Below are 144179 nucleotides of genomic sequence, written 5' to 3'. Positions count from 1 at the left end.
GGTAAAAATAAAAGGAAGATGTTTTAAGCATAGAAAACAAATGCAACCACCATGTCTAAGGACTGATATGCAGCACAGATCTACTGCATCATTGTTTTTGGTTTTAAATATGCTTAAAGAGCTGTGATTCCAGCTCCCCTATAACATATATTAACAATGTCCTATTAATTTCAAGTTCCCATTTTTCACCAATTGACTGTGTCGCTACAGTGTCACTAGTTTATCCTGTGATTATGGTGACCACCAGTGGACAATGTAAGCATGAAACAATAGTTAACTGTAAAGAATGAATTGGCAAAGACAGAGAATATATTTTATTAAGAATTAGTAGGAAGAAGAGGCTGAATTAAAATATCTTAGAGAGAAAGCAGAACTGTCCATGCTGAGGGAAGTGAGCCTGAGGTTGACATGTTCTTGGCAAGGGAGCAAAGCTCGAAGCATGTTAACAGAAGAGAGACTGCGTTTACAATGACTGGAATGTGAACATAAGCTTGGCAAGGGTAAGTTAAAGAAGCTCAGGCTGGGTTAGTACGAAATAGTAAGGGGCCAATTGACTTAACACTGGGCCAATTTACTAACATAAACTGCCTCCCTGGACCCAACCTCAAAAACTCAGGCAAACCTAGTGAGTACAAAGGTAAAAATACTTTTTTTTTTTTCAATAAATAGGTTTTCAGTATAGCTCAGTGAGGTAAAAACCAATTAAGTAATCTGTCTTTAATCTTTTCATTCCCAACTAGTTGGAAAACCAAACTCATCTGGCTTGTAAAATAAGTGATGTAGTAACTTCATACATTGTAATACCGTTTTGCTATAGCACCTCTTATTACAGTAGTGTGCTAGGCTTATTATAAATTAAGGCCCCGGAGATGCAACAGGGTTGATTTACTAAAGGCTGTTAACTTAATTGTAAGTGAAAATTTGCTTTGCAAAAAAATACCCAATCACAAGCAAGGAAATAAAAACGTTATTTTTGCTTGCATATGGATGGTTGATGGAAATCTGCCAAGTGTCACCTCATTCTCTAATTTTACAGAAAATTCCACTGAAAAGTTAAGTCTATTTGCCTTTAGTAAATCAACCCCATTATGATGTCACATCATAATCACATGATCACACAATGTCTGTCCAATCTGTCAGTCTTCAGAGGATTCCAAGGGTTGGCTTTACCTTTCCTAAGAAGTTTTTGTCATTGGAGAGGGAGGAGGAGAGCGATACAGGTAGACATTATCAGCACTACTTATCTCAGGGCTTTCCAACCTACCTGAATAGCAATTCTCTCAGGCCCCGTACACACGTCCGAGAAACTCGACGGGCAAAACACATAGTTTTGCTCGTCGAGTTCCTTGTGAAGCCGCCGAGGATCTCGGCGAGCCAAGTTTCCTCATTGACTCACGAGGAAATAGAGAACATGTTCTCTATTTGGATTGACGGTTTCCTCGGCCAAAAGTGTACACACGACCGGGTTTCTCGGCAGAATACGGCTCCGATCGAGTTTCTGGCTGAATTCTGCCGAGTGTACGAGGCCTCAGAGTTTCTGGTCTGGATTTTTCGATCCTGTGTAGCCCCATCTGAGTTTAGATATAGAACAAGTTCTATATTTTTATGATGGAATTCCGTTGGAATTCCGATGTGATTTGGCTGGGCAAAAGCCTGATCGTTTGTACGTGTCATTAGGCTCACCTCAGAGTTCATTGGCTGTAAGGAAGATCTTATATAATTGCTTGCCAGCCATTTGGCACTTAGAGCCCCAAGGAATGTCAGGGATGTCCTTCTTCCGCCAAAGCAACCAGTTTCCTTTTTTGCTAGCTAATATAGGGAAGACATTTAGCAATAGATACATACACATCAGTTCTTATTTCAAACACATTCATACAGGATGTCTATTGTTTGACTGCAGTTTTCTATATGCTTTTTTATTTACTTGAAGTATTTTGTTTCCTAGGTTGGCACTGCAGTCCCTATTTGCTGGTCAGGCTTCAAAGGTGTTTTTGGACTCTCGCTCTCTTCAGAAAACATCTCCAACTATTGCTAGCTGGATGAGTCATATCAGTTACCAGGCTTCAGTGACTTGTATAGGTAGTTTACAGACTGACACCTCACCTCTGTGGCCCAACAGAAACAGTTGATTGTGCTACCCATAGGAATGCAGCTGTTTATTAAGAATGATTTGTTTTTTGTTTCCTTTTATAGGCCTTATCCTTCAGCATTTGCTATTGTTTCTTTTCCACTTAATCGTCACTTTTCTTATCATCATTCCAATTGCATATGGAAAATTCCAAATCTTGCGCAAGTTCTTTGAAAAAACATGGTACGTGTAATGGAGTCTCTGTTTAAAACTAGAACATATTGGTAATAAAAAATAAGTATTTTTTTTTTCCAAGTTAACACTCATCAGTGATAAGCAAAATGTTTGGCTTTACATATGCTTTAAGACAACCTGTCAGAACTGGGTTCAGTCCAAACCTGAAAGTTACAGTAGCTGTCATTGCTGGGTCAGTGAGCTGTGGAAGGAGATTCCACAACTCGTGGCTGATGTATACAAAAGGGCAGGGATGCTCATGACATCCTTGACCTAATATGGGCACATGGGCTGTAATAGGTCAATGTCATTGACCCAATATGCCCATGTGGCCACATTAGGTCAACGGCATCATGAGCATCCCATTTCTTTGATCACACACAACTGTGGAGTGGGGAGCCTCCCCATGTAACCCATTAGTGTTGCCAACCGCCAGTATTTTTACTGGCAGCTAGTAAAAAATGGGCACTTTTCTCCTACCAGTAAATGCCAGTAAAAGAAAAGGGTTGCCAGTAAAAAATATGGCTGTGACGCTTGGCCGAGACCATCCGAGTGCCTGCTACAGTGTGTTCAGACTGTGCCGGCAGTGTGACGTCATGGTGCAAGGGAATGGAGCAGCTGGAGCCTCATGTCCAGGTCTGCAGGACAGGAGGAATGCAAGCCAGTAGTGGACTGAAGGGACCACCTGGCATGGGTAGAGAGGGTCACTGTGACTCAGGAGGGGACGTGTCATGTTGGTGAGGTGCCATCATCATCTGTGCTGCTGCACACTGCTGTCAGTGTCACTGTGAGAGTCAATTTCATGTGTGTGTGCCGCCCATTCTAATTTCTTGTCCTCTCGATCCCTGTCCCTGAGCTACTTATTTACTATATCGAAAATAAAATAAGAAATATGTTTTTGTTTTAATATCTACCTGCAATCACTTTGCTATTTGCATATTGTAACTTGTTTGTAGCCTAAATACTAAAATTTCAGTAAAAACTTGGCCGTGCCAGTAAATTTTAGGTGTCGTGTCAGTAAATTTCAATCTGGTAGTTGGCAACACTGTAACCCATTGATGCAGCAATGACAGTTAACTTCCGCAATTGGAGTAAACCCAGTTTGGCCTTACTCTTCCTGTAAACTGAGCAGATATACCTCTCAGTTTTTTTTCTGACATAACTCTTTGTACTGTACAAGCAATAGATCCTTAAAAAAGCAGCAATGGCAGGTGAGGAATAACAATAGGCAAGCTGTAGCCACTCCTGATGCACAATGTACAATGCAGTTTGTACAGCAACACTCTTTCATTATTTTCAGAACTAAAAGAGATATATTGGCTTGTAAGCTCATTTTAATTTTATTTTTTGTGTGCTTTGTCAGAGTGATTTTTTAAGAATTCTAGCTATCAAATTATGTGTATCATCTGATATTTATGATAGGAAGCCTTCCAGAGTGAGTGAGTGAATAAATTGTATAGCGCTACAAATGCAAACTAAATCGCCTCAAGGCGCTTTGTATCCGTTGTCGTCCTGATCCTTCTGAAGAGGTGGGTCTTAAAGTGGAGGTTCCATCAAAAAAATAATTTTGCTTTAAACTGTAGCTTACGACTAAAAAAGGAAAAAAAAAAGAATTTTTTTTTTTACTCATCTGGAAATGCCTGTTGCTATGCGGTCCCACGAAATCTGCCTTTGAAACCACCTAGGATTCTGACATCATCTCCCTCTAATGCTCCTGGGAAATGTGTGTTATTATCCAATTATCACTCCCCATCCAAGACTTCCAGGAAGTAAGTGCCTGTAGGCTTCACAATGCCCACAAGCAAAATGACAACGGTGTAGATATAGTTTTATAAAGTTTTTTTTTTTTGAATATCTATGCGGATCGGCGGCGGATTGTAAAATAGTAAGTGACCAGATTTATATTATAAAAACGCAGGATGAAAGGACATACATTTAAAAAATGCTAATTGTGGTTGGAACTCCGTTTTAATTTTTTTTCTGAAGGCCCGATGATTTTCTTCCATACGGATGCTAGTTCGTAGAGCGTTCCATAGCCGTGGTCCTTGGACAGCGAATCTTCGTTCTCCTTTAGACTTGTAGCTGGACTTGGGGATTTGGAGGAGGTTTTGGTTTGTTGATCGAAGAACGCGATGAGCATGAGCTCTGCACTTAATTTATTATTATTATACAGGATTTATATAGCGCCAACCAGTGCTTTAAGTGGGCCAAAAGAGGTGCCGGTACTCTATTAGGCGCCGGTGCTCCCCCCCCCCCCCCCCAATACTGAACATGAAAATACCCTTAGAAAGTACCCTGAAAAAGAGCTACTGTAGAAAGAGCTACTGAACATAAATAAAATGTGCAAAAGGGTATTGAACAAAATGGGCTCTGCACGTGCACTGTGCGAACACTCTGGAGCTCATCCTTAATCCTATGTAATGTATCCCTCTCAGGGCTTTCAGCATGTAAGGGGTTAAATTATTGCAGGATTAATCATTTAACCCCTTACTGTAAGGGATTAAATGATTAATCTTGCAATCATTTAACCCCTTACATGCTGAAAGCCCTGAAGGATGCATTACACTGGATTAATCATTTAACCCCTTACATGCTGAAAGCCCTGAGGGTATAGATCATGAAGCTCTGTTATTGATCAAATTATTGCAGGCCGCAGCAGGAGGGGGCTTTTGGCAATGGCATCAGGCAGACAGGCATGTTGGACTTCAATTTGTACAAAGTACTACCTTAAAAAAAAAAAAATGTTTAACAGCAGAATCTAATGGGACCTGGAGGGGGGTCTTTTTCTAACAGTGTCCCATGGACAGTCTATTAGAAAGTGTCCCCTCTAGGCCCCATTAGAGACTACAACAGAGTCTAATGGGACCCCCTCTGTGTGCCATGACTCTCACCCCTGCCCAACCTCTCACAAAGTAGAAATACAATTGTAGCGCTACTCTTACCTTAACTGTGGGTGCTGTAGCTGTGGCTGGCTCCCACATCCTCTGTGGCTGGTTCCTGTGGGTGGCTAGCTGGCACCCTGCTGTGGCTGGCTGGATCCCTGGTGTGGGTGGGTCACCGTGGGTGGCTGGCATCCTGCTGTGGATAGTCACTGTGGCTGGTTTGCTCCTGTGGGTGGCTGGCTCCCTGCTGTGGGTGGGTCACTGTGGCTGGTTGGCTCCTGTGGGTGGTTGGCTGGCACCCCATTGTAGCTGGCTGGTTTCCTGGTGTGGGTGGGTCACTGTGGGTGGCTGGCTGGCACCCTGGCCCTGCTGTGGATGAGTCACCATGGGTGGCTGGCACCCTGGCCCTGCTGTGGGTGGGTCACCGTGGGTGGCTGGCTTCTGTGGGTGGCTGCCTGGCACCCTGCTGTTGGTGGCTGGCCTGGCTCTCTGCCGTGGGTCAGTGGGTGGCTGTCTCACACGGTGCAGCCTGCTGTGGGTGACTGGCCTGGCTCCCTGCTGTGGGTCAGTGGCTGGCTTGCATGGTGCACCCTGCTGTGGGTGGCTGGCCTGGCTCCCTGCTGTGGGTCAGGGGCTGGCTTGCATGGTGCACCCTGCTGTGGGTGGCTGGCCTGGCTCCCTGCTGTGGGTCAGTGGCTGGCTTGCACGGTGCAGCCTGCTGTGGGTGGGTGGCTGGCCTGGCTCCCTGCTGTGGGTCAGTGGGTGGGTCGGTGGCTGGCTGACATGGTGCAGCCTGCTGTGGGTGGCTGGCCTGGCTCCCTGATGTGGGTCAGTGGGTGGGTGGGTCGGTGGCTGGCTGACACGGTGCAGCCTACTGTGGGTGACTGGCCTGGCTCCCTGCTGTGGGTCAGTGGCTGGCTTGCATGGTGCTCCCTGCTGTGGTTGGGTGGCTGGCCTGGCTCCCTGCTGTGGGTCAGTGGCTGGCTTGCACGGTGCACCCTGCTGTGGGTGGCTGGTCTGGCTCCATGCTGTGGGTCAGTGGCTGGCTTGCACGGTGCTCCCTGCTGTGGGTGGCTGGTCTGGCTCCATGCTGTGGGTCAGTGGCTGGCTTGCACGGTGCTCCCTGCTGTGGGTGGGTGGGTGTCTGGCCTGGCTCCCTGCTGTGGGTCGGTGGGTGGCTGGCACAATGCACCCTGCTGCAGGTGGCTAGCCTGGCTCCCTGCTGTGGCTGACAGAGAGGGGGTGGGCTGACAAAGGGAGGATGGGCTGATAGAGGAGGGGTGGGCTGACAGAGAGGGGGGTGGGCTGACAGAGGAGGTGTGGACTGACAGAGAGGAGTGGGCTGAGAGGGGATGGGGGCTGACAGAGGGGAGCTGACAGAGGGGGGTGGGCTGACAGAGGGGAGCTGACAGAGGGGGGGATGGGCTGACAGAGAGGTTGGTGGGTTGACAGAGGGGGGGGGTGGGTTGACAGAGGGGGGGGTGGGCTGACAGAGGGGGGTGGGCTGACAGAGGGGAGATGGGTTGGCAGAGGAGGACTGGGCTGAGAGGGGGTGGGTGCTGACAGAGGGGGGGTGGGCTGACAGAGGGGGGTGGGCTGACAGAGGGGAGATGGGTTGGCAGAGGAGGAGTGGGCTGAGAGGGGGTGGGTGCTGACAGAGGGGGGGTGGGCTGACAGAGGGGGGGTGGGCTGACAGAGGGGGGTGGGCTGACAGAGGGGAGATGGGTGGGCTGAGAGGGGGTGGGTGCTGACAGAGGGGGGGTGGGCTGACAGAGGGGGGTAGGCTGACAGAGGGGGGTAGGCTGACAGAGGGGAGATGGGTTGGCAGAGGAGGAGTGGGCTGAGAGGGGGTGGGTACTGACAGAGGGGGGGTGGGCTGACAGAGGGGAGATGGGTTGGCAGAGGGGAGATGGGTTGGCAGAGGAGGAGTGGGCTGAGAGGGGGTGGGTACTGACAGAGGGGGGGTGGGCTGACAGAGGGGGGTAGGCTGACAGAGGGGAGATGGGTTGGCAGAGGAGGAGTGGGCTGAGAGGGGGTGGGTGCTGACAGAGGGGGGGGTGGGCTGACAGAGGGGGGTAGGCTGACAGAGGGGAGATGGGTTGGCAGAGGAGGAGTGGGCTGAGAGGGGGTGGGTGCTGACAGAGGGGGGGTGGGCTGAAAGGGGGGGGTGGGTTGACAGAGGAGGGGTGGGCTGTGGGCTGACAGAGGAGGGGTGGGCTGACAGAGGATGGGTGGGCTGACAAAGGGGGTGTGGGCTGCCTGAAATAGAGGAGGATGGCTGACATAGAGGAGGTGGTTTGACAGAGGAGAATGGCTTAAACGGGGGGTGATGGTGACAGAGACCTCAGAAATTCAAAGCGCCCTAGGCCGAGAGGCGGGACTCCAGCAAGTGGTCACGACCAGCCGCATCCACACGTGACCAGCTCCGCCTCCGTCGATGATTTGCAGGGCGCTCGCAACACAAATGCCCTGTGATTGGCCAAATTCTGGGAATTCTGGGACATGTAGTCATGATGCGAGGCTCGGATCATGACTCATGATGCGAGCCTCACATCATGACTACATGTCCCAGAATTCCACAGCGTACGGCCGCACATGACCCTGTCCGGCCAATCACAGGGCTTTTGTATGGCTGCCGCCTACTGTATTGAAGTCGACTTCAAAGGAAAAAAAAAAAAAACGTCAGCGAGAGCGACACGGACGCCGGTATTTTGTGCCCTCCCCCAATGTTGCGCCCGGTGCGATACGCCAGTGCGTTCCAGTACGAGAAACCCACGTACTGGGCGCACGGAGAGGTGCTGGTACTCTCCAGGGCCATTTTTGGAAGTGGCGGTAGTGAGTACCGCCGCGTTCCGGCCCAGTTAAAGCACTGGCGCCAACAGTTTGTGCAGCGCTTTAATGATAGGTGCCACGACAGAGAAATGCCTAAAGATTATATTCTGTTATTACTCATCTGGAATTTTGTGTATTAATAATCAAACTGTCAATTTATTTTTATTTATTTAATTTATTAATTATCTCATTATTATTTATTTATTATTATTTAATAATTAATTATTATTTATTTAAATGTATTAATTTATTCTATCGTATATTGTATAATATAACTCTTTATTCTGTGTTGTACAAGGTTGTACTGTCTTAAGTGGTTATTGAGAAGCAATGTCTTTAGAGGAGAACAGTCCTGTGGGGTTAATGGAAGCGTTTCTAATAAGGCCAGACATGATAAATCAAATTCTGACTTTCTTTTTTTGTATTAAGGCCATTCTGGTTACTTCTGTTCCTGGTAACTGTAATTCACCAGCTATGTGCACGATTCCTCTTTCTGAAAGGAAATCCACCGCAGATTGTCCAAAGGTAATTATCATGCATAAATATTCACTTTAATATAAGGGCAGTCTTCAAACATGTTATTAGAGGATTGCCGTATAAAAATATACAGTTGGGAAGCGCTTTATCAGGAACACCTATACACCTGTTTATTTATTCATGCAATTATCTAATTAGCCAATCATGTGCTAGCAGTGCAGTGCATATACAGTTAGGTCGGCCATACATGAATCAAAATTTGGCCAGTTCAGCAGGGAGTTTCGATCCATGTTTGGGCAGGCTGGTTGTACATACCTGGCTATAGCCAGCAACACTGATCATTGTATTCTGACGGCAAGGAAGGCTCCCTACTGTCAGAATTACAATACCACAGGGATACCCCGTTCCACCTTTAATTTGTGGACGGGGAAATCAAGGCATTTTCTTTCGTACAACCCACTGGCTGAACAAACAAATTGCATAATGTATGGGCTACCTTAGATTTCTCTTGTTCAATCAATAGGTTGAACAAAAGAAAATCACTAGGTTCCTGAACAGCGTGGATGGAGAAATCTGCACGGCTGGCTATTGTATTCAAGCACCCCTAGCTGCTTGAATGCCCAGGCAGTGACTGCTTCTGATCAGACGTAGTTACTATTTGGTTGACAATTTTCTACCCAGCTCCTTCAATTTGTCAATCAAGTTTTGTTGAGCCGTGGGTGCCGACAAGATCACCCACAGCTGAAACGGGAATTCGCTTTTGAGCCGTTTATGGCCAGCTTTTATCATTCAGATATCTATCATGAGTTTCCGTTAGTGTTCACAGGGGAAAATGATAATTTCAGGGACCATGTCATGATTAGTGGTGCCAGACTGGATGGTTTGAGGGCCCATTCACACCAAGTGTGGTGGGACTGCATTGGGCAGCTATTTCAGTGCAGTCCTACTGCAATACAATACACATATTCGCCAGCAGGCATGTGACGAAGGGGTCCTGTGCAGCTCCAAAACATTGCACTTGTACCTTTGTGATGTGATCTCTCTACAATAAAAGTTTTGGACAACATTTGATGTTCCATGGTGTGCTGGCGAATATGCGTCTTGATCTGTGGTGAAGCCAGAATCCAGCTGGTAGTTGCTGCAGCTTCCGCTACTGACAAGCCTTGTCCCCAGGTAAGTGTGCGATGAGAATAGAGACAAGGCCACTGCAATACAAGGCAAAATGTATTATCTTCTCCCGGGCCAGTTCATACCAGATGCATTGCGCTGCATTGTGATAGTGTGCGTGGAAAAAAGTACTGCATATAAAGTTATTCAGGTTGAAAGAAGACATCTAGTTCAACCATAAAAAAATGAAATAAAAATAAAATAATAATAATATCATACAATCCCATATACACAATCCTATACCCACAATTGATCCAGAGGAAGGCGAAAAACCCCAGCAAAGCATGATCCAATTTGGTACAGCAGGAGAAAAATAACCTTCCTGATCCCCCGAGAGGCAATCGGATTTTCCCTGGATCAACTTTGCCTATAAATGTCAGTACTCAGTTATATTATGTACATTTAGGAAAGAATCCAGACCTTTCTTAAAGCAATCTACTGAGCTTGCAAGAACCACCTCTGGAGGGAGTCTATTCTACATTTCCACAGCTCTTACTGTGAAGAAACCTTTCCGTATTTGGAGATTAAATCAATTTTTTTTTCTAGGCGTAAAGAGTGCCCCCTTGTCCTCAGTGATGACCCTATAGTGAATAACTCAACACCAAGTTCACTATATGAACCCCTTATGTATTTGTACATGTTGATCATATCCCCCCTTAATCTCCTGTTCTCAAGAGAGAATAAATTTAGTTCTTCTAATCTTTCCTCATGCATGCATTAGTTTTTTTTTTAGCACAACGCATTGCAAGGGAATCCATTGCCTTACACAATTCTGCGGCCAATAGAACTTAAAGGGGTTGTAAAGGTTTGTTTTTTATTTTATAAATAGGTTTCTTTAAGCTAGTGCATTGTTGGCTCACTTACCTTTTCCTTCAATTTCCCTTCTAAATGTTTTTTATCTTTGTTTTCTTTGTTTGAATTTTTCACTTCCTCCTCAGTAAGCTGTTCTGGCTGACTAACCCCCAGTCAGAATGGTTTGGATGATGGGGGCAAGCTTACTGAGGAGGAACAGGAAGTGAGAAATTCAGACAAAGAAAAAAAATTTAGAAGGGAAATCGAAGGAAAGGTAAGTGAACCAACAATGCACTAGCTTAAAGGAACCTATTTAGAAAAAAAAAAACGAATCTTGTGACATTTCAATAAAGTTTGTTAAAAAAATAAAATAAACATTGCTGTGCTCCGAGATCGGTGCATCAGCACTGCTGTCACCCTACCGTACACCAGTGGCTGCATTCGAGGATCCTGACTATCTCTGTAACTTCTCTGCTGGGATTTTCACTCACAAGTATCTCTAGAGTTTACATAGAATGGTGCAAAAACGAAAAAAGAAAAAAAATCAAGTGAGCTGCAGTTCTGATTGATGATTATTATGTAGCTCCATTTTCTCCCAGCATCCTTACGAAGAATATGTGATCTGCTGCTATAATGATTATGGCTGTGAAAGATTGCTGAGATGTATAGGCATTTGCCTCTTGAGAGCCCGTTCCATGAAACTTCTTATATTCCTGAACACGAGCAAAGGCCATTAATGTCACACACAGTATTATCAAGACGAGCTAATAAAATGTATTATATTGAACATTGTAGGCTATCAGTGAATACTTTGCTACATTTCCAAATGTTTCCTTGGTACTCTGGGTTTTAAAGTGGAACTACACTGCATCTGCGCACCACAAACCAAAACACTATTTAACCACTTAAGCCCCGGACCATATTGCTGGTCAAAGACCAGAGCACTTTTTGCGATTCGGCACTGCGTCGCTTTAACTGACAATTGGCGTCCTTTTTTCCCCACAAATAGAGCTTTCTTTTGGTGGTATTTGATCACCTCTGCGGTTTTTAGTTTTTGCGCTATAAACAAAAATAGAGCGACAATTTTGAAAAAAAATTATATTTTTTACTTTTTACCATAATAAATGTCCCCCAAAAATATATAAAAAAAATATTTTTTTTCCTCAGTTTAGGCCGATACGTATTCTTCTACATATTTTTCGCAAAAAAAAATCGCAATAAACGTTTATTGATTGGTTTGCGCAAAAGTTATAACGTTTACAAAATAGGAGGTAGCTTTATGGCATTTTTATTAATATTTTTTTTTACTAGTAATGGCGACGATCAGCGATTTTTTTTCAGTACTGCGACAATAAGGCGGACACTTTGGACACTTTGGACACATTTTTGGGACCATTGGCATTTTTATAGCGATCAGTGCTAAAAAAATGCATTGATTACTATAAAAATGACACTGGCAGAGAAGGGGTTAACACTAGGGGCGAGGAAGGGGTTAAGTATGTTCCCTGGGTGTGTTCTAACTGTAGGGGGGGTGGCCTCACTAGGAGAAATGACTGATCGCTGTTAATACATTGTATGAACAGACGGTCAGGCATTTCTCCCCCTGACAGGACCGGGAGCTGTGGCCGCTTAGAGAGCCGACGTAGAGCTACGGGCTCTTGCGCAGGAGAGCCAACCTGCCGCCGTAGAACTGCGGCGGCTGGTCGGCATCTAGTTAAACTGTTACTAAACTCACAACCGTAAAATGTGTGTGTATATGCAGTAAAGCATGCTTGTTATACTCACTGTGGAACCTAAGGGGTTAATCGTTTGCATTGTGTATTAAGGCTGTTTAATTCTGTCTCTCTGATCTTCCTCTTCTTCGACTGTCTCCAAAAAATAACCTGATAATTACACACATGCACATGCACATGCTCAGTTTGGTGTGTATTTCTAGAGAGTTTTTTTTTCGTGGGAGGGTACATGTAATCAGCACAGGGCCAATCAGCATTGTTCAGACATGTTCAGAGAGAGGGTCAGGGGAGAATGAAAACTCCTCTTACAAGCTTTACTAGGAACTAATAGAAGTCACAAGGCTGATATATACTGATGATGAGAAAGGGTATTTATCAGTTTATATTTACTAAAATAATTGCATTCCCATGTTCTGTTTAGGGTGGGAGACCAGATATAGTGAATGCAGGTTCTGGGTTTAGTAACACTTTAAATCACTTTTAGTATTCAAAGCTAATTCACCCACACATCCATGTCTCCTTGCTTTATTTTTCTGAGAAATCACTTTGAAAAACATCCCCTCGCATTTTTGTTAGTGGCCATCTTGAATAAGGGCAGATGATTCATTTAGCAATTACTTATTGGAATCCATCTGCCCTTAGCTAAGGCATGCATGCAGAATGTTGTTCTTAAAGGGGTTGTAAAGGTTCCCGTTTTTTCACCTTAATGCATCCTATGCATTAAAGGGTCACTAAAGGAAACATTTTTTTTTGCTGAAATGACTGTTTACAGGGTATAGAGACATACAAGTTAACTGATTCCTTTTAAAAATGATTACAAATAGATAAAAAACAATCATATAATGTGCCTACAGGTTAGTTTCACTTTTAAACTGGTTTCATGTTCCTGTGAACTAGAGAGACACACAGAACAAAAACAAACAAATCCAGGGCAGTGTTTTGTTTTAAAAAATAAATCTGATTGGTTCTGTTAAGTTTTAGACACACAGTAATGACAGCTTAGACCACCGTGCAAAGCTCCCAGTACTGTGGTTATAAGGAAACAGACAACCAGGAAGTGTGGAGATCACAGCAGAATTACAGCAACTTCAAAGCAAAAACGAACAATAAGGACATGAAACCAGTACTGCAGTAAGGTAAAGGAAGCTATTTAGCTAAAAAAAAAAAAAATTCCTTTAGTGATCCTTTAAGGTGAAAAAACATCTGATGCTTACTGGTGGTAGGCCTCGTACACACGACCGTTTTCCTTGACAGAATCCATCAAGAAACTTGGTGGCAGAGCTTTTTTGCGGAGGAAAACGGTCGTGTGTATGCTTTTCATCAAGAAAACTGTCGAGGAACTCGACGAGGAAAAAAGAGAACAAGTTCTCTTTTTCCTCGACGGGAGTCTCAATTTCCTCGTCGTGTTCCTCGTCGGGCTGGTTTTCGACAAGAAACACGTTCGTGTGTATGCTAAGAAACCCGCGCATGCTCAGAATAAAGTATGAGACGGGAGCGCACCTTCAGTAAAAGTAGCGTTTGTAATGGAGATAGCACATTCGTCACGCTGTAACAGACTGAAAAGCGCGAATCGTCTCTCACCAAACTTTTACTTAACACGCAGTAACATGAGATTAGCAAAAGCAGCCCTAAGGGTTGTGCCAGTGGAATCGAACTTCCCCTGCCGTTGTATGTGTTGTACGTCACCGCGTTTGAGAACGAGGAGATTTGGTCTTGACAGTGTGTACGCAAAGAAAGCTTGTCGAGTTTCTCGACAAGCCTAACAAGGAACTCGTCAAGGAAAACGATGTGACGAGTGTACGAGGCCCTAGTAGTGCCTGCTTCAATGATTTCCATCTTCTGGGGGTATCGGCCAGGTAGGGTATATATATATATATATATAGTATAAACTTACATTGGTCCAAGCTGGAACAATGTAACTATGTAAAAATATAACATACCCAGAATTTTTCTTTAACCCCAAATAGTACGGGAAATATGGAAAGCAAAAATGTGGAAGAATCCAATATACTGTATGATCAATTACCTCTATAAAGTTCTCAGTGTTTGTGGCCATTCACCTCACTAACTGAAGATATAAAGATGGGGTGACCATGTCTGCATTTACTGCAGGGTGGTTCTTTCTTTTTTTTCTATAAAGCAAAACATGTATTTCTCATTAAATCAGTATTCTATGTGAACGATTATTGCCTATTGGTAGAGAACTCAAACACTTATGGAATTTCTAGTGGAAAGTTTTTCAAAAGGTCTAATGTTGTTATTGGCACTTTAGGACGTGGATGTGTGATTATATTCTGGTCACCCTATTTTTTTATGTTTTTTCAGGAGAAGTCTCTTCATGCTGACATACCTTATGTTCCCAGTAAATTTTTTGCGGGGTGAGCTACTCTGTCTTGCCCGTCTTGGGGTCTCAGTTATTTTTAATGTCATCCACTTCTGTCGTCTGGACCTGAGTCTTCTACAACACAGTGTACAGAGCTGGGACCCAGGTAAGCTAAGGACAATTTTCTTCAGCTACATGACTGGGAAACAAAACAATTCCTTGGCCTGGCATCCTCAAACTGTTCCATTTCACTTGCATCCTTAGGGTCCAATGGCCTTTTTTTTGTTTCAAGCTGTATTTTTACAATCCCATACAAGTTTATGGGCATGCAAAACCCCACTTAAACCTCCCTTTGTAAGTTGTACCTATAGGTAAAATAGTATAAAAAATAACCCTTTGCTGCCTTTAACCACTTAAGGACCGGACCAATATGCTGCTAAATGACCAAAGGGTTTTTACAATTCGGCACTGCGTCGCTTTAACAGACAATTGCGCGGTCGTGCGATGTGGCTCCCAAACAAATTTGGCGTCCTTTTTTCCCACAAATAGAGCTTTCTTTTGGTGGTATTTGATCACCTCTGCGTTTTTTTTTTTTGCGCTATAAACAAAAATAGAGCGACAATTTTGAAAAAAATTCAATATTTTTTACTTTTTGCTATAATAAATATCCCCCAAAAACATAAATAACATTTTTTTTCCCTCAGTTTAGGCGTAATTCTTCTACCTATTTTTGGTAAAAAAAATCGCAATAAGCGTTTATCGATTGGTTTGCGCAAAATTTATAGCGTTTACAAAATAGGGGATAGTTTTATTTTATTTTTTTACTACTAATGGCGGCGATCAGCCATTTTTTTCGTGACTGCGACATTATGGCGGACACTTCGGACAATTTTGACACATTTTTGGGACCATTGTCATTTTCACAGCAAAAAATGCATTTAAATTGCATTGTTTATTGTGAAAATGACAGTTGCAGTTTGGGAGTTAACCACAGGGGGCGCTGTAGGAGTTAGGGTTCACCTAGTGTGTGTTTACAACTGTAGGGGTGTGTGGCTGTAGGTCTGACGTCATCGATCGAGTCTCCCTATAAAAGGGATGACTCGATCGATGCAGCCGCCACAGTGAAGCACGGGGAAGCCGTGTTCACATACGGCTCTCCCCGTTCTTCAGCTCCGGGGAGCGATCACGAGGGGGCGCCCTCGTCCCGGATCGCTCCTAAAGCCACGGGAACCGCCGCATGTACCAGGGGCGTCCCGATCGGACCCCCGACCCACGTCTAGGCAGGGACGTACAGGTACGCCAATGTGCCTGTCCGTGCCATTGTGCCGACGTATATGTAAAACGGCGGTCCGGAAGTGGTTAAACAATTAGGCCTCGTACACACGATAGGTTAAACAGAGGACAACGGTCTGATGGACCATTTTCATCGGTCAAAAAACGATCGTGTGTGGGCCCCATAGGTTATTTAACCATCGGTTAAAAAAAAGCCAACTTGCTTTAAATTTAACCGATGGATTTCTAACCGATAGGTCAAAACTGATCGTTAGTAGGCACAACCATCGGTTAAAAATCCACGCATGCTCAGAATCAAGTCAATGCATGCTTGGAAGCATTGAACTTCGTTTTTTTAGCACGTCGTTGTGTTTTACGCCACCACGCTCTTACGCGATCGGTTTTTTAACCGATGGTGTGTAGGCGCGACGGACCATCAGTCAGCTTCACCGGTTAACCGATGAAAACGGTCCATCAGATCGTTCTCATCGGATGGACTGATCGTGTGTACGCGGCTTCAGAAGCTAACACAGCAAACAGATCGTAGCTATAAAAAGAAAAAATATATATATAGTGGACCGTTTTCATCGGTCAAAACCGATCATGCGTGGGCCCCATAGGTTATTTAACCATCGGTTAAAAAAAAGCCAACTTGCTTTAAATTTAACCGATGGATTCCTAACCGATAGGTCAAAACCGATCGTTAGTAGGCACAACCATTGGTTAAAAATCCATGCATGCTCAGAATCAAGTCGACGCATGCTTGGAAGCATTGAACTTTGTTTTTTTTAGCACGTCGTTGTGTTTTATGCCACCGCGTTCTGACACGATCGTTTTTTTTAACCAATGGTGTGTAGGCGCAACGGACCATCAGTCAGCTTCATCGGTTAACCGATGAAAACGGTCCATCAGACCGTTCTCATCAGATGGATTGATCGTGTGTACGCGGCTTCAGAAGCTAACACAGCAAACAGATCGTAGCTATAAACAGAAAAAAAATATATAGTGTAGCGCTGAATGTCCAAGTCAAAAAATTACCAATGACAACAATGACAATGACCGTGTGAATAAATATAGGATGTGAATCAATATAAATGTAAAAGCAATAATATGTTGTGGTGAAAAACCAAAAACGAAAGAGGTGAGTGCTTTTGTATATAGTCCTTGCAAAAAAGACACAATAGAAGTCCACTGTCTGTCTGAAACAAAAAGTCTGTGAGAGGATGAATAAAAACTTTAAAGTATCATGCTGACATCCAAACGGTGAACATAAACAATGATTGATTGAAAGTGAAGTGAGCCACCAATAATGCCGCGTACACACGGTTGTTTTTTTTGATGAAAAAAAAAATGACATTTTTAAAAACGTCATTCAAAATGACCGTGTGTAGGCTAAAACAACGATTAAAACTACGTTTTTAAACCCACGCATGCTCAGAAGCAAGTTATGATGCGAGCTTGAATGGAACAGAGTGCTGCCGTACGTGCTGAACGTAACCGCGCTTTGCTAGAGCATTTTGAAAAAACGATGGTGTGTAGGCAACGTCGTTTTTTTAAATGAAGTTTGAAAAACTTCGGGTTTTTTTATGCTAAAAAATGAAGTTTTTTTTCATCACAAAAAACGACAACAGCATGATGAATTGAAGGCTTTCCAGATAGTTTGAACTATGGGGAACATACTGTATGTTCTGTGAGTCAAACAAGCTTGTGTTATCAGGCAACAGAACTGGATGGATACTTAGGAATCCTCAATGACTTGACCATGAGGAGGGTGATATCAAATTCATTCCTTGCCAATGTGAATAATCATATTTCCTGTTCCTGTGAAGTCACGAACAGTTGCTTTTTGTTTCCTGCTTCCTGGTTCTCAGCCTCCTCTGGATCCCTGTAAGATCACACCAGAGCCCCAGGCCTCTCTTGTAGTAAGCCAGCAGTCTCCGACCCTCTCTTGTAGTACACAAGCAGTCTCTGACCCTCTCTTGTAGTACGCCTGCAGTCTCTGACCCTCTCTTGTAGTATGCCAGCAGTCAAAAATAATAAGGCTTAACTATAGGTACTGTAAAAATCTCCTAAACGTGTGCCGTTTAGAAGATATTTGCTGTACACTGCGCCGATGATGTAATCAGAGCATGCGCCGTGCCGTTTCTTCAATAGCGAGTGCCGTGACAGATGGCTCCTGGGCTCATGCGGGACTATGGCCAGTCACAGAGCCCCAGAAGTAAGAGAGGGAAGAAGGATGCGGCCTGCAGCAGGCTTTGTTTGCATACTAGCACATTATGCTTTTACTTTGCAGGGGGGGAAAGGAAGTAAAGCCCATTGGGGTTTACTTCCTCTTTAAAGCAGGTATAGCAATCACACTTGAATCAGGTCTACAATGCTGGTCAGTAGAGGTCAGCTGAAGGCCAAATGCACCTGTCAATGAATTCTGAATGATCCCAGAAGCAAAAGCCCACACCCCATTGACACTGATGTTTTTTTTTTCATTGCTACTAGCATGGAAAAAAATTATAGGTTTATACCTTCTTGGCTAAACATGGTACAAACTTTTTTAATAAAGTTGTGCAGAAGCAATGGCTAGATTGCTACCTGCCAAAAAAATAAGAGAAGGTCCAATTTAATTTGTAATAAAAAGTGTAAGGCTATTGCTCTGCGACATAAATGACAACAGAGAGATGTGCCTAGGAAACTAAGGCATAGCAGGTAATATTCTTGACTGCAGTGCAAGACATATGTTAGAGAAAATATATCTGATGACTGATGGATACTTGATTAAAGTAGATCCTTATGTCAGCAATAAACATATACATATTGTTGCTTCAGATTGCCCCCTGTCCCTCTCTGCCAACCACTCAACTGACTTCCATTCGCTCAACTAATACAATTTAAAATACAGATAACAATAGACACAGCCATTCACAACTCTGCCCTAACCTACAACACAAATCTCATCTCAAAATATCATGTAACCCATCTTCTTTTCTCCTTCCAAGACCTTCTGCTCTCTTGCTCCCTTATCACCTCTTGCCAAGCCTGCCAGGACTTCTGTAGAGTCTCTCCCATCTTCTAGAACTCCCTACCCCAATCTCTCTAGCTACCCCCTACTCTGTGACCTTTAGGGGGCATCCTTGGAAACTCTTCTTTTCAGGGAAGCCTACCCTGTCTCTACATAAAAACTGGACTTTTACTTTCTCTTTCAACTCGTCCCCTGACAGGTACTACTCTTTGTATCCTATGCATTGCTCCTATGATGCTGTGATACATATTATCATATATGTATAGAACAGGCCTCGCCATGGTCGACCAAAGAAGTTGAGTGCACGTGCTCAGCGTGGGAAATAGACACATGAGTGCTGCCAGCATTGCTGCAGAGGTTGAAGGGTGGGGGGTCAGCCTGTCAGTGCTGTGACCGTACTCCACATACTGCATCAAATTGGTCTGCATGGCTGTCGTCCCAGAAGGAAGTCTCTTCTAAAGATGATGCACAAAAAAGCCTGCAAACAGTTTGCTGAAGAAAAGCAGACTAAGGACATGGATTACTGGAACCATGTCCTGTGGTCTGATGAGACCAAGATAAACTTATTTTGTTCAGATGGTGTCAAGTGTGTGGGGCGGCAACCAGGTGAGAAGTACAAAGACAAGTGTGTCTTGCCTACAGTCCAGCATAGTGGTGGGAGTGTCATGGTCTGCCGGGGCTTTGTGAGTGCTGCCGGCACTGGGGAGCTACAGTTCATTGAGGGAACCATGAATGCCAACATGTACTGTGACATACTGAAGCAGAGCATGATCCCCTCCCATCAAAGACTGGGCCGCAGGGCAGTATTTCAACATGATAACGACCCCAAACACACCTCCAAGACAGCCACTGCCTTGCTAAAGAAGGTGAGGGTAAAGGTGATGGACTGGCCAAGCATGTCTCCAGACCTAAACCCTATTGAGCATCTGTGGAGCATCCTAAAACGGAAGGTGAAGGAGCGTAATGTCTCTAACATCCACCAGGATTTCGTCATGGAGGAGTGTAAGAGGACTCCAGTGTCAACCTGTGAAGTTCTGGTGAACTCCATGCAAAAGAGGGTTAAGGCAGTGCTGGAAAATATTGGTGGTCACACAAAATATTGACACTTTGGGCCCAATTTGGACATTTTCACTTAGGAGTGTACTCACTTTTGTTGCCAGCGGTTTAGACATTAATGACTGTGTGTTGAGATATTTTGAGGGGACAGCAAATTTACACTGTTATACAAGCTGTACACTTACTACTTTACATTGTAGAAACATGTCATTTCATCAGTGTTGTCACATGAAAAGATATAATAAAATATTTACAAAAATGTGAGGGGTGTACTCACTTTTGTGAGATACTGTATATATACAGTAAGGGACACACAGAAAACCAGAATTTGATAAGCAGAGGTTATGAAGGGGGAAGCCATGAAGAGCCTTATAGATGAGCAAGAGGATCTTAAAGTCTATGTGAAACCTGACGGGTAGCCAGTGCAAGAACTCCAGGATAGGGGTAATATGATCAATTGTACCCGACCTAGTCAGGATTATGGTTGCAGAATTTTGAACATATTGAAGTCGATTAATAGTGGATTTAGGTACACCAGTGAGTAGAGCGTTGCAATAGTCAAGTTAGGAGAACACAAATGTATGGATCAGTTTTTCTGCTACATTGGGTGATAGCATAGAATGCAGCCGAGCAATGTTTCTCAAGTGGAAAAAAGATGTTCTGACAACATTTTGTACATGTGGATTTTGCTGTTAAATTAGCATCAAATATAACCTTTAGATTTTTCAATTTAGATCGAAGCTCAAGTACAGCGCCATCTATAGATAAGCTACCAAGACTGGGCTTACATTATTGATGGGGGGGGGGGGGGGGGGGCGCCAATAAGCATGACTTCAGTCTTGTCACAGTTTAATTGAAGGACATTTTGGGCCATCCAAGTTTTAATAAATTAGATTTTTTATTAATGTAACATCGTTGCATTTCACACTTTATTAAATAAGACTTACAGGTATATTTATAAAGCAGTAGATGTGACATTGACCAAACAATCACTGCAGGTATATCTCCATGGAGCATGTGTTTTAACCGGTTCCCGACCAGCTCACGTACTTTTACTGCGGTACAATGGCACCAATGCACGAAACCCCGTACGGGTACGGGGTCCCCTTTAAGGGCCACCAGAGGGTGCGATTGCCGCCGCCCACATGCGATCGCATGCACGAGAGCCAGTATGGGGAATTGTATGTGTAAACACACAAATTCCTGTTCTGTGAGGGGAGAGGAGACATATTGTTTGTTCCTACTAAGTAGGAACAATGATATGTCTCCTCCCCCAGTCAGTCCCATCCCTTCACAGTTACAACACATCTAGGAAACACACATTTAACCCCTTGATCGCCCCCTAGTGTTAACCCCTTCCCTACTAGTGACATTTACACAGTAATCAGTGCATATTTATAGCACTGATCGCTGTATAAATGTCAATGGTCCCAAAAATGTGTCTAAAGTGTCTGACCTGTCCGCTAAAAATCACAGATCACCGCTATTACTAGTAAAAAATAAATAAATAATAAAAATGCCATAAATTATTTCCATAGTTTTTAGACACTATGGGCCAGATTCAGAAAGGAGATACGACGGCGTATCTCCGGATACCCCATCGTATTTCTGAGTGTGCGTGGTCGTAACTATGCGACTGATTCAGAGAATCAGTTACGCATAGATTTCCCTAAGGCCTTGTACAGACGACCGAACATGTCCGATGAAAACGATCCATGGACCGTTTTCATCGGACATGTCTGCTGGCAGGTTTTGGTCTGATGTGTGTACACACCATCAGACCAAAATCCCCACGGACAGAGAACGCGGTGACGTAGAAGACACCGACGTTCTCTGACACGGGAGTTCAATGCTTCCACGCATGCGTCGAATCAATTTGACGCATGCGTGGGATTTCGGGCCAGCGGACATGTCCGATGAGTTGTACTAACCATCGGACATATCCGACGGACAGGCTTCCAGCGGACAAGTTTCTTAGCATGCTAAGAAACTTTTGTCCGCTGGAAACTTGGCGGAAAACTGTCCGGTAGGCCCTACACACGGTCGGACATGTCCGCGGAAACTGGTCCAACGGACCATTTTCAGCGGACATGTTCGGTCGTGTGTACAAGGCCTAAGATCCGACCGGCGTAATTGTCTTACACCGTCGTATCTTAGGCTGCATATTTACGCTGGCCGCTAGGTGGCGCTTCCGTATAGTTACGCGATGAATATGCTAATTAGGTAGATACGCCGATTCAGAAACGTACGTCCGGCCGGCGCATTTTTTTACGTCGTTTACGTTAGGCTTTTTTCGGCATAAAGTTACCCCTGCTATTTGAGGCGTAGCCAATGTTAAGTATGGACGTCATTCCCGCTTTGAGTTTTGAAAATTTGACGTTGTTTGCGTAAGTCATTCACGAATAGGGCTGTACGTAATTTACGTTCACGTCTAAAGCAATGACGATTTTCGGCGTAATTTCGAGCATGCGCACTGTTTTTTTTTTTCACGAAAACGGCGCATGCGCCGTTCGTAAAATACGTCAAATACGCGGGGTCACCATTCATTTAAATAAAACACGCCCACATCATCCCCATTTGAATTAGGCAGGCTTACGCCGGACAACATGCGTTACGCCGCCGTAACTAAGGGCACAAGTTCTTTCTGAATACGGAACTTGCGCCCTAATTTACGGCGGCATAACGTATGTGAGATACGTTACGCCGGCCCATAGATAGACAATTGTATCTGAATCTAGCCCTATAACTTTTGCGCAAACCAATCTATACGCTTATTGCAATCTTTTTTTATCAAAAATATATAGAAGAATACATTTTGGCCTAAACTGATGAAGAAATTTGGGGGATATTTATTATAGCAAAAAGTTTTTGTTTATTGCACAAGAAATAAAAACTCTGCAGGTGATCAAATACTACAAAAAGAAAGCTCTATTTGTGGGAAAAAAAGGACACAAGTTTTGTTTGGGTACATCATTGCATGACCGCGCAATTGTCGATAACGCAGTGCCAAATTGTAAAAAGTGCTCTGGTCAGGAAGGGGGTAACATTTTCCGGGGCTGAAGTGGTTAAATGACACTGTTTGAGTGTTTGGTGGGTGTCACAATCACTGCTTTAAAAATGTCTTTCTTAATGCTATCTTGATACATTTTTCACCTTTTTACACTCTAGCACCATAAAATGTAATTGTCATCCAGAAATTTAGTTTGACAAAACCTCACTAAATATTCTTCTTTAACTTATTTTTAATTGTACCTTTAATATATTTGAACTGCAGGGTATCGGAATTATTGTCATTTCCTAATTGTGGAAGCCACCGAGTGTCACCCAGTGGTTAGAGCATTTTGTCTGCTCATGAAACCTCCTAAGTGGAAACAACCAGATTTGGAAGAAGGTGAGTCAGTTCTTCCTCAACTGTCTACTTCCATATGGACATGAGACAGTGTTCCCTACAATACCTAATACTTAAAGTATAACTTAACACAAAACTTTTTTTTTAGTTTTGGATAGAGTTGAGAGGGATTAGAACACCTGTCAGTTTTTGTGGTTTGTGACCCCTTTAAGGAGATGCACCCTCTCTATTGGTACTGTTTACCATTATAATTGAAAGTGAATATAAAAGAAATTACCCACATTTTCGGTTGTCCCCAAAAAAGTAATGTCATGGACCTTGGAATGCTGAAGTGTATCTCCTTGAAATCTGTTACACAGTGGGGGGTCTTCTGCCCTGTCTTAAGGCTAACCCCCCCCCCCTCCAGACGGCTCCCTGGTCTGGAGGAAAAGCATTGTTCTGTGTCTGGCTGTTTGTGTACTGTGATTGCCCCCTGGGGCTTCTGTCTCATTACACATATCAGTCCTCCTATTCAAGCTATCGGACCAATCCCTGCTGACCCTGTTTCAAGTCCTCATTTGCATGGCTAAGAGGACCTAATTGAGAACTACAGTGTACTTTACAATTGACCAATAGGAAAGCGGTTGTTGGGGGCGGGGTGTTCAAACTGCTGTATAAAAGTGTGTTGTGTGCATCCAATAAAAGAGTTTCCTGTTTGAACTTACATACAGCCTGCCTGGTGTTTGTTCTGATGGATTTCGAACGGCACATAGCTGTAGTTCGAATCCCGAAACCTTGGATGACCGAACCATCAGACGTTGCGATCTGCAATCTGATTCAATAGCAGCAGAGGAGTGTTGGGAGAGTGGAACCGAGCAAGCAAGGGTCTCGTTACAAGTAATAGAGGGGAAATCTTCCAATAGGTACACTAGTTTTGGTGACCTGGGGGTCCCCAAATAATTTACTTGATTTACGGGGATTTCCTCTCTCTTCTCTGTTTGGCTATGGGGACAGGAAGTGAAGGGAAATCTCTGCAATGGGACACAGATGGCGAGAAAAAAATTGGCAGGAGTTATAACCCCCTCCCTTGCTCTATCCAAAATGAAAAAAAGTTTTACTTTAAGACACCATGTCGTCCTTGCCAAAACATATTATACAAAATGCTCTACAATATGATTTATTGTTAGAATATAAATAGAATCAGTGCTATGGTCCTATTACTCAGTGCTGACATTATGCTTCATAATCTGATACAGAAAACTGATGGACCATTTAGAAAACACTCACTCTATGAACCAACTCTATTTAATATTTTCTCTGCCATCTCAGCTAGATATGGAACACGCAATAATTTACATGATTAGTAATATCACGTAAAGGCAAATTGAAGGAGGAATAATACAAATTTTCAGGTTTACAATTGGGGTGACGTACATTTACATGCATTTCCTGAGTGTTATTATGAATGCATTTAAATTACTTTTATGTGTTTTGTTGTATGTAAAAATTTGAATATGCATTTTGTATGAAGCACAGAATCACATTATACACATAGACACAAGTTTGTTAATGACTGCAACGTTTATTTCATTACACAATAAAGTGTATGTAAAATGCAAATGTAATGCATAATGAATAAGTCCTAATACTGTTGCTGTCCCTGAAATGTAAAGATGAATTCCAGGAAAACAGCTAAATACACATTTATTTAAATATATTCCTTTGCAGTCACACAGGATACAATCCACTTTGTGGGCACCAAATGCCCTTACAAACAGAGATGCTACTTAAAGTGTGAGTCCACCCTAACATTAAAATCCCTGCATCTATAGACATCCACAATCTAACACTAACCTATCTAGCCCTGTAAAGAAGAAATCAGTATACATACCTTTTGAAGCCGATCCGATCCAGTCTCCATCGACGGGAGCTCTGCAGAGGACGCAGCCGACAGCGGCTGTGAAATGAATGGGAAGTGACGTCACCCATAGACTTACTATGGGGCTTTCAATGTCGGAGGGTGTCCTTTGAATCCGCCTCCACAGCAAAGCTGCAGTTGACAGCTCAGCATGGGATTGGGTCAGATCCGCTTCAAAAAAGGTATGTATACTGATTTCTTCTTTACAGGGCTAAATACGTTAGTGTTTGATCGTGGATGTCTGTAGATACAGGGATTTTAGTGTTATCGTGGACTTCTACTTTAAGAGTAGTGGTGAAATCATCACTGTGTTGCCTAGCAGGTCCACACACTAGAAGCATGTAACATGGTGTTGGAACCATATTCTATACATCTGGGAGGATGTCTGTTGTAGTTTCTGTCACTGTTCGTCCTAGTTTTTTGTTCTCATGACAGGTTCATTTTCTGGCTAGCCCAGGGGTTGTTAGGTAGCCTATATGTCTTTCAGCTGTGCTCCCTAGTAGGAGATAAAATGACCTGGTTATACGAGTCATGGGGTCCTAGGAAGAGGGACGTTCAAATACCCTTTCCCCCTCTAAGGGGGAGGGGAAAGCATTGGAGAGTGAGACCCCCTAGGACAGGATAGAATGGAAACAGCAGTGATGAGACTATGGTCACCTGTATTTTATGAGAACTGGTGTATGTGAGAACTGCCACTTTTCCCCTTTTGCATTGCCAGCACCAAAAAGATTAATGTACTGAATTTTTTTAGGAGTTTTTTTCTGCTAATACTATAACTTTGGATTAATTTACTATATCTTTGGACCTGTAAATTATAATGTTTGTTGTTTCTAAGAAGTATACTAAACACCAGTGAAAAATGAAAACGGGACTTCCTGTTTTTCTTATGCTACGTATGCAAAGTAGCCTATACCTGGGGAAGTAAAAATACGAGGGGTCTTCAAAACGTTTCTGCATTATTATATTTTCGCTGGAACCTATGAGGGCGGAAGGAGTAGTATTTAGTGGTGTTTGAGAGTGTCATGTGACTAGTCGGTCTGACAAGCTGGCTGACCTTGCAGTTCAGTATAAGGCCTCGTACACACGACCGAACATGTCCGCTGAAACTGGTCCGCGGACCAGTTTCCGCGGACATGTCCGACCGTGTGTACGGCCTAGCGGACAGGTTTCCTGGCCTAGTGGACAGGTTTCCAGCTGACAAAAGTTTCTTAGCATGCTAAGAAACTTGTCCGCTGGAAACCTGTCCGTCGGACATGTCCGATGGTTAGTACGACTCATCGGACATGTCCGCTGGTTATGACGTATAACCAGCGGCCCGAAATCCGGCGCATGCGTCTAATTGATTCGACGCATGCGTGGAAGCATTGAACTTCCGTGTTAGAGAACGTCGGTGTCTTCTACGTCACCGCGTTCTCTGTCCGCTGGGATTTTGGTCTGATGGTGTGTACACACATCAGACCAAAAGCTCCCAGCAGACATGTCCGATGAAAACGGTCTGTGGATCGTTTTCATCGGACATGTTCGGTCGTGTGTACAAGGCCTTAGAGTTGTCATGCCGTGGTGAAGATGGCTGCAAACCGTATAAATCACACCAAAGAGGAACAGCGTTCTGTCATAGGGAGCACAAATTAATCTCCACATGTGTATCAGTATGGTAATAAAGTTCTCTCTCGTAGAGTCGTTTATGAGTGGAAGGTTATGGAACACCCAGCTTATAGTTTTAGATTTAGTCTATATTTACAGATTTACCATCTCTAAGCAAGTGGACCCTCCTGCACTTGGCTTAGTGCAGGAGGGTGCACTTGCTTAGAGATGGTAGGAAAGATTCTCCTGGGTACACATGCCTGGCAATCTGAGCCACTATGTTTCTGCTTCTCTGGTTTTTGGCAGGACCCCCTGCAGACTAGGCCTGGAACCATGGTAGACAGAGAGGCCTCTTACAGGTAAGTGAACACCTGTTATCTGGCATGGTCTTAGGCCAGAGTAAGTGAGAAACCTGGGGAAAAATGGAAATTGATACTTGGAGAATGAAAAATGTAATCTGAATATTGTATCTAAATATTACTCTGAATATAGTCTGTTATATGACATTCACATTTTCCACTTTGGTATATAAGACCAATGAAATGCCCATAATGTCTATATCTTTGAATGCATTATGCTGGTAGGATAAACCTGCATCTTTGTATAAATATCCACATCTAACTCTGTACCTGCTTTCTTTCTTTATTTCTCCTGTATAGGAATTCATCTGATGCCTGCAGATGGGCGAATGATGAAGGGTGCACGCTCTCAACTTGCTCGGGCCCGCTGGGGTCTAGCATATACGCTCATTCACAATCCATCTCTGCTGTGCCACCGAGGATCCAAAAGCATCAATGGAGGATCTCCCATGCGTCCTACGTAGCACCTGGCATAAACCAGGGACATTCCAGTGACATAGTCTACCTCCCACCTCCCTATCCTCCTATCCCCTAGATCAGGGATCCTCAAACTACGGCCCTCCAGCTGTTGTAGAACTACACATCCCATGAGGCATTGTAACACACTGACATTCACAGACATGACTAGGCATGATGGGAATTGTAGTTCCTGAACAACTGGAGGGCCATAGTTTGAAGACCCATGCCCTAGATGCTCTGCTGGGCAGGGTGGGGTTTTTAGGGGAATGGTGGCCCCTTGATTTTGTAGTTTTAGTAAAGTATTTGTTTCCTTAGGTTGTTCTTTTCAAATAAATCTGCTGTATGTGTATTTTGTGAATAGTTTTAAATGTGTTTCCTTTATAAAAACTTAACATCTCAGACTTTTGTTATCTCACTTATTATATAAAATTCAGTATTTACATATACAGTATATATCATTTACATTTCTTCCATATGTAAAATAATGCTTTCATTTTATGGTTTCATAGATGATGTGATTAAAGGAAAACTGCACTAAAAGCAATGTAAAGGTTGCCATTTTTTTGGTCTCCTAAAAATGTGGAATTGCTAGCATTTGGCTTCAAAATGTTCTGACTCACTGGCCTGGAACAAGGATATAGATTGGGAAAATCTGAATAAAAGCTGAATTCCAGGCAAAAACAAACACACAAATACATTTATATATGAGAGCTGTTTTACCTGCCAAGGGATTTGTGATTCTGATCATTCATTTATAAGATCTACACAGTGGGCCAGATTCAGATAGATCAGCGGATCTTTAGATCCGCGTAATCTATCTGATTTAAGATTCGCCGCCGCAAGTTTTAGTGGCAAGTGGGTAATTCACTAAACACTTACCTCCAAACTTGCGGCAGCGTATCTTAAATCCCCCGGCGGAATTCAAATTCCGCGGCTAGGGGGAGTGTAGCATTTAAATCAGGCGCGTCCCCACGCCGATTTAACTGCGCATGCGCTGTCCGCAAATTTTCCCGGCGTGCATTGCTCCCAATGACGTCGCTAGGACGTCATTGGTTTCGGCGTGAGCGTAACTTGTGACGAGCGGGTTTGTGAATCGACGTACGCAAAAAAAAAAAAATTTGACGCGGGAACGACGGCTATACTTAACATTGGCTGCGCCTCATAGAAGCAGGGGTAAGTATACGCCGGGAAAACGCTTACGTAAACGACGTAAAGTGACTGCGTCGGGCCCGCGTACGTTCGTGAATTGGCGTATCTCGCTGATTAACATATCGTCGCCGTAAATCAGCGAGAACGCCCCCAGCGGCCATTTTAAATTTGCAGTTAAGATCTGACGGTGTAACACAGTTACACCTGTCGAATCTTAGGCATATCAATGCGTAACTGATTCTATGAATCAGTCGCATAGACACGACCGGCCTAACTCTGAGATACGACGGTGTATCAGGAGATACACCGTCGTATCTCTTTGAGAATCTGGCCCAGTCCTGCCAGATAGAATAGCCAGTTTGGAGAACTAGATTTTCTCTACTGCTGTCAAGTAATACAACTGGGTATTTTACTGTATTTGATCAATTATTTAGGAGACGCAACAGACTGATGGGCTCATCTCTCTGAAATTTCCTCTCTCTTCCCCTATTAGCATGTTCTTTGTTAGCACATGAGCATTGCAGCACAGCTGATTGGCTCCCTGTGCTGCTTCTCTCTTTTCAGCTTTGCTGTACAGAGAATTACAAGAGACTTATATTTGGTCGATTTCAAGTACTTACACAAATTGCTTTTAAAGCGGATGTGCCACTAAAAAAATATATTAAAAGCCAGCAGGTACAAATACTGCAGCTGCTGACTTTTAATATAAGGACACTTACCTGTCCTGGAGTCCAGCGCCGATCGCAGCAGATGACGAGCCGATCGCTCGTCTCTCTGCTGCTCCCCCCTCCATCCACGGTGAGGGAACCAGGAAGTGAAGCGCTCCGGCTTCACTGCCCGGTTCCCTACGGCGCATGCGCGAGTTGCGCTGCGCCCGCCGATTGGCTCCCGCTGTGTGCTGGGAGCCGAGTGTTCCCAGCATACAACGGGGGACGGACGGGAAGCAAGGAAAAAACCCGTCTTTTGCCCGTATCGTAGGACTGGAAGTGGGTGCAGATACCTGTCTGTAGACAGGTATCTGCACCCCCCTCCCCCTGAAAGGTGTCAAATGTGACACCGGAGGGGGGGCGGGTTCCGATCAGCGCGACTTCACTTAAGAGTGGAGATCCGCTTTAATGATTTTTAATGAACACTTACGTGCATGACTTAAAGCGATTGTAAACGATCACCTTGTAAAACAACCCATTCTGTTTAAATAGAACTGAAAGGCATAAGAACTGGGAGAGGAGAAGCAGCAGCACACTGATCTTCACAGGGGGGGGGGGGGGGGGGGTTGGCATGTCAGGACAAGTCTGATCATTGGAGGTGAGCATACTGAGTTCCCAGAATAGCTAGAGAACTGACCACTGTGTTTTTTCCTGTTTACTGTGGTCAGTTTTTAATAGGACTGGCAGGAACACCAGTAATTACACACAAAGGAAGCAATGCAAAGCGAACAGGATACTTTCTCATACATGTACAGTACATGGTACAGCAGGCACATACCAGGAATATGAAGCTTTGGGGTAACAAACGTTTTACTCACTTGACCCCCAAAAGGTTTTATCCCCTTCGTGACCAGACCATTTTTTGCTATTCAGTACTGCACATGTACATGATCCAGCCTGCTTGTGCCACCCACCCACAGTAAATGAACTGTGGGTGGGCGGGAAGTAGTTAAGCTTGCCATACACTCTTCAATTATCCTCCAGTTCCTAAAAAAATGGCAGAATTTTTTTTCATGGGTTGCCCTGATAACTTACCCCTGCTCAAAGTCCTTTGATCCAAAAATCAAAGGAGCTGGGTAGAAAATTGTCAATCGAACAGACGTTCGGTCATTCCAAAAGCCACCAGCGCCGGTTGTTAAGATACAATAGCTCGACAGGGGGAATTCATCAATCCAAGCTATTTGCCTGGGTGGAGAAGTAAGTTGGATATTTTCTTTCAACCTTCAGGTTGAACGAGAAAAAAACAATCTGTCAATGTATGCCCAGCTTTAGTCAAAGCTCCTAATCTGTATATGACTCCAGATCAGTGACTTAAAAAACACTGAAGAGTGTTTGGATCATCATGAAAACCAGAGAACTAGTATTTTTAGGAGAGGTGCATTAATGGTCACTGGTAGGCTGCATTGATGGGTGCTAGTGAGGCTGCATTTGATGGGCACTTGTGAGGCTGCATTAATGGGCGCTGGTAGGCTGCATTTATGAGCACTGATGAGGCTGCATTTGATGGGCACTGGTGAGGCTGCATTTCATGGGCGCTGGTGAGGCTGTATTTCATGGGTGCTTCATTAAAAAGGTGGGGGTATTCATGGTCATGGCAGAGGGGGTGGAGTCAGGGGGGGCGGCAAAATGAGGTTTTGCCTAGGGCAGTGGTTCTCAACCTTCTAGTGTCGTGACCCCTTGATAACATTTCCCAAGTTGTGGGGACCCCTAACAGTAAAATTATTTTTGCAGCGTGGGTATTATTATTTTCACAGGCAAGACAAGTAATCCTAACCCACCAACATTTAGTGCTTCCTGAGTCCCTTCCACTCATACAGTATTAAAACCCCTATGGTACATTTTAGGATGAGTTGCAGTGCTGGTCGGGGGGTGGGATCAGTGGCAGTGCTGGGGGGAGTTCTGATCAGCCAACTTAGGTGCTCTTGATTAAGGTCATCTGCTGATCTTAGAACTGTTGTGGGGACTTCTAATGGCAACTATAGTCACAGGTAGTTTCTCTGGCTTCCTTGTGCCTCCGACTTTGTGGTGTCTCGCAGCAGTGACACCTATGTCGAAAACAAGAGATAGGGTCCCCTCCAGCCCCTCCCACTTCACATTCCTCACCAGTCAGCTAACTTCTAGTCTCTGCCCCCCAGCCATGCCGTGAACTGAATGGGCAGCTGCAAAGAGGCTGAGTGGGTGGCTGCGGGCTCCAGGGACAGCCCTGCTGAGTGGTTGTGAAAAGGCTGGAAGAGCGGCGTGGGCTTCAGGAACAGCCCAGGATTCCGTGACCCCTGGCAAATCATCATTCGACCCCCAGGGGGGTCCTGACCCCACGGTTGAAAACCACTGGCCTAGGGTGTCAAAAATCCTTGCACCAGCCCTAAGTATATGCCACATGTGAGGAAGACACAAGTTTATACAGTACTTTGCTTGCATATTATTTTGAATACATTTTTTTCTGTGATATATGAGATTCAGATCACTGTGATGTTTAGAAATACATATTACCGTGTATTCATGGAATGATGTACCACAACAGCAAAAGTAACATATGCCAAGATATCCTGCAAATTGGCACTACATGTGAAGCTTCATTCACCAGTGACCCTTCTCTTCCAGACACCATAAAGAGTAGTAACTTCTCCCCTGGCTCTTTAGGCCATCCTGAGATTTTGTCATGAATAAGAGATACAGAAATGTCCCCAGTGTTTTTTACAGTTTGATTGGACACATGACATAAGTAGGTAAGGCCTTGTTTCTCAGGGCTTAATATAATACTTCCATTGGCAAATCTTTTAATGGCTACCCCAAAGCTTTCTTGTGTTTTGGTCTTTTTGTGGATCATCATATATGGAACTCCAACCTTTTTGCAAAGCAGCAAAGTATTGCCTAGTTCAGGGTCATCACTTATAAGTTTAATAGGCTTTCTGCACTTTAGAAGATCAGGCACCTTTTCCAATGAAACTCCCTTTAGCTCACTAGGAGTTAGACAGTTGATATCACCTCTTCTATCAACAGTAGCTTGAATTTTCTGAATCCAATCCATTAGCCATGACAAAGCACATGAGCAGTGGAAGTCATTATGATGTAGCTGAAGGTGTGACAGAGTTGACAATGGATCAAAAACTCCTTCAGGCAGAGAAAATAAATGATTGTTACTGAGCTGCAGGGATCTTAAACTTCTGGAGTTTTTGAATGTTCCTGGTAGGACTGTAGCTAGTTTGTTGTTGTTGAGATTTAGAAGCTGAAGATTTTCGAGGGCTGATAGATCTTGCCATGGGAAGTCCAGGAGTTGGTTATGACTCAAGTCCAAATTCGTCAGGTTTGTCAGATTTTGAAATGTGCCAGGCTGTATAGTGGTGATTTTGTTATAAGCTATCCACAGAAATTTCACTTTTAGAATATTGGTAAAGGAGGCGGCATTGAGGTCTCTTATGTCGTTGACAGAGAGGCTAAGATGTCTAAGGTCAAAAGGAAGACCTGTTGGTACATTTATTAGATTACGGTAGGAGCAGTCAACAGTGGGTTGGGTAGCGTTAGAGCACCAGCAGGTCTCTGGGCAACATGTGCTTGGAACCAGGAACAGATAACCAATAATGCCAAGTAACTGGATGTAGATATCCATGATGCATAAGAACCAGAAATGGGATGGGATAATGCAGAGAGAAAGAAGACGAGGATAATTTTTCTAATGTTAATTACATTCCAGTATCTGTGGTGAGCTTTTTATGATGTTTATGGAGGACAGACAAGGTAACTTAGCATTACCGTTTTGCTTTTGTCATACCTGTGTGGGGATATCATTGTTAGTAGAGTATGTGCAGGCGTTTCCAAACCTCCCCTTCCCCTCTAGAGCAGATCCCAGCATTCTTTTTATTTACCTTGTTTCTGTAATAAGAAATGTTATTTCTCCATGTGTCATCACCATTAGACTTGTTAAATTTGGGCAGCTTCAGGAGCTGAATTTCCACAAATTATTGCACCACCCGTCCCAGAACTACATCTCCCAAGAGCTCTTTCCTTAAGACCCGGTTCACACTGGGGCGACACGACAGGCGGCTCAGCGTGTCGCGTCCCATTTAATGCAATGGAACCGTTCTTGCGTCGCTCCGACTTAGAAAAGGGTTCCTGTACGACTTCGGGGGAGGCTCGGGGCGACCTGCATTGACTTCTATACAGAAGTCGTTTTGCAAATCGCCTCTGAAGTCGTCCTCAGGACGACTTGCAGAGTCGCCCCCGAAGTCGCGCCGCTGCTGTGTGAACCGACTCTAAAGCGTAACTCCACCTTTGTTGAGAAAAAATAAACATTCCCCTCTGGGTGATCTTTGTACATTACACGGATTTTAACAAACTTTGTTGCAGATTCCTATCTTTTGTTATTCTGAAGAAATCGATGTGTGTTTATTTGTATCCAGAAGGCTACTTTCACACTGGGACGAGGGGTGCGTTAGCTTTTAACCCCCACTAGCGGCCGAAGAAAGCGTTAAAAGTGCCCATGTTGCGGTGCTGCCGAATCGCTTTGCAGGCGTTTGGCTATTCATTTCAATGGGCAGGGCGTTTTGCGAGTGGTGTATACACCACACCCAAACCGCCCCAAAGATGCTGCTTGCAGGACTTTTTTTCCCAACCCGCAAGCGCACCGCTCCAGTGTGAAAGCACTCAGACTTTCACGCTGAGGAGGCATGCGAGTGGCTTTTCTGGTGCTTTACATGCCCTATTTTTAGCACTATAATGCATGAATAGAACCTTAGTGTGAAAGGGGTCTTATGGGAGTGGTTTTATAATTATAGTCAGCTGTGCACCTGCAGGGCACTAATGGGGAAAATGGCAAGGTCTGCATCCCTTTAGACATTATTTTCTATTGGGAGTATCTTAGTGCAGACATCTGGGAAAATCGGTGAGCCACTCACACAAGCAATAAATAATTTTTCTGGGGGGGCGTTCTGTTCATATTCTATGTACGGAACACCTCCATATTGCATTGCCTTTTCAGAAATTAACAGTTATATTAACTCAGTTATATTCTTTTCTAAATGTACAGAATATAACTGAGTACTAAGATTTGTAGGTAAAGTTTATCCAGGGTAAATCCGATTGCCTCTCGGGGGATCAGGAAGGAATTTTTTCCCCTGCTGTAGCAAATTGGATCATGCTCTGCTGGGGTTTTTTGCCTTCCTCTGGATCAACTGTGGGTATGAAGTTGGGTGTATAGGATTGTACTGTGTTTTTTATTTTTATTTTTTATTTTTTGTGGTTGAACTGGATGGACTTGTGTCTTTTTTCAACCTGACTAACTATGTAACTAACTAACTATGTAACTATGTAGCCACTCACACAAGCAATACATAATTTTTCTGGGGGGGCGTTCTGTTCATATTCTATGTACGGAACACCTCCATATTGCATTGCCTTTTCAGAAATTAACAGAGCTGCAGACTGAAAAGAAAAGGTCATTTTTAATAACTTTCAATTACAATGTGAATTGTGTCACAAATTTTTACGCTATATTATTTTGCAGTTGATTTTCCGCATGAAAGTCGAGTTACCCTTTAAGTCTAGTACACACCATCAGAAAATTGTCAGAAAAATACTGCCTTCCAAGCGATGGGATGATAATTTGATCATTAGTTCACAACTTTCAAGAGACAATCAAGACAGTTATTTAAAAATTATCCGAAAAAATTTCTTCTACGATACCAGATCGTATTATTTTCATCTAATCAGTACTGTTTTCATCGGAACATTACCGTACTAATACAATACTCTACATCACTTCCGAAGTTGTATTCTGTCATATGAGAATTTTCTAAAATTTAGTAACCTCTTAATTTTCGATATGAGACTAGCATGCAAAAAAAAAAACGGACAATCATTCGGTCAATATTCTCATTGTGTGTACGACCCTTTACACACAGTGCATGGGCAGACTCTTGAGAGTCAAGACAGCATTGCTGTTTTGCTAGATAGAAATGAACATATGTTTGTGATATGGGATAAAAAGGGATGGAGCTCTGTATTATAGCCGGCAGAGCTTACAGTGTTGGTTCGGAGTTCAGTGCACTAGAGTCACTGGGCTTGATTTACTAAAACTAGAAAGTGCAAACTCTGGTGCAGCGGTGTATGGTAGCCAATCAGCTTCTAACTTGAGCATGTTCAATTAAAGGGGTTGTAAACCCTTGTGTTTTTTCACTTTAGTGCATCCTATGCATTAACCCCCCTGGCGGTATTCCCGAGTCGGGCTTGGGGTGGAATTTCAGAACCAAAAGCGGTAACTCCACAACCAGGCTCGGGACCACCTTGCAGTGTCCACAGGCAGAGGTTACTTACCTTGTCCCTGAATCCTGCGATGCTGCCCCGCTGTGTGATCGAGCGGTGTCCTCGCTTGATTCACACAGTGCCTGTGTGCCGCCGAGCTCCGTTCCCTGCGACGTTACGACGCACGGGGGGCGGAGATCGGCGCCAAATTCAAAAAAGTAAATAAACACAGTACATACAGTATACTGTAATCTTATGGATTACAGTACTGTATGAAACAAATACACACCCCCTTTGTCCCTAGTTGTCTGCCCAGTGTCCTACATGCACTTTTATATAATAAAAACTAGGGATGCACCGATATATCGGTGGCCGATACATATCGGCCGAAAATAGCAATTTTAGGGACAAGCCGAAACACATTTAAAATCGCCGATAATGACCGCCCTCCGTGGGCGGTACCATTTCGTCTAGGAGGGGGGCGCAGTTTTTTTTTACAAATGCATTTGCGGCCGTTAGACAAGTACAGAGCGCGGGCAGCGGCAGTGGCACTGTACAAATTGTGTGCCGACTGCCGATCGCGCTCCACCGGAGTCCTCCTAGCCCCTCCTAGCTCCATTTCCTGATTTTTTTACTCCCCCCTACGGGGGAGTCTCTTGGTACAGTCCAGCGTCGTGCGCCGTGTGACGTCACGGCCGGAGGGGAGTGAGGACTCGGAGTGCTGTGTCGGAGCTGCCTGTGACACAGAGGAATCGAGCAGTGTGCTCCAAAAAAAAAGTAAGCACTAGCAAAACATAACCTGTTAGAACTTGAAATAAAATGAAATAAGGAACTTAGAACAAATGAAATCGCTGGATTGGGGGGGTGGTTAATACTGACTGAGGTGACTGACCAGCACTTAATGAAAAAATGGCAGGTAAAAATAAAAATTATCTGCCATTTTTTCACAGTGGCACAGTGAGGCTGCAAATAATGTTTTTTTTGGTAGTCAGAGAAGGCAAGCATGGCTCAATAACACACAAATGTTTTTTTTAAACGTTTGTGTGTTATTGAGCCATGCTTGCCTTCTCTGACTACCAAAAAAAACATTAATTGCAGCCTCACTGTGCCATCACATGCAGCCACTGTGCCAACACACGTCGCCACTGTGCCCATCAAACGCAGCCACTGTGCCAACACACGTCGCCACTGTGCCCATCAAACGCAGCCACTGTGCCCATCAAACGCAGCCACTGTGCCAACACACGTCGCCACTGTGCCCATCAAACGCAGCCACTGTGCCAACACACGTCGCCACTGTGCCCATCAAACGCAGCCACTGTGCCCATCAAACGCAGCCACTGTGCCAACACACGTCGCCACTGTGCCCATCAAACGCAGCCACTGTGCCCATCAAACGCAGCCACTGTGCCAACACACGTCGCCACTGTGCCCATCAAACGCAGCCACTGTGCCAACACACGTCGCCACTGTGCCCATCAAACGCAGCCACTGTGCCCTTCAAACGCAGCCACTGTGCCCATCACATGCAGCCACTGTGCCCATCACATGCAGCCACTGTGCCCATCACACGCAGCCACTGTGCCCATCACACGCAGCCACTGTGCCCATCACATGCAGCCACTGTGCCCATCACATGCAGCCACTGTGCCCATCAAAAGCAGCCACTGTGCCCATCAAAAGCAGCCACTGTGCCCATCACACACAGCCACTGTGCCCATCACACACAGCCACTGTGCCCATCACATGCAGCCACTGTGCCCATTTAAAAAAATGTAAATATGGGGGGGGGGGGGAAGTAATTTTCGGTTTCGGTATCGGTTTCGGATTGATTTTTTTTTTTTTTTCGGTTTCGTTTCGGTTCTGAAATTTCCATTTCGGTGCATCCCTAATAAAAACTGTTCTTTCTGGCTGGAAACTGTAGATTGTCCATAGCAACCAAAAAGTGTCCTTTTATGTCAAAAGTGGTTTTAGACCTACTAAAAAAACAGCGATAATAAATTATAATCACTTGCAGAATTGAACGATAGTGATTTGTGGGGAAATTCGTCATCAAACACTGAAAGTAATCATTTTTATTATTATTATATTATTTGTTATAATTATTTATATTTATTTATTATATTATAATTTATGATTTTGTGTTTCAAATTTTATTATACCCGAGATGTCTACTAGACTCTTGTAAGGACAGATTTGAGTGAGTTTTTCCTAAGAATTGCAGACCTACAATATAAAACGCCAAATTTCCATGCAAAATAATGGTACCGCTTTCAGCACCTAAAATCATACCGCCAGGGAGACTAAAGGGGTTGTAAACTCTCATTATTTTTTCACCTTAATGCATCATATGCATTAAGGTGAAAAAACACCTTGCTGTGTCCTGCCCCCCCCGAGCCCCCATTTTACTTACCTGACCCCTGAATTTCCATGGGTGCGATCCTGCGTCACTTTCCTCATCTCTTCTTGGCTCTTCATTGGATAGATTGATAGCAGCACAGCCATTGGCTACCGCTGCTGTCAATCAAATCCAATGACCCGCCCGCCGGGGGGGCGGGGCCGAGTCATACACTCGGAGTCTATGGACGCCAAGTGTATAACACGGGAGCGCGCCCGCAAGGTAACCCCCTCGAGAGAGAGCTTCCCAGAGGGGGTTAGCTATTGTGGGGAGAGCCACCAAGGGACCCCAGAAGAGGATGTTCGGGGCCACTCTGCCCAAAACGAACTGCACAGTGGAGGTAAGTATGACACGTTTGTTATTTAAAAAAAATAAACCCTGGACTTTTACAATCACTTTAAGGTGAAAAAACTTCTGTCAGTCACTGGCCCCCCTTTTTTCTTACCTGAGCCCTGGAATTCACTCGGCAGCGATGCGCTGTCCCTCGCTGTACGGAGTCCCGACTCTTGATTGGATAGATTGATAGCAGCGCAGCCATTGGCTCCTGCTGCTGTTAATCAAATCCTATGACGCGGGCGCCAGGGGCCGAGTCCGGTGACTTGTCCTTAAGGTTCCCCTAACAGGAAAGTTCCTTCAAGGACTGCGCAGGCGCAAACTTGCCGACGGAAATCTCCGAACCTCGCCCGGCATCCAGGCTCATTCTTTAACATCCCCGTGGATTGGAGGATGTTAAAAAAAGAGCCAGAAGGCCGAGCGAGCGGGGCGAGCCGTCCAAGCGAAGCGAGGATGTGAGGCCAACTGGCCACTTTCCTCGAAATCCACGTCACCCTGGATGCCGGCCGAGGTTCGGAGATTTCCGTCGGCAAGTTTGCGCCTGCTCAGTCCTTAAAGGAACTTTCTCGTTAGCCGGGACCATATCGGCAGATCAGATTGCATCTGCGCAGGAACTTTCATGTTAGCCGGAACCATATCGGCAGATCACCGGCATTCGTATCTATGGACGAAAGTGCTGGACTCATGAGCGCTCCTGCAAGGTAACCCCCCGGGAGAGCGCTTCTCCTAGGGGGGTTATCTGAGGAGCCGCGCAAAAGTCGAGGTCAGGGCCACTCTGTGCAAAACAAACTGCACAGTGGAGGTAAGTATGATATGTTTGTTATTTTTTAAAAAAAAGAGAAAGCTGGCAGAAAAAAAAAATGGAAGCTGATTGGTTTCCATGCAGAGCTGCGCCAGATTTTGCACTCTCCAGTTTTAGTAAATCAATCCCAATATGTTGTCCCAAACAAGTGATAAATATACTGGATGTCTAGCAGATCAGTAGGTACCTTTCTGTACTTATCGCATCTTTAATAGGATACAACCTGGGAAATGTGCATGCATTGCAGACTTTCTGAATACATTTTATTTATTTTTCTTAATTTTGCCCTGATATACACCGTGAAGGAAGGATTTTATTATTTGGAATTCCAGTCTGATGACATGTAAGGCATCACATCTGCCTTTTATTCTGCCTTTTATAATCCATTCTCTCCCTATCTCTCTATCAGTCTCTGCTTGTGTTGTTTGATATCACCCTCCCACCATTCTGTCTCCGTCTGGAAAACGGAGCTGTAGGATTTCTGCCAGGCCCTGTTCACACACTTTCCTCTCACATGACCAAGCCTAACATGTGAAAACGTTCCTTTCCACTGTTGTAGAAATGACCCGTCTATGACTTGCTTTTTTGACTTTTCCAGCATAATTATAGGTTAATATGTTCATTGTATTCTATGAGCGCTTCGTTTTACCCTCCTCAGTGCTTCTTTGGGACATGTTCTGTGATCATCTCCGTGACATCAGCTCCTATTTATGTAACCGAATATCTCTATTGCCCCTTTCAGTCAGTTTTCTGGACTTCTCTGATGTTCCTTTTCATCTTTCACAAATGCCTTTTTCCCAGATTAATATAGTGTGCTTTCCTTACCTGATTGTCCCCTTTTCTTCTCTGGTAACCGGATGAATTAAATAAACACATTCCCTCTTTTTCTCCTCCTTCCCTAACAGGCTGGACACATCCCCAAAACAGTATAAGGAGCCAAACTGCATCCCAGCCAGAGTCAGAATTCTCATAATCTGTTCCTCCTCCACCGTCTGCTATGTGTCAGGATTTGTAAAGCAGAATGAGGCAATCAAATGGGGGTATTGTGAGAAATTGTCTTTAATGCACAAGACAAGAGTTTTGACCCTGCAATTGGTACAGCAATATGGTGCATGTACCAGGGACGTGCGGTGAGGTCAGTGGCTAGTGGGGCACATGCTTGTATCAGAGCCAGATACACATAGGTTACATACACCGTGATCGTCAGAGTGAGAACAATAATTCTAGCACTAGACCTCCTCTGTAACTCATGTAATCTGTAAACAAATTGAAAGCGTCACCTATGGAGATTTTTAGGTACTGAAGTTTGGCGCCATTTGAGGAGTGTGCGCAATTTTAGAGCGTGACATATTAGGTATCTATTTACTTGGCGTAACATCATCTTTATACAAAAAAAATCTGGTTATCTTTAGTGTTTTTTATTTATTTATTTTTTATTCATGAAACAGTTTTTTTTTTTTTTAAACGCATTTGAAAAAAAGTTGCAACGACCACCATTTTATTCCCTAGGGTGTCGGCTAAGACAATATATATATAATGTTTGGGAGTTCTGAGTCATTTTCAAGAAAAAAAATTATGATTATTACATGTAGGAGAGAAGTGTCAGAATTGGCCTGGGTGGCAAGCAGGGATGGACAGGCCATTGGGACTACAGGGAGTTTCCCGGTGGGCCGATGGCTCAGTGGGCCAGTGGCCGACCACCGCCGCCCTCCGCTCCTCTGTCTCTCCCTGGCCGCAGCGCTCACCTCCTCTCCCTCCCCACAGTGCTCACCTGGGGGAGAACAGAGAAGCAGGGGGAGGACCAGAGGAGCATGGGGGAGGGGACAGACAGCTGACTCAACAGCTATGGCCTGGGAGTCTCTCACTACTGCCTAATCTTGTCCCATGGGGGGGGGGGGCACTGATTCTTTGCCCCAGGTGAAATAATGTCTAGCTTCCCCACTGGTACTGCCTATAAGAGTACTAGTACCAGCCGTTCTACGTGTATCGCTACCCACTCAGGAGCCGCTGGTTAGATTGGGACGGCGTGTTATGTTACCTCTGTGATGTGTCTAGGGATGATGATGATGATGATGATGAGATGCAATAACGGAATGTCCAAACAGCAGGGTGTAGTTTTCTGTGCTTTTATTTCTTGCCCAACATGGCAAACAGTTAACTTGAGGTAGATAGAAATAGGTTGGTGAAAGGAGAGTTTGCAGATTCAGGCCTATGGATAACGGAAGCAGTCCTGCCTCCAATGGGACTTTTAACTCCGTCGCCACTCCAGCCGGAGTGGGTGAAGTGTACCTGGACAGGCCTCTGTCACCGACCTGGCAGCCAGAGTATCACTTAGAACTTTTGAGAAGGAACAAGTCTCTGCCACGACTTGGCTCTGATGGAATTAGAATTAGGAGTGGAACCTCTGCCACAGGCCCTCTACTCAGGAACGAATATAATTTGCCTGAATCTCCCTCAGGTAGACTTCTTGATTTTGGGGTCACCGACTGACAAGTTGCAGCATACAACTTCTCAGTGTCTGGCCACCCAGATCCCCGATGGATTGTCTAAGCCCTGTTGGATCACCTGCCTCCGGGCTCACCTCAGACCGACTCCCCACCGAACAGCACAACTCGCTTGGGATCTTCCTCATGAAGTGTGGGGCCCCTTTGCAGCTTTAGTTGCTCCGGGCCATGAGGGCCCAGAGTCAGGAACACCGCGTAGCACGTGCGCTCCGTTCTGGTAGGCCATCTCGCCGGGGTCCGTGATTGTGCGCACACCCTAAAGGTGGGTGCCACACCTGCAACCAGGAACGGGCGAAGAACCCTACAAAATGGCATCTGCACAAGAAATACCCTCCCCCAGCATGCCCCGCAAGGGAAACACTCCTCTGATTGGCTGCTGGAGAAAGGCGCCTCTGCCTGGACTCCTTTGGCTCCACCTGTCACCCAGAGATCAAAATTTATCTCTGGAACACAAAATGGAACCACAGAACAGCCCAGCTTGGCAGAAACCCAATTTACAAGAATTAACATGGATGAGAGCAAAGTAACTCTCTCACCCCCCCTCTAAATTTAACATAGCACCTGTACTGAAAGTACACAGGCGCTACATACTCTAATAAAGTAGAACGGCTAGTGGCTAGTGAAGGGGGAGAGGGGGCTTGGGTGGCTGGCCGCAATAAGAGAGACCTGTCAAAGTGGACCAGTCTGGATGAAGTCCAGGACCAAATTTTTGTCCCAGTCCAGCCCTGGTGGCTGTTAAATAACATAAGTAACATACAAATAATTATTATATATTGTTTTTAAGGTGATTTACTATATTTTCAAAAACTGTACTCAAGTAGGTGGCTTAACGGATAAATCACTGAAGTTTGAAGTTATAACTTCAAACCAGTCATTTCACAGTAAATAGATAAATAATAAATTCTTATAGCATAATAAAATATGATTTAACTTGATTATAACAGTTCCTTTTCAACAGCAACATATTCTCAGTCTCCCGCTTAACTGTGTGAGAAAAACATGAGATTGTGGGTAAATCTTATACCCATAAACCCATGTTTTTTCCTTCTAGTTAAGAGGGCTGAGCTGGAAGGGAGTATTTGTCTTTTAGACATATGCCCCTTCTATGAAACTGCAGTCAGAGGCGTGTCTCCATTGCAGCATTTTTATTGGACAGCTGGGGGTAATGGCACTTTACCATTGGTCCAAGACTCCAAGCTGTCCATTGAGCTCAGTGCCTCTGACAAGAAGTGAGAGGCACTGTGAGCTCAACCTCTCAGTCTGCTGCAAACAGAGTGTGTCAGCTTGGATTTAAACTGGCCGCTCTGTATGTAGCTTCTGACAGGCTGCGCAAGGATCCCTGTATCTCCAGAACCATAGGTCGTAGGAGCCCCAACGGCCAGTGGTGGGGTAGGTCTTAGGCTACCTACCCCCAAATTTTGGGTCACCTAGTTACGACCCTCGAAGCTCGTTTTTTTTTTAATGTTCATGGCAGGTGAGGCTTATTTATTCATGGCAAGAAAGAATGTTCTAAAGAATGATTTTTCTATGAGGCCTTGTACACACGAACGAGGAACTCGTCGGGCGAAACACATCATTTTCCTCGTCGAGTTCCTTGTTAGGCTTGTTGAGGAACTCGATAAGCTTGCTTTGCGTACACACGAAACAGACAAAATCTCCTCGTTTTCAAACGCGGTGATGTACAACACATACAACGGCAGGGGAAGTTCGATTCCACTGGCACAACTCTTGGGGCTGCTTTTGCTAATCTTATGTGTTTGCGTGTTAAATAAAAGTTTGGTAAGAGACGATTTGCACTTTTCAGTCTGTTACAGCTTTAAAAATGTGTTATCTCCATTACAAATGCTACTTTTACTCCCGTCTCATACTTTATTCTGAGCATGCGCGGGTTTCTTAGCATACACACGCTCAAGTTTCTCGTCGGAAACCAGCCCGACCAGGAACTCGACGAGCCAATTTGAGACTCCCGTTGAGGAAAAATAGAACTTGCTCTCTTTTTGGCTCGTTGAGTTCCTCGACAGTTTCCTCGATAAAAAACGTACACACGACCAGTTTCCTCTGCAAAAAAGCTCTCCCACCAAGTTTCTTGATAGATTCTGCCAAGGAAACTGGTCGTGTGTACGAGGCCTTCGGCTGGGTTCACACTGGAGAACAGAGGCTCAAGCCTCGTACACACGACCGAGTTTCTCGGCAAAAACCAGCAAGAAACTTTCTGGGAGATATTTTTTTGCAGAGGAAACCGGTCGTGTGTACATTTTCGTCGAGGAAACTGTCGAGAAACTTGACGAGCCAAAAAGAGAGCAAGTTCTCTATTTCCTCAACGGGAATGGAGAAACTTGCCTTGTCGAGTTCCTCGACAGCCTAACAAGGAACTCTACAAGGAAAACGATGTGTTTCGCCCGTCGAGTTCCTTGGTCGTGTGTACGAGGCCTCACAGTAGGAGTCCGGTGAGTTTCCATTCACCGGTTCAGGTCTGATTTCAGCCCACATTTTTGGCTGAATTCGGACATGAAACGGACCAGAGCCGCTGTGGAGATGTGTGAACCAGCTACATAGAGAGCCGGTCAAAATATCTTGCTTCAAAAAGAAGATCTAACCATGTATGGCCAGTGTGACGGTATCGGTATGATATCCCCGTCAACGTTCCCTTCTTCCCATAACGAAAATCACCCCAATATTCCACGAGGAGGGATATCCCTGGGATCACCCAGAAAGCCACACATGAGACACGCTTACTGCTTGAACAACACAGCCTTTAATGTTAAATCACACAGCTTATATGTCATTTCCAAAACTGTTACAATGACAAATCTCCGCCCCCCCTAATCACACACTAAGGCTAATTACTAAAACATTCTAGACAGGTCGGCACCGACCGACAATTATCATGTCTAATCACTGCACATTCATTAAACAACAAACCACCTTCACACACTTGAGTTTCCTAAGCAGACGTTTCGTCTGCTTCCAGTTTGACACCTATTAACACCTCTGAGAATCACTAGGTTTTTAGACAGGGTTATCACACAATTAAAGGCCTTTCAAAAGCTAGCCTTATTTAACATATGAACAGTCTTTACAGAGAGAGATGAATCACACATGAAACACCTGTTACCTGTAACCCACAGCATTAAGTTAGCAGGGAGAGCATTAGACTGAAGCATATAGGCAATTGCATCACAATGGCCCCCCCTTTTCTCCCTGCTCCGGCAAACCCGGTTGGACCTTCCCTGGTCCAGTAGGGTTGACGGGTTCAGAGCTTTTAGTCCGAGGTTAACTCTGTTTGGCGTGACTGACCTCCCTTGGCAACTGCTTCAGACTCAGGTATGCCACCGGGTCGTCAGATCACACGCGGTCAGTCCCCAAGTCTTTGTGCGATCTGCAGAGTCACCAGAAGTCAGTGTGAAGACGGCGAATGGGTCTGTGCGCCGCCATCTAGGTGTCCCGCTATGGGAGGGGCAGGTTATGGCTCTGAAGTGACAATCACAGGAGATTCATAAAAAGAAAAAGTTATATTTGTTGAAATGCTGTAGCACCGGTGCTCAGAGTTTCGGGGGGAGGAATCAGGGCCCCATAGGGTCAGCCACCCTCTGCTCCCTCCGCAGCCGCCAGTTCTCCTCTTTGAGCTTCTCCAGCTCCATCTCCAGTTCATGGAGCCTGGGGGGGTCAGCCTGCTGTGACCTCAGGTGGTTGTTCTCCTCCTCCATGCGGCTTATGCACTCCTCCAGCTCCATGTACTCACGGATCAGCTCCTGCTTGCTCATGTCCTGCAGGCTTTCCACGTGGTCCTTCATCATCAGGAACTGGGTGGTGGTGTAAGGGGCCACCGGTGGGCCCTTGGCGAACATCTCGGCCCGCATCTGGGACGCCCGCTGCGACTCCCTCTCCTCCAGTGGCTTCTTCTCCTCCCAGGTCAGCTTGTTATACGGCTTCCAGGACCTCTTCTTCTTGGGGGGTAGCCGGCGGTGCCTCTTTCTGCCCCGCTCCCTCCAGGGCCCCTCCGGCTCAGGGCTGTCGCCCATGACCAGCTGACAATGGTGTTCCCTGTTGTCCGTAATACCTGATTGTACCGTGAGGACTTCGTAAATGGTGTCCGATGGTTCTTCCGGACCCAGCTCCTGGGGATCCCAAGCCGAGTCTACACAATGGGCTGCTGCTGGTGGGCGGTACCCAGGTTGAGACCAATTTGATCTGGTGTTGTCATTCAGGGGGCAATTCTGCTTGAAGTGACCCAACTGTTTGCACCGGAAGCAGCGTTGTTCGTTGTCCTCCTGGCGTGGATAGCGAGGGCTCGATGTCATCGGTCTGTTAGGAGGTTGGTATCTAGCGGCTGGTGGGTGTGAGGGCACTGTTGGTCGTGGAGGTTGTACCTGTGGTGTGACCTGGTTCGTCTTGCGAGTATCCGCATATTCATCCGCCAACTTCGCGGCCTCTGGTAGAGTCATGGGCCTGCGATCTCTCACCCAATCTTTGACATCCGTCTGGATGTGATTGTAAAATTGCTCCAGGAGCATTAGTTGCAAAATGTCCTCTGCGGTGGTGGCCTGGCTGCTGTTAGCCCAGTTAGAGGCCGACCGGGACAACTGGCATGCCCATTCCGCGTAAGAGTCTTTCGTGGTTTTGCGTGAGTCCCTGAACTTCTGTCGGTGGGACTCTGGGGTTACTGCATAACGAGCCAGGAGCACTTCTTTAACCCTGGCGTAGCTATGGATATCCTGATCTGGCACGGTCCGGAAAGCATCAGAAGCTTTGCCTGACAGTTTGCCTGACAATATTGCAACCCACTCTCTTCTAGCTATTCGGTGCAGGTTACATTGTCGCTCAAAATCCGCCAGGAAGTTATCAATCTCACAGTCCTTTTCATCAAAAGCTTTAAAAGCGCTAAACGGAATCTTCCTTGCGTCTGCTGTGCTGTACTCACTGTTTGGAGAATGTGCAGCTGCTTGTTGGACTGCTGCCAGTTTTAACTGTAGTTCTGCGTTTACTAATAGGTCCATCACTTTCAGCACCACATCCGGCGTTGGGTTCGGGCCGAACCAGGCTAGCTTCTCTCTCATTAGTTTGTTGGCTGGCGATTCCTCCTCCTGAATCACTGGTGTCTCCATCTCTTGTACTGCTGGCGTTGCTGCAATCCTGTCCTCCTGGTCTAGCTCCATTGATTCTGCTATGATGACCCGCTTGGTTTTGTTGCTAGCAATCCTTCCACGAACTTCCAGTAGTTCTTCCAGTGTCTGCTTGGAATCCGGGTGTGAAGGGGAATAGAAGGGAAAATCCCACTGCTACCAACCAATTGTGACGGTATCGGTATGATATCCCCGTCAACGTTCCCTTCTTCCCATAACGAAAATCACCCCAATATTCCACGAGGAGGGATATCCCTGGGATCACCCAGAAAGCCACACATGAGACACGCTTACTGCTTGAACAACACAGCCTTTAATGTTAAATCACACAGCTTATATGTCATTTCCAAAACTGTTACAATGACAAATCTCCGCCCCCCCTAATCACACACTAAGGCTAATTACTAAAACATTCTAGACAGGTCGGCACCGACCGACAATTATCATGTCTAATCACTGCACATTCATTAAACAACAAACCACCTTCACACACTTGAGTTTCCTAAGCAGACGTTTCGTCTGCTTCCAGTTTGACACCTATTAACACCTCTGAGAATCACTAGGTTTTTAGACAGGGTTATCACACAATTAAAGGCCTTTCAAAAGCTAGCCTTATTTAACATATGAACAGTCTTTACAGAGAGAGATGAATCACACATGAAACACCTGTTACCTGTAACCCACAGCATTAAGTTAGCAGGGAGAGCATTAGACTGAAGCATATAGGCAATTGCATCACAGCCAGCTTTAGGCCACATGGTTATTTACAGGATGTCCAAATGCATGTTTTCATTTTACACCCAAGTGCAAGTTGTCATTTTACACCAAAGTGCAGGTTGTCATTTTACACCCATGTGCCAGTTGTCATTTTACACCCATGTGCAAGTTTTCATTTTACACCCATGTGCAAGTTGTCATTTTACACCCAAGTGCAAGTTGTAATTTTACACCCAAGCGCAAGTTGTCATTTTACACCCATGTGCAAGTTGTCATTTTACACCCAAGTGCAGGTTGTCATTTTACACCCAAGCGCAAGTTGTCATTTTACACGTAAGCGCAAGTTGTCACTTTACACCCAAGTGCAAGTTGTCATTTTACACCCAAGCGCAAGTTGTCATTTTACACCCATGTGCAAGTTGTCATTTCACAACCATGTGCAAGTTGTCATTTTACACCCATGTGCAGGTTGTCATTTTACACCCAAGTTCAAGTTGTCATTTTACACCCATGTGCAAGTTGTCATTTTACACCCAAGTTCAAGTTGTCATTTTACACCCATGTGCAAGTTGTCATTTTACACCCATGTGCAAGTTGTCATTTTACACCCAAGCGCAAGTTGTCATTTTACACCTAAGTTCAAGTTGTCATTTTACACCCATGTGCAAGTTGTCATTTTACACCCATGTGCAAGTTGTCATTTTACACCCATGTGCAAGTTGTCATTTTACACCCATGTGCAAGTTGTCATTTTACTTCCTGTAATATGTAACATGAAATGGGGAAATAGATTGTAGCTTGTTCAGTGGAAGACATAAGCGGAAATGCTCAGTAAAGCTCAATTTTCATCAGTAATTTAATTTGAAACCACAAGGAATCTTTGTACAAATGCCTTCTGCCCTATACAAAATGACCTGACAGCGAACAACAAAAACTATAGATTTTATTTAGCTTCAGTAATTGCACAGCTTTTTGCTAATTATTTGCCTCTTTGGTTTTTCATCCATGCAATTATTTTATTTTTTCTAGCACAGAGTATTCTAGCTGTGTCCTGTTTAACCCCTGCTTGGCTTCTATCATTTCCCCCCCTCCTCATTTCATCACTACCCTGCTGCAGCTGTCAGATTGAGGTCAGATAATAATCACACCTCTGATAAAAGCTTTTCCAAGTATCACAGCCTGGGGGATTCAAAAAAGAGTGGTGGGGAGAGGCTTGATATGCAATGACCAAGATGTGTGCAATGACATGGGGAGAGACGCTTCACATAACTGGAACTCACAGAAAGGGAGTGATACATGAAAAAGGACGATGAAAAAAAAAAATACGGTAAGGCTGTGACTAAGACGTTTTCCCGAATTACAAACACAATGTGACTCAGACTGCCCAGCACATCATAAAAGTCTACAAGATTTGGGAGGCAGACTAATAGAAAAAGTATGAAAGGGATTTACAAATACCTAGAAGCAAAGTGTGGGAAAACGGAAATAAATTTAACCAGGTAAATTCCCCCGCGGTTTTAAACAAATGTAAAAAATGTACTCTTTGAACACTTTGGGGCAGATCCACAAAGCGAGTACGCCGGCGTATCTACTGATACGCCGGCGTACTTTCAAATTTCTCGCGTCGTATCTTTGGTTTGAATCCTCAAACCAAGATACGACGGCATCTGGGTTAGATCCGACAGGCGTACAGCTTCGTACGCCTTCGGATCTTAGATGCAATACTTCGGCGTCCGCTGGGTGGAGTTCTCGTCGTTTTCCGCGTCGGGTATGCAAATTAGCTATTTCCGACGATCCACGAACGTACGCGCGGCCGTCGCATTCTCTTACGTCGTCTCTAGTCGGCTTTTTCTGGCGTATTGTTAAAGCTGCTGTTTTGCGGCGTATAGTTAGACTTGCCATGTTAAGTATGGCCGTCGTTCCCGCGTTTAATTTGAATTTTTTTTTTGTTTGCGTAAGTCGTCAGTGAATCGCGGGATGGACGTAATTTACGTCCAAGTCTAAACAATGACGTCCTTTCGCGCAATGCACGGCGGGAAATTTAGGGACGGCGCATGCGCAGTTCGTTCGGCGCGGGGACGCGCTTCATTTAAATGAAACACGCCCCCTACCCGCCCAACTTGAATTCCGCGCCGTTACGCCGCTTGAGATACACTACGCTGCCGTAACTTACGGCGCAAAATCTTTATGGATTCGAACCAAAGCCAGGTAAGGTACGGCGGCGTAGCGTATCTCAGATACGATGCGCCGGGGCAAATCTTTGTGGATCTGCCCCTTTAAGTATTGTAAATTTAATATATTGTAGAATACTTCTGTACTGTATATACTGTATATATAATTTTTTTTATTATTTAGACAGTAATACAAAGGTACTTGTCTGCATATATGAGATTTTCACCCTTTAGCACATTGTTATAAGTTGTCCTGTGCTGCAGATGGTGCTATGTGATATGTCCTTTCACAAGAATATAGTGTATCCGTTTAGGCGAGAGCTTAGATGAACACATGCTGTTACGGAAGGGAAAGCTCGAGAGGTTTACATAGAATTATGTGCAAGAAGGGAAAGCTGGAAGTACATGATACATTTAGTGGCATCTCCATTAAAGCATATTCTTTTATCTTTGGGGTTAATTTTACAAATTATAAATATAATCCAATAATTTCACATATAGGTTTTCCTCTATTTATACAAACATGAAAAAATAAAAAAAAATCTATATTCTGTTTTTGATTTATTGTTGAAGACAAAAAAAATACATCAAACTGGCTTGGCTAGAAGTCCATGACCTGGTGGCCTTCCATTTTGATATTTTTGATCAGGCTGAGTATCAGTATTATTATGTAAAAGAAAGTCTTTTGTGTTTCAGAAATATATATCATTTTGTTTTCACTGTGACACTTTGGAGCAGTGGCGTCGGTAGGGGGTGGCTACTGGGGATAAAGCCCTGAATCTGGGGCCCATAGCCCCAAATCTCTAGGGCAGGGGTCTGCAACCCGTGGCTCTTGGGCCACACCCGCCACCGCTGAATGCAGGTACCCGGCCCACAGCCATTTTTGCAGCTGTCCTCTTGATACAGATCTTTATATCTGTATCTTTATATATACATATACACACACATGTATATAATATACATATGTATGCCCACCTACGCGTATGACTTTCTTTACTTTACTACTAGCCACCGATTTTTTGTAGACCTAGGAACACCCCAGCTGTGGGGTTGATTTATCAAGGGCAAATAGATTGTGCACTCTGCAAGTGCAGTTGCTCCAGAGCTTAGTAAATAAGGTAAAGCTACACTTTGCAAAAAGTACCCAATCACATGCAAGGAAAAACTGAATTTTTGCTTGCATAAGATTGGATGATAGAAGTCAGCAGAGCTTCTGCTCATTTACTAAGCTCTGGAGCAACTGTTTTTTTTTTTTTTTAAAGATAACCTTACCTTTTAGAACACATTATATATGTTGCACGTATATAAAGGGTGCAATACCGTATTTATCTTCGTATAGCGCACCCCGGCGTATAGCGCGTACCCCCAACCTGGAAGGGAAATTTCCTGAAGAAAAGAAAATCCTTACAGTTTGAATGCCCCTCGTCGGTGTCTTGCCTGGCGTCCATCGGCGGCCTTGTCCGGTCCAGCGTCCATCTGCGGCCCTGGTGGTGTCCTCCCCGCTTCTCCCGCGCTGTTTCTGAGTCAATCCCCGCTGTGTTTGAACGCCGCCGCTGACATTAACAGAGCGCAGTACACTCGGGCACGCTCGGCCACGCTCGATTCCTTTCGCATAAAGGCTAGGAGGCGGCACAGGGCGTGACCGCGAGAGGAGCCGAGCCTAGTCGAATGTACCCGAGTGTACTGCGCTCGGTATATGTCGGCGGCGGCGTTCAAACACAGCGCGGGAAGCGGGGATCGGCGTATATCGCGATTTCCCCCTTATTTTAAGGGGGAAAAAGTGCGCGGTATACGCCGATAAATACGGTATGTAATATGTTCTTGTTCTGCCCCTCTCCCCATCACTGCGTATCAGTGATGCCTGTCAGTGCCTCTTCATCAGTGCCCATCAATGCTGCCCATTAGTGACGCCTATCAGTGCCCATAAAGGCTTCCCATCAGTGCTGTCTATCAGTGCCACCTCATCAGTGCCCATTAGTGTAGCCTCACCAATATCCTACTACACTGCTAAAAAAAATATAAGAAACACTTTTTAATCAGAATAGAGCATCAAGTCAATTAAACTCCTGGGATATTGATCTGGTCAATTAGGTAGCAGAGGGGGTTGTTAATCAGTTTCATCTGCTTTGGTGTTAATGAAATTAACAACAGGTGCACTGGATGGGCAACAATGAGACGACCTCCAAAACAGGAATGGTTTTACAGGTGGAGGCCACTAACATTGTTTTACCTACTCAACTTTTCTGACTAGTTTTGCATTTGGCTAGGGTCAGTGTCACTACTGGTAGTATGAGACGATACCTGGACCCTATAGAGGTTGCACAGGCAGTCCAACTCCTTCAGGATGGCATATTAATACATGTCATTTCCAGAAGGTTTGCAGTGTCTCCCAGCACAGTCTCAAGAGCATTTAGGAGATTCCAGGAAACAGGCAGTTACTCTAGGAGAGCTGGACAGAGCCGTAGAAGGTCCTTAACACATCAGCAGGACTGGTATCTGCTCCTTTGTGCAAGGAGGAACAGGATGAGCACTGTCAGAGCCCTATAAAATGACCTCCAGCAGGCCACTGGTGTGAATGTTTCTCACCAAACAATCAGAAACAGACTTCATGGGGGAGGCCTGAGGGCCCGACGTCCTCTAGTGTGCTCTGTGCTCACTGTGCGGCACCATGGAGCTCAATTGGCATTTGCCATTGAACACCAGAACTGGCAAGTCCACTACTGATGCCCTGTGCTTTTCACAGATGAGAGCAGTTTCACCCTGAGCATATGTGACAGAAATGAAAGGATCTGGAGAAGCCGTGGAGAACACTATGCTGCCTGTAACATCATTCAGCATGACTGGTTTTGGTGGTGGGTCAAAGAAGGTCTGGGCTGGCATATCCATGAAGGGACGCACAGACCTCTACAGGCTAGATAATGGCACTCTGACTGCCATTAGGGATGAAATCCTTGGATTGTCAGACCCTACACTGGTGCAGTGGGTCCTGGGTTCCTCCTGCCCGGCCTCATGTGGCGATAGTATGCAGCCAGTTCCTGGAGGATGAAGGAATTGATACCATTGAATGGCCCCCACACTCGCCTGACCTAAATCCAATAGAACACCTTTGGGACATTATGTTTCGGTCCATCCGGCGCCGACAGGTTGTACCTTAGTCTGTTCAGGAGCTCAGTGATGCTCTGGTCCTTATCTGGAAGAAAATACCCCAGGACGCCGTCCGTCATCTCATTAGGAGCATGTCCCGAAGTTGTCGGGCATGTATACAAGCATTTGGGGGCCATACAAACTACTGACCACCATTTTGAGTTGTTGCAATGAAATTTCAGCAAAATAGACTAGCCTGCTGCATCATTTTTTCGAGGTGTCTTTGAATTCAGCCCTCTGTAGGTTGATAATTTTAATTTCCATCAAATGATGTGGCATCCTTTCGTCCTAACACATTACCCAGTCCATATCAGTATAGAAATCCAGCATGATATTTGTCCCCATTGAGATCTGATGTGTTTTCAAAGTGTTCCTTGAATTTTTTTTGAGCAGGGTATATTTGCAATGCTACTTTGTCTCTCTTCCTGTATAACCAATCACAAGGCAAGTTTAAAGAGTAACTCCCATTTTTGTTGAGAGAAAAAAACGAGAGAACAAAACAATTCCCCCTGGCGATCAATGTATACTGCGGAGATTTGAACAAACTTTGTTGCAGATTCTTACCTGTTTCTGAACGGGAGTGACTTCTTCGTTATTGATCCGCTGATGCACTTTCAGCGTTCTAATAAAGAAAGTTGCAGGGTCTGCATCCCTCTAGAATTAATTAAGAGTATCTCACCCAAAACATTTTTTTGCAGAAGCTGCCTACAATCTAACTTTTATCTTTGTGTAGTCTTCTGGGAAAATCAGTAAGCCAATCACACAAGCATGAAATTACATTTTTGGAGGTGTTCTGTACACCAGTGCTATACAGGAGACCTCCAGGTTGCCATATTGCATTGAATTTTAACAAAAAATAGCAGCACTGCAGATTGAAAAGGAACGGTCATTTTTAATAACATTCAATGACAATATGGCTTGTGTCAAAATTATATGTTCTATGTTACTTTTCTTATTTAGCTATATTTTTTCCTATAAAAGCGGAATTACCCTTTAGCCCTTTTGCTGCCAAGGCCGTATGTCGGACTTGACAGCGGGGGGGTTAATACACAATCTGCAGCCACCGGAATTGTGTGTAAAACAGACAGGCAGACTCCTGTCTGTCAGGTGGATGCATTCGGCGGCTGCGCTGCCGCCCGATTGCCTCCACACACCCCTGGTATCGGCACCTCCCCTACATACGCTTCCACCATGTATTTTCGGCTCCGCTTGCCCATCTGTGGGCCTGGGACTGACATGGTGGGTGCCAGCAGGTGGAGGGGAGGGAGAAGAGAGGAGACGCGTTCGCTCTCCTCCTCTTCTTGCTGTGACCCGGAAAAGGTCATGTATGATGTCACTTCCAGGTCAGCCTCTCAGTGCCCCCGGCTAGCTTAGCTGGGAATGGATGTATTGCAATGCGTTCTGCATTGCAATACATTCAGTGGAGCCCAGCGGAGACATGCAGGTAACCTAAAAATCATCACTTTTTGTCCCCTGTGTGATGAAAAGGAAGAAGTTAAGCAAGGAAAAAAGTTATACCCAACACATAAAATCCCCCCCCCCCCCCAAAAAAGGAGGCCATCCACCCCCTCATTTACTCATGTACAAACGTAAAAGCACACGTCAGGGGTGACTACACGTGAAACCGTCAATTGCCATTTCACAGGTTTACTCAGTGCAACCTTGTCCAAAAATGTGGGTAATTTATTGCATTTGTTTGCCCCATAACTCACTTTAGTGCAGAGGCCTCAGGCTGGGTTCACACTGATACTACAGGACAGTGATATGACTTTCATCCTACTTTGCTCTGCGACATCAGTCCTACATTGATCCTACATTGGTCCAACATCCATCTGACTTGAATGAAGAGGAAACTACTTTGATCCAACTTTATGATAGTCTGACTTGACCTTTGACCAATCAAAACAATCCCAGAGTGAGATAAATTCATTTTACTGCTTCTGTAATCCCCATGTAGATGTCAAAAGTCAGATGGTAAGGACAAGGATCCTACTTTGATCCGACTTCAATGATATTCAATAGGCTGAAGTAGGACCAAAGTGGGACCAAAGTAGTACAGGGAGCATTTTTAAAGTCGGACCGACTTGTGTCGGACCAGTTAAGACGGCTCCCATAGGGAAATATTGATTTTCACACTTCATGCGACATGAGCTCCCAATGTTGGAGCGTTTGTCGTACCAGTGTGAACCCAGCCTTAAACTGGCGGCCCTCCAGCTGTTGCAAAACTACAATTAGTTTGAGACCCCTGCTTTAGTGTGTTATTTACTAAAATTTTTGTGGTAATCGTGTGACAATCAAAAATTGAATCTACCGCTGTTTTATTCTCTAGAATGTCTGCTTTCAGAAAATATATAGGGCCAGATTCACGTAGATGGGCGTATTTGTGGGCGGGCGTAACGTATTTGATTTACGTTACGCCGCCGCAAGTTTATCAGGCAAGTGCTTTATTCACAAAGCACTTGCCTGTAAAGTAGCGTAAATCAGTAGTAGTAGTAGTAGTAGTAGTAGTAGCGGAATTCAAATTCGGCGGGTAGGGGGCGTGTTTCATTTAAATGAAGCGTGTCCCCGCGCCGAACGAACAGCGCATGCGCCGTCCCTAAAATATCCCGGCGTGCATTGCTTTAAATGACGTCGCAAGGACGTCATTGGTTTTGACGTGGACGTAAATGGCGTCCAGCCCCATTCACGGACGAGTTACGCAAACAACGTAAAATTTTCAAATTGTGACGCAGGAACGATGGCCATACTTAACATTGGATACGCCACCTAGGGGGCATGTTTATCTTTACGCGGCGTATCTCTTACGGAAATGGCGTATCTTTACTGCGACGGGCAAGCGTACGTTCGTGAATCGGCGTAACAACTCATTTGCATATTCTATGCCGAACTCAATGGAAGCGCCACCTAGCGGCCAGTGTAATTATTGCACCCTAAGATACGACGGCGCAGGCCGTCGTATCTTAGGCATGTTTAAGTGTATCTCAGTTTGAGCATACACTTGAACATACAACGGGCTTAGATTCAGAGTTACGTCAGCGTATCTACTGATACGCCGGCGTAACTCTTTGTGAATCCGGCCCATGATGTTTGGGGATTTTCTGTAATCTTCAGGCCTAAAAAAATTTTTTAAACATGTGTGCAAAAAAAAATAGCAAAAATGGCCCTTGCAGCGAATCGGTGAAATCTTATTGGTGAGACTTTTTAATAAAGGCTTAGTGTAATAATAACGGCATTGTTAGTGAATCTTTCTGTACAATGTCCAGGCACAGCACTGTGTGGAGCGGATTGACTCCATGCTGCTTTGATACAGCTGATTGGCTGCTCTCTGTAAATGATTTAGACATTTACATAATATGTTCCAAACTGCTGATTATTTGGCAATGGCCGCGTGAGTTAAAAGCAATCTTGGTAATGCTTGATTCTGCGGTGCTGGATCTTCTCTCCCATGTTGCAGATTTACGATACAATGATAAGAAGATCTGATTAATCACAATTGATGCACAAAAGTCACTGTCATCTAAATTTTACAAAACACAAAAATGAGCACATAAGGACATTTCCCCGCTCATCTGTCTTCAGTATTCTTTGTCTGGCAGATTTTTTTGTATTAATTCTTGCTGCCTTCTTGTCAAGAGCTTTGTCAGTGATTGTTCACCTATCACACATGTTTTTTTCACACTTTGCACAGCCTATTAAGTATTCTTGAGCATGACAGAATAATTGAGATATCAAAAGAAAGAAAATTGGGATAGAGGTGCAGAGGCAAAAAAAAGGTTAATCCTGAAGATAGATTTTAGAGTGTCAGCTCTTCTGCACAACAGCAGTGCCCCTAGGGAAAATTCAGCAAGCACCAGGAAACATGATATGGACTAAGTGCTGACAGGCATCAAGCCCTGTGCGTGAGGCTGGAAAAAATCCGATGTGTGAGACTGAGACCCGGAGCAGAAAAAAAATACACATCGAATTCACATCACACTCCATGTGCTAAGAGAATAAAACAAAGGGAGGGAGAAAGGGGGGGTGTACAAGAGAAAAGCGTGGGATTGAATAGAAAAATAAATTGTATAAGAGAAATTTACGAAGAACGCGGGCAAGTTCTTTGTCGCAGCGGGGAGTGCCGATAAGAAACCAAGAAAAAAAAGGTAAAAACAAAATAATTCATAATTCTAAACATTCTGGTTCATGTAAATGGGTATAACAACAAAATACTATTGCGTTAATACTTATAATATAAATGTTAGATGTTATGTGCGTGGTTTCTTTAGATCATTCTTTACACTCAATATGTCTTCCTTCCAATCTTCGGGCTGGAAAACGTATGTCATGATAAAATCAATGTTTTCTAAAAGGGTCGTAATCACAGGGACTCCCTGCACAATACACCATGCTGCCTTTTAATTTCATCGAAATACATTTTCTGTACATGAATTCAAATCAATAGGCTTTGCAAAAGATGCATCAAAAACGCCCACTAAAAAACACCAATTAAAAAAAAAAAAGAATGTCAAACATGCCTTTAAATGATTGTGTCCGCCCCAGCAGGACTGAACTGGGATTTTGTATATATTTAAAAAAATATATATGCTCAGTATTAAAAATACAATTAGTAAAATATGCTTTCTTTATTCATGGGAAAATATGAAGTCATGCACATGCATATTTACCATTTACATTTTCTGTCAACAGGTGGAGCTCTAGTTTCCTTTTCATTTATTTGTCAGGCTTTCCTTTTATCTGCTTATTGTTTACAGAGCTCAACAGATTAGAGGTATGACTTATTGGCCTCCCTCTGCCTTCTTGCCTGCTATTTTCAGATGGGCATTACAGCATTTTAATCAGAAGGAGAAAGTCTGCTTTGCTGTCAATCGTACTACTAAAATTGCTAGCGATTAATCACCAAGGAGAGGTTGACGCTTGTGGTTGAAAGAGGCAGTATAAAAAATGCGGTTTAGGTCCCCATCCGCTCCCCTTTATGTTGCAAAGGCAGCAGTTGGGGCAGTACAAGTGCCGTGGCTGCAAGGTTTTGCATGGCGTGGCAAAAATGATCCCCCCAGTCACATTTGGCGGGCAGCAGAGACGGCTCTTTAATTGGAGGACACCATTGATCCTGACCAAATCTTCAACTCCACTTGCAAAGAAACTTCCATCGTGCTCCACTGTTGCTTGAAAGCCCTCATTATTGTACCACTCTCCAGACCTTCAGTGAACAAACTGCTTCCTGCTACAGCCAAATATTTTAAATTTTGACTCATCAGTCCAGAGCACCTGCTGCCATTTTTCTGCGCCCCGGTTCCTATGTTTTCATGCATAGTTGAGTCTCTTAGGCTTGTTCCTACATAGGAGGTGTGGCTTTTTGGCTGCAATTCTTCTATGAAGACCATTTCTGGTCAGACTTCTCCGGACAGTAGATGGGTGTACCTGGGTCCCACTGGTTTCTGTCAGTTCTGTGCTAATGGCTGCTGGACATCTTCCAATGTCAAAGGGAAGTAAGCATGATGTGTCTTTCTTCCGCTGCATTAAGTTATTTTGGCCAATCACTGCATCTATGGTCCTCAATGTTGCTCGATTCTTTGTGCTTCTTCAAAAGAGTTGACCAGAACATATTGAAGCCCCAGTCTGCTTTGAAATCTTTGCCTGGGAGAGACCTTGCTAATGCAATATAACTACCTTGTGTCTTGTTGTTTATGTAGGTCCTGTGACACAAAACTGTCTTCCACAACCTCACCTTAGTAGCAGAGTTTGGCTGTTCCAAATCCAGCTTTAAGCCTCCTACACAGCTGTTTCTGTTTCAGTGGATAACTGTGTTTCAACCTATGTATAAAACTGATGTTTAACCACTTGCCGAACGCGGCACGCCTATGTACGTCGACAGAATGGCATGGGCAGGCAGATTGGCGTACAGGTACGTTCATTTGAATCTGCCGCCCAACGGGCGCACGCCTGCCGCGTGCCTCTCGAGTGGGCCCGCGGGTCCTGGGAACTCGATGTTCCCGGGAGTCACACAATTGCGGCCGGCAAGAGAAGAACGGGGGAATGCCTTTGTAAACAAGACATTGCCCTATTCTGCCTAGTGACACTGTGGCCTCGTACACACGGCCGAGGAACTCGACGTGCCAAACACGTCGAGTTCCTCGGCCAGTTCAGCCCTGAAGCCGCCGAGGACCTCGGCGGGAGGAGAGCTCCCATAGAACAACGAGGAAATAGAGAACATGTTCTCTATTTCCTCGCCGAGGTCCTCGTCGGCTTCCTCGGCCGAAAGTGTACACACGGCCAGTTTCCTCGGCAGAATTCAGCCAGAAACTCGGTCGGAAGCTGAATTCTGCCGAGGAAACTGGTCGTGTGTACGGGGCCTGTCACTGATGACCGTTCCCGTGTGTAAACAAGACATTGCCCTATTCTGCCTAGTGACACTGTCAGGCCCCGTACACACGACCAGTTTCCTCGGCAGAATTCAGCTTCCGACCGAGTTTCTGGCTGAATTCTGCCGAGGAAACTGGCCGTGTGTACACTTTCGGCCGAGGAAGCCGACGAGGACCTCGGCGAGGAAATAGAGAACATGTTCTCTATTTCCTCGTTGTTCTATGGGAGCTCTCCTCCCGCCGAGGTCCTCGGCGGCTTCAGGGCTGAACTGGCCGAGGAACTCGACGTGTTTGGCACGTCGAGTTCCTCGGCCGTGTGTACGAGGCCTCACTGATGACCGTTCCCGTGATCGGGAACGGTCATCAGTGATGTGTCACGTGTAGCCATGAACCGTAACAGTAAGAATCACTTCCTAGGGAACACTTAACCCCTGGAGCTCCACCTAGTGGTTAACCTCTTCACTGCCAGTATCATTTTATCAGTAATCAGTGCATTTTTATAGCACTAATTGCTGTAAAGATGACAATGGTCCCAAAATGATGTCAAAAGTGTCCTATGTGTCCGCCATAATGTCGCAGTCACAATAAAAATCGCTGATCGCCGCCATAACTAGTAAAAAAATGTATTACTAAAAATGCCATAAAACAGTCCCCTATTTTGTAGAAGCTATAACTTTTGCGCAAACCAATCAATAAACGGGTGCGCTTAGTCAATTCTAAAAAAGACTACTGCACTAAAAAAATCCTGGGAAAGATTGGGATGCAATGAAATACAAAAATATGTGAAGTGTGCTGTCAAACTAAAGTGCATAAGCTCATAGGCTTATATTATAAATACTATGGGGCAGATCCACGTACCTTTGCGCCGGGCGCAGCGTATCTAAGATACACTATGCCGCTGTAACTTTATTCTTTTTTTTGAATCCTGAAAGAATTCACGCTGTAAGTTACGGCAGCGTAGTGTATCTTTGGCGGCATAATGGCGCGGAATTCAAATGAATGCAATGGGGGCGTGTTTTATGTTAATACGTCATGACCCGACGTAAACAACGTTTTTTTTTAACTGCGCATGCGCCGTCCGTGGGGGTATCCCAGTGCGCATGCTCAAAATTAACCCGGAACAAGCCAATGCTCACGACGGTGACGTCATTCTACGCAAATCCCTATTCGCGAACGACTTACGCAAACAATGTAAAAAATTCAAAATTGTACACGGGAACAACGGCCATACTTAACATTGAGTACGCCTCATAACAGCAGCTTTAACTATACGCCGGAAAAAGCCGAACGCAAACGACGTAAACTAAATGCGCCGGCCGGTCGTACGTTTGTGGATCGCTGTAAATAGCTAATTTGCATACTCGACGCGGAATTCAACGGAAACGCCACCTAGCGGCCGCCGAAAAATTGCAGCTTAGATCCGACGGCGTACTAAGACGTACGCCTGTCGGATATAGCCGAGATGCCATCGTATCTTGTTTTGAGGATACAAAACAAAGATACGACGCGCAAAATTTTAAATTACGCGGCGTATCAATAGATACGCCGGCGTAGTTTCTTCATGGATCAGCCCCCATGTGTATATGAACATTTGATACAAAGTGACAATTTTTTTTTAACAAAACAGTGAAACAAAGTCTGAAAAACAAAAGTCCTAAAAATATATAACTAATATAAAAAACGTGTATATAAAATGAATTAGTCTATCCGTGAACCAACTGCTGTGTCAAATAACAGTGTCCATCTAAAACAATTAATATGTGAGTTATATGCACGTTTTGTTATTAAGGTTGTTTTTTTAAAAACACCAACCATTTTTTATCAATCAGAGGTTTTTAATATCAGTTATATATTTTTTGGACTTTTGTTTTTCTGACTTTTTATTTTTTGTCACTTTGTATCAATTGTTCATATACACATGGTACTTATAATATAAGTCTGTAAGAATTGATGCTGGTTTGAAGCCAAAGGGTAGTCACACCAAATACAGATTTCGATTTTTCTTCTGTTTGCTCACTTTGAATTTTGTACATTGATAAATATAAACAATTAAAAAATATATTTTTGAAGACATTCTTACTTTACAGCATTTGTTCACACCTGCCTAAAATGTTGCACAGTACTGTACACATAACACTGACAGGGTAAGTAGGAAGAGGGAATACCCAACTTTAACTAGAATGCAAACTAAAGCAAAACCAGGGCGTAGAATGGGAAAGAAATCATAGAGGAAGCCATAGTACCTATGACCAGGTTATAAAAGTGGTTTCATGAAGGTGGATAAGGAGAGGAAAAAGCATGAATAGGATGAGATACTGATTCCAAGAGGGGTGGGGGAGTGAGCCTGCAGGGAGTCATTTATATTAATATGTGTAACCAGTATAACTACATGGTGTGGAATTTGGAAGCGGTCATCTTGATCGAGTTAGTGAGGTCCTTCCTATTCGTTCAAAGTCTTCCATTTAACAGGGCCATTGCTGTGCAGTAGGTTGGTAATAGGATTCACAATGATTTTCTATTTAAACCTTACAAAAATTATATTATCATTCACTTGGTCAGTGTGGTTCATTCCTGCGTTCCTAAGCCTTGCCGGTTTTGAAGCCCAGATGAAATTGTTAAGCATGGATTGTTAATGATTTGAAAAAGCTTGCAGAGATATGAATTGGAATTACTTGGGGTGGTATTCCTGGTTGTGGCTGTAACGCTTTGCAGCAAATGTTTTGCAGCATTTTATATTTGGCAGGTGGTTAGGCGTGCCAAACACGTCCATTTAAGTCAATGGGACCTTGCCACAACCACATGCCAAACAAACATTCAGGAAGGGTTTACCCAAAACCATGCAGTGAGTTTAATCATAATGTGACACCACAGTTTGGCGGTAAACCTATTGGGATTCCAGGAACTTACTATCTTTTTGGACGCTAGTTAACCAGGTACGGAGTGGACCACAGGGAAGGGTACCAGGCACACCAGGGCCAATGTCACCAACCTATGTGAACATAGAGGTATGTCTATTTTGTTCCATGTCCTGTACTTTTCCATGAAAAGTATTTTGAGAAAGAGAGCCTTTGCCTGGTATGAATTTATTTAAGGTCACACAAGTTGTGTATGCAAGGTGTACTACAAAAACCAATGGGAGAGAAATCACATCAACCCTCTGTGGCTAAGGTAACCCCTGCAGGTGGTATTGCAGCCCAAAATGTCCAGGGATATTAGTACAGAGAAGATAGCAGCAAGCCTAGGGGGTGACTTGGCTGGGGGTCAGCGAAAGGCTCCAGTAGCAAGGGGCCAGTGTACTTCAGATTCCTTCCCTAGTGGTATAAGCCCCGACTGTGGATCAGCTGTGGCACAGAGCCTACCTAGGTACCTGGCCTGAGAGTCACGGATGTGAGGCCCCAAGGAAAGGAAGTATGGTATCAGCTTCCTGGAATCACTGAGGGAGGAAACCTATGGGATCAGTTAAAGTATGTGTCAGCTAGGTCACTGGGGAAGGTGACAGGTCAGACTGGTGGAGACCAGTGCCTGCTCCATGTGGCTGGAACGGAAGGTGCTTGTCTGGAGTCCTCTATTAAAAGAAGCACAGAGAAAGCTGTCTTAACGCCACCTACGCCATCTCTCTGTTGACCTGTAGAGGGCAGAAGAATACATCACTGCCTCCCCCTTTACCTGCCTACAAATTGATGCTTACTGTTGAAATGTGGGTGAAAGAAGTCAACATTTACCTTAGATTAAAAAAGCTTACTTACCAACAGCGAAGTTGCCAAACCAAGTTTGAGGTAATGTGGTCAGAGTGGTTCAATACACCTGGAATGGTATTAATGGCTATGATCCATGACTGATTGCCACGGCCATGTAGTACTTATTAAAACTCTGTACTAGTGCGTGAGAAGATGAGATTAAAAAGTAAATGGAGTCCAGCAAGGCAATGCGATTTTCTAGTGTGTTGTGGTTGGAAACTAAATCTTCTCTCTTGCTATGTAGCTATATTCCATAGTGATTTAACATTTCTAAATGGGTTGAAGGGTTGTACTACAAATAAAAAAAATCCTACCAATAGAATGACAGAATTAAATAATAAAATAACATCAGTTACAGGTGATGTTTGGCAGAGCATTGTACAAATAACATAACGCTTTCACTCTTCCTGTTATTACAATTTTTATTTGATTTGCACACGTCATGTCTCACTGCCTCTGTTTTCTTAACCAACATTTCACTATGAGAAACATTTTACCCATAACAACATTTATTTATCTGGGAAATAATATATACTAATTGTTAAAAATATTATCCAAATAGTGATGTGGAAATTTTTATATAGCTGAATAACTTAAATAAGCCCATCATTCATTTTAAAGGCTTGTATGAGCGGAACGTGGAGGATCCCATCTCTGGTATGGAGCTGGAGATAGTAATCAATGGACTATCACTGATGTGACGTCACCACACTTATGTTCTATTGAGTCCTATAAGTCTCTGTGTTAGATGGAATTTGCAGTCTTATGCCGCATACACACGATCGGACATTCGACATCAAAACCATGGATTTTTTTTCCGACGGATTGTTCGCACAAACTTGTCTTGCATACGCACGGTCACACAAATGTTGTCGGAAATTCCGAATTTTTAAGAACGCGGTCACGTACAACACCACGACGAGCCGAGAAAAATTAGGTTGAATTGATTCTGAGCATGCGTAGGATTTTTGTGCATCGGAATTGGCTACAGACGATCAGAATTTCCGACAAGAACTTTTGTTGTCTGAAAAATTTGAGAACCAGCTCTCAAACATTTGTTGTCGGAGATTCCGACACCAAATGTCCGATGGAGCATACACACAGTCGTATTTTTCTATAACAAGCTCACATCAAACATTTGTTGTCGAAATTCCGACCGTATATAGACGGCATTACATTCACAAATCTGTGTGAATGGACCAGGCAATGGATGATACGACTGGGCATTGAATTCAAAAGAAAACACAATGGGGTGAATAACTTGAGGATTGAGGTATTGTTCCATATTTCATGGTATACCCTTATTGTGGGTGTAACATTAAAAATGTCAAAAAGAAAAACTCGACCTTAAAACAGAGCAGAGTTATAAATGAACTTAGTGAAACTTCATGAAATTAAGTCCTACCGAGTAGGTGACTACAAAATGCAGTAGAAAGGGTGGATCTCCCCATCCCCAATTTAAAAAAATCTGACTCTTTTTTTTCAAATTGGGAAGGCTGGTGATTAACATCTTCATTCTTCCGATGGTTTATTTGTGAAAAAAAAAGAAAGGTTTTAACAATATGCTTTAAAAACACAGGTTAAGATTACATTTCAAGGGAGCAATTATGTACTAGCTTAGCATAAAAATGTTGCTCAGTAGTAAATACAACCCTGTGTATTTTTTATTTATTTATTTTTTATTATCAGAACATGTGCTTTTTCAATAAACTTTCTGCAAATTGTGTCCCATTGATTATAAAGGACCAATACGAATTACGGGAACACAATATACTTCTATGACATGTGGCTGCAGAATGTTTATGTATCAATAAAGACTTCCAATTCCATTAGAAAATTATGCCGGCCACAATTAACCCTTGGTCATTTCTATGACAGTGTCACCATTGATGATTACCTGTTTTTTATGTGAATTTTACTTATTCACTACCACTAGTCGGCGATAGTGTGGTATGACTAGCTAGAAGTTCATTGCATAGATAACACCATCTTGATTATTTAAAGGATTTCTCCAATAAATGACAAATGTGCTTGCAACTAGGCTTCATGGAATTATATGTCTTCCTTCAGTGTTTCCTTTTGGGTTTCCATTGCATATTTGTGATAAAATATCTCTATTGTTTGTCATTTCAGATGACTGAGACTCAATTGCACAGACATTTTGCTTGGTTATTTACACCTGTTTCCAGGGTTAACCATACTGGATTTAAAACATTAACCAATGGCCATATTTTAAATTTTTATAAATGATTGCTTGTATTTTTTAATATTTTTTTCTACTAACTGTATCAACAATCCATTACAAAAGATGAACTTACTTATAGTAGTCTATTAATTAAAAATGTCACACTGTATTAATTAAGTAATAATAAAAAAAACTGTCCCTTGCAACTTAATATATATTATTCCCCTAATTTACAAACAAATTATCACTATAAAATAACATATAAAATAACACAAACATTATTAAAAATCAGGTCACAAAAACAGAATAGTACAAAGATAAGCGTTTTTTAAATACTAAACAACTAACATGTTTCAGGCACAGATAAAGTTACCTTTGACAATAAGTGCACGAGTATGCACAGTATAAATATATACCGTATATTTCACGAAACTGTATATCTATACTGTAATTATGCACACGTCCAAACAGACAAGTTTACTTTGCCAGTGCCCTTAGGCAATAATTGGCACCCTAGATGTGAACCTAAGAAACCATAAAAATCTAAAAACAAATGTTTTTAGTTTATTTAGAGACATTCAAAAAAAAGTCGATTTTAGTTTAAAAAAACAGTTAACAGGGATAGTGATTGCCTTGCAGGAGCCCTATAGTAGAATCTGGGCTGTGGGTGGGATGGATTACAGATAGGTAAGTATATTTAGTTAAACCTACCCCCAACAACAGGGCAAGTCTAATAACACAGAGCAAAGAGCAAAGTTGGAACTCAATCAGATATGTGCTTTTAGTCATTGAAGGGCAACTAAACTTCCGATCAGATAGCAGCTTCCCGAACCTGCATCTTCAGTCATTGTTACTGAGCCATTGTGCATATTTGAAGCAGTTTCTCCTTAGTGCTTTATGTTCAAGCCAACTGCTTGCAAGCATGCTGGTAAATGTCCTCTGCATTTAGCCCCATGGAGATACTGCCATGCATGCACAATATGCTACGGCTCAGTGAAGAGAGCTGTAGTGTGGCTGCTGGTGGAAGATGTGACAGATTATCTAAGGTAAGTGGAAGGTGAGAACTATTGAATGGAAGGGCTATAAAGGGCAGTTGGGGCAAATTTATGTAAAGGTACAATTACATTTTCATTTTTATTATATTTATTATTATATTTATTAAAGCTGAATTCCAGGCATACAGCTAACCACCTTCTTTCTTGACAAAGGGGTACCTGTCATAGGACCTCATGACCTATCGGACTGCTTTTCAATACTTTTGTACTTCTATACAGTGTATTTCTTAATCTATATGCTGTAAATCATTTTTGCCTTGGATGACATTTGTGCACTATAAATATGCCATATGGGTTATAGGCAAAATTCTATGACATACTTTTCTGTCTTTGATATAAAATTTGCATCATTGAAATTTGGGTGTGCTTGCCATTGGCTGCCAGTGCTGATCGGATGCTGGTTTTCCAGCATGCCCATTTGACAGAAGGCGGTTGTGAGGCTGGCTTCTGTAGATCAGGCAGCTGTGCACATAGGCTGAAAGTCGGCCAGTTCCTGCTGAGCCGACTGATTTTGGCCAGTTTTCAGGTTGTGTGTACAAGGCTTAAGAAAGCAGCACCACACTGATGAGCTCCTTCTTCCACTCTTCTTCTGTTACTATGTTCCTTGTCAGAACATGCGCATGCAGCAGAGTCTAATTGGTTCCTAGTACTGGCCATACCGTTCCCATTCTGGTGGTGTACAAGAGGATTACAAAAATACTATTACCTCAAATGTTGGTACTTGCACTATTTGCAATAAATTGTTTTATTATGGTGTGTTTATATCTGTGACTAAATATTGGCTTTAAAACTGAACTCCAGGATAGCCCAAAATTGTCTATATAAGAGAGGCATATGTATTTTTGCTTGAATCTTAGTGTGCTTTGTGTATTTCTGACATATTTGTGCAATGTGAAATTTTGCCTTTGTGCCGAGGCTTCCTATAATAAAGTCATCGCTGATCTCTCTTCATGTGCATGGTGATTGGTCTTGTCTCCACCCCACCTATAATTTTCTGCAAGTGTTCCAACAGATAAGGCGACCCGTCAGATTTTGTAACGAAAGTGACGCTCCGTTGTCGCCATCTTGGTACACCCCACACTCGGCCACACTAAACCTACACTCTGAAGTCGCTAAGTGGACATCTTTTTACAACCACCGAAATGTTGCATTTCACACTTATTTTTACCACTAAACTAAGCTTATATCTTAAAATACAGTATTTAGAAGTCTGTTACACTGTTTTGATGTTGAATTTTAAAAGCAGCAGCAAGCCTGCCGATCTCACACGTTTGATAATCTGACAGAAGACCGCTGCTTTTAAAATGAAACAATAAAACAGTGTCACGGACTTCTAAATACTGTATTTCTTGATATAAGCTCAGTTTAGTGGTAAAAAATAAGTGTGAAATGCAAGATTTCGGTGGGTGTAAAAAGATGTCCTCTTGGCGACTTAAGACTTTTGGCTTACTGTGGCTGAGTGCGGGTGTACCAAGGTGGCCATGACGGAACGTCACTTCCGTTACACGATTTTTACGGGTCGCCTAATCTGATGAAACACAGGCAGCCTATGGTAGGTGGAGCCTGCTGGGTCCCTCTCTCTGTACAGGCTAGGTGCAGCACAACAATGATGTCACTGTTAATTTTACAGGGTAATCATTAGGCTTGTAAACTCACTTGCTACACACACACATTATATTATTTGGGCTGTTGAGGAATATATATATATATATATATATATATATATATATATATATATATATATATAGTTTTGCCTGAAGTCCAACTTTAAAATAAAGCCCTTTATGCTACAGGTAAAATGCACAAACATACTATTATACTAGTATGTGCTTCATAAAATTTTTGTTCTTTTTGCCTTGAGAAGTGTTTTACGATTTTACATATGTCCATGTATGTATGGCCGTGAATGACATCTTGACAAATATGTATATTGTCATGTATACATGTCATGTAAAACAGTCCTGTATAATGATATTTAAAGTTTATTAAAACCCATATTTGGTAATTAATGTACAGTGTGAAGTTTTTTGTTTTTTTTTTGTAGCCACAAAAGTATATTAGGTCCATGATCAGCCTCAGAAAATGGAGACTCTCTCTTGCTAAATTTATTGTGTACATACAAGTAATAAATTAAAATGTTAATAAAGACTTGTCAAACAGTATATGTTAATAAATATACCATATTTGACGTGTAGCATGTCGGGTAATAATGACAGTCTCAATGTGAAATATAGATCTGATCTCTCTATCACGTAAAGCATAAATCATCGGTTACTGTACATGATTAAGTATCTATATTAATCATAATGGAGACACACTAAACAGTATATGAACATTGTGCTCTCATCTCGTCATGGAGGATTGACTTTGCGTCCAACTGGTCCTGACTCTGTGAAATGAAGGAAGGGATGGTGATGGAGTCCCCAGAGGCACACAATGGAGCTTTTACAGGTATTACAGCTCAGAGAAGACACAGAGCAGATACACTCTTAGCACAACGTTTCCCCCATAATCCTCTTGTTTTAATATAATTAGATCTCCCAGGGATTTGAATAGATCTTGTTTCTTTGTTAACAATGGTGAGTCAGGAAACCTATAGTTATCAGAGGATTAGCATCTGATCATACACTGTACTATGCAGTCCTGATTTAATATAAACAAATGAACAGGGCTATAGGTGTGATTTAACACATCATTTTAACTACAGTATTATGGGTCTATGATTCTAAAGCATTGCTCTGTTGATCAAATGGTATACAAAAATGTGCATAACGTTTAAAAAAAACTTTTATGTTTGGGTGTTTTTAAGACTAGTTTGATTGTTTCACAGTATTTAAATGCATACGTAATGCTCAGAACATTGGTATTAATTACTCTGCACATGAACAAATGCAACACTAAGTTTGTGTGTCCTGCATATACAATATAATGCTTTGCATGCAGGCCTACATATATTGTGTGCATTTTCTTTGCAGAAACACTTTCCTATATACATTTACGGGCTTCAATAAATACAAAATATGCACTCACAGTTACAGTTACGTATTATCATAGACTAGTCTACAGTAGACATTTTTGTATTCTGTGGTCTACACATACACGTTTTTAGAGAAACACTTTGAAGCACACTGACCTGCATTATACATGGCATGCATATAAATGTGCAGTGTTATGGCACCATGTTTTCTGTTGACCGGGTGCATATTTTGCTGTACTTTTCCTTATGCACATCTGTGGACAAATTGACTAGTCGCTGTAGTAACTCTTCTTGTTTATCCATAGGGAGTTTTGTATATATATATATGCATTTTATCCCCTTGTTTTAATGTAAGTTCTTAATCTTGAACAGATTCCCAGCGAACAAGGATATTTGTTCAGGTTAAGTTCTTATTCTTGAGACTGCGGTGTTTGTGGATTTTGGACTCTTTCATGGTTAAATGAAAGGGCTTAAGTGAGAAATGATTTGGTAATACCTCTAGCTGTCAGGTCAGCGTGCAGGTTGCTTGTAGTTACCATTAATCTCCTCAGAGATGGTGACTGCTTCAGCACCCAAAGGAAGCTTATCACTGTACTCCGACCCAACTTCAAACTCTTCCTGGTTTGATTTAGATTGGGAGTTTGGAAGGTTCTCTTCTAATACACTTCCCTCAACCTCTCCCTCAGCTGCTTCCTCTTCTTCTGCTTGGGCTGCCTCTGCTTCGCCTTCATCTCCACCAGCTTCGCTAGGGACAGAGTTCTTTTCTGACTCGACAAAAGAAGCTCTAGGATCAAAATCAGCAGCCATGTGCTTCTCTTCTGGATCTGGTTTGTGCGCCTTCATTATTAATTTGTAATTTTTGCCATGGTATTTCGTAATTAAATGGCAGCAAGTGGCTCCCAATAGAGGAATAGTGGCCAACCCAAGAAGGAAAATGCTCACCACAATAATAATGATCAAAGATGGCACTTCCTTTTTAGTGGTGAAAACTACTTGCACTTGACAGTCTTCTCCTTTATATGTTAAGCATACAGAGTAGTTAGTTCCAGGAATTAGGCCTTGAAACCAGTAGGAGTTTACTCGATCTTCAATTTCTGACCACTGGACCAGAGAAAAACCCTTGGGACTTTCTTGGCACAAGTACAGCATCTTGAGCTGTTGTTTTCCTGGACGTGCATTATAAGGAGTAATCTGAACTTTAGCTTCTTTCTCAGAAACATCTAGAGCAATAACTCCCAGGTCAAAGACGTGAGGTTTTAAATTAGTGCTCTCGTTGAATGCATGGTTGGAAACATGCAACCCTCCCACATTTGGTCCACATTTCTTCTCATCTGAACGTGGATGCTCCATGGTATCCCCAATGCTATTCTCATTTTCATCTGTTTGATCAGTGGGAATAACAGCCTTTATTTTTTCTTCAGTTTTATCTGGATTGAGGACATTGTTTCCTGTGTCTTTAAACACTGTCTTCTTTCCATCTATTGGTATTTTTCCTGCCGCTGGATCCTCAACCTTGGTTGGATATTTTTGACTCCCTGCCACAGAGACATTTACAGAACTCTGGCTACTTCCCATCTCATTAGTGGCCAAACAAGTATAGGCCCCCTCTAATTTTTTGCTAAGGTGAGGGATAACTAAAGTTCCATTCTGATAAACCACAAAGTGTCCAGATACTTCAGCTTTGGATGCATCAGTGGGCAGTTTGATCTCAGTTTCTTGAGTTGCATTACGAACTTTCCATTGTATGGTTGGTTTGGGGCTACCAGTAACCAAGCAATGAAGTGTGAGAGTGAATCCATCATATAACTCTGTGTTGTCAAGGTTAGGGTGATAACTTAGCTGCACAGCAGGAGCTCCACATGGTATATCTGGAATTTTAGAAAGTGGCTTCCCTTGGAGATCTTCTGGTGAGGCACACGCAATTAAGTCTTTCTCTGCCACAGTAACTTGAGCTTCTTCCGTCCACTTTTTAAGCCACATAAGTGAACATGTGCAATGGTAGGGGTTGTTGTAAATCTGGATATGTAATAGGGAAACCAGAGGTTTAAATGTTCCCTCACGAATTACAGAAAAATGATTATTATTGATCCTGAGAGACCTCAGATCTTTTAAGTTGGCAAAAGCATCCAGTGGCAGGTTAACCATGCGATTGTTGTTCATTTTCAGTAGCTGTAGGGCAGGCAGGCTGGACAGATCCTCCCAGGGAAAATCCAAAAGTTGGTTGTGACTAATATCGAGATTTTTAAGATACACTAAAGTGGCTAAAGTGCCCTTTTCCACAGTGCTAATGTCATTGTGAGCTAACCACAATGATGTCACCTGAGGCACCCCAACAAAGTTAGACTTTTTTAAAGAACTTATTTTGTTTGCTGAAAGACTAAGGGTTGTAACATTTGAAGGAAAACCTGTTGGGATCTTTTGCAGCTTCTTGTAGGTACAGTCAGCAAACTGTTGATTGTATTTATCCACACAAGAACAAGGTTCAGGGCAACTGTAGGCTGTCCCCAAGAGTGTCACAGCAGCATACAGGAATAGTAGAATATCCATTATTCCACCTAAAAAAAAAAAGAAAAGTTTGTAAAACCTATTATGGGAAGACATATCTGTCTATATCTGTAAGGTATACACTACATTGAGTTATATGCACACAAAGAGTAGTTTAGCCTGGGCCTCATATCATTGGCCCCACATTTAATAATATTGTAGTGCCCTCCTCTAGTTAGGCTGCTAGGCTAAATTTTGTTTTTGGCTTTACTGCAGTCAGTGGAGCAGCAATTGGTTGTTTTTGTCTGGTCAGGATTTCCAGGCTGAGTGTTTGATTTCTCCCACCTGCTTCTGAAAGAAGCTTCCAGAATATAGGAAAGGGAGAGTCAAATAACCAGCATGAATATTTATCACGCTCCAGCCAATCCCTTATAGGAGGTTTCCAAAAGGTGGCTAAGGAGGTGATACATGTTTGGAAGGCCTTTCCAGAGTGTTCCTTCCTCTCCACTGAGGGTTCCAGTGCTCTGGGGCTGCTGCCTCTAGGGGAGAGCTAGTAAGACATAAAATTGCAGTCTGGGTCTCAATTTATGGGTCTGGCTAAAGGATTATTTGCTGGAGGGCACTATCCTGAAGTCCTGGTCTGGAGAAGGATCTTTTATCTCCTTCACTGAGGATCTCCCCATGGATGCTGGGTGCCAGACAGCTCCTGGGACACTGTGAGTAAAGACCTTACTGAGAACTGGTAGCTGTGCAAGTGCCAGAAGGGAACTAAGTGCCAGAGGATGCTATATGGACAGGGGCTTCTGTGACAGAGACTTACATATACCAATCATTCCCTCTTACAAAATTGCAGAAACATAAAGCCCATTTACAATTGATGGCCTGAATGTAAATACAGGTACAGGAAAGCATTAACTTAAATAATAATAGTAATAATAACTCATTATTAAAGTCAGACAAAATACCAGCATTTAAAAGCTGCAGAATGTTGACCCGACTAGCACTATGGTGCTGAGTCATTTACAGGGACTATATGGGAGTAAAAATGCTTGACTGAAATGCCATGATTGGAGTTGTATTTCCTCTTGTACGTCTTGTACGTCTTAGACAATACTCTTATATATATATATAAAATAATTTATATATATATATATATATATATATATATATATATATATATACAGTATATATATATATAAAATATATATGGATGGACTATTTCTACATAAATTACTTAAAACATTTTTAAACGGACACCCTCTCCAAAAGTAAGCCTGGGCTTAGACAGGAAGAGGAGGGTACCTCCCTGAGAACATCAGGATTTTCTGCAATCTTCTCTACAGCTCAGCCTATTGGTGTTATTGGAGGTGTTATGGTACAGCACTCATTATATTTCATCATAATAAGGCAGAGTATTGTACAGTGTTATCTATTAATTAATGCAGAATGTTAATAACTTAAAGTGTCATTAAAGGCAATTTTCTATTTATTTTTTGGGGTTTTAATGCTGCCTGTGCCCCTGTTAGGGAAATTCATGCTCACTATTTGTCCTATTTACTGTTATAATTAAATGTGAATGTAAAATAAAATTTTGTTTGATATCAGAAACATAACAGAGGGGGAATCTTCCAATGGTGACACTAGTTCTGTTGACCTTGGTGACACCCTGGAATTCCCTCACTTTGAAGGGATTTTTTGTCACTTCCTGTTTTGGCTATGGGACAGGAAGTAATGGGGAAATTCTGCTGCTCGCTTGGCACCACTGCCATTCACAGAACGCCTTGAATTATTCCATAAATACAAGGCATTCTCTAAATAAGATCATCATCTTCACCTTGAGAAACATGAGAAACACCATGTATTCACTGATAAAAATACAAGGCATTCTGTGAATGGTGGCGGTGCCAATTGAGCGACCCAGAACATAGTAACTATCACTGTAGTAGCACCAACTACTACTGTGATTGTCAGCTTCCACAGCAGCCCCTCAGGTATAAGGTATACACACTTACAAAAATAGTAGGAAATGGATACCCAGCACCTTGAGGCGATTCAGCTGACATGTGTAGCGCTATACAAGTTTTTCACTCACTCACTCACTCATTGGTCCAATCTGGGCCAATGCAATTAAGATCATACCTGAAGTTCAACTTTAATAAAATATAAAAGGCTTTACCGTAATTCAGTAGCAGAAAAGAAGGCCTTATGAATTAGGAGTATGTATGTTTTACCACTGAAATGTGTTTAATATGTTTACAGGTTGAAAAAAGACACAACTTTATCCAGTTCAACCATAAAAAAATAAAATAATAATAATAATATCATACAATCCCATATACCTAATTCTATACCCACAGTTGATCCAGAGGAAGGTGAAAAACCCCAGCATAGCATGATCCAAATATGTAAAGAGTTACACATATTATACAATAGTCGCATCCCTAATTTATACATTACATATGCCATGTCATACTATTAAATAAGTAAGTATGGTATATGCTATAGTACATATTGTGTGGCATGGTTTTGTGGCAGCTATGCACAGCGATTACATTGGAAGGGTAGCGAAAACTGGATAGATGGAGACAGGAGAGCACTCTATTGAACTTAAAGGGTTAATAAAATATATATATTTTTTCTTTAAAATAACAAACATGTTATACCTACCTCCACTGTGCAGTTCGTTTTGCACAGAGTGGCCCCGATCCACGTCTTCTGGGGTCCCTCGGCGGCTGTCTCTGGTCCTCCCCGCAAGAACTCATCACATTCATGCGAGAGAGCTCACATGGTGATGAGTCCTTGCAGGCGCGCTCTCGTGATACAGCGAGCGGCCATAGCCGCTCACTGTATCACTCGGCCCCGCCCCTCGGCGCGCCGCGTCACTGGATGTGATTGACAGCAGTGCCAGCCAATGGCTGCGCTGCTCTTAATCCATCCGCTCCTGCCAATCAGCAGCCAGGCTGAGCGGCGAAGAGGATCTCTGGACCGAGCGCGGGACTTTCGAGGGGTCAGGTAAGTAAAACGGGGGGCTCGGGGGGGGGGGGGGCGGCATCATCAGATGTTTTTTTTACCTTAATGCATAGATTGCATTAAGGTGGATTTTTTTTTTCCTTTACAACTCCTTTAAATGTGAACCAGAACAATAGGACTACAGGCAAACCTTATATGCAGTGTCGTCTTTTTTATAAGTCCTTTATTCATATGTTTAAACGGAATTTTATAATAAATGTCTGTAGCTATAAAAATGAAAGAGGTACAAGAAAGGTAACTGTGATGTTTTATAATACAAAACAAAAATACCTATATAAAATGGAGAAAAAATGGATTTCACATCAGGTTAGGAAGAGGAATTCTGATTGATCAACCATGTAAAAACCACATATAAAATATAAGCCCACTGCCAGTGCTCAAGTGCTAAGGGTTATGAGTCAACCACTTGACTGAAAGCCTGTTCTTATACACTAATCCAGTTCTACCGATGTCAAGGAGTCTTTCACGGCTTTCTTCAGACCAGGGAAAGCATCACTAAAAATCAAAAAAGAGAGAGTACACTGACCTTGTGCAAAACCGTTGACACCACTTTAATACAAAGATATTAGAATAACAGTCATGTAACCATCCTTCATATCTCATGGACAGGACGGGATCTCTATATGGGCCAATTGAATTAGGATTATTGAAAGGCAAGCATAAGTATAAGTCCGTCAGCTCTACACAAGAGGAAATGTGTCAACTGACTTGTACCAATTGAACATTACTGTAGGGGTCCTTTTATAGGTCACTTAAAATATGATGATGTGAAAAAAGGTCCTGTCCATGACAGATGATGGATGATTACATGACTGTGATTCTAATACTTTTGTGAGTATTTCATTGTATTTTGATTAAAGTGGTGCCAAAAGTGGTGCACAAGTCTAGCGCTCACACTTTTTTTTTCAGATTTTTATTCAGTGATGTGAAAACCAGACATTAAATGCTTTTAAACTGTAGGGATGTATAATTTTTCCAAATTCTTTTTGTATTTTTGTGATATTAAAGGAATACAAGGGCTTTAGTCAGCATTGTTATGTGTGTCTGTGTTTTCTAAGCATGAAGTGTGACATCTCAGTGTTGTGTGAGCTAACTCCAGCAGGGTGTGCTACAGATATAATTTTGTATTAAGAATGTTTAGCCAATCAACAGCCATTGATTGGGTCCTGCTGGCGCATATTAAATATCTGAGGCATTGTTCATTCCCCCTGGACTTTTGCTCTTTGAGATGCAGCACCTGGTTTGTTCCCAGGCTTTTGGGCCAAAGGATCTGGAATGCTGCAAGGATCTCCACTCCTAGGCGGAACACTGGAATATACTGGCTACCGTGGAGTTCTACTTTGGGCCTAGAGGATGTAGACTGCAATGGGGGTAGTGAGTGATCGACTGAATAGGAAAGTAACATTAGAATCTTTCTAAACTATCTTGCCTTAAATACTAAGACTGAGATACCACTAGAACCTAACATGTCAAAGAGCCTTTTTGAAGCTTAAGTGTTCAGCCTGTATAGCCCTATGAGAAAGGGACCCAGATAGTTAGAATGCCATTCAGAAGACCAATGAATGTGTTTTAAGTAAAAACCCACAGATATCCTGTGCCCCTTCCACCCTCCTTCTTTTTCCCATGCATTAGTACAATAAAACTACAGATACCCTTCAACAAACACCAACTAATCAATGCAACCATTCAGACCTTCCACACCCTATGCAAAAAGTTTGATCTCCCCACCAATTGAAACCCATAAGGCTTAACCTGGAATTCACACCAGGAATGTCTTCTATCCTCTTGAACACCTGGAGGACCAAACCATTCCTCCCTAAGGAAACCTTTAACAAATGTATCTTTCTTACTCTACACAAACTACAAGACCTTAGCCAAGTGGGCAACATACCTCAATGGTCCTACTTACAGATCATACACTATAATGCCCCAAATAGCTGACTGCACTATACTAGGCACCTTACAAATTTTGAGATGATGTGAAATTCCAACACTCTGCTTAGACATGTCACACCCAAGATATACGATTATAGAAAAAACTGTGCTAACCAAAATAATTAATAATCAGGTGTAAAAACCAGAAGGATGAAATTACGTGGTACAAACACAAATACAAATAGAGAAAAGAGAAAATTGTGCCAACTAATACATATGCTCAGCAAGCAAGGCTGGTGTAAATATGACAGTATGAACAAAGTCCAATTAAATGTTGAATATTGAATGGACGCCTCAGGTAATGAAACTCAGGACGAACAACACCCAGGTGCACTTGACATTCGTGGACACCACCACTACATGGAAAGCAGTTTACCAGATTGCAGATAAAAGACAGTGATGTATAATAATCCAACAGAAAGTGAAACCAGGTGCACAGAGCCACAGTAGGGTTGTCCTCAGATTATGGAGACTCAGATCCGTGTCAAGCGACCGATCCGTTGGTCATAAACATGATAAAAGAAACCGGACCATAGCGTGATACCATTTAAAATGCAGGTTTAATAAGTATAAAATGTTACTCACAAATATCCGTGAATAGTAAGAAATGTAACAAACAAATGCCGATCGGCACAATAGGAGCCCTTCCTCCTTGCGTTGAACGTGGTGATGTCACTGCACGTCCGTCTCAGATGCGTTTTGTCATAAGTTTGACATTTTCGATGGGGATTTACTGCAGCCAGTTTTGGAACTACTCACCCAATGTAGATTCTACAATGGTAGCTTAGAAGAGAGACCTACACATTGCCTTATGAGAGGAAGATTGGGAATAACTGAACACAATCTTTGTAAAGAGTTCCATGTCAATATACAAGAAACAAACTACACAGCAGATGGTACTGCACACCATAATTGCTACTTAAAAATCTCACTTAAAAATTCCTGACACCTGCTGGAGATGTTCCAAAGATATGGGCACTTTAAACTATATTTGGTAGAATTGTCATTAGATCCAGCCCTTCTGATCCCAGATACACCGTCTGATTGAAAGCATCTCTGGCCATGACCTCCCTTTCCATCCAGTTCAATTTCTGCTACATCACACAACCATCCCACCCTCCATATATAAATTCTTCCTTACATTCCACTTAATTAATGCTGAAAAAGCAATCATAACAAAACCCCATATATCAAAAGATAAACAGTGTGGACTTTTGTTAAACTAACTAATACATACAAACACATTTTACGCTCCAGTACAATCTCAATTCATCCAACCCTGTGCACCTTCTCCATCCAACGATGTCAAATCCACTCCCAGATAACCTTGTCACTTTCCTAACCACATCACAATTCTTAATTTTTTATATATATACCTCCAGCAGCTTGAACACCCTCACGCTACCACCACAAAGTTACCCATATGTAACCAGTACCCTTTATCTCAGCTACCTGTATTAACCTACGAAATAATCTCCTACATAACACTGTAATGCAGTGGCAGCTGCTCCATTAGGGGTGCCTCCACCCTAATTCATGCGCCTGGTTCCTAATCTACATGCAGGGTGTGGGACGCATGGATTTCAATTGGGATTTTTTTTAAGCACTTGATTAGAACCTGAGGCTCTATTGGCTTAAGAATATAAAAGGTGGGCCCAGGGAGCAGAGCACTGCGCCCTGAGCCCACCCAGTTGTGTGACATTAGCTTATTAATATTCGCTAATATCTTCCTGCTTCTCCTCCCGGCCAATCAGGAAGTGGATCCTGAGGTCCAATTAGCCAAGAAGTCTTAGGACTCCCGGCCAATCGGGTCTTAGGACCCAGTTCTTGTTAGGCCCTAAGGTAAGGCCACTGATCGACACCTTCCTGTCCGTCTCCCACAGGGGGCTGTAGTACGAGTGAGGGGGCCAATTTTGTTTGTCGCCCCCCAAAATATTGAGCACCAGCCGCCACTGCTGTAATGCCTACTTTTATCTATACTGTATAGTCAGATTGTTCTTTATCACTGTACTTTCTAATTTAAAAAAAAAAATACTTGAAACAGTAAAAAAACTAGGCTAAATTTACCTAGGACCTTATTGTCAAGGTGGACTTAGGACATTTGTAGCTTTTTGTAGGCTGAAGATTAATGTTTAGTTAAATCTATTGAGTGTTGTGTTGTTATCAATAGTGCTTACAAATTTGATCAGATTTGTGTAGGGGGTGGAGGTGGGGGGATATAATACTATAGGTAGATTGAAGAGAAGCATGCTCTTGCTGGACTTTTTCCTATATAGAGCATAACATGTCCTTCTAAAAGACCACTATCATTTTAATCATTAGTGAAAAAAAAGTGTATAGCTGGCCACAGACAAATCAAAATTCAGGTGGTTTATAAGGGACCAGCCAGAATTCGATCTGTGTGTGTTCATCGTTGCGTGGCATAATTTGATTGTTCGATCAACTTCTGTTAAAGGGACATCCTGGAAAAAAATGTCTCTATCCGCAGCTGCAGTCAGGGCAGTGACCGTTTTAGGTAAAGTACCATCTTGTTTTTATTGTGCTGTCTAATATGTATTTGCATACCCCCCTTTTTTCTTCATTCTGTACCCCCTGTTGCTCTCTTTATTTCCTTTTAAAAATCAATAAAAAAAAATATTTAACCATAATATGTATTTGCAACAAAATATTGGTCAATTTTAGGTAATAATACATATCCAAGCATCATATTTTCACCTAAAACAGTTTGTTCCAAAACTTAAATTGTAATTTTGGCTTAAATTGTTATAGCTTGATGGGTCCAGATGATTGATAAGCTGTTCAGGAAGGTCAAACATGCTATTTATGCATCATGTTTATTCTAGCAAAATTCTGCCATCACAATCACTTCCCGTCCATGATTTATTTGACAGTTAAGCACAAACAGTTGTGTGCTTTAGTGCTATTAGGCACACCCTTGTTGTGTCCATTCTCACCATTACCTATAAATCTTGATTTGATTCAACCATACATCCTTATAGTTTTTGGTTGTTCAGTAATGTCTAATAGTCATCACAGAAGTGGATACATGATAACCTTTTAGAGAGATGGCTGAACTCCTTCAGATCTACTCTGGTGATAAATCACTCAATCCACCCCCTTAATATTATCAGTTCATGAAAAGAGCACTGCAGATCCCAAACTTTCCCAAGATGGTTTTTTTTAAACTTTTGATGATTTTTTTGCGGAACATCAGAGCAAAATATTATTTCTTAGGACTTCAGTAATCCAATCCATTCAGGGAGACCAATGAGAAAATAGAATTATTGTTTTTTTTTTTACCAGGTGCCACAGATACACAGCAAAGGCTCATGAAATCAATCAGGCAGAGGTTTCAACAAAAGGAAAATGGATAATTATTTTTGTTTTCATAGGATATAACATTATCATTGCAAATCATTTACATTTTCAGGTAATCTAATTATTTTTCCCTGCTTTATGGTTATTCCAGAAAATGTAAAGTCCTAAAAAGGCACACAACGTAAATTGCAAGTTGTGCTACATATTTAGGGTGTCAACAACAATGGTGACCTGTTTAATTTTATTATAATAAAATTTTGTTTTCTTTTTGGCTTAAAAATGATCATAGTGTCACCGTCAGTTGTAAATCACTGCAATGCACTGCTTATATAGTGAAGAGTTTGATTCAACAATTATTTAACAAATCTGGTTAAAAATGTGTCAATCCTGAATCTTGTGGCAAAGTTTACTGAAGTCAATGTGGGGAGAGTGAATCCTGGCTAATTTTGGCTAATTGTAAACCTAGTGTGAAAAAGGGCAAAAGGAGCTGGCTACTGCGATGGGGGCATTTAATTAAGCAAAACAAAAACTATACCTTGGGAACTGGTTCCTGTTAAAAAAGCAGCAATTCCTTTAAATCACATGCTTGATACCTTTACACTAAATGTGATGTTATGGAACAGTACAGTTTTCATGGGCATCGTCAGTGACACAAATTTCCCATCAGATATTTTGGATATGTATTTGATTTTTTTTTATTTTTTTTTACTTTTTAATTTAGCTTGTCATACATACAGCAGCAGCACCCCAGTTTGATTAATTTCAAAGTGAAATATGATTTTGCGTTAAGCAGTAAAAAATCACAAGCTGACTGATGGAAGTGGCATCCACAACAGAACCAAAAGCTACAGGAAAGCTACAGCCTTCAACTTCTTACAAACTGGTCAGCGGCACAATAGTATAGATTGTAAGAATTTTTTTTTTTTTCACACTACCACACTGCATTGTCTTAACAATTTAATAAAATGTAAAAACCACTACACCACATTCCCTGAACACACTCTCATGCCTGTAGCTCAAATTTTTAACAATTTATAAAAAATTTGGACATCGGGTATGTTTTTAGTAGAATTAGAGCAGCTTCAGGACAGCATATGAGCATTTGAATATGTAGCATAAACGACAAGGCAGGTTTTATCTTGAAATAGAAAATAGAGCTATATGTTCTATATAGTGCTATTTGAGAGATGATAGCGGCAAATATTGTACAGTAACTGGACAGCACTTGTTTAGGCCATAATTTAAGAGAAACAGAAGAAGTAGATTTCATTTTAAATTGGAAATGAAACTGTATTATTTGAGAGACAATAGCCTCAAATAATGTACAGTGGTTGGACAGTATGTGAGCAGCTTGATATATCATAAATAAGTAAATAGTTTACAAGAAGATGTAATACTATGAGGAGCGCCCCAGAGGATTTATTATTTTCAAAGGCACATTTACAAAGCCTATAAAGTGTGGGCACAACCGGTGGAGGGAGGACAAGGATTTTGAGAACACACAAACAGAGGTGGAGTATTGTGGAGAGATCGCTTCATTTACAATTCACACAACGGACTGGCATGTTGGTTTCACCATTTTTTCACCATTTTTTGATTTATATAAGGACACTATATGGATGGAATCTTATTGTTTTATCTATTTAAAGTGGAGGTTCACCCAAAAAATACATTTTTTAACAGTAGATTGGGCCTAATTACGGGAAGCAGAATCGGGTGTTTCGATTAAAATCAATGCAGTACTTACCTTTTTTGAGATAGATGTTCTCCCGCCGCTATCGGAAGCGGCGGGAGAACATCTATCTCAAAAAAGGTAAGTACTGCATTGATTTTAATCAAAACACCCGATTCTGCTTCCCGTAATTAGGCCCAATCTACTGTTAAAAAAATGTTTTCAGGTAAACTCCCGCTTTAAGGACACTCTATGAAAATTTGCATATTGCACATGTTTATATTAATGCACTTTATATCCCTGGTGGGATAGTTTTATATTTAATTCAGCGCTGCACTTATTTTGATATATCTTTGTTTATTCACATGTTTAGGAAGTGTGGTTAGTGCTGGCAGCTTCCCTGGATTAACATGGCAGCTTCCCTGGATTAACATAGAAGCTCACAAGGTTTTATATATGCATGTGAGCAGCTTGGTTAGATTGCAATTTGGGAGGGTATAATATCTAAGAGACAATAGCTAAAAATATTTTTGACTGGCAGAATAGAACTAGAGCACCTGAATAGGCTGCAAACTTTGAGGACATTTTAAAAAAAAAAATCCGCAACCACAGGTACAATCAGCCTGCCCATTAATTATTTCTGCTGAACTGACCAACATTGCAACCGTGTAATGGGGAAGGGAAGCCTTAGTTATGTGACTTGGCTTCCCTGATGCTCTAGATCAGGGATCTCCAAACTTTCTAAACCAAGGGACAGTTTACTGTCTTTTAGAGTGTATGGGGGGGGGGGGTGCAGACTACAGCCAGTGGTATTAGAAAATGCCCCAGCGTTAGTGGGAGAAAACAATGACTTGTGGTGGTGGTCAGTGGGAGTACCATCACTGGTAATAGTGGGACAAACAGTGTTTCATCATTCAAATCAGTGGAGAGAATAGTGCCCCATTGTTGGTTTCAGTGGAAGCCATAGCACTCGAAGGCTGGTGTCAGTGGGAGGCAAGGTGCATTTCGTCAACGAAAATTTTTTCGTCAACGGCATTTTTACAGTGATGAAAATTAAACAAAAAGTACACCACATTTTCGTCCACCGATGAAAAGTTTTCTTTGACGAAAATCAGATCTGATTTCGTTAACAAACTAAAACAGGATGAAAATGTGAGGCTGGGCCGTTTACCCTCGTGAACTAACTTCTGTTTTTTCACGGAGCTCTGCCTATTTTCGCAATCCGTTCAACAATAGCAAAAGACTAAAATAAGACTAAATCTAAAATGCCATTTTAGTCCTAAAACTAAGACTAAAACTAAATTGAAATTTGCTGCCAAAATTAACACTGGTGGGAGGAACAGTGCTCCATTGTTGGTGTCAGTGGGAGGAATTGTACCTCTTTGCTGGTGACAGTGGGTGGAAAAAGTGTCTCCTTGTTTGTGCCAGTGAGAGGAATAGTGCCTCATTGTTGGTATTATCAGTAGGAATAGTGGGAGGAATAATGCCCCAAGGGCCAGATAATGGCAAGTAAAGGGCTGTATTTTGGAAACCACTGTTCTGGACCATGGCATATATGGGCTATGCAGAAATCCATTCTTTGTGGTATTTACTGTCACAGCTTCTTGTATCTGTCTCTATATATCATGTACATCAGGAAAGTCTTTGTTATTAGAAGCAACTACCATTTACAAACAGTACCAAGATAAAAGTGCCAGCGTAAATGAATGTACTTTCAAGTTAGCAAATAACTGGTCAGAAAGGAGCAATGGCATTTCAGCTCTCTTGAACAAAACTGGATTTTACCTTCAATGGACTCACTAATCAAAACACTTTGGTTAAAGACTGTGATGGAAGCAAGTACTTGCTAACTCACAGACTTCATTCTAACTCCAGGGCAATATCCCAGTAAGCAGGTTTACCTTCACCACCCCGTTACTATTATGTTACACAGGAGTTGTGGAATGGGTGCATCAGAGATGTCGGTAGCAGAGTATTTTTTAACTAACTGAAGCTATTTATAGAGGTGATACTTTTTGAGTTGAGCAGGTTCGAAATAAGATCAGCAGAGAGCATCATAAAGGCTGCTGTGAAAAAGTCCTGAAATGTCAGAGAAGGCCAATCTTAGATGCTGGTGGTTGGGGCTTATTACTATTTAAAGTTAAGTCAAAGTCTGAAAGCTTGAAAATTAGCACTTTGATGCAGACATCAAGGAGAGATTTCACCACTAATGCTCCTGCGGAGCTTCAAAACTCCAATGGGAATAGTTCAAACAGGAAAGGACTACACCAGTTGTATACAGATGGGAAGGTTTCTTCTCTACCCAAGGCAGGCCTCATGAAGTTTAGAGTAAGTGGACACAAGGATGGAAGCACAGTCAATCTTAACGTCAAACCATAAAAATGATGTAGATCTAGAAATCTAGTACAAAACCTAAAGGAATGTACTGAAGTTGATTTGTAAAAACTGGAGAAAATAGAAGTTGTTGCCAACAGCAGCTAATTAAATTTCGTCTTTAATGTCAAGAAGAATGTTCACCATGGACAACAACTGCAATTTTATTATGTTCTTTCCTGCAGTTTTCCTGCATTGGCTGTCCTCTTAAGCCCACATGAAACATATGTTAATTCATGTCCGCCAGAAAGAAGGGACCAATTACAATGGAATACAACGCCTTTTAAAATAAAAGAAACTGTGATTTTCATTTTCTGTGAAATCCAAGATATTTGCATGTATTTTAAGTCCCTATGGACTGATCTGCATATTTTATCAAAAGCATTTTTATTAAATGAGCTTTATGGTGTTCATACTACATGCAGTGAGGAGCACTGAAAGTATGTAACTACTCGAATTCGAATGTGCAAGATTTTGCATCACTAATTCCAGCTGGCCCCACATACTACTGTAGTGTTTTTCTGGTTTCTATATAAACTATTACAAAACTATGTGAACACAATACCGTACAATTGATTCATTGGCAATAGCCACTAATCTGTTTGTTCAATTGCATAAGTAAGATGTACATAGCTGTACAATGAAGTCACAGGTTATAACTGCTAATCTATTTGTTCACAAAAGCAAAGATCTTGTCTGTACATGCACAACATCAAGTTGCAGTTTGGCTAGTGTTAATGGCTCTTAAGATGTACAGAGATGTTATAAGCCTTTTGTGCTAAACATGCAATTTTGTCAGGATTAAAAAGTCAATCAACCAGTCCATTGTGCGTAAAAAGCTCAGCAGACGCTATCAGCTGAATCGGCGATAAGAGTGGCTGAAAATCTTCAGGCAATACTGTAGCTTTCTTTACATGAGTGCAGAGATGACAGTGGTCTGTATTTCAAATAAACAAGAATAATCATAGGATACAGGCATGTATATTTATGTAACAGTTTGACAGGAAAAAGACGTTTAGTGGTCATTCTGTAACCTTGAGTCTGACTGCCATCTTCTGTTCATAAAGCAGTTTAAAGTATATGTCAAAAAAAAAAATCTCTGGAATAAGTGCACATTTCCTCATGTTTTTTTCCTATTGGAAAATACAGAAAAGCACCATTTAATCTACCATAAATCCTAACGTCCTCTTTGGACTGACTTTTCCTGCATTGAAATTCCAACAGCACTGTAAGCCCTCTCTGTCCACATGCACACATAGATTTTTTTCCCAGCAGCATTGACTCTCAAAAGCCTATCCACACACTATGTACAGTGAAAGGTCTCTTGGGAGACGTAGTTTTAGGGGTGCCTTCATCAGTAGGAACTGACTTCCCAGTAGCTGTCCCTGCAAGAATTTTAAACGCCTTGACTCCCAAGGGTCTGCCTGCACACTGTGGGTAGGAAATGGTTTCTCGAGAGATGTAGTTCTGGGGGTTTTCCTATACCAGTAGGAACTGATCTACCAGCAGTTGTCCTTGTGAGAATGTGTCTCCCAAGAGCCTGCCTGCACTACACATTCATAGTAGATGTAGTTCTAGGGACATACAGACACCAGGAGGAACTGACCTCCCTGTAGACATGTGCGGTTAATTTCGTTCCGAATTAATATTCGGACAAATTTTTCGTTATTCAGAAATTCAGATATGTCTGAATACCCTAATTACAATAAAAAATTTTTTACAGAATGCTCCGAATAACATAACGAAATTAGTACTGAAATTCAAATCAAATTTTACATGGAACTGCAGTCAAATTCTCACTACACATATTGCTGAAAACAAAGACTGTGGGCCAGATTCTCGTACAATTGCGGCGGCGCAACGTAACCCGTTTACGTTACACCGCCGCAAGATTTCAGTGTAAGTGCCTGATCCACAAAGCACTTACCTGTAAACTTGCGGCGGTGTATCGTAAACACGTCCGGCGCAAGCCCGCCCAATTCAAATGGGGCGTGTACCATTTAAATTAGGCGCGCTCCCGCGTCGGACGTTCTGCGCATGCTCCATTCGCAATTTTCCCGACGTGCTTTGGCGCGAAATTACGGCGGCGCAACGTGTTTGTGAATTGCGACGTGCGTAACGTACTTACGCTGGGAAAACAAAATTTCAAAATCGACATGGGAACGCCGGCCATACTTTAACATGGTGGAGTAATTTTACACCATGTTAATAGCACACCTAACTTTGCGACGGGAAAAAAAGACTTGCGCCGACGTAACGAACGCGCAAACCTTTGTGGATCGCCGTAACTGCTAATTTGCATACCCAACGCTGGAAAACGACACGAACTCCACCCAGCGCCGGCCGAAGTATTGCATCCTAGGATCCGACGGTGTAAGTCAATTACACCTGTCGGATCTTAGGGCTATCTATGCGGAAATGATTCTATGAATCAGCCCCATAGATACGACAAGAGATACGACGGTGTATCAGGAGATACGCCGTCGTATCTATTCTGTGAATCTGGCCCTGTGTGTGTTATTAGAGTACCATTTCGAAATAATGCTGTATTTGTTAATCCAAAGGTGATTTAAAGAGTCATTGTAAGCATTTGATGAAGATTGTTCTTTTGTTTGCTCAGTTTGCTGCATTCGATTTAAAAAAAACAATATAACATTTTCATTTTGACCGATTTGAAAATGTATCGATTTGATCGTTTTGAATCGAAAAAATTGGTAAATTCAAAGTAAATTTGAAAATTCCAAATACAAACTCCAAATACGAATTCCAAAAAGGAATTCTGAAAACGAACTGAATGAATCAACCAACTGAATTTAACTAAACAAAAAAACTAGATTAATGAATCAAAACTAAACTAAACAAATATTTTCATCATGTACATGTCTACCTCCCAGTGACTGTGCCTGCAAACCTGGTGATTATGTTACGGGGAGTAATAAAAGCTGTTTTTGCCATAGGTGCAAGGTAAAAATACAAAATATTAAAGGGACCTGCTCTAGAAGGGAGTGGGAGTTTATAAATCTGGGTAATGCATGGATGTACTGTACACTTAAGACCCCTTTTACACTGGAGCGTATTGCAGGCGCTATAGCGTTCAAAATAGCGCCTGCAATACGGCCTTAAAAATCTGTCCCCACTCACTCCAGTGGGAAAGCCCGAGAGGCTTTCCCACTGGAGCGGTGCGCTAGAAGGACGGTAAAAAAAGTCCTGCTAGCTGCATCTTTGGAGCGGAGAAGGAGCGGTTCTACCTCTTCGACAGAAGCCAGCCGAACAGCCAGCTTCTGTTCGACTGGCTGAATGTCAGCCAGTTTCTATTGAACCAGCCCATGCTGTTCGACATTCGGCCTATGCGTACTAGGCTTTAATGTATCCCTATTGTACACACAAAAATTGTTTATGCACAGGAATGTTATGCAGTGTGTGCATGTGATGTATGTACAGTATATCTGTAAAACTTTGTAAGTCTTGTATTGTTTTCCTACTATTTTAAGTCGTTTCTTTACATGGACAGCATTATTGTTTAATAAAGCACATTAATATACTACAGAGGTTTATGTATCCTTGCTTTTACTGCAAAGTGACCTAAAAGACACAAAGCAACACATACAGTATACAGTACATATATTGTACATTACATACTTCTCAAAGTGTTTGTTGTATTAACATTTGCTGGCTGCTAAGCAATCCCTGACTTTTTAATTTAAGTTCTCATTTATAGCACTCACGTTTTAGGGATGTATCGCCACTCGATTGCCGATATCATATCGTAAGATAATTTATATTCTTCTTTGCTGGCATTTTCCATATTGCTTGTAGGCATGTGAAGCCCACAAGCACTATCTTCTGGGACACGTTGCAGCTGAGCGACCAGCATGCACCACTCGTTCTCGTGCATGCGCAGTATGTACGGCTCGCAGCGCTGTACACTTCTGACGTTGCCATCACAACGGGCGTCGGCGTTGGAAGTGCCTGCCCCGTTGTAATGGCAACAAAGACAAACTAAACAGAGATACAATGAGACTGAGCCTTCCCGCATCACTTTCAGTTTTGAAGTAACGCGATTCCAGCCCTCAGCGCTACCCACTGACTCCTGGGAAATTATGACACACATCTCCCAGGAGCACAAGCGAGCACAGGCGCCGAGGGAAATGACGTCATGCGCCAGGGAGAGGAAGAGGCAGATTACAAGGCACTCCTTAGCAACAGCCAGAAGAGAGTAAGTAAAAAAAATTAAATGTTTCCAAATGTTGTTGCTTAGGTTTATTGCTGCTGAATACTGCAAAGTACATTTTATGGGTGGAACCCCGCTTTAAGGTAGGCTCAGACAAAATGATAGCTCTTTGTGTATTTTCAGTGCATAAAAGCATGTGTGATAGAAGAATTTTGTGCACATACTTGTACGAGGTTTATATGTGTCTGTGAGAGACTCTTGCTTGTGGCATAGCAATAAAAGCATATTTTAGAAGTAAAAGGAAGCCTGGGTTTTGTTTAACCATGCCCCTAAAGTTCTTCCTACTGTTAACTGTTTGGCCACACCCACTTTTCACCACTGCACGGTGCATGTGCTGTTTTACTAGTCTCCCTTGGGTGTCCAAAGGTGCCTCAACCTTTTTACTATCCAGGCAAAACCCTGGCACTCCTGGCTGCCATAAATTAACCACACCCACTTTTCACCACGCTGTGCTACATGCGCCACAGGTTACTCTCCTTAAAGCGTCCCTCCTTCTCATGTTCTAAAGTTCAGAGGTATGGTTGCCTTAGAAAACCACTAGCATTCTATAAAAAATGGCTACGGTTAAAGTGACTCTGTCAAGGGTTCAACAAAATTAGAAAGGCATTGCCCTGTGAAGAAAGCAGATTTATATTCCCTGTCTGGTCAAGATGTTTACTAAAACTTTATTTTATAGTATAGCTCCCAGCTTCGATCCAACTCCTCGCTTTTGGGTGTGTGAATTAGTGTGTGCCCCGCTGGCTGGTTTCTCCCACTAACCTTTACATTACTATTGTGTCCTGCAGTGACCAAAGATTGATCGGCAGGAGGAACCACAGAAGCCAGCACAAAGGTGTCAAATCAGCACTCACGCCAGTGGTGACTGGTGCTCAATTTTCAGCCCCCCAGCCAGCCAGTAAACCTCCCTGATCAATTGGGTCTCAGCACCTGCTTCCTGATTGGGCAGGAGGAGTAACAGGAAGAAATTAGCGAATCTTAGTTCTGCTCTGCTCCCTGAGCCCACCCTTTTTTGAAGCCAATTTGAGGCCAATTAGAGCCTCCGCCCCTAATCATGTGCTTCAAAAGGAAAAAAAAGCATTGGAATCCTCCATGCGTCCGGCTCCCTGCATGTAGATTATTCGCAATCTCAATAAGCGTTTATTGATTGGTTTGCGCAAAATTTATAGCGTCTACCAAATAGGGGATAGTTTTATTGCATTTTTTTTCTAGTAATGGCGGCGATCATCGATTTTTATCGTGACTGCGACATTATGGCGGACACATCGGACACTTTTGACACTATTTTGGGACCATTGTCATTTTTACAGCGAACAGTGCTAGAAAAATGCACTGGTTACTGAAAAAATTACACTGGCAGTGAAGGGGTTAACCTGGAGGGGACTCTGTAGGGGTTAAGTATGCCCTAAGGGAGTGTTCTCACTGTGGGGGGCGTGACTGGGCGCGTGACGTCACTGATCGTTGTTCCCTATGACAGGGAACAGACGATCAGTGTCAGTCTCACTAGGAAGCACGGGGAGAGGTTTGTTTACACTTACCTCTCCCCGTTCTTTCTCTTTGTGACGATCGGGTCCATGGTTCCTGCAGGGACGGTCACGGAGCTGAGGACCGGGTCGCGAGCTGCGCGACCCATAGCTGGGCACTTAAAGGGGACGTACATGTACGCCCTTGTGCCCAACCGTGCCATTCTGCAGATGTATATCTGCGTGCGGCGGTCCTCAAGCGGTTAAAGGAACCTTTTTAGAAAATATAAAACAACCTTTACAATCCCTTTAATGTCTTTTAGTCAGCATGAAAATATTCTCTGATTAATAAAGCTGGAACTAGGATTTTCAAGTGTTCATCAATGGCAACTATGGCCCAGATTAACGTAGGAGATACGACGGCGTATCTCCAGATATGCCGTCGTATCTCTGAGTCTGAGGCATCATATCTTGGAGCCTGATTCAAAGAAACAGATACGCCAGAATTTTTCTAAGATACGACCAGCGTAAGTCGCCTACACCGTCGTATCTTAACTGCATATTTACGCTGGCCGCTAGGGGCGTGTACGCTGATTTACGCCTAGAATATGTAAATCAGCTAGATACGCCAATTCACAAACCTACGTCCGGCCGTCGCATTACAGATACGCCGTTTACGTTAGGCTTTTTCCGGCGTAAAGATACCCCTGCTATATGAGGCGCAGCCAATGTTAAGTATGGACGTCGGGCCAGCGTCAAATTTTCCGTCGATTACGTTGTTTGCATAAGTCATTCGCGAATAGGGCTGTGCGTCATTTATGTTCACGTCGAAAGCATTGGCTTTTTGCGGGTTAATTTGGAGCATGCGCACTGGGATACTTTCACGGACGGCGTTTCCCCCTTTCGTAAAAAGCGTAATTTACGTGGGGTCACAATACATTACCATAAAACACGCCCACATGTTCCATATTTGAATTAGGCGGGATTACGCAGGCCTATTTACGCTACGCCGCCGCAACTTTGCTTTGAGAATACTGCACTTGCCTGTCAAAGTTGCGGAGGCGTAGCGTAAATAGGATACGTTACACCCGCTCACAAATACGCACTCCCTACGTGAATCTGGGCCTATATTTCTCTAAGCACAGGTTGTCTTCAGGGCCCACTTACACCTGTGTGTCTAAAAGACATTTTATGTGTTTTCAACATATGTTGTTACATGCTTTGCATTTTATGCATTTTTTTTTTCTGAATGCCTCTTTTGTCTCCATCATGAGTTTTTTTTAATAGCAAAAGATGTTCTAATCTTTTATATGCTAAACAAATTTATAGAAGACTCCATCCATCCCTGAGCAGAAATGCTCTGCCAAAAACTACATTACAATGGCAATGTTAGGATTTTCTAAAACTTCACTGTTCTTCTATGCCGTGATGTGAAGAACTAGATTGATATTGGACCTGAGCTGTGGACTCCCTGCAGTGAGACTGTGCGTTTTGCCTGAAGGAAGCACAGAAGTGTGAAGGGACCCTAAAGGAACAATTTTCCATGTGAGGCTGTGTTTACTTCAAACGCCTAGTCAAGAATAAGGGAACTAATATACAAATCTACGAAATCTTCTGAGATGCCTAATATAAACTAGGGTGAAAATGACTCCTAGTAATAGTATTAGTGTATGCATGTTTGGTCCAGCTATGACTATATGCTATAAATTATAGTGCCATATATAAACCAATAGGTATATTATGCCCTTCATTTTTTATGAATTGTTTTGCATTTCTCTGTTGGCATCTTCTGCCCTGTAGAGGACAGTTCAGGACAACAGGTGCCTGTAGAATGTGTGCTTTCATGAGAACAATAGCTGCTCCCCCCCTCCATCCCACATGCACTGCTAATCCCTCTATGCTACAAAGAACAGGGCACATGGAAGGGCTCTGTCACCGAGAGAAGTGTCTCTATTATCTTGTCCTGGCTGTCTGCAGCTTATCGGCCGTGTAATCACTGTTCATCTTTAATGGAAGCTCATGCAGAGCATCTCACCTTGAACACAGCCATGCACTGCTACTTTACTCTTCTATGGATGCTAAAAATATGTTCCTAATACATGAGCTTCTCTTTTAGCAAAATCCCACATTTGGGCTACGGAGGCCAACATTTGAAAAGAACACTCATAGTTAACATATTTAGAATGAAAAACAAAAAATAATTTTTATATATATATATATATATATATAATTGTATATATTTAAAAAATATTTATGTTGGACCTTTTTTAACATTCTAACTCTAAATATGTTAAGTACAAAGTAGCATAAGTGTTATTTTAAAACTGTGTGTGTGTGTGTGTGTGTGTGCGTGTGTAGATATATGTAGATGCCATATATGTGTTTTTTTTTCTATACATGCCTATTTATGTTCTATTTGTGCTTTTCACCTTTTAATATATATATATGTATTATATATTTCTATATATATCTATAGATATATATCTATCTATATAGATATATATCTATATCTATAGATATGTATGTATATATATATATATATATATATATATATATATATATATATATATATATATATATTCATTCATTTAAAATAAGTAAAAATTGTATATAAACATTTATGCTAAACACACCACAGTGTTATTTTGATATAAGTAATATACCAATTAAGAATTTTAAAATAATCAAAGTTGTGATATAATTATCATATTATTTATGAGCTAATTTTTTTACAAATATTTTGGTATTTACACATAGGGAAGGAAAGGGTTCAAAAAATGAAAAAGTTAAATGCAAAGCTTGAGATGTTAGACAAAGCAATGCAACACAATGAAGAAAAAAATGGAGCGCCATTTTTCCATATGTGCAAGATGTCGAGGACACCGTGCAAGAGCTGTAAACATGTTGTACAGTTTGCTCAGAACTAACAGATAAATAATTGAAAATGAATGCTACAAATAATGTTTTGTCGAAATACAGATTAGATATTACAAACATCTGCTTCCAGTCTCCAACATGGGCTGTTTCATTGCACAAAAATAAAGAGATTTTGGAATAAATTGGAGTTGGGGAGTAGTTTCCTGTTTGGACGTAGTATTATATTTATATTTTAGAATAAACTTATATTACTTTAAAGTCTGCTAGGATATTGCAGCATATCATCAAATGATATTGTTTATTTGCTGGCAGTGAAGGAAATCTTAAAAAGATGGGCCAGCTCCAGGTCCCTTAGCATCCTGGTTTTACAGAGTTCTTTAAAAATTTGGCAGAGCATTATAACTGCTCTTTCATAAAGGCAAAACATTTTAATAGTTCCTTCTTTAAAAAAAAAAACTGGCATTATATTTTAATGCTTTCAACAATATATTTTATATATATATATATATATATATATATATATATATATATATATATATATATATATATATATATATATATATATATATATATATATATATATTTAGATATATATATATATATATATTTAGATATATAGATATCTATATATTAATATACACATACATACACACACACACAGTATATATTTACAATTTTATTTTTGGTCTTTTTTTGTCAGCAGTCATTTGGCAAAGCTAAATAACACGTTTAATATGGGATTAAGTGTCCATCTTTTTACACATATCTAAAATATATTATTATGTTAAAAATATATACTGTATATACAGTATTTAGCATAACTACATATAAAATGTGCCATCAAATGGAAAATCTGCAGGTATATTTAGAAAAATATATTTTCCCACTGAAGCACATAAATTGTAATAAATATATATATATGTACGTACGTATATATATGTACGTATACATATATAAACACACACACATTTGCTATGGACATTCTTGTATTATTCATATATACTGTGGGTATTCTGTACATGCATGCATGAAGAATCATTTATAAATGGGCACATTATGTATTTTACAAACAATTAAAAATTGCTTTTATAGCACATATGTTTAATGCATTGACAGAGTATCTATTATCTATATAATATAGGTCAACCAATCCATTTATTGGGGCATGTACCTTTTTGTGAATTTCCTACATTCGCACATTGTCCTCTTTGACCTTGGGACAAGCTATGCAATGAGATTTCAGCAATTCAATGACATAGGTTTCCAACTTTCCATTTCCTAAACCTATAGTCCCCCCTGCCCCCACCTATGGTCATAATTAGAAACCATTTTATTGACTTTCCAGACATTGTCATAGACATTTCAGCTCACCATTGGTTGGGATGGCGATTCACTGGTTTTACTCTTCACTGATCACCTTCTCCTCAGATATACAGTTTTTCTAGATATGTTTTATTTGACGATATTGTTACTTTTACGCTTATTCTGTTCTGAATGTCTCCCTCTTGCTTGCCCTCAGGATAAAGCTAGTCATACCTCCCATTTTACTTTCTTCTGTCCCCTCCTGTTGATATAATTTCCCATTTCTTCTCTTCTGCAATTTGCCCTCAGTTTTTTGCCTCTAGTAAATGTCACTTCACTGATGACTTCCCTGCATCCCTAGAGAGACCACATGAATGTCCATTTAATTGAAATAAAAGTAAGAAACTGTTCAAATATGATCAAGTGGCTGGGCTTGCAAGAAATTTGTTTTTTTTCCTTAATCCTTTATTTTTTATTTTTTAATAAATCTTTCCATCATTCATGTCCTGTCCCCGTCATTTGCTAAATTAACCTTAAATACTGCAGCCACAAAGAGAGCTGGTTAGAAGACACATTTAGTCTGTCCCTTGTCTGAATGGCCCAGTGGGTCCCATGCTGGGAGGGCACATAGACTAATGTAGACATGCTGGAGCATTACACATGCATTAAACATACACAGGGAGAACAGAGGAGCAGAGGGGGATCGGGAGGGAGCTCAGAAACTAAAGGGGGATAATTGAGTAGATATTTGTATAAAAAAGGTCACCTTTTACATGCATCTTGACAGATAGAAAGATAGATTAGGCGGATACAAAATCTCATTATACACCTAGAGATAGATAGATAGATAGATAGATAGATAGATAGATAGATAGATAGATAGATAGATAGATAGATAGACCTGAATGTGTAGATGGATAGGGGAATGGTTAGGACATACATACAGACAGCCATACATAGACAACTAGACAGAATTATCATAATCTCTTAATAAACCTACAGAAAAGGAAAAATGTAAGACAGTCAGATAGATAGATAGATAGATAGATAGATAGATAGATAGATAGATAGATAGATAGATAGATAGATAGATAGACTGAATGAGTAGATGAATATAAGGGTAGTTAGAAGGACGTACAAACAAGCATAGACAGCTAAACAACATTTTTATATCTTTATAAACCTACAGAAAAGAAGAAGGTAGATAGATAGATAGATAGATAGATAGATAGATAGATAGATAGATAGATAGATAGATGGATAGACAGACCTGAATGTCTAGATGGATAGAAGAATGGTTAGAAGGACACACATACAGACAGCCATACATAGACAACTAGACAGAATTGTCATAATCTCTTAATAAACCTACAGAAAAGGAAAAATGAAAGACAGATAGATAGATAGATAGATAGATAGATAGATAGATAGATAGATAGATAGATAGATAGATAGACCTGAATAAGTAATTAGTAGATGGATAGAAGGATAGTTAGAGAATGTACAAACAAGCATTGACAGCTAAACAACAGTTTCATATCTTTATAAATCTACAGAAAAGAAGAAGATAGGTAGATAGATAGATAGATAGATAGATAGATAGATAGATAGATAGATAGATAGATAGATAGATAGATAGATAGATTTGAATGCGTAAGTGGATAGAAGGATGGTTAGAAGGACATACACACAGACAGCCATACATAGACAACTAGTTAGAATTATCATTCTTTTTAAATAAACCTACAGAAAAGAAGATAAAGATAGATAGATAGATAGATAGATAGATAGATAGATAGATAGATAGATAGATAGATAGATAGATAGATAGATAGATAGATAGACTGGAATGAGTAGATGGATAGAAGGATAGTTAGAAGGTCATACAAACAGGCTTAGACAGCTAGACACATTTTTCATATCTTTATAAACCTACAGAAAAGAATATAGATAGATAGATAGATAGATAGATAGATAGATAGATAGATAGATAGATAGATAGATAGATAGATAGATATTGTAAGCTCTCTCTCTCCTACTAACCCAGTTTTGTTTACATTTTATTAAAACTCTACTGTCTCCCTTTATTTTGAGAAGCTCTGCCCAAACTATTGGTGCCATGTAAATCCTGTAAAATGTAAAATATATAAATTGATAGATAGGCTGAACTATAGATAGGGAAATAAGTAGATTGATAAAAACAGATAGGTAGGCTAATGAAACGTTAAAATAATTTCGATGAAAATTCCTAGGTACGTATAGCGGTAGTACACATGGAAGACCCATATGTTTAAGTGAATGTAGCCAGCCATAAAGCACAAACCGGACTCTCTCCTATGGGAGGAATAAAGCGGTAGAGGCTCATTGAATTCATCAGGAGCTGTCCACAGTGCTGCAATAAATTCTCGCTGATTAATTCTCCGCCACTTGAAGGAGCACATTGTCAAAGCCTCAACGTGTTGCTTTTGTTGGAAGTAAAAATCTCCTTCGAGGATACATTCAGTGATAAAAATCAGGTCCTGCAGCTGCTAACCCGATCCTACCAGTTTAATCCCTCTTAATATTACTGTTCAGATCACTATCTATCCTGCACACATTCACACTGATTACTTCTTCCATGCACCCTGGTTCTATGTTGCTTTGGCTCACTAAATGAACCCAGCTAATCCCAGACAGCCTCAACAAATAGCTGCATAAAGATGACATGCACATGTTTCTTTAAAGCTTTATTGAGTCTGCAGGACATAAGAATGTATAGTGTATAAGCTCTACTGAATACACACATCTACATTCAGCTGGCAGCTAGCTGCAAGGACATCATGCATTCAAGCACACACACACCAAGCCCTGTAGAATGCTGCTTTCCTAGAGAGCAGTGTCTTACCTCCTGAATCTGCCTCTAAGATGTGTGGCAGGCGTCCAGTCAAACAGGGTATCCAAAGTTTAAAACTTCATAAAGCAAATGGGACAGGCATGCTAAAAGGATTTGGGGGTCTCATTGGCTTCAGGTTGCAAAAAAATAAGGAAAAAAGTAGGTTTTTCTAGAGTCTTTCTTCTTCCCATGAATAAACTGTGCGCCGTTCTGATACCACTCCCACACCCCACCCAAAGTACTGTAGATAGTGAGTGGGCTAAAGCTGCAGGAGCCCCCCCCCCCCCCCCCTCCAGCAAATGGAATGAAACATTAATGACACATCAGTGTGTCCCTGCACTATACACCTCCCTCCCTATGCATGTGTCTGTACCCCTCCCTCTGCAGCCTTGCTATGTACCTCTCCCTTCTCATTTCAGGTCCACATCCCTGTCATTCTAATTGAATGCAAATAGCTCCAGAGCAACAGAGTGGGAATGCATGTTACATAGATGTCTATACTGTATATCCAATATATAGATTATAGACAGCTGTCTGGTATTTAAAAGGTTAATCCTAGAAAGGTCATGCATGCTACACAGATCCCATTCTATATAATCAAAGTAAAGATTATATATACAGTCATATTGTTCTGAGTTATCTGGCATTGAAAGGTTAATTCAATCTTATTCATCATTCCTTCCAGGAAATGATATAAATAATTGATTTTGTAACCAGATTTTAATTTCTCGACAGCTTTGAATACTCCCGAGACAAGTAAAATAGGCAGTGTGAGCATGTGCCCATGTGTGTGTGTGCATATGAATATACATAAATGGCTCGCTCGCTTTCCTGCTCTCCACCCTTTCTTTAGTATTTTCCACTCAGTTTAATATAAACAATGCCTACACACATACTGCAATAGAAAAGCGGTTAGATTAACTGACATAAGGGTGGCCTTACATTATATACATATAGTCTCGCTTGAGAAAATTTGGAATATGCTTCATGGAATAACTCTAAAGTTTAAAGAATATATTATAGTATGATATACAGTATGAGATGAAAGAAAAATCCTGGATCGCCGCACTCCACAAAAAACGATGTCTTTATTCAAAACATGAAAAAAAAAAAAAAATTCAAATGGAAAAAACAGCCAAAATTCATGCAGTCAACCAAGAAGTGGATTAGGAAAAAAGAGCTGACATGTTTCGCATCCTGTGATGCTTACTCGTAGCTGAATATGTGCCTATAATGTCCGTGCTCGATACATGTACAGGTATGTAGTATTAGGTATGTAAAGCAAATTCTATGGGCAGATCACTTACAAGATGTAAGACTTACAAGATATATAATGTACAGTATATACATTTCTTGTAACTGCACATTGTATCTGCAGCTCTCTCTGCAGGATGTATTGCTACAAATAGATGAACGCAGTCTCCGGTGATGCCACTTCTTGTGCTATGCTTTAAATACATATTTAAAATTATTTGTAATACTATTATTTTAAATATTTTTTATGTATTTTTTTTCACAGGAAATATGTATTTTTGATACGTATTTAAAATAATTTTTAATACTTTTATTTTTAATATTTTTTGGGTATTTTTAATACATATTTAAAATAATTTTTAATACTTTTATTTTTAATATTTTTTTTGTATTTTTAATACATATTTAAAATAATTTTTAATACTTTTATTTTTAATATTTTTTTGGTATTTTTAATACATATTTAAAATAATTTTTAATAATTTTATTTTTTATATTTTTTATGTATTTTTAATACATATTTAAAATTATTTTCAATTTGAGAAAGAGTAGGGATGGCAAAAAAAAAAAATATATATATTTTTTTTTTAAAGCTCAATTAAGGAATACACTAGACCAATTTTAACTAAGATGGGGCACTAGGCAAATGTCACCAGGTCTAAAAACCTGCATCATCATTCTAGATCTACATTCCCAAGTACAGTTACAGCCATAATCCATAAACTTGAATTATTGTCTTTTTACCAGTGCAATGTTACCAGCGGTTGAGTGGTTCCATATTAACAGAAACAGTTGTGCCATAGTCAAATCTATGACAGCAGTATAAATGATATCCATTGGTAACCTATGGAACTAAATTATATTATACAATTGCAATTACATTTTAAAAACAATATACCTACCGGTACATACACAAAGTATTTGTCAATTTACATTGAGGGTGGAGTGGTGTAAACCCAACCCTGGTTTTGGATTAGCTGCCCAAGTTGTCAATCAGAAGCTGGGTGCTTGATCACACCACTCCACCTCTGCTGTCATTTAATGTAATATTAGATAAACAGGGGGGCAGATGGTACTGGAGGAAGCACCTGGTTGCCACCAATGAAATTTACAGCAAAATCTGAGGTTAGATGTGAAGTATAGGAAGCACAGAGGCCCTGTGGACCTGGGGGCCCAGGTCAATGGTCCAATTTCAACCCTGGCAGGAAAGTGTGCATGTTTCTATCTACAGACAGAACACAATGATTGTAAATTCAGACTGGTTACCTTAAGAGCGTGTTTACGACTGGAAAAAGACAACACTTTAAATCTTATATTGATTTATTCTTCATTACTGATCAAGCTAAAATTAGATATTAGATCAATTAACAGACTAATGCACAAATCCAATCCAATGAATTTACAATGTCAAACAGGCATGCCTATCTCACATAATCATTATGTTTTTCGCAATGGAGGAAGAAGGGGTGGAGCAGGGCTCAAGTCCTGCGGGAACGCGTGGGAACGGAGTTCCTACACTTTTTTCACAGCAGGAACGCAGTTCCCTTTGCAGGACTAGAGCAGCCGAGCCGCCCGAGCCAATCCTTCACTAAGCGGCGATGCCCAGCTCGAGTCACTGTCAGGGGCAGGCGAACCTTAGAAATCCTTTATGTTACTGGCCGCTTCCTGTATATGGATTCATCGGGTAGTGTGCGGGTATTCCATCACTTCCTCGATCGAGGAATAGTGTGCGGACAATACCCGATGATTCCATATACAGGAAGCGGCCAGTAGCATAAAAGATTACTAAGGTACAGTGAATCGGAAAAAAAAAAAACATGCCGTTTAGTAATTATGCATATGAGCGTATAATTTCTTTTTTTTGGTGGGGGAGTGGATCTTGGGTGGGAGTTCCCACACTTTTTACACCAGGACTTGACTCCTGGAGTGGAGCATGTGGCAAGTCTACTGCTGGCTTATCTTGGGTTAACAAAAAAGCAATTTGACAAGGTTTCTAGCTTATCCTTGTCCCTTTGAGAAAGATTATCTGAAAATGTCCACATATGGATGTCCACACCTTTTAAAATCCATGGGAACCTCAAAATTCATGCTGTGTATATGTGATTTCTTATGAATACATTTGTGTGGAGACACACTTTTTTCTGATTAACACCATGGTAGCATGCATTTGGGCATCTCTGCTCTTGCTACTATCTCATAGAACCCCCCCCCCCTCCAATACATCTGAAGCTGACCCAGGCCATGCATTTTTTTTTGTCCTCTTCATGGGACCTAATGAGATGTGATGTACAAGCAGCTCCCATTACCTTACTGGGAAAAAGTTGCAGCCTTCCATCTTGTTGCTCCCCAGGTGAAGGCCCATTTCTGGACCTCAAGTAAGGCTCATTTGGCTGGCAACGGTCTGTGCCTGGGGTGAAACCTTGGCTTTTTGACTACAAACTTCTGTTTGTTGCCTTTAGGTCTCTTATTTTATCTTGCTGTTATCTGCCTTGTTGTTCTCTATGTAAGTTAACATTTCCATTTGCTTCTCTTTTAGGTAGATCCTGCCCATTGTGCTGCCCAATAATTCATTTTCCTGTTATGCTTCCCTGTGTTTAGGGGTCATGGTTTCCAGAATACTTCCTGTGTTCTAGAGTCATTTTGGGGGTAGGCCAAGTGGGTGGACACCTCTGTGTTGGCCCGCACATGCACAGAAGATGTCCATGTTACTCTCCTGAGCATGTGTCTTCATTTTCTAGGTTGTTGCCATAGACTCCCCTCAAACACATATGCTCAGTGATGGCCCATCCACAGCGCTCACCACACAGTGATATCACCCGTCAAGTAGGCCATTTAATCTTTCTAAGTATCCCTGAATGACAGGGATCTTTAATGATAGCAGCATATCCCTTTGTCCTGAGGTTCCTCTTGTGGATATTTTGCACCTGTGCAGGTTAGTACCTGGCGGGAGCTACTGACTTTGACACTGGCATTTTAATCTTGGAATGTCAGTCTCTCTTAACCACTTAAAGTGTTTTTGCTCGCAAAGCAAGTTGTTCAAGATTAGTTAAAGGAATTTTCTTCCACCTTGCACAGGGACCATTTATCCCGGTAAAGTGTAGTTTAGATCACTCCAGAGAGGTACACTCTGACAGTCCCTGTCAGGAGCTCATGGAAGAACTGGAAATGAAGTCAATGGGGCAGATCAACATACATCTGCGTGAGCGCAGCGTATGTGAGATACGCTACGCCGCTGTAACTTACTTTGCTTTTCTTTGAATCCTGAAAGAATTTGCGCCGTAAGTTAAATGAAGCGCGTCCTGCGTCCGTCAAAACTCCCAGGGTGCATTGCTCCAAATGACGTCGCAAGGATGTCATTGTTTTCGACGTGAACGTAAATGGCGTCCAGCCCCATTCACGGACGACTTACGCAAACAACGTAAAATTTTCAAAATTATACATGGGAACGACGGCCATACTTAACATTGAGTACGCCACCAGATAGCAGCTTTAACTATACACCGGAAAAAGACAAACGGAAACTACATAAAAGAATGCAACGGCCGCTCGTACGTTCGTGGATCGTCGGAAATAGCTAATTTGCATACTCGACGTGGAAAACGGCTAAAACGCCACCCAGCGGCTGCCGGAAAATTGCATCTTAGGCTTCTTTCACACTATGGATTGTATGTCCATTTTATAATATCCGTATTACACCTATTAACGGACGTTTATTAACGGATTTAATAACGGATACATACGGATAAATATTTTACCATTCTTCCTTTATTGAAAACGGATAATGTTTATCCGTATATATCCGTATACATCCGTTATATCATTCCTTTCTAACGTCCGTTAATAAAAACCATTTCACCCTTTCTTGAAGTCCAGCTCCAGAAGTCTTTACTGAGCATGCTCAGTAAAATTAACGTCCGTTAACATAACGGACATTTACGGAGACATTTACTAACGTCTGTGCACCATAGACTTCAATGTTAAAATATAACGGACGTTAATATATCCGTTACTTGCAACGGACAAAAAATGGACAAAAAATAGTGCAAGACCCGTCACATATTCCGTTATAACTAACGTACGTACGTTATAACGGACTATTACGGATCTTTACGGAACATAAAAAAATCCCATAGACTTTAATGATATTTTAAAAAAGGAAGTATAACTTCCGTTTTTTAACATTATCTGACGGATTTTAATACGGATTATTAAAACGGATTTATTTTGTAGTGTGAAAAGGGCCTTAGATCTTGTTTGGTGGATACCAAAACAAAGATACGACGCACAAAATTTGAAATTACGCCGGCGTAATTTCTTTGTTGTGGATCTACCCCAATGTATACAAAAGTAGTCAGCAAAGAGCTTCTTTTCAGAAAGCAAATATGCTTCTGAGTCTTTTGGGGACTGTGCCCACCCATGTCTTATGGGTGCCTCTTTACTCCTCTTTCAACATGTCTGGGCAACCACCGTCTCGTACTCTCCTCAAAAGCTCCTCAAGCCACACCTGAAAATTCATTCATATTTCAAGTTTCTGATTGTGCTGAAATGACAAGTTCTCTAAAACTTATGTCAAAACTTTATTATCTAAAGGGGTGGGTACTTCCAGTCCCAGCAGACAACAATTTTCTAGAGATGGCCACGTCTAGAAATATTAGGGTAGAGGGGTGTTTTTCAAAGTGAATGCTAAATAACATATGGAGACATGGATGGATGGAAGAGTTTGCTTTGAATAATAAAAAGGAATTAAATAGTGTTTTAAATTTTCAGGAGCTCAGATACAGTTAGGTTCTGATTTAAGAGGGTGCCGTATCTTAGACATCAGGGAAGGTATCTTTGACCTACATGTTTTGAACTTGCTTGCCAGTCTGTATTTAATCACTCTCAGTCCTGTTCATTAAAGTGACACTAAAGGCTCCCATTTTATTAAAAACAACAAACATGTTATACTTGCCTGCTCAGTGAAATTTATTTTTGCACAGAGCAGCCCTGTTCCTCCTCTTCTAGGATTTGTGTATCTGGCTCCACCCCCCCCCCCCCACCAAGTGCCCCAAGCCCCTTGCTATGGGGGAACTTGTGTGTGCTTGCTCCCAAGCCCGACTCTGTGTGTCTATGACACTCCATATGTCTATGACACACAGAGCAGAACTCTGCCCCAACCCTCCCTCCACACCCTTCTCACTGGCTTTGATTAACAGCAGTGGGAGCCAATGGCTTCTGCTGCTGTATCTGAGACAATGAGGAGCGAGAGCCCCAAGAGAGCCTCGGGTATTGCTGGATTGGGCTCAGGTATGTATTTAGAGGGGGCTGCGGGGGAAGCTGCATGCAGATGATTTTTTTACCTTACGGCACAGAATCTACCTTCAGAAAAAACTTTAATGAAGCAGATGAAAGACATATAAGGCTTGCACCTCCTTCGACATCGGAAGATATCCAGTAGTGCCATCAGCACAGAACTGGTGGAAACCAGTGGGACCCGGGTACACCCATCTAGCAAGTCACTTGCTATTGGCCACTTATGGATGTTTGCTCCCGAGCCCTGCTCTGTGTCCATAAGATCCCCACACACTGGTCCCTCCTCACTGGCTGTGATTGACAGCCAAAGCCAACAGCCTATGACTCCCGTTGATGTCTCTAAGCCATTGAGGAGGCACAAGCCGGGGAAGCAGCAGCTCCAATGCACATCACTGGATCAAGATTGGGCTCAGGTATGTATTTGGGGGGGGGCTGCATACTGAAGGTTTTTTTACCTTAATGCATAGAATGCATGAAGGCAGGGGCGGACTGACCATTCGTGCACTCGGGCACTGCCCGAGGGCCCCTTGCCACTAGGGGGCCCCATCAGGGTTGCCAGCCTTAATAAAACCAGGGACAGTATGTCACAAATCTGTGTTTTTTTTTACATCGGTCCCTGAAATGTCCCTTACCAACATCCTTTTGGTCTAAAAATCCCAAGATTATAGCTGCCCCGCCTCTCCGGTACCTTCTCAGTGTGTTTATGTGTATTCTGTGTGTGTGTGTGTGTGTGTACTGTGTGTGTATACTGTGTGTCTGTATTTGTGTGTGTATACTGTGGGGCCCCAAAATCTCCTATTGCCCGGGGGCCCCATAATCTCCTGTTGCCGGGGTGCCCCATAATCTCCTGTTGCCCGGGGGCCCCATAATCTCCTATTGCCTGGGTGCCCCAAAATCTCTTATTGCCGGGGGGCCCCATAATCTCCTATTGCCCGGGGGGCTCATAATCTTGCATTGCCCGGGGCCCCATAATCTCCTATTGCCCGGGGGCCCCATAATCTCCTATTGCCAAGGGGCCCCATAATTTCCTATTGCCCGGGGCCCCCATGAGTTGTCAGTCCGCCCCTACATGAAGGTTAAAAACCTTCAGCCTTTAGAACCACTTTAATGACTTATCTTTCAAGACAGCCCTTGTAATACCATTTTGGTGAGCTATTTCCCAATCATATGGTGCCATGGTGTTAGCCAGGAAAAACTCCCTTTAAATTTCCTTACCTAATTAAATCCATGGAAGCAAAAGACCCCTCCCTGTTTGTCGAGTAGGATAATTAGAGAACGCATGACCTGGATCAGCCTCAGAATTAGGTGAGCAAGGGTAGAGACATCCAATCATATGCTGCCATGGAGTTAATCAGAGAAGTAAAATTACAATAAGTATTTGACAGTGAATATTCAGTTTTCTGCACCTGAGGCCTCTATAATAAAAATAAAACTGACTATGATTGTCCCTGGTTGGTGGCTGAGAGCATTTCATACAAGGGATTACTTTATAAATAGCTTGACTGTTTCCCATCATGTCGCTGCCATGAAATCGTCCATGCGAAAGAGCAACAGAGAAAGGGAGAGAGCTTGAGAGAGAGGAGAGAGAGAAAAAACACGTAGCATAACATATGGAAAAAACAATAATTCTATAAACGACAGCATTCTTATATAACTAAAGGATTAAGAATATAACCCAACCTCGCTGAAAATTAGGCCCTTAGGTAAAGCTAGACCTTTTTAGGTTTAGCTTTCTGAAAACCATTTCCTTCATTCATGACTGGCATTTGTATAAGTTCCCCCATGATCCTGGTCATAGATACTAGGGGCCAGATTCACACAGAATTCCGGCGGCGTAACGTATTGCATTTACGTTACACCGCCGCAAGTTTTATGGACAAAGCACTTGCCTGTAAACTTGCAGCGGCGTAGCATAAATCCGTCCGGCGCAAGCCCGCCTAATTCAAATGGGGCGTGTATCATTTAAATTAGGCGCGTTCCCGCGCCGAATGTACTGCGCATGCTCCGTTTTGAAATTTCCCGCCATGCTTTGCGCGAAATGACGTCGCACCGATGTCATTTTTTGAACGTCGACGTGAGTTACATCCTTTCCTATTCACGGACGACTTCCGAAAAAAAAAAAATTGAAATTCGACGCGGGAACGACGGCCATACTTTAACATGGCAAGTCTAAAGATAGGCCACGAAATACCAGCTTTAACTATGCACCGGGAAAAGCCGACTAGCGACGACGTAAGAGAATGCGACGGCCGCGCATACCTTTCGTGAATCGCCGTAAACAGCTAATTAGCATACCCGAAGCGGAAAACAACGCAAACTCCACCCAGCGGGCGCTGAAGTATTACACCTACGATCCGAAGGCGTACGAAGCCGTACGCCTGTCAGATCGAAGCCAGAAGCCGTCGTATCTTGGTTTGAGGATTCAAACTAAAGATACGACGCGGCAAATTTGAAAATACGCCAGAGTATCAGTAGATACTCCGGCGTATTTCTTCTGTGAATCTGGCTCAGAGATTTTTTTGGCCTATAAAATAATTATTCACGTTCATTTGCATATGTCTAATTATTGTTTTTGATTGAGGGTTTGTTCTAATAATATGAAAGATTAATCCAACAGATACAACATTTCTGTAAAAGCCCATGTGACAGTAGAAATTGTGTATGTGCAATCGGTGTGCGCAGCCTATTGCATTTGGGTATGCACCCCAAAGCTCAAACACACATGTACGCCACCTGCTGCCACATGAGGAGGCTCTGATGGTGGGAGACAGGTGATTGGGAGCATATTATGCTACACTTTAAATACGAGTGTAGTGTGTTCCTATAGTTGAACCTAGCCTTTAATATAATGGGGGCATTTACACTGGCCACTGGCACCCCAAACCACCCACCTGGATAATGTTAATGTACATGGGGTGATTAGGGTGTGCCCAGGCACACCCAGCACACCCTGTGCGCACACCTATGTGTATGTGAGTTACAATTTATACAGTATAGTGATGCTGTAGATGACATCGTATCAAATGCTACTACATAAAACCATGAAAGATCAATTTTTTTTAAACTGACAAATAACATAACCCAATATCTGCATGCCCATATAAAACATCTGTGGATAGATGCTGCATTGAGTCAGACAAGCCCAGTTCCAATTCACAGCACCGTGTTATACATTTAAAGGAGTAGTTAGTACAGCTCTGGTATTGTACACAAGCACCCGCTGCTACATCGCACAGCACGACTAAGCAGCTCAGTGTGGCATTATGCATTTGTTTGTCCCTTTCCAGACTAGTCTCATAGCCAGATTCAAGTAGGGCGCTGCATCTTTAAGGCGGCGTAGCGTATCGTATTTACGCTACGCCGCCTTAAGTCAGAGAGGCAAGTACTGTATTCACAAAGTACTTGCCTCCTAAATTACGGTGGCGTAGCGTAAATGGGGCTGGCGTAAGCGCGCCTAATTCAAATGAGGATGAGGGGGCGTGTTTTATGTCAATGGGGGGTGACCCGATGTGATTGACGTCCGTGTACATATCCCAGTGTGCATTGCTCCAAAGTACTCCGCAAGGACGTATTGGTTTCGACGTGAGCGTAAATTACGTCCAGCCCTATTCACGGACGACTTACGCAAACAATGTAAAATTTTCAAATTTCGACGCGGGAACGACGGCCATACTTAACATTGACTAGGCCAGCTATTTGATGGAATAACTTTACGCCGGAAAACGCCTTACGTAAACGGCTTATCTTTACTGCGACAGGCACACGTACGTTCGTGAATCGGCATAGCTATGCATTTACATATTCTACGCCGAACTCAACGGAAACGCCACCTAGCGGCCAGCCTAAATATTGCACCCTAATAATACGACGGCGCAGGCTGTCGTATCTTAGCTAGGTTTAAGTGTATGTCAGTTTGAGAATACACTTAAACTTACGACGGCGCAGACTCAGAGTTACGTCGGCGTATCTACTGATACGCCGGCGTAAATCTTTCTGAATCTAGCTATCAGTGTTACTTACACGCACTACGCCCAGAAATGACAACATAATTTGTTTTCTCTACTTTTAATATATAATCACCACTATCCCTGACAAGAAGCATTATTATGTACACGCTCTTTTATAATAGTCAGAAAGCTTATTTTTCTCTGTGTAATCATCCATCAATATGCTGCATTGAGAAGGCGGCGTGCATATGGTACACAATTGTGTCATCGCCACACTTCACTGAGAACCGTGCATGATATACTGTACATGTATTTATGTGCACTCCCCTCATGCAGAAAATAAACCGATATCTGCAAACTGTCTACTCTTCCGTCAGCTTAGGGGAACCTGGGACTGAGCAATGTACTCTGTCTTCACACCTGAATAATCTGGGCTGTGATGAGAAGGATAGAAGTGAAAGGAAGAAGGACACCATGAAAAGACGCAAAGTTGAACACATACAAATGTATAAGAACTGTAAGAGATGAAGACATGAATGGCAGCACTGCATCTGTAGGAAAGCAAGGAAGACACTGTGAAAAGATCAATTACATTGTTCAAATATTGGTCATATTATGTCGAAAATGTTACTGGCAACCCCAGCCCTTTGTTAGCCTTGGTTCACATTGATGCTACTTTGAAATCGCGCTACTTCACTAAGACCCCTTTCCGTTTTTCAGGTGCTTTAGCATTAAAAAAAGCGCCTGAAAGAAGCCTCATCTGCAAACCCAATGTAAAAGGCAGAGTGCTTTCACAATGAGGCGCTGCGCTGGCAGGGCGTCAAAAAAAGTCCTGCAAGCAGCTTCTTTGAAACGCTTTAGGAGCGTTGAATACACTGCTCCTAAAGCGACCCTTCCCATTGAAATCAATGGGAAGCGCCTGCAAAGCGCCTTGGCAGCAGCGCTTTTAACCCTTTATTTGGCTACTAGCGGAGGTTAAAAGCACCCTGCTAGTGCTTGAAAAAAACGCTAGTTTAAGCAGCGCTTTACCAGCGTTTTTCAGGCGTTAGCAGTGTGAAAGGGCTCTTAAAGGGGTTTTCCAGACATTTTTTAAGCTTATTAAAAGTCAGCAGCTACAAAAAGTGTAGCTGCTGGCTTTTAATAAACAGACACTTACCTGCTCCACGGCTCCAGGCGTCTTCATTCCTAGTGTGGGCACCCGGCAGTGACAGCTTTCGGCTTCACGGCCGGGCACCCACTGCGCATGCGCGAGCGGCACTGCGCATGCGCAAGCAGCGCGGCGCCGTCCGATTGGACAGGCGCTCGCCTACAGGGAGGGGCTGTGAAAAGGCGATTAAGCTAATCGCCTTTCCAGCCCCTCGGCGGAAGGAGGAAGTGGGACAGGAAGTCCCCTTCTCCTGAAGCCCCCACTCCCCCCCCAAAAAAATTACATGCCAAATGTGATATGTAAGGGGGCGAGGAGTGGGTTTAGCGGAAGTTCCATTTTTAGGTGGAACTCCGCTTTAACTACTTAAAGCAGAGGTTCACCCTAAAAACTAATTTTTAACACTAGAGGCAGCATAGTAAGGGCATATACTTTCGGCAGGGTTTTTTTTTTTTCTCCGTACTTACCTTTATATTCTGATTTGGTCCAGGGCTTACGCGTTCTGATGACTCCGGGACTGGGCGTTCCTATCCCTGCCTCAGGGTTCCGATGACTGCGGGACTGGGCGTTCCTATCCTTCGGTTCGATGATTGACCGCTTGTGAAACAGGTGACCTGTCGCACAACGCGCGTCACCAGATTTCCGGAAATAGCCGAGCTGCGAGTCGGCACTATACAGCGCCTGCGCCCGCCGTGTAGAGCTGACTGCGCAGGCGCCGTATAGTGGTGACTCGCAGCTCGGCTATTTCCTGACATCTGGTGACGCGCGTTGTGCGACAGGTCACCTGTTTCACAAGCCTTCAATCATCGAACGGAAGGATAGGAACGCCCAGTCCCGCAGTCATCGGAACCCGGAAGCCCTGGACAGAAACAGAATATAAAGGTATGTACGGAGAAAAAAAAAAAAAACGCCGAAAGTAAATGTCCTTACTATGCTGGCTCTGCTAGATGTAATATTTTTTTTTTGGGTGAACCCCCGCTTTAAGACCCGGACCAATATGCAGGTTAAGGACCTGGCCCCTTTTTGAGATTCGGCACTGCGTCGCTTTAACTGACAATTGCGCGGTCGTGCGACGTGGCTCCCAAACAAAATTGGTGTTTTTTTTTTTCCCACAAATAGAGCTTTCTTTTGGTGCTATTTGATCACCTCTGCGGTTTTTATTTTTTGTGCTATAAACAAAGATAGAGCGACAATTTTGAAAAAAAATGTTTTTCCTCAGTTTAGGCCGATATGTATTCTTCTGCTTATTTTTGGTAGAAAAAAAATCGCAATAAGCCTTTATTTATTGGCTTGCGCAAAAGTTATAGTGTCTACAAAATAGGGGATAGTTTTATGGCATTTTTTTTACTAGTAATGGCGGCGATCAGCGATTTCTTTCGTGACTGCGACATTATGGTGGGCACATCGGACACTTTTGACACATTTTTGGGACCATTGTCATTTTCACAGCGAAAAGTGCTATAAAAATGCACGGATTACTGTGAAAATGGAGCCTGCAAGGCCCCTCCCACAGTTCTGCTCTCTGCACAGGCTATGTCTAGCACATTAATAATGTCACTGGTACCTTTAAAAAGGTAATATCTGGGATTTCAAAGGTATTTGGTGCACATAAAGTGGATTTATATCCTTTGTGGTACTAAAGGAAAATCTTTCAAATTTTTTTTTGTGTCTGTTCAACTTTATATTTTATTGTGAGATTTTAAAGTGGTTGTAAACCCTTACAGACCACTTGTACCTACAGGTAAGCCTAGATTAAGGCTTACCTGTAGGTGCAAGAAAGACTGGGCACCGATTTCTACGACGCATGTGCCATAGACAACGGCGCAGGCACACTGTGGAAACCTTTAGAAACAGCAAGCGTGCCGTTTCTAAAGGCGATCGTGCCGTGACTGGCGGCTCCTGTGCGCATGCGCGCATGAGTGACGTCATTGCGGTTCCGGCCAGTGACAGCACCAGAGCCGCGATACCCGGAAGTCACTCCATGAGAGATGGGTACAATGATCACTATAACTGATATAAAGACAACAGTGATATCAATCATAAATTCCAAAAAAAAAATGTTGTATTGTGATATCAGATTATCTTGAATCCTACTTTCACTTGGTTATTATTAGTATATATATATATATATATATATATATATATATATATATATATACACACAGTTGTATTCAAAATGATTCAACCCCCACTGAATTGATTGTTTTGCCCAGTTTGACATTGATTTTGATCATCCTGTCATCCTGCTTACAATTAAATCAAAGAGGCACGTGTAGGGCAGACAAATATAACATAACATTTATAATGAAATAACCACAAATGTCTTTTCTGTGCTCGCATCATTATCAGTTTTATTCAACCCCCAAGTGACATTCAATCTTAGTACTTAGTACAACATCCTTTTACAGTTATAACAGCTTTTAAACTTGAAGCATAGCTTGACACAAGTGTCTTGCAGCGATCTACGGGTATCTTCGCCCATTCGTCATGGGCAAAAGCCTCCAGTTCAGTCACATTCTTAGGCTTGCGCACTGCAACTGCTTTCTTTAAGTCACACCAGAGGCTCTCAATCGGATTGAAGTCTGGTGACTGCGATGGCCACTCCAAAATGTTCCAGCCTTTAATCTGCAACCATGCTCTAGTGGACTTGGAGGTATGCTTGGGATCATTGTCCTGTTGAAAGGTCCAACGTCTCCCAAGCCTCAGGTTTGTGACGGACTGCATTACATTGTTATCCACTATCTCCTGGTACTGAAGAGAATTCATGGTACCTTGCACACGCTGAAGCTTCCCTGTACCTGCAGAAGCAAAACAGCCCCAAAGCATGATTGACCCCCCGCCATGCTTCACAGTAGGCAATGTGTTCTTTTCATCATAGGCCTTGTTCTTCCTCCTCCAAACATAGCGTTGATCCATGGGCCCAAACACTTCTAATTTTGTTTCATCAGTCCACAGAACACAATCCCAAAACTTCTGTGGTTTGTCCACATGATTTTTGCATACTGCAGTCGACTCTTCTTATTCTTTGGAGACAGCAAGGGGGTGCGCCTGGGAGTTCTGGCATGGAGGCCTTCATTACGCAAGGTGTGCGCCGTATTGTCTGAGCAGAAACCTCAGTACCCACATCTGACAAATATTTTCTCAGTTCCTTAGCAGTCACAAGGGGACTTTTCTCCACTCTACGCTTCAGGTAGTGCTCAGCAGTCGAAGTCAGCATCTTCTTTCTGCCACGACCAGGTAGCATTTCAACAGTGCCCTTTGGCTTGAATTTGCGAATGTTGCTTCCTATGGTGTCTCTTGGTATGTTTAACATCTTTGCAATCTTCTTATAGCCATTGCCCTTCCTGTGAAGAGTAATCACCTCTTCTCTTGTCTTCCCGGACCATTCTCTTGACTTCACCATGTTTGTAACCACACCAGTAAATGTCTAGAAGGAGCTGAGTATCACAGTCATTTTAAAGCTGCCTGATTGGTGCTTATTAGGCTTTATTTCTGCTCCCTGACATCCACAGGTGTTTTCAATACCTGATTGAAAACACTTCAATGAACCTCTGTTCTTCAGAGTGGTAGTCTTTAAGGGGTTGAATAATTGTGTAAATGAAGAATTCACAAAATAAACATTTACTACTGTATTACAAAACCAATTGATGTCATTTTAGTTGCATATGGATCTTTAAGAAGTCCTTGTAGGATTTCATTCTGAATACAATTACAAATGTACACTAAATTCCCTAAAACCCTTTACAGCATTGGGGGGTTGAATAATTTTGAACACAACTGTATATATATATATATATATATTCCAACTTTTTTTATAGAGTAGGGAATAGATAAAAACTGTTTTTTCTTTTGCAATCTGTGTTCCAATGGGGAGATTTACCTTAACTTTATTTTCTGTAGACTCAAAAGTAAATATAAGGGGCCGGATTCAGAAAGAGATATGACGGTCGTATCTATGCGACTGATTCAGAGAATCAGTTACGCATAGATATCCCTAAGATCCGAAAGCTGTAAGTGTCTTAGGCTGCAATTCCAGGCTGGCCGCTAGGTGGCGCTTCCGTATTTTTACGCAAGGAATATGCAAATGAGGATTTACGCCGATTCAGAAACGAACGACCGCCCGGCGCTTTTTTTTTACGTCGTTTGCGTTCGGCTTTTTCCGGCGTATAGTTACCCCTGCTATATGAGGGGTAGCTAATGTTAAGTATGGCCGTCGTTCCCGCGCCGAGATTTGAAATTTTACGTCGTTTGCATAAGTCGTTCGCAAATACGGCTGGACGTAATTTACGTTCACGTCGAAAGCAATGACATCCTTGCGACGTCATTTAGAGCAATGCACACTGGGATATTTTACGGACGGCTCATGCGCCGTTCAAATAATACGTCAAAAGCGCGGGGTCAAGTTAGATTGAAATAAAACACGCCCCCTGCATCCCCATTTGAATTACGCGGCCTTACGCCGCAACACATATGTTACGCCGCCGTAACTAAGGGCGCAAGTTCTTTCTGAATAAAGAACTTGCTCCCAAAGTTAGAGCGGCGCAACGTATCGGAGATACGTTACGCGGGCCGGACAGATACACCATTGTATCTGAATCCGACCCAAGGAATTTTATACAAAATTCAAATAAATCCTTGGTAAGCTAGCCATACACTAAGCAAATTTTGTCTGGTTCTTAACCACAAAAATGACCGAAAATTTTGAAAAATAAAACGTTTTTTTTTTTTGTTTCAGTTACAAAACATTGTAAATAAGTAAGTTTTCTCCTTCACTGATGGGCACTGATGGTACTGCACTGACGGGCACTGATAGGCACCGGAGAGGTGACACCAATGAGGTGACACTGATGAGGTGGCATTGATGGGCACTAATATGGGCACTGATAGGTTGCACGGATGGGCACTGATAGGTGGCACGCATGGGCACTGATAGGCAGCACGGATGGGCACTGATAGGCGGCATGGATGGGCACTGATAGGTGGCACAGATGGGCATAGATGGGCACTGATAGGTGGCACTAATGTACTGCAATGTGTTGTACTAATGGATGCCAATCAGTGCCAAACAATAATGCCTGACAATCAGTGATGCCCATTGTGGGCACTGATTGGCATCCATTATTCATTTCTGATCGTCATCCCTGGTGGTCTAGGGTGGCATACCTGTGGTGGGCATCCCTTGTGGTCTAGTGGCTTCCCTGGTGGTCCAGTGTGGGCATCCTCGGGGGGGCTGCGCTGATAACAGACGCGAGTGAGGAAAAGCCGTTTACATCGTGATCAGCCGTGATTGGACACGGCTGATCATGTGGTAAAGAGTCTCCGTCGGAGACTCTTTACCTAGAAAGGTGTTGCTGGTTGTCAGACTGACACCCCGCAACAACGATCGCCGCGTCATATGACGTCCAGTCAGGATATTGAAACCACATTGCCGCCGTCATTTTGCTATATGGCGGGCGGCAAGTGGTTAAAGAACCGGATGAAATTCGATCAGTGGGTGGCCCTGTTGGCACCACTTTGCTTAGCATCCTTCAACTGGAAGATTGAAGGAGATGGGCGGAAAATTATCAGGCAAATAACGGCTGTAGGCACAGTTTGGGTATTCTGACAGTCGGTGGTGGTGGCTGTCAAAATACAATAGCTGCAGTGGGAGATTCTTCCATCAGTGCTATTTAGAATCTGGTAGATTATATTTGCTCAGCCTGCAGATGGAATGGAAAAAATCAGGCTAGGTCTAGACTGTTGTCCTCAGAACATGGATCCCCATTTAAAGAGTTCCCTTCTATTCCCATTGTAGCCACAAATAAAACGTTTTTATTCTCCCTCCCTCAATGGACAGTAGGATAAATATGGAGGGTAAATCCCCCCTGTGAAAACATAGACAGCAATAAACAACTGACAGATGTTCTAGTCCAGAACCATTTTATCCAAAACCAGAAAAAAAAGTTCTGGCCATAGGTAAGCTTTGATAGGCCAATTTTTAGATCACAGTGGCTTTTTCCACTACATGTAAGCAACAGGTGCCCTTTAAGAATCATTAAGGTTGTACACTTAACAAAGAAATGTACAGTCTTTGTTATCTATGTTCTAATTCATTTCCACTAAGAGCAGTTTGTCATTCCAAATTGGTGGCACATGAAATCAATAGTGTGTAAAACAGTATAGATTTCTGTCATTGGACACTGCTGGGATGATTTACTAAAGTGCAGTTTACACAGAAGGCAAGTATGAGCGCTGTTCAATCTCCTGCCACAATAATGCTCACTTTTACATACATTACATTCACAAGGGGGAATATCATTGTGCTCAATGGATGTTCTCTGGGATGTACACTATATTACCAAAAGTATTGGTACACCTGCCTTTACACGCCCCTGAACTTTAATGGCATCCCAGTCTTAGTCCGTAGGGTTCAATATTGAGTTGGCCCACCCTTGGCAGCAATAACAGCTTCAACTCTTCTGGGAAGGCTGTCCCCAAGGTTTAAGATTGTCTATGGGAATGTTTGATCATTCAACATTAAATATATGGTTTATATATCCTATTATAACGATATCCTGACATAAAAACAAATATGAATCCAAATCCTTAAATACTCAAATACAAGTACCAATATACCCATTTAATAGTTGCAACTTTAACCACTTCCCGCCTGGTCAATAGACAATTGACGTCCGGGAAGTGGTTGTGAAATCCTGACTGGACTATTGACGTCCTGCAGGATTTCATGCCGGCGTGCGCCTGTGGGGGAGCGTAGCGCGGCGAACGGTGATGCGGGGTGTCATTCTGACACCCTGCATCTCCAATCTCGGTAAAGAGCCTCCAATGGACCACCAGGGAAGGGCATTAAAAAAAAAAGGGCAGTAAAAAATAAATAAATGAAAGAGAATAGATGCCAATCAGTGCCCACAAATGGGCACTGACTGGCAACATGGGCACAAGTGATGCCCAGCAATGCCATCAGTGCCACCCCTCAGTGTCCATTAGTGCCACCCCTCAGTGTTCATCAGTGCCACCCCTCAGTGTCCATCAGTGCCACCTCTCAGTGCCCATCCATGCCAAGTGCCCACCTATCAGTGCCCATCTGTGCCACCCATAAGTACCCATCAGTGACACCCATAAGTGCCACCCATGAGCGCCCATCAGTGCCGCCTATGAGTGCCCATCAGTGCCGCCTATGAGTGCCAGCGCCACCTATCAGTGCCGCCTATCAGTGTCCATCAGTGCCGCCTCACCGGTGCCCTTCAGTGCCTCCTCATTGTGCCCATCAGTCCCACTTCATCGGTGCCCGTAAACAAAGTAGAAAACTTACTTATTTACAAAAAAAATTAACAGAAAAAAATTAAAACTTTGGGCTAGATTTAGAGACAGTTACGCCGGCGTATCAGTAGATATGCCGTCGTAACTCTGAATCTACGCCTTCGTAAATTTAAGCGTATTCTGGAAACCAGATACGCTTAAATTAGGCTAAGATACGAGCAGCGTAAGTCTCCTAAGCCGTCGTATCTTAGGGTGCATATTTACGCTGGCCACTAGGTGACGCTTCTGTCGATTTCAGCGTAGAATATGCAAATGAGCTGGATACGCCGATTCAGAAACGTACGTGCGCCCGGCGGATTTTTTTTACGTCGTTTGCTTAAGGCTTTTTTCGGCGTAACGTTACTCCTGCTATATGAGGCATAGCCAATGTTAAGTATGGACGTCGTTCCCGCGTCAAATTTTGTAAATTTTACGTCGTTTGCGTAAGTCGTTCGCGAATAGGGCTTTCCGTAAATTACGTTCACGTCGAAAGCATTGACTATTTGCGACGTGATTAGGAGCATGCGCACTGGGATACGTTCACGGCCGGCTCATGCGCCGTTCGTGAGGTGGGGTCATGTTTTATTTACATAAAACACGCCTACCTCTGGACAATTTGAATTTGGCGCGCTTACACCGGCAGATTTACGCTACGCTGCCGCAACTTACGGAGCAAGTGCTTTGCTTTGTGCTTTGTGAATACTGCACTTGCCTCTCTAAATTGCGGCGGCGTAGCGTAAATAACATACGCTACAACCGCACAAATTTACGTCCCCCTACCTGAATCTAGTCCTTTATTTTTTTCAACATTTTTGGTCTTTTTTTAGTTGTTGCGCTAAAAAAAAAATTGCAGAGGTGATCAAATACCACCAAAAGAAAGCTCTATTTGTGGGAACAAAATTATAAAAAAATTGTTTGGGTACAGTGTAGCATGACCGCTCAATTGTCATTCAAAGTGCGACAGCGCTGAAAGCTGAAAATTGGCTTGGGCAAGAAGGTGCGTAAGTGCCTGGTATGGAAGTGGTTAAATATGATAAGTGGGACATATTCAAAAATTAATATCTTTATAAATGAATATCATAAAAAAGATGCTGTAAAATAGAAAAACTGGTACACCTCCCAGCTCATGTCTTATTCAATATTATCTTGTAGTACAAATATAACTTATTAATATCATTTTACTCTCTGTTGTGAAATACATTCCTGCTACAATGGCAACACTGGTGGAAGACTACCTGACCAGGTTTCATTGAGATCGTTTCAACTTCTTCAGGAGTGACTATTAGTGTCCAGTCTAAAGCTGACCATAGAGTAGAGTTTTGATCAAAATTTCTAAGGAAAAGAAGGTTCTAAGAAAGTTAGTTTGTTTTTCTGCTTGGTCAAATCAACGTTCGTATTTGGCCGAAGTGACAGGAAATTCCTGAGGAGCAGGATGGAAAGTGATTATCGAATGAGCAATTTTCTAACAGTGTATCTGTTTTTCATTCAGTAAAGTCAATTCTTTCCAAAACTATTTCTTTTGAACTACAAACTAATGTTCTGAGAATTTTCATACAAATTTTCCTAAGATTTTTCCATTTATGGCCTGCTTAATATAGTAAGATATGTGTTTTAAATTTAAAAATAATTCATAATATGCATTAAAAAAAAAAAAAAAATCCAGTTTGATGGGTATTTTGGATTACATACGTATTTGATATACAGTGGGGGTTCATTTATCAAAACTGAAGAATGCAAAATCTGGCGCAGCTGTGCATGGTAGCCAATCAGCTTTTAATTTCAACTTGTTCACTTAAGTTTTGACAAAAAACCTGGAAGCTGATTGGTTTCTATGTGGAGCTGCACCAGATTTTGCGCTCTCCAGTAAATCAAGCCCTTACTACTAGCGAGTATCTTACTCACTTTTTTATATCATAGACTGGTCACCAACTTGAAATAATATACCTATTAGCAATGCAATAGTAGAACCTCCGCAAATGCAATCTCTTGTTTGGAAAGTTGGATTTTTTTTTCTTCTTATGTGACAACTGGTAAATGTGTGATCATTTATATTGATAAAACAATTAAAATTCAGAAATTCCTTTCTTCCAAAGAGATGTAGGCTTATAGGCCTGGATTCACATAGAATGGCGTATCTTTATGCGGGCGTAACGTATCCTATTTACGTTACACCTCCGCAACTTTTACAGGCAAGTGCCGTATTTCCAAACGAAAGTTGCGGCGGCGTAGCGTAAAAAGGCCGGCGTAAGCCCGCCTAATTCAAATGTGGTAGATGTGGGCCTGTGTTATGTAAATTTTATGTGACCCCCACGTAAATGACGCTTTTTACAAACGGCGCATGCGCCGTCCGTGAAAGTATCCCAGTGCGCATGCTCCAAATTAACCCGCAAGAAGCCAATGCTTTCGACGCCCAGCCCTATTCGCGGACGACTTACGCAAACGCCGTAAAATTTTCTAAATTCGACGCGGGAACGACGTCCATACTTAACATTGGTACGCCGCATCTACGCCTCATATAGCAGGGGTAACTTTACGCCGGGAAAAGCCTAATGTAAACGGCGTATCTGTACTGCGTCGGCCGGGCGTACGTTCGTGAATTCGCGTATCTAGCTGATTTACATATTTCTAGGCGTAAATCAGCGCACACGCCCCTAGCGGCCAGCGTAAATATGCAGTTAAGATACGACGGCGTAAGAGACTTACGCCGGTCCGATCTAATACAAATCTATGCGTAACTGATTCTAAGAATCAGGCGCATAGATACGACGGCTCGGACTCAGAGTTACGACGGCGTATCTGGAGATACGCCGGCGTAACTCGTTTGAGAATCCGGGCCATAGACTGTTACAACCATGGACACCGATGTGACCCAAATCGGTTATGAGTGTGCATGTCTTAAGCTGGCCATACATGGGTAGAATTTCCCTTACAAAATTGGATTTCGGAATGTTAGTTTGATTACTGTATATACTCGAGTATAAGCCAACCCGAATATAAGCCGAGGCACCTAATTTTACCACAAAAAAATGGGAAAACCCTTTGACTTGAGTATAAGCCTAGGGTGTCCATCTGCATGCCTCACTGTGCCTCACTGTGTCCATGTGCATGCCTTACTGTGTCCATGCCTCACTGTGCCCATGCCTCACTGTGTCCATGCCTCACTGTGTCCATGCCTCACTGTGTCCATGCCTCACTGTGCCCATGCCTCACGGTGCCTATTCCTCACTGTGTCCATGCCTCACTGTGCCCATGCCTCACTATGCTCATGCCTCACTGTGTCTATGACTAGACTGACGTTTAACATAGGGGTCTATGGAAGGGGTGCCCTGCTTTGAGAAATCGGTGCTCCCCAGCCGTAGGTCTCCCAGACAACAAACTTTGCACACTTGTAGAGGAGAATGAGGCTACATGTGTGCCAAGTTCCGGGTCCAGGGGACCTACGACCGGCCGGTACCGGGTCCCCAAAGTCACCAGAGAAATGACTGTTTAACATGGGAGTCTATGGAAGGGGTGTCCGGCTTTGAAAAATCGGTGCTCCCCAGTCGTAGGCCCCCCAGACAACAAACTTTGCACACTTGTAGAGGAGAATGGGGCTACATGTGTGCCAAGTTTGGGGTCCAGGGGACCTACGGCCAGCCGGTACCGGGTCCCCAAAGCCCAGGAGGTGCAAAAAGGTGACTCAAGTATAAGCCAAGGGGGGCATTTTCAGCACAAAAAAATTGTGCTGAATAACTCAGCTTATACTCGAGTATATACAGTAACTACATTAACTGGGGCCAAATCGACAACCATTTTTGACTGTATTGATGAAAAACTTGAAGGAGCAGGATGGAAAAAAAAATTCAACCCAACAAAATTCTAACAGTATATGTGTTTTTTTTTATTTGGAAAGTTCCAATCATTCCTAAATCAAATTTTACAAAACAAATGAAATGGTAAAGTACATTTGTCAAGTCTCTGATGGCATTATCGAAAGTACTGGCAAGATTTTTCATACGAGCGCTCGAACAAAAATCTCTATGGCCAGCTTTACATTTATACTCTAGGAGCCTGAACAGGACAAGGCTTCTCTGCTGCTTTGCCAAAGACTGATGCATTGCTATAAGTGAGAAGTATATTTTAAATATATGACTTGTGTACTCTAAGTATATGACATATCTAAGCGTAAAATGATGTTTTCGGTTTCCGTGTCTTCACAGTACATGATCTTTATGTGGAGCGATGTCTGTAACAGTCTGTTTTATGATCACACACTGTTGTGTTTAACGGCTCTAGGGAGTGATAAATATAAAGAGCAATATCCAGAGACCTCATAAAGATTTGAAGGGGGGGGCTATAAAATAGATAATGGGATGAGCTATTCTCCAATATTATACATAAAGAAAGATATAAGGATTCTGGTAGATTAAGGGGTGCATTTCAAAGACTGGTAGGCGAGCTAAAAAGATTGGGAAAAAGCATTACAATACACTTCTTAATTTTAATGACAAAGTATTCTTTATATCATTATTATTTTTCCATTAACACATAAACTGATTACATACAGGTCCTATCTTCTAACATTTCCTTTTTTAATTAAATATAAAGATATAAGAGAACAGGAATTAAAACCTCACCAAAAAGATATTACAGTATCTTTGCAACTTTTTCTCTACATGAATAAATAATAAAGTAATTGTCTTACCATTAACTGATCCAAAGCTTGTAAAGTGGAGTCTGAATCCTTTGCGTGACTAAGATTTCCTGTTATCGTTTACACCAGGGGTGTACAACCTCTTGACCGTCCTGGGCCACATTGGAAGACAAGGAATTGTTTTTCGCCCACACATAAAATACACTAACAATAAGAAAAGCTGTTAGGCAGAAAAAGTTAGACAGATCACGAGTTTAAGTGGGGCAGATTCAGGTACCTGCGCGCCTAGTTACGGCATTGTGTATTGTATTTACGCTACGCCGACGCAACTTACAGGAGCAAGTGCAGTATTCACAAAGCACTTGCTCCGTAAGTTGCGGCGGCGTAGCGTAAATGGGGCCGGCATAAGCCCGCGTAATTCAAATGTGGAGGGGGGGCGTGTTTTATGCTAATGTGTGATGACCTGACGTGATTGACGTGTTTTACGAACGGCGCATGCGCCGTCCGTGTACATATCCCAGTGTGCATTGCTCTCAAGTACGCCGCAACGACGTATTGGTTTCGACATGAACGTAAATTACGTCCAGCCCTATTCGTGAACGACTTACGCAAACGACATAAAAAATTAAAATTTCGAGGCGGGAACGACGTCCATACTTAACATTGGCTGCGCCTCCTAATAGCAGGAGCAACGTTACGCCGAGAAAGCCTTACGCAAACGACGTAAAAAACTACCGCCGGGCACACGTACGTTCATGAATCGACGTAACTAGGTAATTTGCATATTCTACGTCGAAAACAACGGAAGCACCCCTAGCGGTCAACGTAATATTGCACACAATTATACGCCGCCGCATTCAAGTTACGTCGGCAAAGGAAGCCTATTTTTTTACCGTATCTGCCTGTGAGAATCGGCGTAACGATACGCCGGCGCAGATTTCAAATTATGGCGGCGTATCTGGAGATACGCCGCCGTAAAAGCTGCCTGAATCTGCCCCAGTGTTACTAAACCCACAACAGGAAAATCAGTCTGTATATGTAGTAAATCATGCTTCTTAAGCCTCATACACACGATCAGACTTCCATCAGACTTTTCCATGGATTTTGGTCCGAAGGGCGTTGTCCATGAACTTGTTCTGCATACACACGGCAGAACATTTTCAGCCAACATTCACCAAATCACTGTTTTTTCAGCTCTTTACCGCCACCCTATGGGCAACTTCTGCTATTGTTGTCTGATGTTTAGAATTGGTTCTGAGCATGCATGTTTTACTTTGGATTTAAGTCCGATGGACTTGTGTACACACGATCGATGATCCTCCATTGGGCATTTGTTGTCGGAAAGTTTGAGAGCATACACAGCGAACATTTGTCCGTGGAAATTATGACAACAATTGTCCGAAGGAGCATACAGACGGTCGGATTGTCCGATAACACGTCTGTTGGACCGTTGTTGTCGAAAAGTCTGATTGTGTGTATGGGCCTTTATACTCACTGTAGAACCTAAGGGGCAATTCCTCTGCATTGTGTAAAAAGGCTGTTTGATCCTGTCTTCTCTGATCCTCCCCTTCTTCCACCATTTCCAATCTATCTGCTGATAGAACAGAGCCTTGGGGGCAAGCTGCACATGCTCAGTTTGGTGTGTATTGCTGGAGAGTTTTTCTTGGGAGAGTGCATATGATCTGGGGATGTCCCAAGCTGCCGGCCTTTTGGAGGGAGGTATTTGAGTTGGTGAATCTTAAATTAGATCTGTCGCTTCCCCTGACGCCAGAGCTGGCCCTCCTGGGTATACCTGACGATGACCAAAGATCCCATCACAGTAAGCTATTTATCGATTACCTGTTATTTTATGCCAAAAAGGCGATTATCTGTAAATGGTCAACTCCTGACCCCCCGTCTGTGTCCTCCTGGTTAGCTATGATTGACACTGCTCTGCCACTCTACAAGTTAACGTATATCAGTAGAGGATGTCCCTGGAAATTTGACAAGGTGTGGCAGGCGTGGCTGTCTCCATAGAGGGGTTCTCCCCCTTACTGCCTGTATCCCCCTGGGTGGGTGTTCTGGATGTTGACTCTGAACTCTCCGCTCAACTGGATGCCTGTTGTTTACCAGAGACCCATTGGTTGGAGTGCAGATGAGGTCCTGTTGGTGTTATTGCAGTACTTTTTTATGTCTCTGTTCTTTTGGTATACAGTAAGATTCTGTAAGTGTATATTGTCTGTTTGTTGTTCTCAATTGTGTATACTGCCATGTCACTTGGCTGTGTCAGCCGAATATTTTCTTTTTTTTTCTTATTACATCTGTACAATAATTATTATTATTATTATTATACAGGATTTATATAGCGCCAACAGTTTGCGCAATAAAGAACCCCTGTTTGTTAAAAAAAATAAAAAATCTGACATAATCATACCGCCAGGGAGGTTAAGGTTCACAGATTTTAAGTGGGATATTTAAACTGAAAAAAAAAAAACTGTTCTAAATGTTATTATTATTCATATTTTGTTGATGTGTATGTAGCACCCCCTGAAGTGTATGCCCAGAGGCAAGGTGGGCGAGCATTTTCCCAAGGCTAAAAGATGGGGGATGTGTAACTTTTTATTCATCACAGTGTCAGGGCTGGGCTCTCAGCCCTTAATTCTCTGTGCTTAGGTTACTCAGCTGTTGGTTAATTGCTAGTACTCATCGTTCCACAGTGGCTCACCTGTTGATCATCTCCTGCTTGTCAGTCAAGTCCACAGCCAGCACCTTCTGGCTATTTAAACTGCCTGGTTCAGTTCATCAATGCCTTTGCCTTGGTCAACATATCTAGAAACTCTCTGCTGTGTACCTGTTGAAGACTTGCCTGGCTGACATCCCTACTGGTTTCTGATCCGGTCTGCTACCTCTGACTATGCTGATCTCTGGCTTCCTGATTTCCTGGCTTGTTCTGACTACCCAATTTGGGTACCGAACCCTGGCTATGTTTTGACCAGTTGTACCAGTTGTACCAGTTGTACCATTTTTTACCATTTCATTAAAAGGTGTGATATTTATTGCATTTTCTGTCAACGTCTGTTTCATGGTTCCTGACAGTAGGCAAAGGCCATTGTGACAACAGTCACTTTGGGCGGGGGGGGGGCTTGTGGAGCCCAGCTTGCTTTGGGGAGCCCTGGAGGTCCTGGTCCAGCTCCCCTGGCCCCTCCTATGTGTAAATTGCCCTGTGTCCATTAGGGGTTCAGGATGACCGAGAACCCCAGTCACATTTTTTATGGGCATTGTTCCTAAGTGGATATCTGTTGTTACATGTGTTTCAATAAAGAGTTCATGTTCCAGCTTTGTAACTGAGCTAGTCTCATCTGGTTCTTGGTTACAATATTCGGCTGTAAAATCTGATATCTGAAGGTCCAGATTGGAGGAAGCAGTGTAGTGATGGAAGCACTCAAGTGGAGTGTGGGACGTTCCGTTACAGCCATGAATACGAAAGATACAGGCAATCCACCTAGTGGTAATATTTTTTCCAGGTTGAATGAGCAGGATCACTGCATATATCAGTTTGCCATAGCATTACAGATGCTCCTGATTCGCAACTGCTCACTTGGATCCTCCCACTGTGGCTGTTTTGGTACAACCTGTGTTGCAGGCCATCCCTGCTGCTGCTCCAGTCTCTGTGCAGGCACCCGCCTCGAATATTATCTCTGTAAGGCCCCGTACACACGACCGAACATGTCCACTGAAACTGGTCCGCTGACCAGTTTCAGCGGACATGTTCGGTCGTCTGTACGTCCGACCGGACAATTTTCCGGTGGATCGGACAGGTTTCCAGCGGACAAATGTTTCTTAGCATGCTAAGAAACATGTCCGCTGGAAGCCTGTCCGTCGGACATGTTCGGTCGTCTGTACAGACTCACCGGACAGGTCCGATCGTCCGCCATCCCTCGCATGCGTCAAAGTAATTCGACGCATGCGTGGAAGCATTGAACTTCCAGGGCCGCGCACATCGCGGATTTCTATCTGATGGTGTGTACAACCATCAGACAGAAATCTCCGGGCGGACATGTCCGCTCAAAACGGTCCGGCGGACCGTTTTCAGCGGGCAGTCCGTCCGTGTGTATGAGGCCTTAGAGGTATGTCTGGTTCTGCTCTGCTTCACCAGAGATTTGGGGGCAATCCAGTTCAATGCAGAGGGTTTCTGAACCAGGTTGGCATATACTTTGAGATGCTGCCCCAGGCATTTCCCACGGACAGAAGCAAATTTAATTTCTTTGCTTTCTGATAGAGCCTTGGCCTGGGCAAAACCTCTATGGGAGGAGCAAAAACCCATTGTCCTGAGTTACCCAGAGTTTGTGGCTTCCTTTAAAAGGGTATTTGACATTCCCGCACGCTCCACCTCTGCTACCAAAAGCTTCATGTCCATAAATCAAGGCACTGTTGCCAATTACGCAATCGATTTCCGTACTCTGGCAGCAGAGGTCGCTTGGAACAATGAGGCTCTTGTGGCTGCTTTTTCTTATGGTCTCTCAAATAATATCAAAGATGAGATAGCAGCCCGAGACATACATACAGATCTGGAGAAGTTGATCACGTTTACCATTCTCATTGACTCCAGACTCCGAGTGAGACCGTCCTTTAAGGAGTGCTTGTGAAAGCCTCCTGTACGTTTGGCTCCAAGCTTTGGAGTCCCACCCTTGCCTCCCTCACCTCCCATGCCTCCTGGTACAGAGTCTGTCAGTGAAGTAGAACCCATGCAGTTGGGCTTCACACATCTCTCTGCGGATGAGAGGGCCTTTAGGAGGAGGGAGAGATTGTGCCAGGCAGGTCACTTCTTGAAGTGTTGTCCTACCAATCTGGGAAACACTTGTACCTGAGGTCCTGTAGGGGACAGACATTAGGTGGCAGTGTTACGTCCCCAGTTGCCTTGAAGGATAAGTCTCTAGTTTTGGTTACCCTTTCGTGGTCTGAGTCATCCATTGATACACAGGCTCTAATCGAATCTGGGGCTGCAGGCCTGTTCATAGACAGTGCCTTTGTGTCTAAGCACTCGATTCCGGTGCAACTTTGTGTCGCTCCACTTGCCATTGAGGCTATTGATGGGAGACCTCTACTGCCTGCCCATGTGACTCATGAAACTGCTCCATTGACCATGGCCGTAGGGGCTCTTCACTATGAGATAATCCAATTTCAAGTACCAATTGCTCAACATTCACCCTTCCCAGGCTGCAACCTGGGAAAAAGAGGTCCGCCCCAAATAGTTAAGCTTTTCCTCAGCATGCACCAGTGGCAATAAACCTCTGGTTGGCTAGAGGAAATATAATTATTCATAATTCAATATTACTGTGGCATCTCACATTATTGTCAGAGGTACCGGTGACTACTGGCAGCAGAGAGACAATACAGCTACACTGAGTTTAAGAGAAAAATAAATGAACTACTAGACTTTAGATCAGTCTGGGCAGACTACCACCCAGCAGCACTAAATTTAGATAGTCACCCCTGTTTAGGAGAGGGTGGCTACATGTAGAGCAGTGGTCATCAACCCTGTCCTCAGGGCCCACTAACATGCCAGGTCTTATGTATTACCTTGGGGAGATACAGACTAGAATACTGCAATCACTGAGCAGCAAATGATATCACCTGTGATGTATTTCAGCTATTTTGCAAACCTGGCCTGTTAGCGGGCCCTGAGGACAGGGTTGATGACCACTGATGTAAAGTGTATGTAACGGTCAGGGGTTAACGCCGTTTAAGATATTCCATTCCACCAACCCACAACAGCTTATCGACACTCCACAATCCAGCAGACGAACACGACCCATATGTATTCCCCAGAAACGAGACACAGCTCTGTTCTCTGGTTCAACAGGAATAGACTTTAATAGAAAACTCAGGCTTCTTATATACAGTTTAGAAATCACAATGAACAATGACCCAACTCCACCCACAACATGACACAAGGAGCACAATACACATCTTTTAGGAAACAGCCATTCTGACTCCGAGATAATCTACATGAGCTAATTACTAATCATTTACCCAGACAAGGTGACTCCGAGATAAGCTCTTCTCACCTGCTGTACAATACACATTTATCATCAATAGAAATTCACACAATACAGTGTCAATTAGCATCACACAATGAAAGGTTCTTGAGAGCCAGACTAAGGTTCATTTACATGACAGTAGCAGACGACATTAAACACCTTAACAGTCTGTGTTCCCACATTGAATGAATCACTCTTTCTATTGACCGGTTGGGTTTTGAATCAACAACCTGTAATTTGTTCTTGTAGACATTCTTGAATATATTGTGGATTACAGACCCATGTTAAAACAATCCAACATATGTCCCTTATTTCCTGGCTCAATCTGTGTAAGAGCTTCTGGGTCCCACGGCCCTCCCGCTACAGTGTACAACATAAGGGAAACAGTTATGAAATTAAACAATCTCTCTTTTATTGCATCTGCACATAAAATAGCTGATGGGGATTGTATCAATATTTATATTAGGTAGGGAGGTTTTCACACATAGGGGGAAGTGTAAAATTATTTAAACTTTTTACATACCTGAATATGATCGGTTTAATGGAAGTACTCACATCAATTTGTAATATATATTTTTTGTGTCAGTCAATTTGTTTGTCTGTCTAAAACCATGGCATTAGCCTTTACCAGGGTGCCCAAACCCAATGCAACCTTTCCACTCTTTACACCATGAGACACCTACATCATTAATTTTCACAGAAGCCTGGTTTTGTTCACTGGTCATAGTGGATAGGTGTGTCACTTTGATATAATCCCATTGCAGCATTGTATTTCCAAGCATCAATAGGATTTGGCCACCCATAAACCTATGTGGTTGCATCCTACAACCACCCTCTGGGACTAGTAGTATGCAAAGGCAGGTCCAAGAGCAGCAACTTTCAGTTTTGCCATATGATATTGTTATTGTCAGTGGAGGGGAAGGAGATGAGACGTGTTGGCAGACGCTCAATGCTTCTAGTCTCAGGGGAGAACAAAAGTGATTTGGGAAGGATTTTCTTACCTGCCCAATCAATCGTACCCTCAGACAGCAGCAGCCTGGTGCCTTGGTATATGAAGCCATGGTTTTACCTAGAAGGCTTTTGCCTCCTCTTCCCACCTTCAAAATTTACAAATATAAAAACAGCTTTTAGCCAATGCTTCAATAGCGGTTAAATCACCATCCAGGAATGAATGACTGTCCTATGTCTGTAGAGAAAATCTCTATTTCTTAGATGTCTCTGAACAAACAGAGATTTAGAAATGTGTTGTGCTCTGACTGATTACAGTTTCTAATGAAAATGGGGAATAAAAACAAAATAACAAAGTTAGTATTGTCAGAGATTGATTGACAGCTCACTCAGAGTTTTCGCTCTTTTTTTGATGCAGTGTAATCTTAGGTAAGTACCACTAAATGTACACAATCCAATGCAGAGCAGTAACTGTCCAACGCAGAGCATTATGCCGCGTACACACGATCGTTTTTCGGCATTAAAAAAAAAGGACTGTTTTAAAAACGTCATTTAAAATGATTGTGTGTGTGCTTCACATCGTTTTTCGGCTTCTGAAAAACGAAAAAAATAAAAATTCGAACATGCTGCATTTTTTAACGTCGTTTTAAAAAATTTTGTTTTTCAGGTTGTAAAAAATGATCATGTGTGGGCTAAAATGATGTTTTAAACCCGTGCATGCTCAGAAGAAAGTTATGAGACGAGAGCGCTCGTTCTGGTAAAACTACCATTCATAATGGAGTAAGCACATTCATCACGCTGTAACAGACAAAAAAGCGCGAATCGTCTTTTACTAACAAGGAATCAACTAAAAGCAGCCCAAAGGCAATTAGAACTTCCCCTTTAGAGTGCCGTCATACATCGTCTCCCTAACCATTTCCTGATCACCCGTCATCATTTTACTGCGGCAGGTTGGCACGGCTGCGCGAATCGCCGTAGGTGTACGTCGGGCACTTTAAGAGCTCTAGGGGCCACGCGCCGGAGCCGATTGCGCGTGGCCGCAATGTCTGCCGAGGACCTGCGATCGCTCCAGAGAGAGACAGAATGGGGATCTGTCAATGTAAACAGAAAGATCTCCGTTCTGTGAGGGAAGTAGAGAGAGAGATATGCTGTTTCTAGTGATCTGGAACAGCGATCTCTCTCAACTCCCTGTCAATACACTCCTCCCACAGTTAGAAATACCTCCCTAGGTAAGACTTAACCCCTTGATCGCCCCCTAGTGTTAACCCCTTCCCTGTCAGTGACATTTATACAGTAATCAGTGGGTATTTTTAGCTCTCATCGCTATATAAATGTCAAGGGTCACAAAAAAGTATCCGATCTGTCTGCCGCAATGTCGCAGTCCCGCTAAAAAATCTCTGGTCGCCGCCATTAATAGTAAAAAAAAAAAAAAGAAAAATACCATTAATCTATTCCCTATTTTCTAAACACTATAACTTTTGCGCAAACTAATCAATATACGCTTATTGCGATTTATTTTACCAAAAACATGTAGAAGAATACAACATATTGGTCTAAACTGATGAAGAAATTCATTATTTAAATTTTTTTGGAGGGTATTTATTATATCAAAAAGTATATTTTTTTGTTTATAGTGCAGAAAATAAAAACCACAGAGCTGATCAAATACCACCAAAAGAAAGCACTATTTGTGGGGAAAAAAGGACAAAAAATGTTCTTGTGTACAACGTTGCATGACCACGCAATTGTCAGTTAAAGTCACGCAGTGCTGTATCGCAAAAAATGGCCTGATCATTAAGGGGGAAAATGGCCAGAACAGCGATCTGTCTCCTCCTCTAGTCAGTCCCATCCCCCCACAGTAAGAAATACACATGAAGGAACACATTTAACCCCTTGATCGCCCCCTAGTCCTAACCCCTTTACACAGTAATCAGTGCATTTTTATAGTATTAATGTGTATTAATGTGTATTAATGTCAATGGTCCCAAAAATGTGGCAAAGGTGTCCGATCTGTCCGCCTCAATGTTGCAGTCACGCTAAAAATCGCAGATCGCCGCGATTACTAGTAAAAAAAAAAATAATAATAATAAAAATGCCATAAATATATCCCCTATTTTGTAGATGCTATAACTTTTGCGCAAACCAATCAATATACGCTTATTGTGATTTTTGTTACCAAAAATATGTAGAAGAATACATATTACATAGTTAGTCAGGTTGAAAAAAGACACAAGTCCATCCAGTTCAACCACATATTGGCCTAAACTAATGAAGAAATTCGTTTTTTTTTCTTTTTAATGTTGGGGATATTTATTATAGCAAAATGTAAAAAATATTGATTTTTTTTCAAAATTGTCGCTCTTTTTTTTTGTTTATAGCGCAAAAAATAAATACCTCAGAGGTGATCAAATACCACCAAAAGAAAGCTCTAATTGTTGGGAAAAAAGGACGTCAATTTTGTTTGGGTACAGCGTAGCCCGACTACGCAATTGTCAGTTAAAGCAACGCAGTGCCGTATCGCAAAAAATGGACTGGTCATTAACCACTTGCCCACCAGGTAAATTCTGGCACTTCTCTCCTTCATGTGAAAATCACAATTTTTTTGCTAGAAAATTAATCAGAACCCCCAAACATTATATATTTTTTTTAGCAGACATCCTAGGGAATAAAATGGCAGTCATTGCAATACTTTTTGTCACACCGTATTTGCGCAGCGGTCTTACAAGCGCACTTTTTTTGGATAAAAATCACTTTTTTGAATTAAAAAATAAGACAACAATACATTTTGCCCAATTTTTTTATATATTGTGAAAGATAATGTTACGCCGAGTAAAATGATACCCAACATGTCACGCTTAAAAATTGCGCCCGCTCGTGGCATGGCGTCAAACTTTTACCCTTAAAAATCTCGATAGGCGACGTTTAAAAAATTCTACAGGTTGCATTTTTTGAGTTGCAGAGTAGGTCTAGGGCTAGAATTATTGCTCTCACTCTAACGATCGCGGCGATACCTCACTTGTGTGGTTTGAATACCGTTTTCATATGCGGGCGCTACTCGCGTATGCGTTTGCTTCTGCGCGCGAGCTCGTCGGGACGGGGCGCTTTAAAAAAAAATTTTTTGGTTTTCTTATTTATTTTTATTTAGTTTTATAATTTTTTACACTGAAAAAAAAAAAAAAAAAAATTGATCACTTTTATTCCTATTACAAGGAATGTAAACATCCCTTGTAATAGAAAAAAGCATGACAGGTCCTCTTAAATATGAGATCTGGGGTCAAAAAGACCTCAGATCTCATAATTAGACTTAAATGCAAAAAAAAAAATAAAAAAAAAAAAATGTCATTTTTTCAAATGACAAAAAAAAAAATGTTTCTTTAAGAGGCTGGGCGGGACTGACGTTTTGACGTCACTTCCGCCCAGCAGAGCTAGGAGGACGGGTGAAGGAGATTTCTCCTTCAGTCCCGTCCCCGCTCAGCTGCCGGACACATCGGATCCCCTCCGCCGCTACCGACGGCTCCGGTAAGCGGCGGAGGGCGCGGGAGAGCGGCGGGAGGGGGGGGGCCCTCTCCCGCCACCGATAACGGCGATCTCGTGGCGAATCCGCCGCGGAGACCGCCGTTATCGTGTACACCACCGCCCCCTGAAAAGATGAATATCTCGGTTGTGGCAGCAGCTGCTGCCGTTATCGAGATATTCAACTTTAAAAAGGAGGACGTCTTTTTGACATGGGGCGGTGGTCAAGAGGTTAAGGGGGAAAATCTTCCTGGACTGAAGTGGTTAAAGAGACTGGCCTCGTGGTCATCAGCTGTTAAGCCTCATACACACGATCCGATTGTTGGCAGGGGAATGTCTGTTAACGGACTGTTGTCCTAAAATCAGACCGTTAGTACGCTCCTTCAGACAATTGTTGTTCAACTTTTGGCCAACAAATGGATAACAGGCTATCATCTGTACACATGTCTGTCACACAAAAGTCAAAAGTACAAACACGCATGCTCGGAATCAATGCTCACCAAACATGAAATTAGCAGAAGGGGCCCAGAGGGTGGCGCTCAAGAGCTGAAATTCCTCATAGTATGTCACTACATTCGTGTTTGTTGGCCGACAATTGTGTATGGTTAGTATGCAAGACAAGTTCCTGGCACACGCCCTTTGGACAAAAATCAGACGCTCGTCTGGCCAACAATCGGATTGCTTTTGGCTTTCAACTGTCCTATTTCTCAACAAGTGCTAAGGAGACAAACACATATACCAAAGAGACTTGCCTTATGGTCCTAAACCATGGGGCTTAGCCTGCTCAGAAAGTTACCTCATGGTCTCCAGTAGTGTTGGGTGAACGGTTCGGGCTGCGCAATAAATGCAGTCTGAACATTGGCTGTTTCCCCATTCGATGAACATCCAAATTGGCAGAACACTCAACCATTTGTTCACGCTGCACAGTGCATTCAAAGCCCTGATTGGCTGAAGCATTGAAGGCTTTGCCCAATCAGGGCACAGAACACTGTCAGAGCCATGACTGGAGAAAGTCATGAGGACTTAGGCCAATCATGGCTTATTGCTTATAGACCCACCCCACATTATAAAAGGTTCCTTCCCAGAGGAGCCATTTGCGTGTTGGATATTGGAGTGGAGATAGATAGAACAGGGCTCTGTTCATTGCTACTAGCAAGTTAGTGTGCTATTGTGAGTGTAGAGTGTCAGTGTAGTGTGAATATAGTGATAGTGCAGCATCAGTGTAGTGTGTCCGTGCAGTTTTACTGTGGTGTCAGTGTAGTGTGTCTGTGCAGCTTCAATATATTGAAGTGTATCAGTGAAGTGCATCAGGGCCGTTTTACTGCAGTATATTGAAGTGTATCAGTGCAATTTTACTGCAGTATATTGAAGTGCATCAGTGCAGTTTTACTACAGTATATTGAAGTGTGTCAGTGCAGTTTTACTGCAGTATATTGAAGTGTGTCAGTGCAGTTTTACTGCAGTATATTGTAGTGCGTCAGTGAAGTTTTACTGCAGTATATTGCAGTGCATCAGTGCAGTTTTACTGCAGAATATTGAAAAATGTCAGTGCAGTTTTACTGCAGTATAATGAAGTGCATCAGTGCAGTTCTAATGCAGTATATTGTAGTGCGTCAGTGCAGTTTTACTGCAGTATATTGAACTTCTGTCAGTTGTAATCCTCATGTTAAAGTGCACCAAACACCACTTTCCATTGATTTAAGTGCATATTATTACACATTTCCGTCTCTATTATATTTCGGTAATGAGTCCCCCCCCCCTCATCATGTCTGGGAGGCCAACAAGGAGAGGCAAATGTTCCCATGCCACTGTGAGGGGGTCAGCAGCGTATGTTTTCACAGGCAAAGGTTGGCATGGTCGGTCCTCTGGCAGGACACCATTTTCTCTGTTTAGTGATGTTGCCTGTGCTATCCAGCCACAGCATGCAGAGGAGGTGGTAGACTGGCTTACTAAACCATCCTCATCCTCTATCACCCAAGCAAAGACTAGTGCACAGTCCACCGAAGCTCCCAGAGCAGATTATTCTGCCTCCTTGTCCACAGCTACTCCTGTCATAGCCCCAGCATCATGCATGGTGGAGTCAGCTGAGTTAATTGAACACAGCGTCAGCCACTTCCTCCTTGACGATGCACAGGCATTACTTGATTCTGATGCAGGTTCTATACACAGTACAGACTTCTCCTTTCACAGGCAGACTAAAAGGCCCCCCAGACACTATATTTAAAGACAAGTTTCATTGTTATTGTTTCACTGTAAGCATCATTAAATCACTGCTCATTTAAAAAAGGTATTTAAAAAAAACTGTTTTTGCCTTGATACATGTCCCCCAGGGCACTACCCGGACCCCCATACCCTTTGTATGCACAATAACTTGCATATAAACCTTCAAAATGGGCACTTTTGAATTTTACGGTTCAAATTCATAGGCTTTAATGGGCACCAAACTTTTGCGATGTTTGAAAGTTCTGGCACAAACTGAACCGGGGGGTGTTCGGCCCATCTTCATGTGCTAAACATTTTAGAGTATCCCATACCCCTAACCCCTAATAAGCCTTTCTCAAACTTTTCAACACAGAGGAACCCTTAAAATAACTTTCTGAGCTCGGGGAACCCCTGCTAAAAATTACTATATCTACAACTCATATACATTTGTACATTTGTATATTTGTATACATTTGAGGCACAGTGTAGCACCTAATGTTGTAGACCCCCCTAAGGAAATATCATTTTTTCACTCACTTAAAGGTTTCTTTCCATGTCGCCGTTGCAACATCTGTAAAATTAATTCTTTTAAGGAGCGCAAATGTGTCAACTTCCAGTCCTCAGTTACTGGGACTTCTTACGACATAGACTCATTTATTACCTGCTCTACCAAGTACGTTGTATACATGATACAATGTCCGTGCTCTAAACAGTACATAGGCCGCACAAAAAGAGAATTACATATTCGCCTCAGTGAGCATGTTGGAAAAATAAAAAGTGGTTTTCCGAAACATAATTTATCAAAACATTATGATAAACATCATGGGAGGCAACTGAAAGGTACAAGTTTCTTTGCGATAGATAATGTCCGCCCACATTGGCGAGGCACTAATATGGTACGTGCTATCTCTAGGCTTGAAACTCGCTGGATCTTTTGTTTAAAATCTTTCATCCCTTTCGGGCTTAATGTCGACTGGGATGTCAACTGCTTTTTAAATAATTCTTAATATTGATTTTAGAGATTATGCATTTACTGTAACCTTTTTTTAAATATATTTTTTATTTAATTAATATTTATTCTAATTCAATTCACCGCCAGGAGGGTTAAATGCTATTTGCGCGGTTATTTTTATTCATTTTTTATTTTTTATTTTTGCAAATAAAATTATTTAATATCAAATTATAAAATTATATATATTGCGGTTTAATGATTATTAATAATGTACATTTCCATCTCTGTATGTTTATTGTACATGTAACTTAATTTAAGCTGTATTCAGATTCAGATAGATTTTTGTACATAGAAAAATTGCCATTTTAATAGTGTTTCGTTGCTCCGCTGCCAGACATTGACACACCGCCACGTTCTTTCCACAAAATAATAATTCCTTTCTGTTCCGGGTGGTCCGTTTTTGTAATCAAGTAAGCGGACTTCCGCTCCTCTTGCTACCCATACTAAATGGTTTGCCCTCAGTTTCACATGTAAACCAGATCCGGTTTTCCAGTTTCATTAATGGATCCCTGGGCTATTTAAAACCACCAAGCGCACTGACGTCCATATCCGGCTAGTCCCCCGTAGAAGTCCCTTCGTGACGAAACAATTGTTGGGTGCCGTGACGTCATTGCGTTCCGTTCTGAACGCTGGCCGTGGTTGCAGACTGAGTAGCGAGGAGCATCGGAACACTACAGCTGAAGCGCTCTCTTTTCTTTGTCCACTTATATGCGGTTTTTTGGCAACATAACTGTAAGTGCAATACTTTTATTAAATCTGGTTTTGGTTTAAATGGTATGCACTATGAAGAGTTTCTTTTGTTCCTATCTATGATACCCGGATCGATTGCTGAGGTGTAATTATTGCTGAAAGGGTATTGGGAGACCAGACTTCCCATAGGCTCTATAGGACTGGTGGAAAACAGTCTTTACCTCCGGTAAGCGGTTAATCCTTACTTCACGAATTGCATGGGTGAACACCTTCTCACAGCAATCAAGATATCATCACATCTTGTTAACTAAGGATTTGTTTTTTCACACCAGATTGAAACACTTTTTAATTTTTGGGTTTTTAAATGGACTTTGCTGTTTATTTTTATCACTCACTAATTTATTATATCCAATTGGATTCTTTCTCTTATCAAAGAGTTCTTTGTTTCACGGTTTTTACTTAATTGTATTTAAATATCATTATTAACAGCGCTGCACTGCCTTTTATAATCATATACATTTGTGTTATATAAAATGGAAAAAGTGTTCTTTACACGTATAGATTACTGGGAAGAATTACCCTCTTACACAAAGCTAAAAAGATCATTGGTGTCAATGAAAAATTATCTGAGAGGCATAAATTGCCCATTGCTCAAGGAACCCCTAGCAATCACTGTAGGAAACCTAGTGTTCCATGAAACTCTAGTTGAGAAACCCTGCCCTAGATTGTTTATTGGAGCTAGAATGAATGGACTGTTGCTTGGGTGGCTGGTGGCCTCTGTACTGTTTGGGGGAGAACCAGTTAAACTCAGCAGCTCCTGCAGGGGTAGCGCTATAAAAGCATTGCTCAGAAAATCATTATTTTGTTACCTATTCTCTGACTTTTCCATGCTGTTCTCCAAATACAGTGTAAATACAAATCTTTTTACAGTTATGTCTATAAACATGAAACATCAATATTATACTATCATTCAACCAAAAAAAAAGAACCTTGAAATTTTTCCTGGCCCTGAGACTGTGGCTTTTATTTCAGTTTCAGGGATTTTAATTACGTAGATTGATTCCTGAGGTTATAGCAGTGAGACATCAACTACCTCTGTCCTGCTGATTTACAGCCAGTGTTGCTGAGGACTGTACAGAATTTGCCACTAAATCTAGGCGTACTGTCCTGTAAAAATTAATCTACAAAACATTTAAAGAAGAAAAAAAATAAACCAAGGGTAAACCAGAGAAGCTCAATACAGAGTACAAGGTTATTATATCATAATGTAATGTCATTGATGCAGATAGATAATCTAGGGGCCACTTGTGGTTGCCTAATATGTGGCCAACCAACTCACAAGATCTGTCTTTACACAGATGCCACCATGGTTTGCATTACTAAAGGCCCAAGACACAAGGAACAATCATTATTCCTTACAATTCCACTCCAAACTCGCTCATCCATGTCTTTATGGACCTCGCTTGGTGCACTGGTGTACAGTCATGTTGAAACAGGAAGGGACCACCCCCAAACTGTTCCCACAAAGTTGGGAGCATGAAATTGTCCAAAATATCTTGTTATGCTGATGTCTTTACTGGAACTAAGGGGCAAAGTCCAACCCTTGAAAAACGACTCCACAACATAATCCCCCCTCTATCAAATAATTGTGGCCAGTGCACAAAGCAAGATCCATGAAGACATAGATGAGTGAGTTTGGGGTGGAGGAAATTGACTGGCCTGCACAGGGTCCTGACCTCAACCTGATAGAACACCTTTGTGGTGAACTAGAGCAGAGACTGTGAGCCAAGCCTCCTCGTCCCTATCAGTGCCTGACCTCACAAATGTGCTTCCCAGAATAGTTGGAGCTGTTATACCTGCAAAGGGTGGACCAACTTAACCCCTTCCCGACCGCCGCATGTACATATACGTCGGCAGAATGGCACGTACAGGCACATTGGCGTACCTGTACGTCCCTGCTTAGACGTGGGTCGGGGGTCCGATCGGGACCCCCCCCCCGCGACTTGCGGCGGTCGAGTCCCCTCGGGGAGCGATTCGGGACGACGGCGCTGCTATTTGTTTATAGCCGCTCCGTCGCGATCGCTCCCCGGAGCTGAAGAACAGGGGGGGGGCCATATGTAAACACGGCTTCCCCGTGCTTCACTATGGTGCTGAATCGATCGAGTGATCCCCTTTATAGGGGAGACTCGATCGATGACGTCATTCCTACAGCCACAGCCCCCTACAGTTGTTAACACACACTAAGGGAACACTAACTCCTACAGCGCCCCCCTGTGGTTAACTCCCTAACTGCAACTGTCATTTTCACAGTAAACAATGCAATTTAAATGCATTTTTTGCTGTGAAAATGACAATGGTCCCAAAAATGTGTCAAAATTGTCCGAAGTGTCCGCCATAATGTCGCAGTCACGAAAAAAATCGCTGATCGCCGCCATTAGTAGTAAAAAAAAAAAAATAATAAAAATGCAATAAAACTATCCCCTATTTTGTAAACGCTATAAATTTTGCGCAAACCAATAGATAAACGCTTATTGCGATTTTTTTTACCAAAAATAGGTAGAAGAATACGTATCGGCCTAAACTGAGGAAAAAAAAAATGTTATATATGTTTTTGGGGGATATTTATTATAGCAAAAAGTAAAAAATATTGCATTTTTTTCAAAAGTGTCGCTCTATTTTTTTTTATAGCGCAAAAAATAAAAACCGCAGAGGTGATCAAATACCACCAAAAGAAAGCTCTATTTGTGGGGAAAAAAGGACGCCAATTTTGTTTGGGACGACCGCGCAATTGTCTGTTAAAGCGACGCAGTCCCGAACTGTAAAAACACCTTGGGTCTTAAGGCAGCATTATGGTCCGGTCCTTAAGTGGTTAATATTGAACCCTACAGACTAAGACAGGGATGCTAGTAAAGTTCATGTGCGTGTAAAGGCAGGCATCCCAATACTTTTGGTAATACAGTGTATATACACACACAATATCAGGCTTCACAGAGTATATGAGACACCCACAAGGTAACCCCCTCGGAAGAGAGCTTCCCAGAGGGGGTTAGCTTTTGCGGGGAGGAGCCGAGACAGCCGCCGTGGGACCCCAGAACAGCACGAACTGCACAGTGGAGGTAAGTATGACATGTTTGTTATTTAAAAAATAAAATAAAACTACCCTATAGTATCACTTTAACCACCACACAACACAGACAAACAAAAAAGTAAAAAGGAAGAGGAAGAGGGCCTTTACTTCATTTCACAGCTAATATGGTTATCTTTGGCCAAAACCAAAAATGCAGAGGCATAGAAATCACATCAAAGCATAAACAAAAGATGTTTTACGTAAAATACCCATTATATTTAATACTTCAATGACATTAATTCATAACACTTATTTTTGTCTGTATTGATTGCTGAGAAGTCTTGATATCTATATACCGGTATGTTTATTTGTATTCTATTTTTAAAAAATTGTAGAAATGATATGTACTATATTACCTTCAATAAAATATTTGAAAGAGAGAAATCACATCAAAATCGTGTCAAAAATGTGTCAAAAGCAGCCAAATCATACTACATAATTGCACTAAAAATCATATCAAATCACAGCCGCAATAGTGTGAACCTAGCCATAGCCAGAGTTAATATTTATTGGAATGTTGTGCAATAAATATGCCTGTTGAAAGCAATAGAAGGAATAGAGCATATAACTTTGTATAATGGCAGCATTACATCACAATGTATTTACCTAGTCCCCAGCTAAGTACTCTTGAGGTGTATGTAGGTTAGGCTAAGGCAATATGATAATTGTGTAGCTATAGTCCATGTGTAAATAAGCATATAATGCAAGAGTCTTTGTTGCTCTGATGAGTAAACTATTGTGTCACAGTGACTAAGACATATCATGAGAATATTATTATACACGATTTATATAGTGCCAACAGTTTACACAGCACTTTACAATGTATAGGGGGACAACACAATTACAGTACAGTTCAATACAAAAGGTACAGGAGGGCCCTGCTTGTAGAGCTTACATTCTTTCACTTACCTCATCCTTCGATTTTGCTTTTAAATGTCCTTATTTCTTCTGAGAAATCCTCACTTCCTGTTCTTCTGTCTGTAACTCCACACAGTAATGCAAGGCTTCCTCCCTGGTGTGGAGTGTCGTGCTCGTCCTCTCCCTTGGACAACAGGAGAGTCAGGACGCTCTCTACGTTGCAGATAGAGAATGGAGCTGTGTGTTAGTGGGCGTCCTGACTCTCCTGTTGTTCAAGGGAGGGGGAAGGCATGACACTCCACACCAGGGAGAAAGCCTCACATTACTGTGTGGAGTTACAAACAGAAGAACAGGAAGTGATGATTTCTCAGAAGAAATAAGGACATTTATAAGCAAAATCGAAGGATGAAGGACTGCACTAAGGTAAAGGAAGCTAGTTAGGATTTTTTTTTTTTTTACCTTTACAACCCCTTTAAGTGGGTGTAGGCTTCCCTTAATAAATGAGTTTTCAAGGATCTCCTAAAGGTGGACAGGGTAGGGGGTGATCGGACATAATGGGGCAGGGAATTCCAGAGGATGGGAAGGGCTCTGGAGAAGTCCTGAAGGCGAGCGTGGGAGGAGGTAACAAAAGAGCTAGAGAGCAGGGAGGAGCGGAGGGAACGATTTGGCCGATATCTGCAGATGAGGTTGGTGATGTAGATGGGGGCAATGTTGTGAATGGCCTTGTTAGCGAATGGTTAGCATTTTGAATTTATCACGTGGGGTAGGGGAAGCCAGTAAAGGGATTGGCAGAGAGGAATAGAATAGAACTGGAGCTACAACAATTCTTGCAATTACTGCTCGTCCAGTGTGGCCACCCTTACCATTCACTCTTGAAAGTACCTTGAAACCCTAGTTCTGCCTCCAGAAGATTAAAAAATAGTTATACTGTTATTATTGTGTTAAAACTGGCCAACGACTACAGTAATATACAGCATCCCCATCGGCACCTTGGGGGTATATGCTATGTATACTTACATTGTCCCAAGCTGGACCAGTATAAGCATGCACGACAGATACAGATACATTCCTGGAGTTCAGCCGTAAAGACAAGTAAGTATTATTAGGTAGATTCACAAAGAGTTAGGCCGGCTTATCAGTAGATAAGCCGACCTAACTCTGAATCTACGCCGGCGTTTGTTTAAGTGTATTCTCAAACAGAGATACACTTAAACAAAGCTAAGATAGGCCGGCTTGCGCCGTTCTATCTTAGCTTGCAATGTTTCTGTTGTCCGCTAGATGGCGCTTCCATTGCGGCCCGCATAGATTATGTAAATGAGGGGATACGCAGATTCACGAACGTACGCCAGGCCTACACCGTCGCATTACGTCGTTTCCGTAAGGGATAGGCCACCTAAAGTTATTCCACCTATGAGGTGGAATAACAATGTTAAGTATGGCAGCCGTTCCCGCCGCGAGGTTCGAATTTTTTACGTCGTTTGCGCAAGTCGTCCGCGAATTGAGATTTACGTCGTTTACGTACACGTCGAAATCAATAGGCCCTGTCATGGTCTTACCTCTTGCTGGCTTCTTTCATCTGACATGTGCTGGCGGCCATATTGGTTTCTGGGCTTCTTATAACTTACCACAACCTGCGGCTCCTCCTTCCCACTGGGAGGAGCTGGATGCCTTGCATATATATAGGAGGTCTGTTGCTTCATTTCCCTGCTTGGTCCTCTTGTATACACATGCTCCTGAGATTGTGCTGCTGCTTCTGGTTACCGACCCGGCTTCCACGGACTATCCTTCTGGCTCCCGATCCCTGGCTTCGTTCGGACTACCCTTCTGGCTCCTGATCCCTGGCTTCGTTCGGACTATCCTTCTGGCTCCTGATCCCTGGCTCCGGTGGAGGACTCTGCTTACTGTTTGTTCATCCGTTTGGACTTTAACCTTGCTGTTTGTTTTTTTTAAAGCCTTCCTATTTCAGTTATCTGTTGTTGTACGTCTGATTCATGCTTCCGTGACAGGCCCGTTCGGCCTACTTAGCCGCAATGCGCAGTGGGAAATGCAGTCGCCCGGCGCATGCACAGTGTCAAAAAACGTCAAAAAACGGGAGGTCAAGCCTCATTCCCATACAACACGCCCCCCTCCAAGTCATTTGAATTAGGCGCCCTTACGCCCGCTCGTTTTAGGCTACGCCGCCGAAAATTAGCAGGTAAGTGGTTTGAGAATCACTACTAGCCTAACTAATTTACGACGGTGTAGCCTAAAAGGGCTAGGCTGGGCCGCCTAAAGTTAGGCCATTGTATTTGAATCTACCTATATGATTTTCATTCACTTTTACATTTAGTTTATTCATTATTTATCCAATCAATTAGATGCACATTAAATTAATGCTTCTGCAAATATTTACTGGTGTAGAGAAAATATTTTTTGTTTAAAAAAAAAAAATGATTCCTGCATTGGTACAGTCAAATCAGCCAAAATAGTAGAATTTTAATTGAATATGAGTCGCATTGAGAGAAATGTAGCTCGGAGATTCCCAGCCAGGAGCAGTAGGTTACCAATTTGGCACCTTCGTACCCGACTGACTCTCCAGCACTCAGCCTTCTTGGGCACTCATACATATGTATGTACACTCTCATGATGCTCCATCACAGGGTCTTGCCTTGGTCAATATTTATCAGCTAAAACTGTGGTCTTGCAGAGATCAATATTTTCTTCCATGTGTCATAGATTGCTGTGCTCAGAATGTCAATCAGATTCCCCACCTCACATCCACTGGTACACTACCCAGGACTGACCCTCCTCCCCCTTCTCTACTCTTTGAAGATTCTGCTTTAGAAATTAAATATTAAGAGACACAACAGTGAATGTGCTGAACAAGGCTCTCCTCAAGGACACAGCAATGACCCTCCCCCACCACTTATCTATGTTATTTCTGGCCTTTGTTTCAAACGTTATTTCCCATACAAATTGCTAAACACCCTGCCTCGTGATTTCCTCTTCTGTTTTTTTCCCCTTTTTTCAGCTGATTTTGCAGTGTTCTGTCCTTCGCTTTCCACTGTCCCCTATAAACACCATCTCCCATGCCAATCACACCTCCGCCATTCGCTCCACACCACCTTCTGTCACCCCTTCTGTTCACAATAATCACTCCGTTCTTTCTGCTCACCAAAAACCTCAGCAAGAATAATCTATCTTGCAATTTCATATGTGTTTTTGCTCTCCCAACCACTTTTGCTATTACAGAACCTGCTGGAATACATTAGTAACCAGAGCTTCAGCCAGGGTAGTCCAACGTATTTTCCTAACATGCCCTAACGTTCATGCACCATTAATGATGTGTAATTCTACAAGTGTATCGATAGTCTACTGTGTATCGTAAGGCTGACATTATACAATTTTCTTGTACAATTTTCCAAATTTACCAAAACCATATAATAAGTAAACCCGTGAATAAACAAAGGTTAAGGGCCAGATTCACATAGAGATACGACGGTGTATCTCCTGATACACCGTCGTATCTCTGAGTTAGGCCGGTCGTATCTATGTGACTGATTCATAGAATCAGTTACGCATAGATATGCCTAAGATCCGACAGGTGTAACTGTGTTACACCGTCGGATCTTAGGCTGCAATTCCAGGCCGGCCGCTAGGAGGCGTTTCGGTTTATTTACGCGACGATTATGCAAATGAGGAGATACGCCGATTCCGAAACGAACGACCGCCCGGCGCTTTTTTTTTACGTCGTTTGCGTTCGGCTTTTTCCGGCGTATAGTTACCCCTGCTTCTATGAGGTGCAGCCAATGTTAAGTATCCCACGTCGAATTTTGAAATTTTACGTTGTTTGCGTACGTCGATTCACAAAAGCGCTGGACGCAAGTTACGCTCACGCCGAAACCAATGACGTCCTAGCAACGTCATTGGGAGCAATGCACGCCGGGAAAATTTGCGGACGGCGCATGCGCAGTTAAATCGGCGCGGGGACGCGCCTGATTTAAATACTACACTCCCCCTAGCCACGGAATTTGAATTCCGCCAGGGGATTTAAGATCCGCCACCGCAAGTTTTGAGGTAAGTGCTTTGTGAATAAGCATTTGCTTTAAAAAATTGCGGCGGCGGATCTTAAATCATATAGGTTACGCGGATCTAAAGATCCGCTAACCTATGTGAATCTGGCCCAAAGTTTCTAAACGCAAAACAAAAAGAACTGTGAATGTAATTATATGTACAAGATGGAACTGTTTTTTAAGGGAGAAGTCTGGGGTTGAAAAAAACAAACACACACACGCATCTCCATGCTGCTGTATCGGTGCAATGCTGCAGCTGTCCCCCACTGGCTCGAAGACTGGAAACTGAGCAATCATATGACTGCTGATGACTGCTCAGTTCTAGGCAGAGAGCGGTGACTGTCAATCACTGGCTCTCTGCGCTTACCCTCCAGTGCTCACTAGAGCACCGGGCTGGGGAAGGGGCAGGAATGGCTGGCTCAGGTTCTTAGCAGTATGCTAAGAGGCAGACCCCAGGTGTCGATCAGGAACCAAAATGGTCAGGATTCTTCCAGAGTCTGAAGTGGCTCTATGACATAAGTAAGTGCATTCCTGTGATTCATAAGAGAAGTATGACCAAAAAAGCTTTTTTAAGCTGGAGCATGAGGCAATCAGTCACATTTGTAGGTCACCTATGGGGACTTTTTGAATTCCATCGAACTGTCCCATTTGAAAACTCAAGGTGGGCAGATTATCGCGTTACATGGGCCATATATGTACATCTGATGGTCACCCCGCTCTTTGTCAACCCCCAAAAACAGTGATTTAACAGTATATTTATAGTACCTCCCCTACATTTTTTCTAGGAGTACCGTCTCTTCTTTTGTGCTGCTTCTAAATTCGGCCAGGGATGATTTTGCACTTGAGACACCATTCTTGAGACATATATATATTTAATTCTATTAACTTCTTGAGGCCCGCGCTATAGCCGAATGACGGCTACAGCACGGACCTTTGGGCGTTCCCCGAGCGCGCTCCAGAGCGCGCAGCGGGGAAACTCTGTGTTGGCCGTGTCCCTTGGACACAGCCAATTACAGATCGCCGCGAACGGCCAATCAGAGTGGCCGTTTGCGATGCGATCTGTGCGGCCAATGAGAGATGATCTCATATGTAAACATATGAGATCATCTCTCATTGCCGGCTCACACAGAGACAGCGTCCTGTCTCTGGAGAGGAGATCGATCTGTGTCCCTTGTACATAGGGACACAGATCGGTCACCTCCCCCAGTCATCCCCCTTCACCTACAGTTAGAACATTATGCAGGGAATACATTTAACCCCTTCCTCACCCCCTAGTGTTAACCCCTTCAATGCCAGTCACATTTATACTGTAATTAGTGCATATTTATAGCACTGATCGCAGTATAAATGTGAATGGCGCCAGAAATGTGTCAAAAGTGTCCGATGTGTCCGCCATAACGTCGCAGTCCCAATAAAAATCGCAGATCGCCGCCATTTCTAGTAAAAAAAAAAATAATAAAAAATAATAATTCTGTCCCCTATTTTGTAGGCGCTATAACTTTTGCGCTTATTGCGATTTTTTAATTTTTTTTACCAAATATA

General features: G+C 42.5%; 3 protein-coding genes across 5 annotated transcripts in view; 1 reads left to right on the top strand and 2 right to left on the bottom strand.

The window, feature by feature from the left end:
- Positions 1–27649, top strand: part of STRA6 (signaling receptor and transporter of retinol STRA6) — a 107902-nt gene extending 80253 nt beyond the window's left edge. The window contains exons 13-18 of the mRNA XM_040343015.1: positions 1946–2079; positions 2194–2311; positions 8446–8541; positions 14511–14674; positions 23124–23240; positions 27339–27649. Coding sequence (XP_040198949.1) covers positions 1946–2079; positions 2194–2311; positions 8446–8541; positions 14511–14674; positions 23124–23240; positions 27339–27502 — 793 coding nt within the window. The 3' untranslated portion in view covers positions 27503–27649. The remainder of the gene's footprint in view (positions 1–1945; positions 2080–2193; positions 2312–8445; positions 8542–14510; positions 14675–23123; positions 23241–27338) is intronic.
- Positions 27650–31486: 3837 nt separating this feature from the next.
- On the bottom strand, positions 31487–40213 carry LOC120931497 (immunoglobulin superfamily containing leucine-rich repeat protein 2-like). The gene is made up of 2 exons (XM_040343013.1): positions 39949–40213; positions 31487–33122 (listed from the first exon to the last, which is right to left on the bottom strand). Exon 2 carries the CDS (start codon positions 32958–32960, stop codon positions 31851–31853), a length of 1110 nt encoding a protein of 369 aa, XP_040198947.1. The 5' UTR covers positions 32961–33122; positions 39949–40213; the 3' UTR covers positions 31487–31850.
- Positions 40214–68136: 27923 nt separating this feature from the next.
- Positions 68137–120380, bottom strand: ISLR2 (immunoglobulin superfamily containing leucine rich repeat 2). 3 transcript variants are annotated; one of them, XM_040343012.1, is made up of 2 exons: positions 120267–120380; positions 68137–71650 (listed from the first exon to the last, which is right to left on the bottom strand). In XM_040343012.1, exon 2 carries the CDS (start codon positions 71640–71642, stop codon positions 69606–69608), a length of 2037 nt encoding a protein of 678 aa, XP_040198946.1. In that variant the 5' UTR covers positions 71643–71650; positions 120267–120380; the 3' UTR covers positions 68137–69605. The 3 variants fall into 3 exon arrangements, with proteins under 3 accessions (XP_040198946.1, XP_040198944.1, XP_040198945.1); XM_040343010.1 differs by lacking the exon at positions 120267–120380 and adding an exon at positions 96662–96869; XM_040343011.1 differs by lacking the exon at positions 120267–120380 and adding an exon at positions 93847–94113.
- Positions 120381–144179: the final 23799 nt, after the last annotated feature.

Source organism: Rana temporaria, chromosome 3 (genome assembly GCF_905171775.1).
Source record: "Rana temporaria chromosome 3, aRanTem1.1, whole genome shotgun sequence".
Lineage (NCBI taxonomy): Eukaryota > Metazoa > Chordata > Amphibia > Anura > Ranidae > Rana > Rana temporaria.
The sequence above is the reverse complement of the archived record's forward strand: the minus strand, read 5'-3'. Positions and strand labels throughout refer to the sequence as shown.

Bases quoted from the DNA above. Each gene is read 5' to 3' on its own strand.
- LOC120931497 (XM_040343013.1), bottom strand. From the start codon at position 32,960: ATGGATATCTACATCCAGTTACTTGGCATTATTGGTTATCTGTTCCTG.
- ISLR2 (XM_040343012.1), bottom strand. From the start codon at position 71,642: ATGGATATTCTACTATTCCTGTATGCTGCTGTGACACTCTTGGGGACA.